This window comes from Pteronotus mesoamericanus, unplaced genomic scaffold (genome assembly GCF_021234165.1).
Source record: "Pteronotus mesoamericanus isolate MK-2021 breed Mesoamerican mustached bat unplaced genomic scaffold, CSHL_Meso_final contig_121, whole genome shotgun sequence".
NCBI lineage: Eukaryota > Metazoa > Chordata > Mammalia > Chiroptera > Mormoopidae > Pteronotus > Pteronotus mesoamericanus.
This window is the reverse complement of record NW_026555046.1, coordinates 1,929,107-2,044,010: the sequence shown is the minus strand read 5'-3', so window position 1 is coordinate 2,044,010 and position 114,904 is coordinate 1,929,107. Positions and strand designations below refer to the sequence as shown.

The 114,904-nt window shown below is 42.3% G+C and overlaps 2 protein-coding genes across 2 annotated transcripts; both read left to right on the top strand.

Moving 5' to 3' along the window:
• The first annotated feature begins 27,236 nt into the window (after window positions 1-27,236).
• MTLN (mitoregulin) lies at window positions 27,237-27,463 on the top strand. Its single transcript, XM_054585879.1, has one exon. It carries the CDS (start codon window positions 27,293-27,295, stop codon window positions 27,461-27,463), a length of 171 nt encoding a protein of 56 aa, XP_054441854.1. The 5' UTR covers window positions 27,237-27,292.
• Window positions 27,464-28,920: 1,457 nt separating this feature from the next.
• NPHP1 (nephrocystin 1) lies at window positions 28,921-101,396 on the top strand. The gene is made up of 21 exons (XM_054585865.1): window positions 28,921-29,045; window positions 30,638-30,909; window positions 33,483-33,556; window positions 38,656-38,716; window positions 39,816-39,940; window positions 45,569-45,767; window positions 50,370-50,471; window positions 60,413-60,510; window positions 60,832-60,874; window positions 62,471-62,567; window positions 64,055-64,149; window positions 71,304-71,432; window positions 80,744-80,818; window positions 83,078-83,188; window positions 85,555-85,637; window positions 87,684-87,760; window positions 88,555-88,654; window positions 93,917-94,029; window positions 95,974-96,047; window positions 99,467-99,511; window positions 101,124-101,396. Exons 2-21 carry the CDS (start codon window positions 30,841-30,843, stop codon window positions 101,394-101,396), a joined length of 2,043 nt encoding a protein of 680 aa, XP_054441840.1. The 5' UTR covers window positions 28,921-29,045; window positions 30,638-30,840.
• Window positions 101,397-114,904: the final 13,508 nt, after the last annotated feature.

Below are 114,904 nucleotides of genomic sequence, written 5' to 3'. Positions count from 1 at the left end.
GTTTCCTACACACAGAGGAACAGGAGCAGGCAGTGCCCCCCTTGCAAGACAAGCAGAACCATGAGGAAACCCCTGAAGAACTGTCTCCTGTCATGGAAATGTATACCTTTCATTTTCAGGAAATTTTATTATGAATGAGCATTCCTCTCCAATATCAAGTTTCCTCTATACAAGTCAACTAAAGACTCAGAACCTGATTTCATAAAGAATGTGGGTTAGTCATTCCTTGCTGTGGAGTACTACCACCACTAACCTAGTGACAATACACATTCATGACTACTGAACAGCTTCTACTGGCAGGAACAGGCCATGGCGTAAGCAGTTGCTCTGATTTGGGTCCCACAAAACCAGGGTTTTGGCTGAGATTTTGGTCTCCTCTGAGGGTCTGTGAGGGAAGGAGATGCTTCCGATCTCACTCTGGTTGCAGGCAGAACTCAGTTTCCCACAGCTGTAGGACTGACAAGTTGGATTTCTTGCTGGCTATGGACTACAGGCCGCCCTCAGCTCCTAGAGGCCACACACAGGTAGCTCCCTGCCCAGTGGGCTCCCCAGCATGACCACTTGCTACTTCACAGGCCACAAAGGAGAGGGCTAGCAATTCCAGCAAAATGGATGCTTCAGTCAGTGTGAGGAATCCCATCATCACGTCTGTCCTATTATCGTGGACCTGCAGTCCTGCCGTCTTCAGATGTGTATGTGGAAAGGGCTTGATGGGATCAGGATAATGCAGGTCAATGCTGGGTTATCTTACCAGGAGTCACCATTTGGGGTTCAGTAACTGTGTTGTGAGGAGTGTGTGCGCACAAGGTGCACTTTGCACTTTGAAGCTTGGGAGAGGTGGCTGCTCGATTATTGTTTGGATGATCTGACTGGGTTTGTCTCTGTTCTGCGGCTTAATCATTCCCTGATTCACTGCTCTGAAAGTCAGCAAGGGGAGCAGGGGCCCAGAACAGGTGAGGCACTTACTGGGCTTTTTTCCCCAAAGGCCTCAGCTGGGATCCCAGGGACACAGCCCATTGAACTACCAAGGAGAAGGTGCATTCTCCTGAGATACGGGGCTGCAGCTTTGATTCTTGGGGCCAGAGGTCTTGCAGCTGGTTGATGCCAGGTTTGGGCTTTCTCCAGGTCACAATTCTAACATCCAGAAGAACCATGCCTGCCAGGGCTTCATGGACTTCCACCCTCTTCCCTATCCTCAGGCGTAGACAGCAGTCGCAGTTGGAGCCCGCCCCAGGCCCCTGGGGCCAAGTAGGAAAGTTCCCATGCCCTTGGAGGGCAATGGGTGGGATCTTGCTACCTGAACTCCAGCCTCCGAGGGATATCCAGGACATGTCCTTCCAGATGGGTGTCAGGATGACTGCAACATCTGGACAGCCCTGGGAAATTAGTTTTAATTAAAAATGTTGTGGGAAACAGGAATACATCCATTACATGCTTCCTGGTAGAGTAGAAATATATACTCTTCCACATATTTGTTGGAATAGAAGAGAAAAACCTTTACGTTGTCTTTGCATTTTGCTAGTTTAGACTAACTACCTGCCCCAGGTATGCTGTGGACCAGTCAGTACCGCTGTCCTTGCTGACCTTCTCGGAGCCTTACATATCATCACACTTGATAGGGTGGTTTGGACAGAAACTTGGGTGGGATTAAGGTATTGGACACATTTCTCTGCAACTTGTCATCTCATAGAGCACAGCAAACCATTGTAGGCCAGCAAGGTGAGGAGCAGTGGCCTTATTCATCTCCATCATATCCCATAAAGGAGGTAATTTTCCTCAGCAATTCATCCTTTCATTGCTGTTTACTTTGACATGACTCAGTTCTGCTGCCATTTTGGCAGTGCTGCGCAGGATGCCCCCTGTGTATCCTGATAGACTGTGTACTAGTTTGTTAGGTCTGTCATAACAAGGGACCACAGATTGGGTGGATGGCCCCTGATGCCTCCTGGCCCAGTACTAGGCTTTGTCTTTTAGAACTCCCCCCAGGACATCATCCAGGGGCTGGTCAAGAGGTTCAACTACCCCACCACCCTGGACAAGGGGAAGGGAAGGTGTACCGGGCCGCCAGCATCATCTGGTACTGTACTGAGGTGATAGCTGGCCCAAAGGAGTCTCCACACCCATGACCTTGAAATGACTGGGGTGTCCCAGGACCCAGACTCAAATCTGGGGACTCCCCTGGGACCCTCCAGAGCTTTCCCATGAGAGTGTCCCACAGTCCTATGCACAACACAATCTGGACCTCCACTCCTCCCACCAGCCACACGGGAGGGGTAGAAAGATACGGCTCGCATATTTGTAGGTATGTCAGAGAAAAAAGTGTGTTATTTTACTTCATAGGAGAGCACAAAGCAGAGGTCTACCTTTTGCTGTTCTGTTGTTTTAGCTGCCTGGCCCAAGGGTCCCATAGAGCAGTCAGCTCCCCTATCCTTGCAGACCGTCTCCAAGTCTGCATATCATCATACATATCAGCATGGTTTATACACAGAAAAGGGGAGTGTGGAATGCAGCTCTTTTCTATGTTTCTCCACTACTTGTCATCCACAGAACATATCACAAGGCCTTGCCAGGTCAGGAGCTGTGGCTTCATTTGCATTCATATAAGGGAGGACATAATATTCCATAAGGTTGGCCACAACAGTGCAGCCTTTCTCTCAGTGCTGTTGGACCCTGATGTAATTCAGTTCTGGTGCCATCTCAGCAGCGCTGCTGGGACACTTAAGTGTGTCCAGGGGGACTGCATGAGTTTGCTCAGGCTGCCATGACACAGGGCCACCTCGGGTGGGGTAAACAGCACACATTTGTTTTTCACAATTCTGGAGGCTAGACATTAGAGATAAGCGTGTTGGCTGGGCTGCCTTCTCCAGAGGGGTCTCTCCTTGGCTTGTAGATGGCTGTCTTCTGTCTCTGTGCCACATATGTCCTCCCCTCCTCTTCAAAGTACACCAGTCATATTGGATTCAGACCCACTGCAGTGAGCTTAACTATATTTCCTTAAAGACCATAAGTCCCAAAACAGGCACGTTCTGAAGTTCTAGGGGTTACAAAGTCATCAAATTTGAGTGACACAATTTGGGCCATAGTATATACTGTCCCCAGGTAGAGATACTTGCCCAGGGGTGGGACTGCTGATGGAAGGACATGCACATGTAAAATTTTTTTTTAAAGATTTTATTAATTATCAGACAGAAGGTAAAGGAAGGAGAGAGAGAGACATCAATGTGTGGTTGCCTCTCACACACCCCCTGCTGGGGACCTGGCCTGCAACCCAGGCTTGTGCCCTGACTGGGAATCGAACCAGTGACCCTTTGGTTCACAGGCTGGCAGTCGGTCCACTAAGCCACACCAGCCAGGGCATGCACACATAAAATTTTAACAGCTGCAGACAGATTCCAAATCAAAAAAGCTGTAGCAGTGATATTGCTAAGAGCAGTTTCTAATGATAGCTGCTGCTTGCTCCCAGCCTGGCCCAGGGATTTCTCACTCATTTTGGTTTTTATTAATCTGCTATCAGGGTATTTAAGGCAACCCCATTGTTCCTCGATTTGTAATCACCTCCCACGTACTTTGAGGCACCTCTCAGCTTTTCACCTGCCACGTGGATTTGCTCCTTCCCGAGTCATCTGCTCAAGATTCCTGCCTGTGATCAGCTCTCTCCAGCCTGGAGTCTCCAGGCATTTGCCCCTTTGTAGAATCTGGGATCTTTATAATGAAGGTCTCAGAATGCCCTTACAAGTCAAAGGAGGATAAATAAGTGACTTTTTTGAAGTCAGTGGTTTCCATAGGCTGTGTCTATCCTACGCACTATCTCCAAACTGGGGAGGGGCAACGTTCTCCAGATACTTTCCATCCATGTCAGGAGAAGCCTCAGGGAGCTGAGAGGGAATGTCATGCAGCCCTAAGTTTGGACAGTTCTCAGTTCTGACCTGCATGACCTTGTGCAGCCATTTGACATCCGTAAGTCTCTGTTCTCATCCCTATAATGGGAATGTCTGTTGAGGACTTGTGGGGACAATGTTCTTAATACAGAGTTTTAATACATGGAGGTCTGATGTTCCTGAACTAAAAACATGCCTAGAAGTAACAATTTTATAAACACACACACCCCACCACACTTAAATGGTATGTTTAAAACCTAGACCCTGTTCCCTGGCTGATATAACTGAGTGGGTTGAGCACAGGCCTGCAAACCAAAAGGTCCCTTGTTTGATTCTCAGTCAGGGCATGTGCCTGGGTTGCGAACCAGGTCCCCAGTTGGGGGCATGGGAGAGGTAGCTGATGGATATATCTCTTGTACACTGATGTTTCTCTTCCTCTCTTTCTCCTTCCTTTCCCCACTCTCTCTCTCTTAAAAAAAAAAAGTAAATAAATTAAAACCTAGTCTAGCATGGGCACTCCTGTCCCTCCTCTTTTCACATCCGGCTGGTAGTACCAGGGTGAGCTTCAGACCTCAATCCTCCTCGTGATTCATGGTGATGCCGCTGACCTGATGTCCCTCCTTGTTCCCACCCAGTGTGCACCCGAGTTAGCACCTCACCTGCGTGAGGCCTGCAGGATGCGGGCCCTCCGGGAGGGCGCACTGGAGAGGGGGACGGCGTCCGTGGTACCAGCTTTTCCGGGTGGAAACACCACCGACATCTCCACCTTCACATGCACCCACCCGGCCTCCTCCAGAGCCCACGGGTTCCTCGACCGGCTGCTTACTAGGTGAGCCCATGCCCCCTCTTTGGCACAGTGGTCACTCTGCCCATGGCCAGCTGTGTGTCTTGTAAAGGTCGCCACATCTGCCTGAGCCTCAGTGCTCTCCTTTAAAAAGTGGGACAGCACAGGATAAGCCTCATAGGTTCTTGTAGGGACTGCTGTGGGGACAAGCCATGGCAGGTTTTACCTGCTCTGCAGAAAAGGGTGCTGGACATGTTCCTGGCAATTGAACCACCCCATGAAAAGTCACCTGCCTCACCCATCACTCATCTGTGGCATTTCTGAGTTTGGAAAGGCACATGGAAAACAACCTGTCAAGGGGTTTGGGAATCCACTGAGCTGATCTTTGTCCTTGTCTTTAGCATAGCCAGGTTAAGATTCTCTGGGGATAGTTGGGGGCCCCAGGCCTAGTAAGATATCTGGGATGGTTCTGGTTAAAGTTCATCTATTCGACAATGTGTATTAAGCTCTTACTGCAAGCAGGCATTTTTGGAGATACTTAGCATAACTCAGTGAATGAAGCAGACATGATCCCTGGGTCTCAGTTCTAGTCAGCGAGTCAGACATTCGCAATAGACATCATTTGCAGGTCCTGTCCACTGTCCATCAGCTCTGATGCCATCAAAGTCTTCTGAACAGCTGGAGACATATTCCCCTATAATGACCATGGTGACATACCATAGAACCAAGTTAAAAAGTGAGTGGTGTTTGGGTCTAGAAGGGGGGCCTTCTGTGTCTAGAGGATGGGGGCTGCAGTTGGACATGGCCTGGCAGAATCCCGATCTTACACATCTGCTGATTCCCAAGGGTGGGCTGAGCTCTGACGGTTTCCACTCCAAGAGGACAGGGGTCAAAGAGAATTGTAGTTGGGGTCCAAGTCCACCTAGAACAAGAGGGGAGGCTGGGATGAGTTGTCCCCTAGAGTCCTTTCTCCACCACAGACCCCTTCCGCTCTGCCTGCTTTTCTCCACATCCATCTCACCTGACCGCCATCACCAGTGGAGGCAGACACTCACAGAACCCGTGACACAGAGTGTAGCATCACACAGAACGCTGGGTGGGTCCTGGCACATTAGCTGAGGAGGGGAGCTCACTATACGCAGCCAGGCCTATGGGTTGCCCATCCATCAGCACTTACTAGGCACCTGATGTGGACTTAACTGCGAGGAACACAAACAAACAAAGCCTGTGGTTGTAGCTGCCACAGGGAAATGTGCACTGAATGGGGCTTCAGACCAGATGGGTGATCAGGATCCTAGAAGATGCCCCCTTGGGATAGGCAGACTTGAGCTGCATCCTGGAGCTTGGAGTTAGTGAGGATAGGCTGGGGGAAATGCTCATTTTCCTTCCCACCAGCCTTGGGTTCTGGGTCATCTAGTGCTGGATGCCCTCAGTGGACAGAGAATAAATCCCAAAGGCTCCTACAAGACTTAGGCCACATCCTCAGCTTCCTGAGCTCTAGGTGTGACCAGTGACCCCTGCCTGGTATTGCAGGGGACTAGGGACATTGAGCTGAATTGTGGCACTGCTAGGTAACATACCCTCTCCCCAGGAGCTGTTCAAGGAGCTGCCCCACCAGTGCCTGGGCTCCGTCTGGGCCCAGAAGGACAAGCCTGGGAAAAGACACCTGGCATCCACTGTACATGCCACCATCACACAGTATAACTCTGTGGTCGCCTGCGTGATCGCCACCTCCTTGGGGACCCAAGCATGGTGGTCAGGGACAGGGTCAAAGTGGTGGAGCACTGGGTCAAGGTGGCCAAGGTATGTGATGGGAGGCCCAGGGGGGTCCCCATCCGGAGCCTTCAAAACTGCCTCTCCTGCTTTGTCAGCTCAGGATTGAGGCCTGAGGCCTGCGCCCCAGCACAGCCACTAGGCCCTTCCTGCCAAGGGCAGGTGACCTTGACTCTCAGGTCCCAGTGGCAGGAGGCTCACTTCCTGGCTGGCTCCTTCCTCCAGTTGAGAGAAGATCCTCCTCTCTGGGAGTGTTGGTCGTTGGGTCCTAAAGGTGCCCACCCTGAGCATCTGTCCCACCTAGGAGGAGTGTCCGTGGAGGGGACTGAAACTAGAGCTCCGGCTCCCCACCTCACAGCTCATCCCCTCCCTCCCCAGGGGTGCAGGACCCTGAGGAACTTCTTCCTTCATGCCATACTGTCAGGCCTGCAGAACATGTCATCCATAACCTGAAAAAGACGTGGGCGAAAGATTTCAGGTGGGTAGGACTCTCCTCATGGGAGGATGGATGGTGAGGGTGCCCCCATATGTCTCCCAATGTCCCCTCAGCAGCTGGCACCTCCTGGGAGGCAGCTAACCCTGGGGACAGGGACTGGGCTGGTGAGCGAGGTCTCTTAGTGTCCCTGGCTCCTCAGGTCACCAGCTGTACTTTTCAGGAATCTGTCTCCTTAAATGCCAGAAACAGCATTGGGCCAACTGGAGATTTTCGAGTGTTTCTAGCAACAGGACCCTGTGCCCAGCTGAACCCAAAACTTGTCAAAGCAGAAGTGCTCAATAGAAATGGGAACAGAGGCCCAGGGGACCAACGTGAGGGCCCCGCCCCAGTCCCACAACAGCCTTCTTGCTCGGAGGACCCAGGGAAAACCCTCACGGGGCAGGCTGAAACCTTGGATGGTCAAAGGAATTTGCCCTGACTCCCTCCCCCATTCTTCCTAAGCACGCCTTCCCCTCTCCCACACCCCTGAGGAGGAGCTCAGTTACTCTGAGGAAACTTTTTGAAGACGCGGATGGCATGACCACCACGCAGCTCAGGACCATGGAGCCGAGGCTGGAGGCCTGGGAGGCTGTGAGGGAGGCTGGAGGCTGTGAGGGAGGGTGGACTGTGCGGGGTGAGGCTTTGCTAGTTTGTCACTTCATGATTCTCTGAAAACGTTCTGTCTGTCCCATTAACCCTGTCTGTCTGAGTAACAGGAAGAGGGATCTGTTTGGACCGTGGGCAGGTGGGGGGCAGTTTCAGGGGCAGGAGGCCCCGGTCGTGGCACAAAGCGGTGGCGGCTGGGCTGCTCCAGGACGGGGTGCCGACCTGGCGGGTCAGCGGGCCTCCGGCCCCCGTGCTGGCCCGTCGCTGGCACTTGGGTTTTCCCAGGCTGCTGGGGGAATGGGGTGGACAGGGAGCCTTCCTCCCTAAACCAGCCCAGCCCGCCCTCAGGAGGCCACCCCTGCTGCTCCTCCCGTCACCACACCTCCAAGAGGAGGGCACCCCGCCTGCCCCGGGACGGGCCTGTGGGGGACTCCAACCGGCCAGGTGAACAAAAGGGCTGCTCGGCCTCAGGTCGCGAGGGCAGGACCAGAGACAGGGGGGTGTGCATCCTGTGACGGCCCACGGTGCCCCGCTCCCAGCTCCCGCCGCTAGTCAGTCACTGCCAGGACCCTCCCGCAGAGCCCCGGGGGCGACAGCACGGGCCCAGGGGGCCTCTGAGAGGTGTCTGGGGCACTGACGGGCTCTCGGTGGATCCTCCCTGAACAGACCTCAGAAGCTGCGTGTCAGCGAGGAGTCCTGCCACCCCATCCTGCCAGTTGCTTGGGGCGCCTTGAGGGTCCCGCCCTTGAGTGGATGCAGAAAACCTGCTGTGCAGGGGAAGGTTCTGGGCTTCCTTGGGGAGGTGGGGGACAGCATGGCCTCTGTCCCAGCCTGGTGGGCACAGGACCCAGTGGGGTGGGACAGACAGGGTCTGCTCAACCAGGCTCCTGAGACACCTGCACATCCATGGCTCGGCCCAGGTGCGGGCCGGGACACAGGCCCCCGAGAGCCCTGGGGACAGGGCTCTGGTCAGTGGTGGGGCGGGGGGTGAGGCGAGGGCAGCTGGGACACAGTGTGCCTCTGGCCAGGAGGGGCAGGCGGCCTCTCCTCCATGGGCCCCTGAGCCAGTCACTGTCCCCTGTTGGCCTCTGTCTCCTCGAGAGTGAAATGGGGGGATGACCATCCTGTGCTGCCGGCCTCACAGCGGGGCATGAGGTTCAGAAAGGACAGGGCTGTGCAGGGCTTTCTGCCCTGTCCCGCCTGGAGGGCTGAGGGCGAGAACCACGGCGACAGTCATGTGACACTGAGCCCTCAGGAGAAGCTGGGAGCCAGGAGGAGCTCTCACACTTTGCAGAGGAGGAATCGGGCTCCAGGAGGCCAGGCCCCAGGCCCAGGGTCCCACGCCGAGTGAGCGCTGTAGCCGGGGGTGTTCTAGAATCATAGCACACTGGGGTCAGTGCAGCACTGGCACCAGCAGACTCGGGTCAGCTGTCCAGGGCCCGCGGTCAGGGGTGGTGGGGTGATGTGAGGTGCGGGCAGCACGGTCTCCGCGACCCTGTCCGGTCCCCTGGCAGAAGCGGCCCTCCAGGTTTGCCACTCTGCTGATGAGCCTCCGGGAGCTCAGATGAGGCCGCAGAAGAAAATGAGTGAGCCTGGCTGGCAGCCAGGCGCTCAGGGGTCAGAGGAGAGGGGGCTCTGCCCTCCCAGCTGGAGGCCTCCGGGTCAAAAGAAGGAGGTCTTTCCCCTGCAGCCCGGCCTCCTGTTCCCCCAGCGCCTGAAGGCCTCCATCAGGAGTGGCCGGAAGGAGGGCCTGGAAGAGCTGGCGCAGGGTGGCCGTGGGGGTGGGGCAGGGCCGGGCCCACAGACCCTGTGACTTGCCCGGAGTGGGTCCTGGTGGGGATTAGGAGGGGTCCCCGATCTTGCAGGGTGAGGGGAGGGGGATTGAGGGGAGGCTCTGAGGGTCCTGGGCTGCTCCCTGCGGGAGCCCTGGGGGTGGGCCAGGAGGCTGAGGGTGGGCGCCTGTGAGGGGAGGGCCCGTGGGGGCACCTGAGAGCAGGGTCTCATCGCACCCTCACCCCGACTGCCCGGCGAGTCCCGTCCGGGGAACATATATCAGCGACCTGGGCATGCTGCGCTCTGCGGTCCAAGACGACCCCGAGGTTTGTGACCCGGGCCCGCGCTGGGTGGCCAGGACTGATGTTTGGGGAGGAGAGTGTCCCCACCCCGTCCTGAGCCCTGAGTGCACAGCACAGCCGCCCCTGGGAGCGGGGACAGCGTGCCCTTCGCCGGGATCCGTGTCCCCCCTCCTCTGGAGCGCGGGCCTGGCCTGCGTCCTAGTCCTGCGTGTGTGTGTGTCCTGGGCCCTCCTGCGACCTGACAGAGCTTCACATGAGAGAGTGGGCAGGGGGGTAGTTGTGGGTCGGGGACTCTCTCTGATGGACTTTGTCTGTCTGCCTTCCAGGGACACGTGATAAATTTAGAGAAGAGGAAGGTGAGTAGCTCTGGCACTTCCGGCAGGACAGGGAGGGGTGGGAGTCAGAGACACCCTGGCCAGCACACGCCTGGGCTCCATGCCCTGCATCTTTCATGGATTGGGAGAGTTTGATAACAGAAGTGGGAGGCCCCTCCAGTTGGCGTCTGGGGGTCGGAGGATGGCATCAAGGATAACTTCCTGCAGGAGGGGCTGGCGATGCCCATCTCTGAGCACAGGCGGGGCCTGGGTGGACTTCGGGGAAGGAGGGCGCTCTGTGTGTGAAGGCCCAGGACCGGTCCCCTGCCCCCTCCTCACCCCCCTCTGCCTCTGTCTGCATCCTCCCCTTCCCTCGGGCCGGGAACTCAGAGTCACGGAGGAGGTAGCGCCCGTGCAGCAGGCTGCGGAACGATACGAGGCGGAGCCTGAGGAGCTGTGCGGGGCCTGGTTCTGGGCCCTGGAGCGGCTCAGCGAGGAGAGGTGAGGCCGGGAGGGACTTGGGCGAGGGCAGGGGTGGACTCTCCCTGCTGGGCAGTCCAGAGAAGCTGTGTCCATGGCTCCCTGGTCAGCCCCAGACCTCGTTGGGTAGCAACTCCTGGGGCACCTGACACTGGGAGGGACAGCTGTGAGTGGCTCCTGGGAGCTCACAGGTGCCACTCTGTCCTGTAGCTACACCCTGTCCTGCCAGCTGGTGCCCCGGTCCTAGTTGGCCTGCAGAACACTCAAGGCCAAGAACATCAGGCGTGAGCATGTGTCCAGGTGGGTAGTGCAACCTCATCATTATCAATGGGGACACAGCTGGGCCTTCAGGTGCACTGGGCAGCTCTTTCTGCTTTAGATGAAGAGCAAAATTGGTGGCTTTTCTTGGTGTTCCGTGAAAGCCAGGAGGAAGAGGATGACTCCTCCTCCCCTGCTGCCGCCTCCCTCACAGATCTTCCCAGGGCCTATTTGTCTCTGGCAATGTTTATTTGTTATAAGTAGGATTTACAGTCTGCATTTGCAAAAGTTTCGGGGGCAGGGCAAGGCCTTATGGACAAGATGAGCATCAGTAGCCCCTCCTCCAGGAAGTTATCCTTATCTACAAGTCAGCTTCCCTCTGGCTTGGAGAGTGCACTGTCCCTTTCCATGGAAGACCACGTTTTCCAGCTGGAGCTGACACACCAAAGATGAAACCCCAAACATGTCTCGCTGGAGCAGAGTGTAGCAGGGCAGAGTAGAGCAGACTGGTCTATACCTAAGTACATAGAGTAGAGTAGAGCCGTGTACCCAGAGAGGGGCCTAGCCACGGCTCCTTCACAGCTGTGCTGGGCTGCTTCGTAATTAAGCTGTAACGCTCTGGAGCTGTTCGGCTGCCCTGCTGTTATCACAGATGTGCTATATGACAGCTGAGCTGTTTGCATTGAAGAAAATCTTCTTCACTGCACCCCAACCTGGGCATTTCTGTTGGTATTAAATTGGTGCCAGTGACCAACAGCTGACAGTTCATGAAACCCAGAGTGGAGCCTTGAAGTGATCATTTGATCTCCTACCACTGTCCTGAAACCAACATATCTGACACCTGCACAAACCCCTTGTGCTCCAGCTCTCTTCCCAGCGAGGGCCTTAGGTAAGTCTTCTCAGATCCAAGCCCTCCCTTACTTGCGGTTGAGGTCCGAGACTATTCGGTTTAGGTAGAGGACCCTCATTCAGTATCCTCGGTTCATAAGTTTAGAGTGTGAAGGCTCCTCTGTATGATTTCGGTTTGGTGCTGAGGAGGGGTATCCTTCAGTCATGTTTGGCACCAGGAACGGTATCTTCCAGGGAGGGCTTTCCTTCCTTATGTTTGGTACCTAGGCAGGGTGTCCTCCAGTTGCATTTGGTACCAGGGAAGCTATCCTCCAGGTTGGGACTGGGCCTTGTCCATAAGGTTTGTGAGGGCACTTATGCTAACAGGCACTTGAAAGGATGCTTCCGTAAGGAGGAGTACAAAATGGGTAAGCGATGCTCTAAATTTCCACAAGCTAATCAGTGAGCGTCTGGGACTTTAGTTGATTACATAAACCATAATTATGGCCCAGAGAATTCAATTAACTAGTCCTCTGGAAAATAATCGCATGAGATGATCACAAGTTTTTTTATTTTTTGGTCAAAATGGGGTTTCTTTGAAACCCCAAAACTTGTTTATTTGTGTGCTCAATTAGAATAAAGAAAATACCGTACCTCCCAGGAGCAGTGGGAGCTTTTTATTTTAAACTGGTGACTTGAGAGCAATAAATGAAATCAAGAGACTACTATTGCCTACCTTAGAAAAAAGTAATTCCAAAATTGGGTAAATGCCTTGATAAATTAAAAAGGGTCAGTGAAACTGGAACAAAAGAGGATCATTGGAAAAGTTTTCTTCTGACCCTTGGGCTTGCTAATCTAAAGCCAGGTTATTAAAAAAAAAACCCAACCCATTAGATCTTTCACTTACCAGCACCCCCTTGCCTACTGCAACTGCCTGCGCTCTGCACCTTCCCTTTCCCTCCCCGTCTTTGTCTCCAGGCAGACAGCCACCATCTGAGGCTCAAGCTTCACCTCGGGAGGCATCTTTCAACTTCCTCTCCAGGAAAATCTGCTTCTTTCAAAACTCAGGTCTTTACTTTCTGAGCTTTCCAACTTTATAGGGCACACTTGCTTTCTATTTGATGTTTGTGTTGTTGATAAGCCCACCTTAATGAAAACTTTATTTTTTAAAATATTTTATTTATTTATTTTTAGAGAGAGGGGAAGGAAGGGAGAAAGAAAGGGAGAGAAACATTAATGTGTGGTTGCCTCTGGTGCACCCTCCACTGAGGACCTGGCCCCCAACCCAGGCATGCAGCCCTGACTGGGAATTGAACTGGCAACCCTGCAGTTCACAGGCCGGCACTCAATCCATTGAGCCATGCCAGCCAGGGCAAGGAGAAATTTTAAAGGAGAGAATCTGAAACCTCTCAGAGACAACAGAATGTGTTCTTTGATTTTAAGAACACCTTTAAAAGAATTTTGACAGCATGCAAATCTTGCACCATCTGAGCAAAACTTCAACCTAGTCCATGTGCCAGAAAATATTTGGATCCACAATTTTTTTTGAGTTTCATATAATTACGCTATCTGTATGTTTACATGTGTCTATGCATATCTGTTATAGCTTATTTCTACTGCTAGATAGTATTGCCAAAATTGATTTGTAAATTCACATTTAGATTGTAAAATGGCCCTATTCGATCAGCTTAAAAAAATCAGTGCTCATACAAATTGGAGAAATAATAGAAACTAACACAATTGCATCTCAAGTGCAATGATTTAGGAGTAATCTTTAGTAAATAAAAACTAGCTAAAGGATATTGGTTTAATTGAGACATATAGTTGTCCACTGCTGTCTAGCTTTGGAGCTAGCGGACCAGATGTGAGGGAAACTCACATAATAAGTTTGGAGACCTAACGTATCATTTCACAAGACTAGAAGGGTCCAAGGTGCCTCAGTTTAAAATTCAAACACTTTTGATAAAGCATGATTAGGATGTTATGGCAACTGAAAATGATTGCATACAGAGAACAAGATGTGTATCTGGTAAAAGAAGGTGTGAGGCATGGAAATACCTTTTTATTGAAGGAAAAGAAATTAATTTGTTTTAAGTAAATAATTGCTCTAGAATAAGAAAGGAAAAAGATAGGACAAAAGCTGAAAGGTTTATGAAAGTTGCAGAAAGTCTGCATATGTTGCAGAAGGATCACAGGAAAGGAATATTAAAAAAATCTGGTGTACAGTCAAACTAACTAAGATTGGGATGAATTTATTTTCTAAAGGAACTGACACAGAATTGGAATTTGGATTTATCTTTCTGTTCAAAGGACAAAAGTATATATTATTGGTTATACTCTTAATAGGAAATTATAAAGGGAAAGTAAAGATTTTATGTACACCATCTGCATCAACAGGTCTTTGATTGCTTAGGTGAACAAAAATGTAATATTTAGAGAGCTAATTTTTGCTTCTAACCATTTAACTTTTTGTATTTGCTTGTGAAGTTTTTAAGTGGATGATTAAATGGATAACTAAAATAAGAGAATCTCTCTTTACAAAAGGGGGAAGTGAAGCTAATCAGACCTATTCGACATTTGGAAAGTAGATTTCAATCCAATTGCCTTCCTCAAGGATAAAAATGTATTAATGACAATCCATATGTATTCTTGTTACTGAACAAAAAAGGGGAGTTTGTCTGCCTTCCACCACAAAAGCCAAACTTGTGAGGCAGGTGCTGATGCAAAAGGAAAGATGTTTTATTTGGATGCTGCACAATCTCGTAGAATGGGGGACACCTAGTCTCAAAGCTCATTTCCTCCACTAAACACAGACAAAACCCAGCCATCCTCAGCAAGACCAAAACAAAAGTCAGCACCTGGAGCTCCTGCTCCATTTTAAAGTACTGTTCTTTGGCCCTGGCTGGTGTATCTTGGTTGTAGCAGTATCCCATAACCAAAAGGTTTCAGGTTCAATTCCTGGTCAGGGCACTACCTAGATCGCGGGTTTGATCCCCATTCAGAGCATGCGTTTGATTCCTGGTCTGGGTGTGTACAGGAGGCAACCAATCGATGCTTCTCAATTGCATTTATGTTTCTCTTCCTTTCTCTCTCTCTAGAAACAACAGAAAAAATGTCCTTGGGTGAGGATTTAAAAAAAAGTACTGTCTTTTAAAGCCCACAGGCAGCTGCTAAGTGGTCATCTAGGTAGTTTAGCTTGTTTGCAGCTGCTGTCCAGCTTCAGGCTCCCTTCTGAAAACTGTGTGTGGGGTTTGTGCAGACAGCGGCTATGTGGCTGCTAAGGCTGCAAGTTCGCAAGAACAGACCAGCAAACGCTTTACCAGGTTGGAGAGAGAGACCCTCTTGGAGGCCATGGGCCACATAGCTACTAAGGCCACATGGCCCATGGAGAATAGAGGCCAGTGCAGCGCCTGAGTTCAGGCCCTGCACAGCAAATGATGAGCAAGCACATTTCTTTGTTCTCCTGGTACTATATCGGTTTTTTGTGTGGGAAGGACCTGGTGCTTTTCCAAAATGACCAATCAACTTTCCAAACTTTTGCCTCTTTTGTTCAACACCTCCTCTGCTGCCATTTTTACTTCTATGGTGCATGTGCCTTTCTTTCTCTGGTCCTACCCCCAATCTGGTACTGAAAGGGCAGGGATAAGGGCTTTCCCCCTTATCCAATTATCTTGCTAGCTTTTTGTGTGTTCAGTTTAAGACCCGCCTCCTGCTGCCATCATAGCCTGAGGGGAGACTCCCGCGTGCTCCATCAGCTCTGTACCTCCTACGCCCTAGTCTCCACATGCAGCGAGTTACCTGCACTTGGGCCCACTGGCAGAGAAAGGAACCCCAGAACCCTGCATGGCAAATCAGGCAGCACTGAGGGTGTCCTCAGCAGGAAAGGCAAGGCATCTGCAACCAGGGACAGGGCATCTGCAAGGCACACGCTCAGTTTTTCAGACAACTCGGCCTCACAATCCAGTGGAAGTGCAGCCTGGGGCTGTGCTGTGAAACAACATCTTTGCCATAGCCCTGGGTAGTTTGCAAAGGTATTGACCAGTTCAGGACCTCAGTAATTGAACTTTTCAGCTCCATCCCCTGAGGAGCATGGCTCAGCGCCCAAGTGGCTCCCAGGTCCCATCCCCATGGCCTAGTTCTCTCTCCCCCAGTGGCCCTTCCTGTTCCCTGCCCTCAGCCCGCTCCCAGTGGCCTGGACAGGCTTCCTATTGGTATCATTCTCGCTGGGTGGAAACATTCCCATGTCAAAGGGCAACAGCTACTCTAGTTACTAAAATACGTCTAGGAAGGGTTTTTCCTGCTTGGCAGATCCCCCAGAGTCCCATAGAATCAGAGAATATTTTACTAGACAAATCCTACACGAGGTGTGCAACGCTTTGCTGATGTTGCACCATTTCCATTGCATTTATCATCTCCAGTCCTCTGGTCTTAGAGGTATCTACTGACAAGGCAGTTAAAATTCAGTTGGTGAAACTTGTTGAACCTTTTCATTTGCCTTGCCCTAAAGTCCTTTTCTTGGTATTGCTTAACATCATTTGGTAAATGTCAATTGCTCCTCCTAAAATTGTTACTGGAAGATGGATGAGACTAGATCTCCTTAAGAAGGCAAGTTCATATTGCCTTATTAAGGAGACCTTCTGACTTATTGCAAAGAACTTACAAAGGCTCTTAAAATTAACGCAAGCTTGTGAAACACTCTTTCCACAAGGCACTCCCAGGAGACAAATACATTGAACACCATTGCCTATGACCTGGAGATATTGTCTGTTCACAAAGGATATCTCCATAAGGACTTCTTCCAGCTTCTCTGGAAGGGACCGTATTGGGTATTGTTAACTAATCCCTGAGTTGCAAGGTTAATAGGTATCGATATATGAATTTACGCTTTTCATTTAAAAAGGCTCCTACACTTGCACCACATTCACCTGACGGAACACCGCAGCCTATAGGAGACCTCAAATGAAAGTTATCCAGAGCAGAGAACCATTCAAACAAAAAGCAGATGGCAAGTGAAGCCAATGACTTTCCCCAGAATCTGGGTCCGGGCCAATGAAAGCAATTCCTGCTATATATAATCCTTACATTTATTTCATAGTTGTAATTTTTTTGGGTATATTAGTGATTTTAATTATCTTATGACAAGCCAGTCACCTTTGCTTTGTTTTAAGTTGTACATTTGGTTATTCCATATAATTAACGCTCGACTACACAGTACTTTCTGATTTTTGTTTTAACCCTTGCAAATGGGAAACCTTTGCATAACAGTATTATGACACAACGCTTTCAGACCTTAGCCGCCTCATGGGATCCATCTGAATGCTGGATTGCCATTCGATGCCTGCCTCTACCTCTGGTAAAACTGATGACCCATAATTATTTTTATTGGCAGTTTCTCAGCTGTCCCTAACTTTACTATTGATTTCACCCAACGCCCCCTTACTGAAACTAATTGAGTTAAATTGCAAAAAAGAGTTTTATCTTTCCCCTGTGCCTGCCTTAGAACCACCCTATGTGTCAGTCATGCCCACCCCAGGTAAGACCCAACTATCTTTCACAGTTGAAGTAGTAAAGGCCTTAAATCTGGTTGCACCTGTATCAATCCTGACGGCCATGGAAATTCCCCTTTGTAATGCCACTGTGAATGTCAAGAGCCACGCTGTCAAGAACCTAAATGTTCAAGCCGTGATGTTCAAACGTACTTTCAGAGGAAGGACTTTCAGAGGGATGTTCAAAACAGAAAGAACCCTGGTAGGAAAATATTGTCACCTTCCTTCCTGTGAATGAATCCGTAAATGAATAAATCCTTGCAGGCACTGCTTGTGCCCCTACAGGTTATATTTTTGTCTGTGGCACAAAAATCAGCCTTGGCTATTTGATTGTCTAGATAGCTGGAGGCTTACTGGACAATGCCTTTTGGGTCACTTGACATCCTTTTTTATAATCCTCCACATGATAACAGCCACCCTTCCCAGTTCTCATCAGAGGGAAAAGAAGGCCTGATCAACAGTAGATTATTGCCTCGATGGGAATCCCTCTGTTTATGAAGATAACTCTTAAGGCCTTTCTGTAGGCTATGATTTCCAGCAGGTTTTTCTGGAGGTAAGGGGTAATTACTGTTTCAGAATTGCATTTTCATGGGCTCCTTGGTATAGCTCAACTAGACATAAAAATGTAAAACTTAGCCAGAACTGTCCATTAAATTGCTTGTTCAGCTGCCAGAGCCACCCGAGTCCAGTAAGCATCTTTTGACTCTTTAATATGAGCTGTCCTTGACAACACTCACCCTTGACTGTGCTCCCAGCCCAGGGAGGGGTTTGTTTCATAGTCAATACTGCCTGCTGTACCTGGATAAATACTTCTTCCCAGATAAAATTGGAAAAAAAACACACAAAAAACTCCTTAATCTTGCCAAATCCTTTAAGAGGCATTCCAGTTTTGCTTCAGTGTCAATGGCGAAACTTTCCGATATTTTCATTTGTCTCACAAATGGGCTCAAGAGTTATTTCAAAGTCTGGGTTGCAAATTATTTTGCTTATTGCTATTCTGATTTGTTCAATATATTTCATTGTCAAGCTATTGATGTTCCGTGTAACCAAATGTTTATAACTTTCTATAAAAACTTGAGTAATGGTTGTATGAACAATAGAAATGATTCATCAAGCCACTGTGTCTCCTCTGTTTGTAATACATAATGGTTAAAACCTTTACTCCTGATGCTAATACCTTTTGTCAATTATCCCTAATTTCTCTTATGGACTAAGTGCCTTTGTTCTTTAACTTTTCCCAGGTTGTTCCAGCTACTTTTACGAGACAGTAATCTTTTCCCTTTAGTTTGGCAGCTGCCTGAGAGACCTTTTGGAAGCAAATGGCTCTGGTTGCTTTAGTGGCTACCGTCCTACCACAGGAGTCCCACCCAGGGACTAGATGAAACCAGAGAAGGTCGCCAAGCCACTTTGGCACTGACACAGGATAAACTGACCTGGTTGATCATCAGTGCTGTCTCTTGACAGGGTCTGAACAAATAAGGAAAATGTAGATCTTGAGAAAGATGTACCTACAGAAAAGGACTCCTGGTGGCTAACTGGGCTCAAGTTTAGAAGCAGAGCCTAACAGTCATTTCTAAACGTGAAGTCGCTTGCAAACCGCACTTCAGGGAGAAGCCTGCATTGAGCTGCCTGTCTCCTGCACTGAACTTCACACCTGCACTGTGTTCCTGCCATCTGAGCCAACTTTGTTAAATGAGATCCTGGAATAGTATTTCAACCAATGAAACTGAGGGTTTCCCTGCTCAATCGGAGCTGTGCTGCTATAGCCCATCAGCATCTTCACCAACTAATCAGAGGCTCTATTCTGACCAAGCAGGAGAGCGCTTTTTGGACCAAACTGCAAGAATTTGGGATCTTCATTTGCATGAGGACAATCAGGGACCACGGGTGGGGACTTTTGTCTAGATAAGTCAGCTCCCCTCTGCTAGGAGAGCATACTTCCCCTTACCACCAGAGACTGAAGACTGCATTTCCCCTCCTGGAGCAGAAACACTGAAGATGCCTCACTGGAGCAGAGTGGAGCAGACCAACTCAGGGCAGAATGAAACAGACAGCACTGGGCCTGAGGGAACAGACCAGAACAGGTGGAACCTACCAGAGCAGAGCAGCACTGTCTAGCTAGAGAGGGTCGTGGCCCCAAAGCTGCTTTAGAGGCTTGCTCTGCTGCTTCATTATTGAGTTGAAACACTTTCCAGCTATTCCACAACTGCACTGTATCACAATTGAGCTGTTTGCACCAAATAAAGTTTTATTCTTCTCTGCATCCCACACTAGGGATTTTTGATGGTGTTGAATTAGTGCCAAAGTGGACAATAGTAAAGGCCAGATTCAATATTATTATAAAGCCCTGTTTCTGTTACAACCTGGGCATTGTTGTTTGGCTCATTCACTTCCCATGCTCCTTTCACTAAGGTATAGACTCTCATATTGCCCCTGGGACTATGAAATCTTGCAGTGTCATCAGCTTATTGGGTGTGGAGGAAGGAAGAAGAACCAATCCCTCCTCCTTGGCTACTGAAGGACACCCTGAAGTCCCTTGTCTTCAGAGGACAGGTTCATTTCAGTTATGAACCTGGGTCAGGAGCAGACATAGCCCCTCATAACTTCTGGCTCTTAGAGGCTGAAGGCACTTGCACAGGCATAGCCACCACCACTGAAATGGGGAGTCTAAAAATGGCACTGGCCAAGGCCACCTCCTGCCCCCGGACAGTGGCTACCTTGCTACGTTTTAGAGAAAGAGGAGATGTTTTCTGCTTCTCTTGTCAAGGCTTCTTTTAACCAAATATTAGGAACTTGTAGTTTTCTAGTTCAACTGCAGGAATTATATTGGCACTAAATGGCGAAAAGCAAGTAAAGGATCAACCCTTGCATGTGGAAAGGCAAGGTCACAGGAAGGTCATTTGCAAGAGGGCTGAGGGTAGGCAGGACCTTCCATCCTGAGGCTCCCTCTAGGGGTTCCACATCCACCATGAGATTTGAATCCCCATGGGATCCTGGCCCATGACCTCCCAATTCCTTTCCCTGCAGGTTTCTTCTGCAGGGGAAAGATTTATGGTGCAGCTTTTAGGACTACAACTGGGGCCCATTCCATGAACATTTATGTTCTGTGTGAACTAGGATGTCAGGCATCCTTGCTCTTCCTTGTACAATTCTGTTTAGGGCAGACACTTTCTAGAGGCCATCAGCCTCTCTGTCAGCTACATCGTGGCCGCTCCTCCCTGACTGGGACCTGCTAGATCAGGGACAGGTTCTCATTTGCCAGGATAGGGGTCTGTGTACTTGGCCAGGAAAAGCCCCACACTCTTCCTTGCTGGCCAAGGTGATTCTGGGCCAACTGGTTCTGAGGTCCATAGTCTTGGACAATCACCAATTGACACACTCAGTGTGTTACTGACTTTACCGAAGGGCAGCTGAGCCTGAGGTTATAAAGCCTGTAGTCCTCTGGGACCGCTGGGTTCCTTTCCACCGTCATGTGCTGTGGGTATGTCATGGAGGGTGTGAGCCTTTCCTGTTGGAAGCTTTCAAAGATGAGACTTAGTGCGATGGGGGATCCCACAGGGAATTGCCACTAAACATGATCCATGCACTTGCATGCACATAGCCATACTTATTAATATTATGTACAGAAACACTTCCCATCTGGTGGCAAAAGGACAGACACTGCTCTGAGCTCACCCTGAGGACACAACCCATGATCAGAGCCAAGGATTACCCCCACCCCCTGGCCTTTTGAACATTATAGCTCCATAGTTTGATGTTATCCCCTTCCATCTGAATTCTACAAGTGTCGCTCAGACGCAGCAGGCTGGCTCTGCCAGGGAGGCCTGTTCTGTGCAGCCGGGAGTGAGTATAAATCCTGATTCCCAACAGCCAAGGCTCTTCCTGACGTGACATAGCCCTCCAGGAACATGATTTGCTGAAGGGAAGACAGGTAAGACTACACCTCCAAAGAGAAAGAGACGTGCCAGGTTCAGAGCTAATCAATGCCAGGAGGGAGGCAAGGGTGCCCCAACGGTTCCCGCTGCAGGACTGGGAAGCTCCTGAGAGCCGATCCTTCATGTCACAATATTTAATAACACTTGTGTGTTGTGATATAGCAGAGGAGGGGCAGCTTACTGCATTTTTGGGCATTTAATGTCCAAAAGTGCACTGGCAGTCACTCTGATCCATCTTTGTCACGAGGCTCACATATACCTGTTTTGGTTTGTTTTCTTTTTTACATTTATGTCAATTTAACTAACTTAAAATATGTACAAACACTCAAATGTATTCACAATTGAATATGAGAAATATTACAATCAAATTCATGCTTTTGCAGCTGGTCACTCTTCAGAGCTGATATTTAAATCTACCTTCTTCCATCACCCACTTCATATTCCCTTTATTCTCAGCAAGCACCTCAGCCGGTTGAGGCTCGTGCCTGATGGATGACCGTAACCTTCATTCCTGAAGGGTCAGGGCCATCTGTAGTCATGCCTGGATTGGTTTCTTATTCTTTTCTATTGACTTTGACCACAGGGCATGGTTATACCAAGAAAGCCCTGAGGAACCTCCTGTATTTTATCTCCACTACAGAGCAGCAGTCCAATTTCCCCTGGTCATGGGGTTTACTCGCCCAGCCTGGAGAATCTCCATTTTTTGCTTGTTCATTCAGAGGTATGAGGAGCCCTAAGTGGCCAGGCGACTGCTGTGGTTTTCAGTCTGGTGAAATCAATGTGTTCCCGGGTGGAAGCTTTTCTCCTTTGGAATGAAGACCCCCTGACCATGAGGTCACACGGACAGAAAGTATCAATTACACTAGGAAATCACTAGGTGTAACAGTGGTAATAGTGGGTGGGGCCACACCTTTGTCCACCCTTGACTGATGGACTTGTGAATCCTGGCCGTGGGGAGATCAGTGTGATATAATGGATGCTGACTGAGAGTCTAAGCAGCCTCCTGGGAACACTGCCCCAAGCCTGTGGGATTGCCACCTACATGGTGCTTTATCTCAGATTTCACAGGTCCACTCTTCTCTTCTATCAAGTCAGCTGCTTCAGGATGATGGACAACCGGCAAAGACCAGCAAATTCACGAGCCTGGGCCAATCACCGCATTTGATTGCTGAGCAGTGAGTCCCTTGATTAGAAGCCATGCCGAGTGGAATACCATGATAGTGGATGAGGGACTCCGCGAATCTACAGATGGTAGTTAAGAGAAACACTGTGTGAAGGGAATGCAGCTCTGTATCCAGAGTAGGTGTCTAACCAAGTAAGAACCAAACTAGTTCCCATAGGATAACTAGGCATTCAGGAAGGCAAACGTTGATGAAAGACCTACATTAGGACCTGTTGTCGCTAACTGAAAGAAATCCAAGAAGGATTTTTGCTTTTACCAAAAAGGGGAAGAGCAAAAATAGCATTAAGCATCTGGGTTGAGGCAGCAGCACCCCAGGAGCAAGAGCGGCCCTGCTGAGCTCCTTCCCAAGAACCACCCTCAGCACCTCAGCATCCAGCTCTGATCTGTGTCTGGGAGCGTCTGGGCTTTATATCCACTGATTTTGTGCACCCCTTAGGAAGCTGTGTCCTAGGACATGAGAAAAGCCTCAGAAATCTCATAAGGGTGTTACTCTTCAGTGCAGAGCTGGACAAAATCCAACATTTCTATCATAATGAACAAAGTAAAGCCATCATGCCTGCATTAAATTTTGGGTCTGGGAATGCTCAAAAATTTTTCCATAGAAATTAAAGGTAATCACTTCTTCACTTTACACCATGCCAACTTATGAAAGATTTCATAGGAACCTCTGCTTTTGGATAGAGGGGGAAACCTGTACTTATTGAAATAATGAGTGAATTATAGATGACCACTTACCTCAGAATTATGAGGAGCCTGGCTGGTGTCTTACCTGGAGGATTTTCCTGTTCTTCCAGAAAAGGTTATAGGGGGCCATTCTACTGTGCATGTCCCCAGAATTATAGACTGGAGAGGTGAATGAAGAAGTGTTTTTTGGATCCAGCCAAAGAGAAGGATCAAGGCTCAGCTTTCCCCACAGCATTCCCTGCATTCTTGCCCACACACTGGGAGGAAATGATTCACATATGGATCACATATAATAAGACACATTGACTTAGTACTGCTGGCTCGCCTCCCCTAATTCCAGCCTCTCACAGTGTGTACCGTGGGGCAGGTGAGTGAGTTCAGCACAACATCCAACTGCACAGGGATTTCTCTTCTCACTTGCCACAGTTCAGGGGAAGAGGCTGGGAAACAAAGGCTCTGGTGATTAGACTCCAGCCCAGCAGGAGTTCTTCCAAGCTAAAATTCAAGGGCCTATTGTGTTGAATACTTCATTTTTTAAAAAAAGATTTTTATTTATTTAATTTTTTAGAGGGGAAGAGAGGGAAACGTCAGTGTGGTTGCCTCTCGAACGCCCCCTACTGGGGACCTGGTCCGCATCCCAGGCATGTGCCCTGCCTGGCAATCAAACTGGCAACCCTTTGGTTCACAGTCCAGCACTCAATCCACTGAGCCACACGAGCCACGGCTTGCACGCTCCATTTTCATCATGGCAAAGCTACACCTTTCATGGGGGGCTGTCGGGTGTAAAATGCTCTGTTGCTTCAGGTCTTGGAGTTGCAGAGAAGACAGATTCCATTACATACTTTAAATGAATTTATAACCAGTAAAAGTCTAACACTGTAAATAGTAACATCTTTTCCCTTGGCAAGCACTTCAAACAGCAAACTCAACAGTGGCAGTGAATGCATCATTTAAAAGATACCTTTGTAATCCATTCAATTATTACACTTGACTATTCAGCCTGTTAATCCAAACTTAAACATCATCTCAAAGCTGGCTGATCATTATCAGGTCTACTAAAATGTTCCATTGAAACAATACAAAGTCTAGGAAAAAAATCCAAAGTTTCAAGCCAGGGACACACTGACTTTTTTTTAAAGAGGGATTTTAAATCTTACACCCCTGCCTCCTCCCCAGCAGCTTCATTCTCCCCTCTGAGAGTTTCTTCAGCCACAATAAGGTTTCTGCCAGCTTTACACATCCTAGGTGTTCCCATATCTAAGGCTCCAGTGTACATGATCTGCCTATTTTTAGCCCAAAGGTCACTTAGGGATGAGACAAGAATTTTAAGCAAGGTTCAAATTTGCAATAACACCCATGGCCCAAGTACAGCAGGTCCTCAAATAATGTTGTTTCGTTCAAAGTCATTTTGTTATAACATTGAAGAGATGCCTTAGAAACTTAACTCTGTGGTAAAATTGGTTTCATTATAGTTTTGCTTAGTCACAGAACCTATTGATGATACTGAGGCTGTCAAAACTGGCTTTTTAAAATGTCTTAGGAAAAAATATGTCTCAGAGGTACAGGAACATACCGAACTCACAAATGAGAAAAGTGAGATCTAGGAAAATTTAGTCTTCTTCCGATTATCCTACTTATCTTTCAAGTCAGTTCAGCCACCCACCCAGAAGCCTTCCCTGCCCAAGCTGTGCTGTCATCAGCGCCAAACAGCTGTTGAATGTCCGTTGTGTGCCAGCCCCTGCTGTAGGCCCTGAGGACTCACCAGTATTCAACTGAGACAAAAAATTCCTGCCTCAAGGAGCTTATGTGGTAGTGGGAGATGGGCAACACACAGTAAATGTGATGAGTCAGTAAGTCATGCAGCACGTGGAAGGCACCAAGTGCTATGGGAGAGGTTAATAGAGCAGGAAAAGAGAGCTCAGGATGCCAGAGAGCAGGGTTGGCTGGCTCTGTGATTTTGCAGTAATAAGGCAGGCCTCCTGGAGAAAGGTGGCAATTGATAAAAAAATTAGGGAGGTGAGGAAGTTAGTCATGCAGGTACATGAGAGAAGAGTACGCCAGGCAGCAGGACTACACATGCAGATGTTCTTAGGTAGCACCATGCCTGACGAGCTCAAGAAACAGTGAGCAGAAAGCAAATAGTGAGCAGAGCAGGGAGCAGTGTGGGGTAGGGGAAACTGATCATGCAGAGCCCTGTGGACCATTGAAGGGGCTTTGGGCATTGCAGGGATCGAGGGGAGGCACTGCATGATCCAACTTCTGATTTCAAAGGCTTACTCTGGCTGCTGTGTTCAGAAGAGTGTGGTGGACTGAGAGAGAGCACAGACACCTGGCGGGGCCTGTTGCAGTAACTCTGCTAACAGCTGACGGCAGCTTGGACCCAGCAATAATAGTAAGGTAGGAATTTGGGAGAGAAGGTTTAATTCTGGATGTATTTTGAAAAGAGAACCAATCGGACTGACAGATAGATTGAATGGAGTAAGAGAAAGAGAAGGTTTCTGCATTTTTTTTTCTTTTTAAAGTCTAAGCTACATGCTTAACTATGTTCCAATTCATCAGAGTGTGTCATAATTATTTTTTCAGCTCTCTTTCACTCTGCACTCTGCTGTCTGAGGGCAGAGGTACATTCTCACTGCCTGCTGCAGTTTTCAATAAGCATTTGCCGAATAAATGATCATTAGCATGGCAGATGTGAATTCACATTGGACCCAATACTTTCTTTATCATCTCCCTACTAAGTTAGGTTTTTGCCTCAAGTAGGCAAATAGATGTCCATAGAGAGGCTGGTCAGATCCCCAATCTCAGAGTTAAGACTCCACATGTGGTCTCCCTTTCATGGCTGAATTACTTTTCTTTCTATTTATTCACATTTATTGGGGTAACATTGATTAATAATTTCAACATAAGAAACATCAAAAAAAAAAAAAAAAAGGAAGAAAGAAAGAAATGTCCTAATCTGCAGAGAATTTTTACAAGTTCATTTGAGCCAAACTGATGACAATTGCCAGGAAGCAGATTCTCAACAGATTGAGAAAGTGCTCCAGAGTATGGCAGTTTTGCAGCTTATTTTATACATTAGAATCAAGGAAGGAGATGTGTGTGTGTGGCAGGGGGAGTTACATGAAATTCATTGGTGGTTGATTAGGGAGCTAGATAAGCAAAGTGGGGGAAAATATTTGAGACTGGATAAAAAGTAAAATGGAAAGCCCTGGCTGAGTGGCTCAGTTGGTGGAACATTGTCCTGTACACCCAAGTGTTGTGGGCTTGATCCCAGCTGTATGAGAGGTGACCGATGAATGCTTCTCATTCACATTAATGTTTCTCTCTATTTCATGCTCTCGCCTTTCTTCTGTCTCTAAAATCAATGAAGATATCCTCTGGTGAGGATTAAAAAAAAGAGTAAAATACATCGTTTATATTGGTGGGTACAGTATAGTTAACATTTTCAGCACATAGAGATGGTATGTGGGAACAAGATAACAACTCAGGGTTCTGTTGTCTTGTGTTCTGGTGGAAGGTTGTGCCCTGAGGGTTCTGGAAAGTGGGGAGTACTCTGACATTCCAAAGGTAATGTGAAAGACAATAGACAGTCTCACTTAAAGTAAAGATTGACCTTTGTCAAAGAAGCTACAGGCCTAGGACATGTGTTCCTGCCATGACTTGCTTTAGTTAGGGATTTTTAGGTGCTGATCATTCTATGTGGTTACTTAGGTCTCTGGATCTGTAAGACCCACCACGCAGGTCTCCCCTGGGCTTGTCGGGTTTAGTGTATGGCCCCTTTTTTGTCCACTGACCTTACATAAGCTTCAAGTATACAATTCTGTAACATATCATCTCTTTATTGCATGGTGTGCTCACCTCCCTTAGTCCAGTCTGCCTCCGTCACCATATACTTGACTCCCTTTACCTTCCTCATCCTGCCCCCACCGTGGATTAGTTTTCTCTTGCTGTTTAACAGGCTGCCACAACTCCCATGGGTTAGGAGTCCAGGCTCCCTGGTCCTCTATTAGTGTCTCACAAGGCGGCAGCCAAGCTGGATCCTCAGCTGGAGCTTGGGCTGGAGAAGAATCTGCTTCCCACCTTACTCGCGTTGTGGCCAGTTAATTTCCCTGTGGTTGTAGGACAGAGGGCTCCAGCTTTTGGCTGGCTGTTGGCTGGGGGTGCTGCCATTCCTAGAGGCCAAATCAGTGCTTTGCTATTTGGGCTTCCCCAACATGTTTACTTACTTCATCAAGCCCACAGGAGAGCCCGCAGTCTGTTAAGAAGTTCAATGTAACATAAAGTGATCATAGGAGTGACATCCCAGTAAGTCCCAGATCCGGTCCACGCTCAAGGAGGACCGCCTTCTCTGCTTCCACCCAGCAGAAGGCGGGGCTCGGCGCTGGACACGCCTCCTCTCCGCCTCCAGGACTGCGCTGCGCCGCCCGGCTCAGTCACCGCCCGCTGCAGGCCATTCTGCAGGGGGTGGCCGAGATGGCGGACGTGTCTGAGAGGAAGTTGCAGCTGTGCGTGCTGTTGGCGTTCACCTCCGGAGTACTCGTGGGCTGGCAGGCGAACCGGTTGCGGAGGCGCTACCTCGACTGGAGGAAGCGGAGACTGCAGGACAAACTGGCGGTGACGCAGAAGAAGCTGGATCTGGCCTGAGCCGGGACGCTCGCTCTGCCGGCCCACACGCGCCCACGTTGTCTCGCCCGCTGGGGGCCTCCCTCCTGAGCCAGGCTAACCTCACACTCCCCGCCTACCTGGCCAGGTTCCTGCCGGAGTGTCGGTGAGCAGCACTTTGAGAGGCTGTCCCGGGAGGTTCTGGAGTGGGGCGGATGTCAGGGGATAGGTCACAGGAGCTGGCTTGCTCTCACAGACACCAGGAAAAGGAGGAAGTTTTGTTTTTTCCCTAGTGGCTTGCACGAGTGTCTTCGTTCAGTTAATTGCGTGTATTTATTGGGAATTACCACGTGCAATGTCACCGCATTCGACTTAAAATATAATACTGGAAAGAAGGAAAGGAAAAAAGGAGGTCTGACCAAGGTGTCCCTGCCACCCTTTACCCGTCGCCCTCCTCTTCTCATTCTTGTCAGTGATGTCCTTGGTAGCACCGTAGACTTTGCATTGGTGTTTTGTAAACTCCAGTCTGAATCCCTAGGTTACTGGCAGACTGGCAAAGTGGAAAGGGCGATGGCCTGGAAGTCCAGTCTTGCATCTGGTCCTGGCTTTTTTCATCGGAGCTGTGCAAATGTTAAGGGTCTCAGTTTCCTTACCTGTAACACCAGATCTTGCAGTTCATGGTTTAAATCTATAATAGGATGATTTCAAGTTAATGATTATGTAGTTCTCAATTTTTTTTCTCTTTTCTGTTTTCAATAGCTTGTTGAAGATGGATATTGAGCACTGGACAAAAATTACTTCTCCTTGCATTTATGAATCAATGTTATTTTAAAAATAAAATTTTAAACATCTTCGAACTTTTTATTAAAAGGAAAAGGAATATGCTGGCCTTGCAGTTCACTGCATCAGGAGAGCTGGATTTTCAAAAATATGTTAGTGTCTTTGAGCAGATATCTTGTTTCTTAAAGAATCTATGTTAATTCCTTGGTACAGCTGTGAAACAGAGTTGGCTTGGGCACGATCATGAATCCTTTTGGTCAGTTGTTTTACTAGACCTGTGGAGGAATGTAGGACACTGTGTAAATATAACTGAGGTAATGGCGATGTATTTAAGACACTTGCGCTTCCAGGAATGACAACATAATCCAAGTACAGAGTATATGTTTTTATCAGCAAAAGTTTCATTCATGTCTTTATGGAATAGACATATGAAGGAGAAACCCTTTTGAACAGAGCTGAGTGATAAATCCCAACTATATCTAAAAATCAAGAGTGAGTGACCAAGTCCCTGGTTATTTTTGGATCTTCAGGAGGTGTTAGAACACTGCCCTTGCTTGTTCCTGTAAAGATTACCTTTGTGTCTCAGCCAGTGTAAAGGCAGCTCCATGTTAACAAGAAAATTTAGAAAAGCTGTTTCCACTGAAAGCTTTATTTTTTTCATTTTACTGGAGCCATTATGCGTTGTGACTTCCAACCTTCCTCTGTGAATGCCGTACTCAAGGACTCTGTCCCATCTGGGCTGCAGTTCGCCATTGTTCATTGAGACTCCAGGAATTGAGGCACTTTGAGACAAGGTAGATTTCTTGAGGTACAAGGTGCTCTGAGATTGTTGGTTAATGCCCAGGTAAGTGTCTTGGCTATCATCAGTTCTGCCTGTTGGGGTTTATTCATATGCCATGTTCCTGGTGGATCTGATTGTCCAATGTTGCCTTTCCTATTAGTTATGTGAAGCCCGCCGACACACTTGTCTCCCTCTCCTGTCTCACCTCCATGTTCTGTCATCCCTGCCCCTGTGGGCATATGCTGCTCACCCCCCAAATCCTACCTAGGTGCTTATGTGGTTTTTAGCCACCCCATGCCACTCTTAATTGTTCCCTTGTTTTCTGCCTATTGCCGCTTTACACTGTGGCTGTGTGTCTCCAGCTGTGGAATAGGCAATTTCCTTTAACATTGCCTCTGTGGCCATATCTCCTCTAGCACTCTACCTCATGCCCTCTTCTTCTTTAAAAAAAAAATTTTTTTTTAAATTTATATTTAGAGAGAGGGGGAGAAAGAGAAGGAGAGAAATATCAAAGTGTGGTTGCCTCTCACGTGCCTCCTACTAGGGACCAGGTTTGCAACCCAGGCATGTGCCCTGACCAGGATTCGAACCAGTGACCCTTTGGTTTGCAGGCTGGAACTCAGTCCACTGAGCTACACCAGGCAGGGTCTTCATGCTCTTCTTAAATGTGATTGTTTTTTTCCCCTGAAAATGTTGTCTCACATGGAGATGTTTCTTTTCCCATGTTAGCTATAATTGGCAGTGAAGAAGTTGGGAGATGGGTTGGGATGCCAGTCATGTACCCTGGAAATGACGAACTTCAATCATCACAATACATGACCCCTCCCATCTCTGCCCCAACCCCACCATTTTGATGTTGATGCTGTTCTAGGACTCACAAGGAATAAATGCTTGTAACTCTGAATATGGTATGAGAATGTATAAAATCAAAGTCATCTTTCCACCTGAGGCAAACAAGAGTAGTAAACTGTTTTGCATCTTTCTCATTACTCATGTATACAGGTATGTTGGGGGTTTGTATATTTTTCCCAACATAGAGTTGAGTTATACTCATGACCCTGTAACTTTTCCATTTAAAATAAGAAAGTCAGATATAGGCTATCTTTCCCCAACTTATTTCTAGACATTTAAATAAGGATTTAATAAATGATGAATTGTCTTTAGTGCAATTTATTTTTTATCTCTTACAAGATCACTTAGTACTAATTTCTCAGTACAACTCTGGGAAAATTGGCAGTATCAACTCAACTTGAACATAAAACATGTCCTGTGGCCCAACATTGTGCATTTATGTTTCCACTATGTACATATGTAAATAGCGGCACTAGTTATAATAGCCATAAACCTGAAACAACCCACATGACGGGCAACAGCAGGAATAAGTACATCACACAATGAAATAGCAGGATGAATAAACTACAACACGTAGTGTGATACAAGTGTGTCTCATTAACATGTTGAATGAAAAGCCAGACAAGCCGCCAGGACAATTCCATCGCACAGTTCAATAAGGCAAAAGAAGTTTTTGCAGTTAGCAATGTTTACTTTCGACGTGGGAGGGGCGGAGGTGGGTAGGACTAGGACGGAAAGACTATTAGGGTGCTAGTAATGTTTTGTATCCTAATCTGGGTGATATTATGTGGGGGTGTGTTCAGTGTGAAAATTCAGTGAGGCGGTCCGGGTCTGCAGCAGTAGGGAATACCGGTAGACAGACGACCATGGCCGGCAGTTTCTCCGCCAGTCCGCGAGCACGAGACTGTGAGGAGGACGCGCACTGATGGCGTCACCCAGTAACGTCACTGCGTGGTCGCGGAGGCGGTTTCCCTGACGACCGGCGCGCTCCAGCGCAGACTAGGAGATGCTGGCGCGGCGGCCTCGCAATTCCCTGCAGTCCTTGCAGCGCCATGGCCGAGAGCTGAAGCAGCAGGTACGTCTGACTGTTCCTCTGGGCCTGCGCCGTGGGGCCGCCCGGTCTCTGGCGGGGCGAAAGCTGGGTGTCCGAATCCTGGGAGCTGCCCTGATCCAAGAGCGGCCCTCCCAGCTGTAACGCTCCCATCCCAGCATCCCTCCCGGAACCCGGGCTCTGACCCCTCATCCTTCCATCCCGGCCCCAGGGATCGAACCTCCCGAAACGGTGACGTTCGACCGAGCGCCCTAACATTTCCGTCTCCGAACCTGACACCTCCCTTAACCCACCTCACCTCCGAATCTAACCTTTTAACGGTAACCATTTCCAGCCGCCTCTTCGCCCAACACCACTCTGCGGTCTCTATACCACTTTCCCTCCGGCCTTCCTCCAATGGAGGCTGTTAGTGTGTCTCTAAACTCAAGCGAACTGGAAAACTCAACGTGTAAGCAAAGGACTTGAACTAAAGAAATGCAAGTAACTAATATACACGAGAAAAGTTAACTTAAAAGATAATCAAGTAATTGCAAAGGAAAGATACCACGATCATTTTAAAAATCACAATCCTCAGTACTGGGGAGGCTGTGATGGAACAAACGCCCGCATACACTGCTCCGGCCTATGAGGTACAGCATGTCTGCAAAACAGTTGGACAAGATGTAGCAAATATTCATGCTCCTACGCTGGGTGATTACATTTCCAGGAATTTATCGTACATAATAAAAAAATTGGGACAGATATTAATATATAAAAGTGTTCATCACAGTATTAGGAAAGACTGGATACAACTAAAATGATCAATAATGGATACATAATTTAGGATGGGCTATATATAGTACTGAGATTAAAATTTTGTTAAGAGATTTTAATGTGTTAGGGAAGCTTTGTGATAAAATGTCTGTTTAGAAAAATAAATTTGAATATACGGCAGTTCAGTAAGATTTAAAAAAATATGTGTGTATATAAGAAGGAAACATGCTAGAATGGTAATTGGTTGCATGCTGATGATTATTGTTTCTTTCCAAACATTTTGATATTTTCATGATTTTGAATACCAAATGTATGTTACTTAAAAAAATAAAAAAGTGAGTTTATTTTCTGAAATTCCTATTTCACTTTGCTAATTTAACTTTTTCTCATTTCACTTATTACTAAGTGTTGTCTCCACTAAAAAAATTACTTTATAATCTATGGCAGACGAGATTTATTGAATGCTCATAATTTTATCCAGTTTTGGACTCTCATTTAAAAAGTACCAAAGATTTGATGGATAAATATTTCTTAAGTGACTTCATTGGAATTATAGTGGCACAGCAAAAACAAAATACTCTTATGGTAGAAATAAAAGTAAAACTTGAAGAGGCACTGACTTAAGCTGAACTTTGGCTAGGTGTTTAATATGGTTCTGTATCTAGTTATAATTTAATGGAACATTGAGAGAACCAGGAAAAGTTTGAGATGTAAACTACAAAGATTGTTATTAAAGCAAAGATGAAACAAACTATTAACAAACACGGAACAGTTTTCAACTTGGTGTCCAGGAGACAAGAGTCCTGCTGAGTCATGCCTGTGCTCGCTGACTGTCACCAGGTGTGTGCATGTTGAAATAACAGTCAGACAGATGAGAAATAGCAAGAGTAGAGAAGAAGCTAGTGAACTTTTATTTCTCTTTCTTCCTCTACTTTGTCTTCACATTATTTATAGAAAAGACTTCAACAGAAGTATATGGTTCTTTTGTGGGTACACTGGCAAAGTAACATGTAGTGTTTGAAAATACTAAGTCAAGATATAAAACAATGAGGGTAAACAAACATGGTATATTCATACAGTGACTATTAAGCAATAAGAAGGAATAGACTAATGATACAACAAACAATATAGAATTATCTCAAAAACATGTTTTGTGAAAGCATTATAAGAAGGATACAGCCCTGACTGGTGTGGCTCAGTTGGTTGGGCATTGTCCTGCAAAGTGAGAGGTTGCTTGTTTAATTCCTGGTCAGAGCACAAGCCTGGGTTGCAGGTTTGCATACAGTCGGGCACATAGAAGAAGAAACCGAATGTGTGTGTGTGTGTGTGTGTGTGTGTATAAATTTTTTTTTTTTTAAAGAGTACGTACTTCCTGGGAACGTTCGGGGGTAATGGTACTTTTCTGTATGTTGATGGGGTTGGGTTACATGGGTATATGTATATTTACATATACATAAATGTACATATACTTGATATGTACATATACATATACTTAAATGTATATTTAAGATTTGTGCATTTCGTTGTCCGTAAGTTTTACATCAAACATCAAACTCTAGTAACACCCATGGCATATTATTTAGGGGGAAGTGTATTGACAATTGCAGTTTACTTTGAAATACATAAAAAAATAATATGGACTGATGAATAGGTGAATCAAATAAGTGAACGTATAGTAAAATGTTAATGGTAGAATCTAGCTGGTGGGTATAGGTGTTCACTGTAAAATTCTTTTCATTTTGTTGTATGTGTTCATCATAAAATAGAAAAGATTAAAATTTTATTTCCTAAGGTTATATTGTATTTAATAATATGATATTTTAAACAATTTCTGTTTATTTTAGGTTGATAGTTTGCTTTCTGAAAGTCGATTGAAAGGCACTCTAGAAGTCAATAAAAGGCGAGATATTTACCAAAGGTAAAGCATACTAAATTTCATAAGTTTTCCAGGAACTGTTTTGTACTTCAAATGAGCTGTGTTTATAGCATAGAAACTATTTAAGGCCATTTCTTTCCTTATTTTTATTAGAACAGTTTCTAAAAGGACAAAATAATAATGAGAAATAATATTGAGTTAGCAATGAAATTTTTCAAACTGTATTTTAAAATATTACTTGCAATTATCTATATTTAGCAAGTCTAAATATTGGAATGATAAGGTTAAATTGAGAATTACAAATGTTAAAAAGAGGCAACTTATTTTATTTTGTACTCTTACGAACCAAGCAGTGTGGTCCTCACTCTAAAAACTTTTTCTTAATTTTCACAATAACACCATGAGAAAATTAAGGTTCACAGTGGTTGGTTAATTTGTATAACATTATTTTGCTATATGACATTAAAATGGGAAGGCAATAAAAATGTTTTAAGTTTGCTAAGGAATGCAGGATTCAGTCAAGCAAGAGAAGGAACATCACTGAAGTTGCAGTGGAGATGCAGGCCTTGGTCTGTGGGAATCCAGTGGGAGAATTATATCATAGTATAGCTTGGATCTAGGAGAAACCAGTCTAAACCTGAAGGCTGTGGACTTGCTATTGTGACAGCAACTATACAAAACTGCTCAGAGTGAACATTGCTGGCTTAGGCAGGATTATCGTAGGTCCTTGGCCTGTGTAGCCCCAGATCCTGTGACTTGGTCAGAAATCTCGTGTCTCTTAACAATTTCTGAGGTAGGAAAACTGCTCTATTGGTGGGGGGGGGGCGGGGGGGAGAGTGAGTTTGAGAATTTTTATATGTTTATTTGAGCCAAACTGATGACAATGCTGAGAAGCAAGATTTCAAATGCTCCTGGTGGATAAGTGCTTTTGTTTTCTTTTGACTTTTTTTTTTAATCCCTGGAAGAGTTTAAAATTAAATAGAATTTAAAATTATATAGTCATGATGAACTATATTGAATTAGATTATTAATACTTTTGTATTAAGTTAAGGACATCATTAAGGTAATCTGTGTGTTTGAGGTATTTAAAGAGTTTATAACATTCAAAAAAACAGTTTCATTCTACTAGTTTAAATAATTCATTAGAATTATTTGAAAAACATTTACTTAAGTCAAGCATTCAAAGTGTTTAAAAGCAAAATTAAGTTTATATGAATTTTAAAATGTTTAAGGGAATTTAATTAACTACATTAATTGGTAGGATTGATTTTTTTTTAAAGGAATTTAGGTCAAGTTGAATTAATTAAACAATAATGAAAGAAAAAATGAGGGTGATTTTACTTGCTTTAGTAGATTTTAAAATAGATTTATAGGCTAAATTTGAAGGCCCAGGGGAAACTAGGTTTTTAAATTTTCTTTTAATAAACTAATTATTTTTAAACCCAAGTAACTATAAAGAAGTCCTCCCCACAGCCATTTTAAAAATTTACATTGAGATTTGCATCTGAACATGTATTTTAGCCCATATGTTTGATTAACAGTTGGCTGGAGGGAGGAGATAGAGTAAAAATAATTCCTATTTAAAACTTTTGAAGATATTGCCAGGTTTCCTTGCACCCAGTGATGCTGTTTGATGACTATTCCTTTCCAATGGACCTGTTTGGGGCTTTTCTCTTTATCCTCAGTGTACTGAAATTTTATCATGATGTTTTACTTGTTTCTATATTGCTCAACACTCAGTGCATCCTTTCAGCTTGAAAACTTGTGTCTCTCATGAGCTCTGGGAGTTTTTCTTTTATTAAAAGGTAAGTTGTTTATATTTGCGTGTCCTTTTCTTCCTGAAACATCTTTGAGTCAGGTATTGGGCCTCCTGGACTGTTCTGGTCTCTTATCTCCCCATTGGTAATTTTTGTTTCTTTGTCTTTTTGTTTTCGTGTGGGAGATTCTCTTGACTTTTTCTTTTAACTTCCTATGGAATATTTGATATCAATTGGTAACTTACAACTGCTTTTTCTTGTTCTTTAATTGTTCTTTTTTTATAGCATCATGTTCCTGTTTTCAGATTATCTTATTACTATTTTCATCATTAGGAGATTTTCTAAAAAGTTTTTTCCTGTTCTCTGAGTTGTGTTTGGTTCCTCTGGGCTCAGATTATTTATTTATTTAATGTTGATTAGTCTTAAATTTTATCTTCCATGTTGCTGGTTTTCTTTTTTTTGAGGGAATAGGTTGATTATTCTGGGAGCTGCCATGGGTTTTTCAGCTATTCTTCATACATGCCTCTGTCCTACCCCCTGAATGGGAATAAAATTCTGTGTATATGGGCAGGGATTTCCAGGGGTCTGTGAATGAGCTTTTAGCCTGTGGAATCTCCACTGCCAGAATAAGGTGGGCTCTAACCCTGGTGTACAGGAAAGTTCTTTATCACCTATAATCCTCTCCAGGTCATTCCTCTGGTATGGAGGGAGAGCAGAAAAAGATGAGCTAACAGAAAGGGGATCTGTCAGGCTTTCTGTAAACAGACTTTTTTAAAAGTCAAAGACTTAAGGGCCTTAGCCACATCTAAACTTAATCAGTATCTTTACTCTCTCCCTGAATAATAGAAAGAACTTAGACTGCCTTAAGACTGATTCCCTCTTCATAGTTTAGCTGTCATGGATGTGATTTAATTTATATAATACAATATAAATAATGTAACTTAATATATAAAGTAAGCCCCAGCAATAGCCCATTTAAGGTCAGTTTTATATTTCTTATTTGGGTATCTGAGACTTAAGCTAAATGACATGAACTGTCTATGGAATAACTAAAACCCTGTAGGTGACTGGACAGGCCAAGTTCAAGGGGAGCATGCCCTGTGGAGGAGGAGGCTGCTACAGAGTCCTCCGTGTGGCCTCTGCATGGTTTACTCTACCATTGACTGGCTGTGTTTACTTTTTTTTAAGTATATTTTATTGATAATGCTATTCCAGTTGTTTCATTTTTTTTCTACCCTCTATCCCCCTCTGCCCTGCACCCCCTCCCTCCAGCATCCCCACCCCTTAGTTCATGTCCATGGGTCGTACATATAAGTTCTTCGACTTCTCTATGTCCTATACTTTTTTTAACCTCCCCCTGTCTATTTTGTACCTACTATTTATGCTGCTTATTCTCTGCCTTTTCTCCCCATTCGCCCCCTCCCCCTCCCTCTGATCTCCATTTCTGTGATTCTGTTCCTGTTCTAGTTGGTTGCTTAGTTTATTTATGTTTTTGTTTTTTTTAAGGTTCAGTTGTTGATAGTTGCGAGTTTGTTGTCATTTTACTGTTCATAGCGTTGACCTTCTTTTTCTCAGAGAAGTTCCTTTAACATTTCATATAATAAGGGCTTGGTGGTGATGACCTCCATTAGCTTTCCCTTATCTGGGAAGCACTTTTATCGGCCCTTCCATTCTAAATGATAGCTTTGCTGGATAGAGTAATCTTGGATGCAGGTCCTTGCCTTTCATGTTTTTGAATACTTCTTTCCAGCCCTTTCTTGCCTGTAAGGTTTCTTTAGAGAAATCAGCTGATAGTTTTATAGGAACTCCTTTGTAGGTAACTGTGTCCTTTTCTCTTGCTGCTTCTAAGATTCTCTTGTTATCTTTCATCCTGGGTAACTTAATTATGCTGTGCCTTGGTGTGTGCTTCCTTGGGTCCAGCTTTTTTGGGACTTTCTGAGCTTCCTGGACTTCCTGGAAGTCTATTTCCTTGGCTACATTGGGGAAGTTCCTCTTCATTTTGATTTTTTTTCCAATACGTTTTCAATTTCTTGCTCTTCCTCTTCTACTTCTGGCACCCCTATGATTTGGATGTTGGAACATTTAAAGTTGTCCCAGAGGTTCCTAAGCCTGTCCTCATTTTTCTGAATTCTTGTTTCTTCATTCTGTTCTGGTTGAACGTTTGTTTCTTCATTCTGCTCCCAATTGTTGATTCGAGTCTCGGTTTCCTTCCCTTTGCCGTTGGTTCCCTGTGTATTTTTCTTTATTTCTCTTTGTATTGCCTTCACTTCTCCCTCTGTTTTGCGACCATACTCAACCAATCCAGTGAGCATCCTGATTACCAGTGTTTTGAATTGTGCATCTGATAGGTTGGCTATGTCCTCTTTGCTTAGTTCTTTTTCTGGAGTTTTGATCTGTTCTTTCATTTGGGCCATATTTGTTTGTCTTGGCACACCTGTTACTGTAAGTGGCAGAGCCTTAGGTATTCGTCAGGGCGAGGCAACCCACTTTGCTGCATTGTGGTCCTGTATGTGAGAGGGATCCGAGAGGGAACGGTGCTGCCTTCTTGGCTGTCGCCCCGCTTCCAGTCACTTCCCTCGCTTCCCACAAGTGGATTGTGCCCTTTCAGGTGCTGATTCCCTGGTTGATGGGCTTGTGTACATTCTAGGACCCCATGGACCCCTGCAATAGACATTCCTGTAAGACTGGCAGTTTCTCCTGCCACTGCAACAACCCCCCGCTGCCCCGCCGAGTTTTTACAGCCAGAGATTTTGAGGCTTTCTTCTCCCATGCTGGAACCCTGGGTTGCGCGGTTGTCTCACTCCTCAGTTGTTCCTCCTGGTTTATCTGCAGCTGAATTGGGACCACCTGGTCCGCCAGCCGCTGCTTTGTCGTCTATCCTCTCTGCCCCAGCTACCTGTCTGCACCCCTCCTACCAGTCTGAATGAATGTTTCTTCTTCAACTCCTTGGTTGTTGGACTTCCCATACAGTTTGATTTTCTGGCAGTTCTGGTTTTTTATTTTTGTTTTTAAATTGATGGTTGTCCTTTTGGTTGTGCATGGCAGTGAAGCGTATCTACCTACACCTCCATCTTGGCTGGAAGTGTGCTTACCTTTTAGAATTTCCCTTTCTCCACCTGGAGGGAGCGTGGTTCTGGGGCTTGAATGAGGTGATGCCTGTAAACTACTTAGCATTCTGCATTCTGCTCTGTGTAACTTGGAGCTGGGCTGTGAGGATCCTGAGCTAATGGGTGGAAAGGTATTTACATGTGTATTTTTAAACATAAGCCATACAATAGCTAACTGCCTTGCCTGCTTAAAGACTTATGTATGATTTTACAAAATAACTTTCTGGTTTGGACAACAAAAAAATCAGTATTTTTTTCTCTCTTTTTAAAAATTTAGATGTATCCAATTAAAACAGGCAATCGATGAAAATAAAAATGCTCTTCAAAAATTAAACAAAGTAAGTATTAGTTAATCATATTGGAGAAAACCTGTTTTCACAAATATTTTCAGGAAGTGGGAATTCATTAGAGTGGGGAAGTTCTGGGTTTGCATCAGTGATGAAGTCTGACTGCTCAGTGCTGACTCCCTGACAGGCTCACTGAGTGTGAGCTTGGGACCAGAAAAGCCCAGGCTCCAAACGCTGATAAAGTTCAGCTGTAGTGAACTCAGTCAGCATTGAGGACTCAAAGTCCAGGGAGAAGTTATTTTTATTTTTGCATTGTGTAAGTTTTGTAGTTTAGGATTGTTTTAATTTGCATTACATTGTGGGAGAGAGGGAGAGGAGGGAGGGAGGGACCAACACATACAGGCACAACACGAGAGAACATATAACCTTCCCTGAGGGAGAGTGGTAAAGAAGCTGATTGTGTCACAGGACAGCTCTGATGTTAGTGACTCTACTCTGCAGAAACAGAAGGAACTAAAACTTACTCTTGGCAGTCAGTCCCTTTAGGAGTTTTTCTTCGAACATGAGCCTGAGTCTCAGGTAGGTGCCAGGGCCAGACACTCAACAAGTGTTTCAAGCAGAAGGCTGAAAGTCATGTCCAGGCTATGACTCTCCTGTACCGTAGCTGAGACAAGTGTCACTGAGTGTCACTTCTGAATTTCTCCAGTGACACAGAATTCTTTAATTTAGGAGGCAGACTGGACCTACATTTGAAATCCTACCCCTGTTTCACCGATGAGGAAGCAGGCTCCCAGTGGTGGAACAGCTTTCTCTGTGTCTCACCACCAAGAAGTGGCAGCACTGGGACTGGAGCCGGTCTTCCTGACCAAAGCCACTCCTTGCCTGGAGTGTAGCCTTTACCAACTGCACCTATAATTAGATGCTCTGTGATACCTCACAAGGGAACAAACAAAAAAAGTTATAATTTCATTTTTTGTTTGGTTTACTTTCCAACCTAATCATCTGCATTTCTTTTCATCATATTTCTCTAAGGGAGGTCTAGACTCATACCAAAATTTACTTTGTTTTCCATCACTTACTGGATTTTTTTTCTTTAAAAAATATAAAGGAAACAGATTTTTCAGTAAAATGGGCTTATATTCTTTCCTAGGCTGATGAACCTGCACCTGTTGGGAACTATCATCAAAAAAAGGAGGAGGAGCTCAGTCTCTTGGATAAGCTGACTCACCAATTGCAGGAACTTGCCGTGTCCATAAGTAGAGAAAATAGAACTGGGTATGCGTCTTCCCTTCTTTCTTTCGGATATGTCACCAGAAGTTTTAATGTTTCACTCAGGATACAGACATGTAACATTATAGATACAGACACATGGCCGTAACAGAATAATCAATCTGAGTATGGTAGAAAGTGTGAGAGCCCAGGAGAGATGTAAAGGAACTCAGTGCTGTTTGATTGATGTTCAGTGACCTCAGACAGCTGTTTTAATTATTTGTCCAGATTTTATAACTGTTTCTGATTAGAAGGTGAAGTCCAATACTGGGTACTTTGTCATTCTCAGGACTGGAAATCAGAAATTCGGGAGTCCTTGCACCTACATTCTTATCATTTTCCCAGGATACTGTATAAAAATAAGGAAACAGCCTTAAAGAGTCTGAACAGTTGATATTTTCCTTTCTGCTTTCCATAAATTGGCTTTGTGTATACCATCAGGATTTCTTTCTACTTTACAAAGGTAAAGTAGAAAACATCCATTCCAGCAGAAAAACAGTGCATGTTTCTGCTTCCAGTTTTTAAAGAATTTTTATGAAAGGAGGAAATACGTAAGTACATGATCCAAATAATTTTCTTCTTATATATGAACATTGATATTAAAGGCAACATCTTTATTTTCATATATTTTCGCATATTTGTTCATTTAGCTCTTCAGATCTCTACTTGTTTCCCTAACTAGATGATAAATTACCTGAGAGGAAATTATGACAGTTTTGACTGCCTTGCCTGCTTAACGACCCTCCTGTTGAAGCTGAGCCTTGATTGCTATTGACATGTCAATTAGGCCAATCAGCTGCAAGGACTGGCTCTGACCACTGACCACCAACCTCCCACCATTGTGGAGGATCAGCTGTGCAGAGGCACATCCCACAGGGCAAGACTTACTTCATTGGGGCTCTGGTGCCCTCTGAGTCCGCCCCTTGAGTGTGTTGCATATAGAGATGGGTGGGTGGTGTTTTGACATGGTCTGAAACTGTTCATGAGTGTTCTGGCTCTGGAACTTCCGGGTAGGTGCAGGTCAAGGTCAGTCACCACTTGTATTATGCCAGCTTAAGCTACAAAATGATCTGCAGAGGGTGCTACTTTTGCTGGCCTTGGAGGTGGCCAGGCAAGTTCAAGCTGTGAACCAAGGCCAGCTGCTGCTAGTGTTGGGGCCATTTAGTGAGAGGTATGGGGCATCCTGAGGCCAGATGCTGCTTGTTTGAGAGATTTTAAGAAAATCTAAAGCATGAGCCAAGACAGATCATTTGTATGGAAATGCAACTGGAAACAGCTTGGGTGGGCCTGAAATTTGGGTGGGGCAGGGCCTTGGGGAATCACCAGAGTAGGGCAAACAGGGTGAGCCAGGTTTATGGAGACTCACATATGGCACCTGCCTGCTGCTGTCTGGGAGGGCTCATCAAAGAACAAAGGCTTCTACCAGCACGTCCATCTGGGAGAAAGCTGTCCCCTCAGCTCTTGCCCTGATGCCAGATAATTCAGCTCCTCTCCATCTTCCCCTGGTGCCTTTCAAGCTGCTGTCCCAGAACTGGAGCTCAGAGGGAGTGAATCTGATTAAGTCCATGCATGGGCACTTTAACTTTCCAGAGTCAAAGTTACAGTGTAGGTTATGTGTATTTGAGAGATACATTCATTACTAGGATGTGCTGAAATCTGAAAAAAAAAAATTAAAAACACTGCAAATTTGCATTTATTGCATTTATATAATAAAGTAAATGATTTTTTTATTGATTTTCAGTTGCAACCTAGAAATTGTTAAACAAAGAAATACAAAAAAATAGAGAATAAAAATTTTTCTTTTCAAATAACAAACTTCAGTACTGCTAAAAAATACAATAAAAATGTCTTTAACATTAATCAGAAGCTTTAATAGTTGGCTTTGCAAAGTGTTTGTAACAATTATCACCAACAATATTGCTATGCTCAAGCCATAAATACTTTTCACAACACTTGCAAAAATATTTTGACAAGTGACTCGTTTTGGATGTATAGCACCTAACACATCTTTTTCTGCTTATTGAGGCAGCCATATCTATGTTGTCATTAGGATTTCCATTTGTGTTTGAAACTGATGACGTTTCAGGTGTAAAGGTTTATGCATACTCGTAGAGATTTCTGAATGTCTCTTTATTTGTCCTGATACTACATTACGAGATTTCTAATAAATATTATGTGCCTTATTTCCGCATTACAGTTCAGCATATGATGTCTGAGCATTTATTCCTGCAGTATTCAGAATTGTGTAGAATATAACCATAGGCCATCTTCTGGTTTCCCTGGCCACATTATATGTACCTACCATTTGGTCTACAGTGTCAATTCCTGACTTTGTTTGGTTGTAATAGCCTATTGTGTCAGGCTTTTGTGAATCTAAATTTGCGGTGTCATTGAAATGTATACTTGAGACAAAAATTACATTTTTCCCCCTCTTTTTGTGTATATGAGATACTAGTGTGCAATCTGCACCAAAAGCAAATAAATTGGATTATTTTGGCCTTTTTTTAGAATACAGAGATCCAGGGGGTAGTTGGGGTTTATTCTTATGAATAGTACCTGCTTATGAAAGTTGCTGCTTTTTCAAGTCAGAGATAAGATTCATATCAGTGAACCAGTGATCTGCGGTATTATTATGTCCTGATGAGTAAATGGATTCTGTAAGTCTCTTGATTATGTCTGCAGGTTTATTACTAATCAAAGAAGGACCTTCGGGCTGCCTATTGGCATTTATTTCAAGATTTCCTGTGTAAAATACTTTTGAATTGACCATAGCAAAAATTTTTATAACATTTACTGGGCTTGGATGGAATTACTGTCTAAATTCACATTTGCCTTTCAATCTAGGTAACATTTTGTCTGTTGTTACATTCTGTCCCATAGAGTAACATAATTTACAATTTTCTGAAAATGCTGAGAAAATGTCTCTCATAGCCGCTAATTTGTCACTTTCAGATGTTCTAAGGGGTCAGTTTGTCACCAAACTTGATATAATTGTGAATAAACCTAAATGCCTGTAAAGATATTTATTGTAAGTCTAACAAGTTCAATCTCACTACCATCTGTAGCCCATAAATCCTGCAAATTTAGCCAATTGCTGCAATGTAAACTAGCTAGATATGAGGCCAAAAAATGCTTTCAACTTGGTTTTATCTATTGTTTTAGCATTTCTTTGTTATGAAAGCCGGCTTCAGATAAAATCAATATATTTATTTGTATATAATATAAGATTAGGTCTTAATATATTTTGTGATAAAGCAGTTCCAAGTTTCAAATTCTGTCTTGGCATTTTTTACATTTGGCCGAACCAAGTGTACACAAGTTGACACAAAATATTCTGTGGCTGTTTTCTAATTTGTCTTACTGAATTTTTCCTCCGTTCTTTATCCTCTCCTAAAAATACTGTTCATTCACTTCTAATTCATCTTCACTTTCCTCATTAGAAATATCTTGCTTGGTATTGGAATCTTCTGAATGAATTTCCACATAATCTTCTAAATCACTTTCATTTTCACATTTGACTCTACATTCTTATCATCAGACTTGAGTAGCATTTCTGAAGTTCTTCAGCATCTCTTGGATTATTGAATCGATATATTTTTCCAGCCATTTTCAACAGTAAATGAAAAAAACACAACACTTACAGCAAAGTTCATTAAAAAATAAATAAATAAATAAAAACAACTACAACAACACTGATTTTGGAGTTCACATTATCTCCCAGATACAATTTAGTATAGAGTATCTCACACCTTTACGAAATGCGTGTTATAACCAAACTGATGGCTTAAACGTTATGGCTTAACATTACTCAAATATAAACGCACTGCTAGTTATGACCTTGAACGTATGCACCCGATATATGTTGCAATATTTAAGAAAAGAGTTTGTATCTCTCAGATCAGCTGTGACCTTTGCAGGGTTAAGAGGGACTGCCTGGGACTCCAGAAGTCCCCCGTCTCCCTCAGCCTCAATCCCTGCTGGTTTCTGCAGCCAGAAGTTATGGGGACTTCTCTTCCTGCCACTGAAACCATGGGCTGGAGTGCATGGTGTGGGGGTGGGACCTCTTGTTCTTTAGAGGGACCTCCACAACGAATATATCCCTTCCAATTTTTATCTGCCACACGTGGATGTGGGACCAGCCTGTTCTGCGTTTCTACCCCTCCTACCAAACTGGATGTAGCTTCTTTTTTTAATTCCCTACTTGTAGGACTTCCATTAAGCCAGATTTCTGGAAGTCCTGAATGATGGTTGTTCTGCAGTTTAGTTGTAATTTTGATGCAGTTGTGGGACGAGGCAAGTACTGCATTTACCTATGCTGCCATCTGACCAGAAGCCAAAATGACTCAATTTTAAAGGTAAGCTTCAGGAACGTAAGCTGTAGGAGAGCAGAGACCTCTTTTTTGTTGTATCCCAAGTGCATCGTGTCTGTCACACAGTAGGTGCTCTATAAATGATTGATGACTTTGCTGAATGTTGAACGACAAAGCTGAGAGAGATTTAGTGACTTATGCCAGCCAGTATTATTTGAACTCCCCTTTCTTCCCTCACCTTCCATTTTACATCCTTCATATCTTTCCAAAATGCCATGTGTCACTCTTAACAGCCATCTTTCCTTTAGCACTTCCTGTAGTCTGTTCCCCATAGCGTAGTCATCTTTCAAAGCGCAGAGCAGATCCTGCCCTTCCCTTCCTTCTTAGGGACTGCCTTAGAGATGACGCTCACATGGGCTGCATTATGCTCACCTCTTCATAGCTTCACCTCTTTTGTGTTTCTTGAAGCCTTGTCCTACAACTCATGACCTCCTTGAGGTTCCGTGATCTTGAGCTTCCTTTCTCTGTTCCCTTCCCCTCCTTGCTACTTCCTTTTACCTGATTAATTTCAAGTCATCTATCAAGGCGTAATTCCAAGTCTTCTAATCCCCACCCATGCAGCCTAGGTTAGGTCCCTCTTGTGTTAGGTCCCTTGGTATCCTGTGTATACCTCCATTCTAGTACCTATTAAACTATAGCACAATTATCCATTTAGATTCTCATTGTAAACTCCTTGAGAACAGAGAATTGTGACCGGTTTTCCTATGTGCCATGGTATCTGACATGGACCATCATCATCAGAACTGACTTTTATTAAAAGCTTGCAATGGGCAGACACTGTTCCAAAAACACTCTGTGAGTCAGTAACTCATCTAATCCTCATGAGGGAGCTGCTATTCTTTATCTCCACTTTACCAATGAGAAATGGAGAGCTTAAAAAAAGCCTGTAAATCGTAGTTATTACTCAAAGACGCGGGGTAGAGCCAGAATTTAAACTCAGAGCCTGTGTGCCAAGAACTGTGTTATAAAGCTCAAGTAGCATTTGCTGAGTGGATGAATCCAGGATTAGAGTACAAGTCTCTTGGCCTCTAGTCCAGCATATGCTCTGCCCTGTCACTTCCTCAGATATGATCCCTTCGCTACTCAGTCCCTCAAGTCTCATATTCTTAGCTAGATGATAGGAACCATTAGCTGTGCTTTCCCTTTATTTCCTTTATTTGCCAGTTACAAATATGGGCCAGTTCTTCTATATATAGAAGTTATACTTGATCTGTTTTTAAGTGTTATTTCAAGTGACCCTTGTCATAGAATTATTTTTTTGCAGAATTGAGGCACTTAATGAAAGAGAGGAAGATGATGATTTTGCTGAAGAACATGAAAAAGAAGATGATGATGAAGAAAGTGAAGAAAGTAATGGGGAAGAAGAAATGGAAGATGAAGATGAAGAGGAAGAGAAACAGGAAAATGAGTACATTGCTGTTGGAGATTTTACTGCTCAGCAGGCTGGGGATCTTACATTTAAGGCAAGTAGAAACAAGACCTGAACTTAACTTTAGGGTCAATTTGCATACCTAACAGAATGAGGAAACTACCTGTAAACCTGTGTTACATATTCCTGATAAAAGGTTTTTGAACACTCAACCTGTCTTTTTATAGTGTATTTTATTGATTATGCTATTACAGTTTTCCCATTTTTTTCTTCCTTTTATTTCCCTCCATCCTGTACCGACCTCCCACCAGCATTACCCCTATTAGTTCATGTCCATGGGTTATACATATAAGTTCTTTGGCTTCTCCATTTCCTATGCTATTCTTAACCTCCCCCTGTCTATTTTGTACCTACCATTTATGCTTCTTATTCCCTGTGCCTTTTCTCCCATTCTCCCTCCTCCCCCTCCCCACTGATAATTCTCCCTGTGATCTCCATTTCTGTGATTCTGTTCCTGTTCTAGTTGTTTAGTTTGTTTTTGTTTTTTAGGTTCAGTTGTTGATAGATGTGAGTTTGTTGTCATTTTAGTGTTCATAGCATTCATCTTCTTTTTCTCAGATAAGTTCCTTTAGCATTTCATATAATAAGGGCTTGGTGGTGATGACCTCCATTAGCTTTCCCTTATCTGGGAAGTACTTTATCTGCTCTTCCATTCTAAATGATAGCTTTGCTGGATAGAGTAATCTTGGATGCAGGTCCTTGCCTTTCATGTTTTTGAATACTTCTTTCCAGCCCTTTCTTGCCTGTAAGGTTTCTTTAGAGAAATCAGCTGATAGTTTTATAGGAACTCCTTTGTAGGTAACTGTGTCCTTTTCTCTTGCTGCTTCTAAGATTCTCTTGTTATCTTTCATCCTGGGTAACTTAATTATGCTGTGCCTTGGTGTGTGCTTCCTTGGGTCCAGCTTTTTTGGGACTTTCTGAGCTTCCTGGACTTCCTGGAAGTCTATTTCCTTGGCTACATTGGGGAAGTTCCTCTTCATTTTGATTTTTTTCCAATACGTTTTCAATTTCTTGCTCTTCCTCTTCTACTTCTGGCACCCCTATGATTTGGATGTTGGAACATTTAAAGTTGTCCCAGAGGTTCCTAAGCCTGTCCTCATTTTTCTGAATTCTTGTTTCTTCATTCTGTTCTGGTTGAACGTTTGTTTCTTCATTCTGCTCCCAATTGTTGATTCGAGTCTCGGTTTCCTTCCCTTTGCTGTTGGTTCCCTGTGTATTTTTCTTTATTTCTCTTTGTATTGCCTTCACTTCTTCCTCTGTTTTGCGACCATACTCAACCAATCCAGTGAGCATCCTGATTACCAATGTTTTGAATTGTGCATCTGTAAGGTTGGCTGTGTCTTTGTCGCTTAGTTCTTTTTCTGGAGTTTCTTCCATTTGGGCCATGTTTCTTTGTCTCAGCACAGCTGTTATATTGTAAGGGGCGGAGCCTTAGGTATTTGCCAGGGCAGGGCAACCCACTTTGCTGGGTGATAGTGCCATATGTGGGGGAAGGGTCAGAGAGGGAACTATGCTGCTTGCTTGGCTCTTGCTCCGCTTTCACTCACTTCTTCTGCTACCCACAAGCAAATTGGACCCTTCCAGTGCTGATTCCCAGGTGGGTGGGTTTGTGGACGTTCTAGGACCCCTCCAATGAACTCTCCTATGAGCCTGAGAGTTTCTCCTGCCGCCACCACTCTCACAGGTTTTTATAGCAGAGGTTCTGAGACTTTCTTTTCCCGCACTGGAACCTTGGGTTACGTGGTCTGTCTTGCTCCCCAGATGTTCCTCCCAGTTTACCCGCATGCAAATGGGAGACCACCAGCCACCGCCTCTCCTGCCCTGTCCTCCAGCTGCTGGCTTGCTGCATGTATCCTTTCTGTCTTGGCTGCCCATCTCCACCCTTCCTACTGATGTGGATGAATGTTTCTTCTTTAACTCCTTGGTTGTCAGATTCCATACAATTTGGTTTTCTGGCAGTTCTGTTTATTTTTTGTTTTTACATTTGTTGTCCTTCTTTTGGTTGTGTGAGGAGGCAAAATGTATGTACTTATGCTTCCATCTTGGCTGGAAGTCTCAACCTGTTTAAATTAAGAAATAATAATGGGTTAATAAGAAGAGTCATATGAAATGTTACCAAAGTTACATGGTAGTAAAATGGTAAAAGAGTAATACTTGTCTACTTATTTATTTATTTCCTTTTAAGACTTTATTTTTTAAATATTATTCTTCAATTACAGTTTATATTCAATATTATCTTGTAATATTTTAGATATATAGCATAGTACTTAGATCATCATATACTTTACAAAGTGGCCAGGGTCCCATGACTGTTTTGTAACTATCACTTTGTACTTCTTTATCCCTTTGCCTTTTTCACTGAGTTCCCCAAACCCCCTCTCCTCTGGATACCATCAGTCTATTCTCTGTATATATGAATCTGTTTCAATTTTGTTTTATTTATTTTGTTCTTTAGATTCTGCCTATATGTGAAATCATATGGTATTTGCCTTTCTCTGACTGGCTTATTTAACTTAGCATAATACCCTTTAGGCCCATCCATACTATTGCAAATAGTAAGATTTTGTTCTGTTTTATGGCTAAGGATTATTCCTTGTATACATGTATCACAGTTTTTATATTCATTCATCTATTGATGTGCACTTGGGTTGCTTCCAATCTTGGCTAATGCAATGAACATAAAGGTGCATATATTCTTTTCAATTAGTGTTTTGGGATTTTTTTGTACATATTCCCAGAAGTGGAATCACTGGGTCATAAGGCAATTAAATTTTTAATCTTTTGAGGACCCTCCATACTGTTTTTCATAGTAGCTGCACCAGTCTGCATTCCCACCAACAGTGCACAAGGGTTCCCTTTTCTCCACATCTTCACAAACACTTGTTATTTGTAGATTTATTGGTGATAGCCATTCTGACAGGTGTGAAGTGATAGCTCATTGTAATGTTAATTTGCATTTCTCTGATGATTAGTGACATTGAGCCATGTCCATTGGCCATCTGTATATTGTCTTTGGAGAAATGTCTATGCAGGTCCTCTACCCATTTTTTTATTGTGATTGTTTTATTGGTGTTAAGTTGTGTGAGTTCTTTATAAATTTTGGATATTAACCCTTATCAGATGTATCATTGGCAGTTATTGTCCACTATTCAAAAGGTTGTCTTTTCCTTTTGTTGATGGTTTCCTTTGCTCTGAAAACACTTAGTTTTATGTAGGCTCATATGTTTATCTTTTCTTTTGTTTTCCTTGCTCAAGGAGATATAGCAGAAAAAATATTGCTTCGAGCAATGTCAGAGATTTTACTGCCTATGTTTTCTTCTAGGAGGTTCTGGTTTCAAGTCTTACATTTAAGTCTTTAATCCATTTTGAGGTCATCCTTGTGTTTAGTGTTAGAAGGTGGTACTTTTTTTTTTTTTTTGGCATGTCTCTGTCCAGTTTTCCCAGCACCGCTTTATTGAATTTTGATTACTATAGCTGTATAGTACATCTTATATCAGATATGTCTAACTTTGTTTTTCTTCCTTAAGATTGATGTGGTATTTTGGGGTCTTTTGTGCTTCCATATTAATTTTGGGATTATTTGTTCCAGTATTGTGAAAAACACCATTGGTATTTTGGTGGGGATTCCATCGAATCTATCGATTACTTTGGGTAGTATGGATATTTTAATGATGTTAATTCTCCCTATCCATGAGGACAGTATATGCTTCCATTTATTTGTATCTTCAATTTCTTAAATTAAAAAAAAATTATTGATGTTAGAGAGAGAGGAAGGGGGAGGGTGGGGGGGGAGAGAGAGAGAGAGAAAGAGAGAAACACTGATTTGTTGTTCCACTTACTTATGCTTTCATTTGTTGATTCTTGTATGTGCCCTGACTGGTAATTAAACCCTCAACTTTGGCATATTGGGACAATGCTCTAACCAACTGAGCTACCTGGCCAGGGCTCTTCATTTTCTTTCTTAAGTGTCTTATAATTTTCTGAGTACAGGCCTTTTACCTCCCTGGTTAAATTTTTCCTTAGGTATTTTTTGATGCAGTTATAAATGGGATTGTTTCCTTAGTTTCTTTTTCTGATAGTTTATTATTGGTGTATAAAAATGCAACTGATTTCTGAATATTTATTTTGTACCCTGCTACTTTACTGAATTCATTTATCAGTTCTAGTAGTTTTTTCGTGGAGTCTTTTGGGTTTTATGTATATAGTATCATGTCATCTGCAAATAATCACAGTTTTCCTTCTTCCTTTCTAATTTGGATGCCTTTAATTTCTTTTTCTTTTCTGATTGCTGTGGCTAGGACTTCCAGTACTACGTTGAATAAGAATAGTAAAAGTGGAATCCCTGCCTTGTTTCTGATCTTAATGGAAATGCTTTTAGTTTTTCCCCATTGAGTGATGTTAATCCTGGGTTTGTCATATATGGCCTTTATTATGTTGAGGTACTTTCTCTTTATTCCCATCTTTCTGAGAGTTTTTATCATAAATAGGTGTTGGATTTTGTCAAATGCTTTTTTTGCATCTATTGATGTCATATGATTTTTGTCCATATGTTTAAAAAAATAGTTTTACTGTTGATAATTTTTGTTTTAGGGGTAAAATTGAATTTAAAATTTTTTTTACTTTGTTTTGCTTTAAGAAAGGGGAAATTCTCCGTATAATTGAAAGAAACCCTGATGGTTGGTGGATGGGTAAGAATGCCAAAGGAAACAAAGGTCTCGTTCCCAGGACATATCTGGAGGTTAGTGTTTGCTGTTTATTTTTTCCATCTCCTCTTTCAACATCTGTTCATTTTTCATAAAAATTAAGCTGTATTCTTGGATTAATTAACTAGTGAATGACTTGAGGTACAGAATTTGCTTTAAATTTTGAGGGGTAGGGCATGGGGAAAATACTGTATGTTAATTGTCCTGGGACCAGTGATTGCTGTTATACAGGTAAGCCGTAGAATGTTATTCCACAATGGAGATGCTTTGTGGATTAGTACCGATCATAAAAATTAGCAAGTGTTCATTATTTGTTGTAAAACAAAACTACAGTTAATTTTATGTTAACTTCTACAAATATGTGATCCTGTACTAGGATAGGAACATACTATACATTGATGTTTGTAACCTATTGTTTTTTGTATTTTATGATATAGCATGGTCATTTTCTGTGCCAATATACATAGATAATCTGTCTGGATCAGTGCTGATCAATAGAAATTTAATACAAATAACAAATGTAATTTAAAATTCTAGTAACCACACTGAGATGTCTTTTTATTTCCGACACCACTTTTAATTCCAACTATGTGGATTTTATTTCTGATAACAAATGTGTGGTGGTTTCCACACCAGTTGTCTGAAACCAACTAGGTGTCCAACAGTTCAATTCAATTGTAGCATTAACTCCTAGAGTTAGTGCAGACCTCACAAGTTAAGAGTTCAGTCCTACAAACTGCCCTATTTCAGATGCTAGTCACGAGTCCCAGGGGCCACCTGTATTTGAAAGTGACCAGCCATAGATTCAGGAGTTCCCACACCCCTCCTCAGGTTCGATAATTTGTCATAGGAACTGACAGAGCCCAGTAAAACACAGTACCTGTGTTTATCATGTTATTATGAAGGACCTGACTAAGGAAGAGCCACATGGAAGAGGTGCACAGGGAGAGGTATTGGGAGATGGAGGGACTGGGACCTGGGCCTTCACACATGCTCTGGGGCCACCTTCCCAACACTTCAAAGCGGTTACCAGCCTGGAAACTCCTTAAACACTGTTGTTTTTGTAGTTTTTATGGAGGTTTTAGTACATAGACATGAGATTAAATTCTTGACCATTGGTGACAGTTTAATTCCAGCTTCTTTCCACTCCCTGAAGGTGGGGGGAGGGTGTGATGAAAATTCCAACTCTTAACCCAATTAAAAAATGGGCAAAGGACCTGAATAAACACTCCAAAGAGGACATACAGATGGCCAGTGGATACATGAAAAGATGTTCAACGTCACTAATTGTCAGAGAAATGCAAATTAAAACCATAGTGAGATATCTTACACCTGTCAGAATGGCTATTATCAATAAACCAACAAACAACAAGTGCTGGAGAAGATGTGGAGGAAAGGGAACCCTTGTGCATTGTTGGTGAGAATGCAGATTGGTGCAGCTACTGTGGAAAGCAGTATGGAGATACTTCAAAAAATTAAAAATGGATCTGCCTTTTGACCTAGAGATCCCCCTTCTGGGAATATGCAAAGGAACCCAGAACACTAATTCGAAAGAACATAGGCACCCCTATGTTCATTGCAGTTTTACTTAAAATCACCAAGATATGGAAGTAGCCCAAGTGTCCATCAGTAGATGAGTGGATAAAACAACTAGTTTACACAATGGGACATTTACACAGTGGAATACTATATGGCCATAAAAAAGAAAAAATGTTATCCTTTGCACAGTATTGGGTGGACCTGGGGAACATGCTAAATGAAATAAGCCAGTCAGAGAAAGACAAACACCATATGATTTCACCCGTGTATGGAATCTAATGAATAAACTGAACTGACAAGCAAAATAGAGACAGGCTCACGGATAGAGAGCAGGATGACAGCTATGGGAGTGGGGGTTGAGAGTGGAGGGATTGAACCAAAAGGAAAAAGGAACCATGGACATGGACAGCAGAGTGGTGGTTGCGTGAGGTGGGGGGCATGAAGGGACTAGATGGTAATGAAAAAGATATAATAATAAATAAAAAATAATAAAGCAGCCTTACAAGGAACTTGAACCTCTCCCCCCAGCCTCAAACAAAAAGAAAGTTCTAAATCTTTAATCTCAGAGTTCTTAAGGCAACCAGCATCCCACCAACTAATTAGCATAAACTCAAGTGTGGTTGAAAGGGCTTGTTATGAAGGAAAAAGACACTCCTGTCACTCAGGAAATTCTAAGAATTTTAAGAATTGTTGCCAAGAACTGGGAATAAAGACCAAATGTATATTTTTCATTATACCACACACTTAACAAAAGTAAAGAAATGGGTAACATTATTTTTAATAATATATTTTATATTACTCAATATATCAAAAATATTATCATTTCAACATATAATCAATGTGAAAAATACTTCCCTTTTTATGCTACATTTTCAAATTTCAGTGTGTGTTTTACACATAAATGACATACCTCAATTTGGAGGAGCCACATTTCAAGTGTCAGCAGCCACAGGTGGCAAGTGGCTGCTGTATTGCATAGTCCAGGTCTAGATCATCTGTTTCAATTGTAGTACAGTATTCCAGTTTCATATAGATGGACATTTAGGTTATTTCCATCTTATAATAGCTATCAGTTATGTGTCTGTCAATTATGTGGCAAAGAAGCTATGATTAGCTTCCACTCTGAATTACAAGAGATCCCCAAATAGTGGCTTAAATAAGGTACAAGCACAAGGCAGAAGGGTGGAAGTAGCAGTCAAAAGGTGCTGAGGCCCAATCTAATGTATCACTTTGTGGTTAGGTAGGAGATAACACTTCCAGGGGTAACTGTAGTTGGCTGCAAGATCTTTAAATGATTCCAAGCAGCAAAAGAGATGGAAAGGGGAAAAAGAAGTCAAAAGGCCTGAGCTGCTATCTTGTTTTAGACTGTTTCCTGGAATTACACAAAAAACTTCCAATTATATCGTGATCAGAATTTAGTTCTTTTTGGTCTGGAGTGCCTGGGGTGGAGGCAAAGGTGGAGTTAGAGGTGGGAGTGCTTTGAAAGATGCTACTGCCAGAGTGTGAAATATCTGAAAATGGAAATTAATAAAGAACGATATAAGAGCCAGAGTTTCAAGGTGGCCTGTGTAAACATGGCTCGCCTCCTCACACAAACACATCAAAATTACAACTAAACTATAGAATAGCCATCACTTAGACCTGGCAGAAATTGAGGTGAATGGAGGTCCCACAACCATGGAATTGAAGAAACCACATCCATCCAGATTGATAGGAGGGGTGCAGACATGGAGATGTGGACTGGGCTGGTCCCACACCCACATGTGGCAGATAAAAATTGGGAGGGATATCTGGGGAGCCAGGGGTCCCAACCTCATACCAGGCCACTTAACCCAGGGTTCCAGTACCTGGAAGAAAAGTCCCTGTGGCTTCTGGCTGTAAAAACTAGCGGAGATTGAGTCAGTAGAAGAAACTGCTGGATTCCCAGGCAATTCCTCACAGACTTACTCATACTTCTGCTGAGCTCCAGCACCTGAGCAGCAGCTTGAAAGGTACCAGTGGCATACAGGGAGGAGCTGAAGTGTCTGGTATCAGGGCGAGAACAGGGGGACAGCTTTCTCCAAGATACAACTGCTGGCGAGGCCATTGTTGCTGCCTTATACCTCCCCCTACAGAGCCAGAGTGTGGTGGGCACCATATCAGACTCCATCAACCCAGTTCACACTGTTTGCACCACCTTAGTGATTTCCTGAGACTCTGCCTCATCCAACTTACCTGCCCACCCAAGTGGTTAACAGTGGCTTTTCCATACAGATGACTTGTCTTGGCACATGCTTTTGATCTTCATAAATCTTCTCAAACAAGCAAGCCCCCGTACTTTGCGGGGTGGCCCCAGGCCCTGCACTAGCAGCAGCTAGCCATGGTTCACAGCCAGGCCTTGCTTAAGGTACCTCCAAGCCCAGCACAAGAGGCAGCCAGCTACTGATTACTTTCTAGTTTATGCCAAGTGGCCCAAGACAGAACACAAGGGAGTACCTACTGAAGTAAGCCATGCTCTGTGGAGTGGGCCCATGCACAGCTGAACCTCCACAGAGGGTGGAGGTTGGTCAGTGGTCATAGCCAGTTCTTGCATGCAATTCATTGGCCTGGGTAAATCACTCCCATTGACCTGCCAACAGTAATCAAGGCTCAACTATAACAGGAGCATGTACTCAGACCACACAGAGGTGCACCTCGGGTACCCAGCTTGGGTGATAGGGGAGGCTGTGCCACTTAACCTCCCAGGACACCTACTACATTAGATCACACTACCAAGACAGGGAGTCATAGCAGCTCTACCTAATAGATAGAAACAAACACCGGGAGGCTGACAAAATCAAGAGACAAAGAAAGATAGCCCAAGTGAAAGAACAGAACAAAACTCCAGAAAAAGGATTGAACAAAATGGAGATAAGTAATCTATCAGATGTAGAGTTCAAAACACTGGTTGTAAGGATGCTCAGGGAACTTAGTGAGGACCTCAACAGCATAAAAAAGATCCAGTCACAAATGAAGGAAATAGTAATTGAAATAAAGAACAATTTACAGGGAGTCAACAGTAGAGTGGATGAAGCCGAGAATCAGATCAATGACTTGGAACATAAGGAACCAAAAAACAACCAGCCAGAGCAGGAAGAAGAAAAAGAATAAACAAACAAACAAACAAACAAAAAACAACCAGATACTATAAGGAGACTCTGGAACAACTTCAAGAGGCCCAACATTTGCATCATTGGGGTCCCAGAAGAAGAGAAAGAACAAGAAATTGGAAATCTATTTTAAAAAATAATGAAAGAAAATTTCCCTAATTTGGTGAAGGAAAAAGACAAGTTCAGGAAGCACAGAGTCCCAAACGAGATGGATGTGAAGAGGCCCACATCAAGATGCATCATAATGGATGTGGTTTGCCAATTTCTTTTTTAGGATTTTAACGTGTTTGTTCATCAGTGATATCGGCCTGTGGTTTTTTTCTTTGTTGTGTCTTTCTCTGGTTTTGGGATTAGGATGATGTTGGCCTCATAAAGAGTTTGGAAGTCTTCCTGCTTCTTGGATTTTTTGGAGTAGTCTGAGAAGGACAGGGGTTAGCTTTTCCTTAAATGTTTTGTGAAATTCTCTTGTGAAACTATCTGGTCCAGGGCTTTTGTGTGCTGGGATTTTTTTGATTACTGTTTCCATTTCACCAGCTGTTATCGGTCTGTTCAGGCTTTCTGCTTCTTATTCGTTCAGTGTTGGAAGGTTTTATTTTTCTAGAAATTTGTCCATTTCCCTCTGGTTTTCAAATTTCTTGGCATATAATTGTTCATAGTAATTTCTTAACAATCCTTTGTATTTCTGTGGTATCAGTTGTTATTATTCCTCTTTCACTTCTCAAACTATTTATTTGGGTCCTCTCCCTTTTTTTTTTCTTGATGAGTTTACTTAAGGCTTGTCGATTTTGTTTTATCTTTTCAAAAAACCAGCTCCTGGATTTATTGAGCTTTTGTATTGTTCTTTTAGTCTCTATGTCATTCAGTTCTGCTTTGATCTTGATTATTTCCTTCCTTCTACTCTGGGCTTTCTTCATTGTTGTTTCTCCAGTTCTTAGAGATGTAGGGTTAGGTCATTTATTTGAAATGTTTCTGTCTTTTTTAGGTAGGGCTGTATTGCTATGAACTTCCCTCTCAGGACTGCCTTCACTGTGTCCCATAGGTTTTGGACTGTTGTGTGTTCATTTTCATTTGTTTTCAGAAGCTTTTTGATTTATTCTTTGATTTCATTATTGGCCCATTCATTATTTAATAGCATGCTGTTCAGTCTCCAGGAGTTTGAATGTTTCTGAATTTTTTCCTTGAGGTTGGTTTCTAGTTTCAAGCCCTTGTGGTCCAAAACAGTCTGGTACTGGCATAAAACAGACACATAGATCAATGGAACAGAATAGAGAGCCCTGAAATAAACCCACATCTCTGCAGTCAATTAATAGTTGGCAAAGGGGGCAGAAGCATAAAATGGAGTAAAAATAATCTCTTCAACAAATGGTGTTGGGAAAGCTGGACAGCTACATGCAAAAAATTGAAATTCGACCACCAACTTACACCACACAAAAATAAGCTCAAGATGGATAAAAAACTTATATACAAGTTGCGACACCATAAAAGTCCTAGAGGAGAACATAGGCAGGAAACTCTCAGATATCCCACACTGCATTAGTTTCACTGATATGTCCCCTAGAGCAAGGGACATAAAGGAAAGAATAAACAAAACAGGCTTCATCAAAATAAGAAGCCTCTGCTCGGCTAAAGAAAACATCAGCAAAATGAAAAGGGAACCAACCGTATGGGAAAATATATTTGCCAATGATACCTCGGACAAGGGTTTGATCTCCAAAATATATAAATAACTCATATAACTCCATTCCAAGAAGACGAACCATCCAATTAAAAAATGGGCAAAGGATATGGACAGACACTTCTCCAAGGACATAAACAGGGCCCAGAGACATATGAAAGGATGCTCAGCCATCACTAGCCTTCAGAGAGATGCAAATAAAAACCACAGTGAGATACCACTTCATACTGGACAGAATGGCCATCATAAACAATCAGCAAACAACAAGTGCTGGTGAGGCTGTGGAGAAAAGGGAACCCTAGTGCACTGTTGGTGGGAATGCAGACTGGTGCAGCCACTGTGGGAAACAGTTTGGAATTTCCTCAAAGAGCTAAAAATGGGACTGTCTTTTGACCTAGCGATTTGACTGCTGGGGTTATACCCTAAGGATCCCAAAACACCAATTCAAAAGAACTGTGCACCCTGATATTCATAGCAGCACAATTTACAATGACCAAGTGCTGGAAGCAACCTAAGTGCCAGTCAATAAATGAGTGGGTCAAAAAACTGGTACATTCACACAATGGAATACTACGTAGCAGAAAGAAAGAAAGGGCTCCTACCCTTCGCAACAGCATGGATGGAACTGGAGAGCATCATGCTAAGCGAAATAAGTCAGGCAGTGAAAGACAAATACCGTATGATCTCATCTATAAGTGGAACCTAATCAACAAAAAAAACAAGCAAGAAAAATATAACCAGCAACATTGAGAGAAAAAACAAACTGACAATAACGAGAGGGAAGGAGGGAGTAGGGTAATGGGGAAAAGAAGAGAAGGGTCAAATCAAGGAACATGTATAAAGGACCCATGGACAAAGCCAAAGTGGGGAAGAATTGAGGGTGGGAAGTGTGGGTGGGTGGGGCAGGGGAAAGAGGTGGTGGGAAAATAGAAACAAATGTTTTTGAATGATAAAAAAAGATACAAAAGAAAAACAATCAGTAAAAGCTATGAAAAGTGGAAAAAAAAACAAAACACATTGTAATCCAAATGCCAAAGGTTAAAGATAAAGAGAGCATCTTAAAAGCAGCAAGCGCGCCCTGGCTGGTATAGGTCAGTTGATTGAGTGCTGGACTGTGAACTGAGGGGTTGCCAGTTTGCTTCCCAGTCAGGGGATTCCCACATGCCTGGGTTGTGAGCCAGGGATTGGGGGAACAGATGAAAAGGTAAAGGGATTAAGAAACACAGATTGGTAGTTACAGAATAGCCATGGGGATGTAAAGTATGGTATAGAAAATGGAGAAGCCAAAGAACTTACATGAATGACCTATGGACATGAACAATGGTGTGGGAATTGCCTGAGGAACCGGGGGGTGCTAGGTGGAGGGGGGCAAAGTGGGAAAAATTGGGGGCAATTATAATAGCATAATCAATAAAGTATAATTTATAAAAATAATTTAGTTCTTTTAAACAACTATACAGGGAGGGATTGGAAACTAATGTTTTCACCAGCTCTTTGCTAAAATTACGTATTCTGTTAGAAAAGAAGAGGTGGCGATTCAGTGATAGACAATCCTCAACCTTTGTAAAGATCAGTCTTTCCAGGCATCTTTGTAGACTTCTCTCATTTTCCTCTTGAATAAATTTCCAGATGCCCTGTACTAGTTCGGAGGGTTTACACCTTTATATTTTGATTTGATTTGCCATTTTGTCTTTCAGAAAAGTTAGACCTATTTTTACTCCTATCCTCAGCATCTGAGAGAATGTGCATCCACCCCATATTGCCAGTGATGGCTATCACCAATCATTTGCCAATGTGATAGGCAAAAAAGGCTCATTATTGTTTTTATTTGTATTCATTGTTCTGCTAATGGAGTTGAGAATTGTTTTGCATATTATATGACCTTTCTTTTCCTTTTTTGTAAATTGCCTTTTCAGTTATTTTGACCATTTTTATAAGGGATTTTAAAAACTTACTGATTTATAGGAGTTCTTGTAATATTTTAATATTAAGGATATTAACCCTTGGGAGTTTGTGACAGATACTGTCTTTGTTGACTTTCAGTTGTGTTAACTTTTTATGTAGCTGTCAGTGTTTTCATGCCTGATTTCCGGTTGAGTATCGTAATTTGGAAAGGACTTCTCCATCTCAATGAGGGGGAGGCTCTGTCCCGCAGAGCCACTCTGGATCGCCACAGATGGGGAAATAAACTGTACCAGGCACAATTTGCCTGTTAGGAGAAGGTATTGGTGATTCTCTCTAGTGGAATGCCCCAGGCCCTTCCCTAGAAGTGGTTTTTATTGAGAACGATATGTGCAGGGATATGCAGCATGCATACAAAGCCTATCCATCTACATCAAAAGGCTATTGATAATAAATTGAAGAAATACAGAGGTTTGTCTTAAATCAAGATCCGTCAGACAAGTTGGTGCCAGAAGCTCATTAAGGCACAGTTTTCGGGGCTCAGAAATTACCTCCTTGCTGTGAAATAAAACACATGGTTTTTCCTTATCAAGGCAGTGCAAAGCAGAGGAAGCTTTGCAGAGCAAGCTTCAGTGGGTACAACGTATTCTTTTGCAGGGCTACAGTTCCCAATGCCTTACAAAGTGGTCCCCAACATCAGTACTCATTAACTCTAGGGCTTTCTTAGCAAAGTACTTTTCATAGGATTTAATGCATTCCTTTTGCAGGCCTAATTGTCCCTGGGAACTGCCTGATCCAGTTCAGGGTTGTACCTGCCTTTAGATTGTTTAACTGACTGGTCAGGTGGCTGACAGAACAGCCAAGAGATGAGGAGACTTCTCTCAGATAGAATGAGGACTCTGGCCATGACAAAGCCAAGGGGTGAGGGTCTTTTGCTTCTTCTCTGTGTCCCCCAAGTCCTCCCCGATGGCCCCCGCGCCACTGTGTCTGTCTTAGGTTGCCCCTGCCATTAAGGGGTCTTACACGTCATTGACTAACCAGCCATCCTCCAGGGCCAAGCAGGGTGATGTAAAGCAGGAGAACAGGTTTTGTCTCCTCGGTGGCCTATTTTCCCAAGGCTTCCTTGCTCAGCTCCAGCCTTGGGGCCCTTTCACCTGTCGGCGAGGCTACAGTTCCTGAAACCAGGCAGGACAGTTCCTAACTTCTCAGGACTATTTTCTTCTAATGCTTTTAGAGTTCTTTTATTTCTACCTTTGCTTTTTTTTTTTTTTTTTTTAATTTGAGTAAGTTCCACCTGGAATTAATTTTGATTAAACTTGCTCTCTATCTTTGTATTGTATTCAAACAGTGATCAACCGCATGTTAAAATCTTTTCCCCACTGATTTTTAAAAAAAGAGTTTATTTATTTTTAATTTTCGAGAGTGAGGAAGGGAGGGAGGTGAGGGAGAGACATCAGTGTGAGAGAGAAACATTAATCAGTTGCCTCTTTTACATGCCCCACCTGGGGACTAAACCTGCAACCCAGGCATGTGTGCAGACCAGGAATCAACCAACCTTTTGGTTTGTTAGATGACACTCCAACCAACTGAACCACACTGGTCAGGACTCCCACTGATTTTTGATATGCCCATCATATAAATTTCCATCCACACTTAGTCTCTCTGAAAGCCTTTTTATTGTTTTATTTTTGCATTGCGTGGAAAAGCACCTTATATTTCAATCATTTTTCAGCCCTGTATTAAAGAAGGCCCAGAATCAAGTGAAGAAGGCAGTGAAGGAGATGTGGCTTTGGGGGATGAGACTGCAGAGGAAATGGAAATTAAACAAAGGTACAAAAGCCTGAGGGAATATCAAAGTCAAATAAATAAAAGGTTTAGGGAACTTGGTTTATTTTTACCATTGTAAATAATTGAATTTTTTGCAATGGAGACAACTTGCAGTTTGTGAAGAGTGCTTTTCATATAACTATTTGCTTAAAGATCATTGCTACTTTACTTTTGTGATTATTCTGTCTTGGTTTCATCTGGATACTGTTAGGTTTTCAGAACTTACTGACGGTTACGTACTTTGTTCTTTGATTAATTAAGTTCCCTGCGTGAATAGGTGTAACCTGTCTGTGCACTCACCTTCCTTTTTTGTCTCCCTCCCAGAACTGATTCTCATTGGAGTACTGTTCAAAAAGCTGTCTCAGAGGTTGGTATCTCCTGCCTTGTCAATGATGTCTCGCTTTGTTACCTACGAGTTCTGCTAGAGTTCAGATTCAAAGCCAGATAGAGACTTTGGAAGATAACATTGATCTTAAACAGAGTACAGAGCATAGAATGTACAGAGCATAAAACATACATTTCTGGTTTAGTAAGTCTGTGCTCTAAGTAGCATTTCCCATCAGGTTTTTTCTCTAAGAAGAGTAGATTTGAGGGCTTGGTAATATCTCTCACTGACTTTACCTGAATTTTCTATCATTTGGGTAAAGACTGCTGTAAAATTTTAGTTAATATGAACAATTCCAGAAATCTCAAAAAAGTAAGAAATTATTCATAATCCTAACATGTAAAAAAATAAATAACAAAATGATAGTCTGGTTTCTCTTCAGATCATAAATTTTTCACCTTTTAAAAAAATTACGTAACAAAATGAAATTTACTCCCCATGTAAGTAACCACCATTAGCAGTTTGGTAACTATTTTTCTTTTTATCCTGGGGCTCATGAGTATGTATGTGAGTGTGTGTGTGTGCATGTGTGTGTGTGTGTGTATATATATATATATATATATATATATATATATATATATATGGAGTCTGTTCATAAGGTACCCAGCCATGTAATATGAAACATTGTACATAGGACAGTGATGCCTTAGTCCCTTCAAAGTAGGTACATTGGGACCTCACACAGTTCTCCCAGTCGCCATTACCTGCTCCATTGTATTTTCCTGAATCTCATCGATGTCTGATATCTCTTCCCTTTCAATGGTGATTTTAGTTTTGGAAAAAGCCAGCAGTTGGAGGGTGACAAATCTGGGCTGTACTGGGGCTGAGTGACCTGGGTGATTTGATGTTTCACCAAAATACTGTAAGATGTGATGTGTGAGCAGGTGCATTGTCATGATGAAGCCACCAATCACCAGATGCTCATAGCTGTGGCCTTCTGAATCATCTGAATAGTTTTAGCAGAAGAATGTTCAAACAATGCAAAATTTGATGCAGATTTGTTACTCTACTTGCTCAGTCATTTTGAATGCAATGGCCATACAGTACACATGTTTGCTGAATGGCATCTACTGCCCCCACTAACTAGTAGAGTTGAAGTTGTCATTGTTCATGCATGCACACTCCAGTCCACTCTCCTTGGCTGCCAGGTTACATTGGTGTTGTGAAAACCATTCTTGTTATATTAACAATGGCTGGACTTTTTCTGGGTAGACCTTGTGTATATGTGTGCATATATATACATGCAGACACATACATATGTATAAAAAATCAATTAAATCATCAGTGCATATCAATTTATGGTATTAACTCATCTGATACAGGAGGGACAGGAGGAAGGACATTTGATGAGGGATGTGCAGGAGCACAGCTCTGCCTACTGGGCACAGCTTAGGTCTTACGTCCTTGGGAGAGGCCGATTCAGTGATGGCTTCTACTCAGGAATTTAGGGTTAAATTGCTGTGTTAGTCCACTAATATCTGTACATTTGTGTTTTCCTTTTTTGGGTTGCAATTGTTATAATGATAAAGACAATAGGTGAGGGAAACGAATGAAAACAGCAAATGAATTTGTTTTTAGCGTGTTCAGCAGATAAACACTGTTGATGTGTTGACCACGATGGGAGCCATTCCTGCGGGGTTCAGGCCTTCCACGCTCTTCCAGCTTCTGGAGGAAGGTAACAGGTGTCTGCAACTACTCCAGACCTTTAGTTAAACAGTCAAGCTTTACATCTGATTTCTTTGTTTTAGATAAAACAAGTTGTTTAAAAAGATGTTGAACCTCCCATCTCATTGGTGCTTATCTTTTCCTTGTCTTTCCTGTTAGAGTGGAGGAAGGACCCCTGATCCTATCAGAGTCCAGCCTGTCTTCCAGTGCTCTGGGCTCCAGCCCTTTTCCTTTTTTCAAAAACTTGACTCTTAATTGCCAGCCCTTTCTTGTATCTTCAGCCTGTCCCCCACCCCTGTCCTTTCTTCCCTCATCAGTAGTACTGACATGCCTAATACCTCCTACCTCTGAGAACCAGCCTCGTTAGACCTGTCTGTCTACGTGAAGCTTCCGTTTCTCTTTTCCAGAGATTTACCTCCATTTATTTTTTTTCTGTTTTCTTACTCCTTCATGGATTTCCCTGTACTAGACAATGTTTGTCCATAAACCTGTTTTAAAGAAGAATGATGATGGGGGAGGCTGCTCTGACTCCCTGAATTGTGGAGTTATGTGTGGAAGGGCTGCTTTGAAGTTCCTCTGCTAGGAAGCTCTTCTCAGCTCCCCGAAGGCCTGCTCCTTCTCTTCCTTTCTTTCCATAGAAACCTTCCTTGAGTAATGTAGGCTCCCTCTATTCCCATCCACCTGGGCACCCTTTATGGGTCTAAGTCAGCTTATAATTATTTATTCTCTTGTCTACTTATTTTTAAATAATTTCCCCCACTCAGTTATAAATGAATGAGGCCAGGCCCATACTTCTCTGTTCACATTTGTATTTCTGTGTCCTAGGGTAATACCTGGCACAGAGTAGGAAGTCAAAGATGATTTTGCAAATGAATATATGACTTTATAATAAGTATTCTTCATGACTAAAGTATGGGAGAACAGTATAAAATATTTTTCTGTTAAGTGAAATTAATACTTATATATTTTTCTAATTTTCTAGAAAGTATTTACAGATTTTTCTGCATTTTACAAAAATATTTGAATGGATCATCTTTTTTAAATTTTATTTATTTATTTTTAGAGATGGGAGAGGAGAGGGTAAGACAGAAACTTCAGTGTGTGGTTGCTTTTCACACATCCCCTACTGGCAACCTGGTCCACAGCCCAGACATAGGCCTTGACTGGGAATTGAACCAGTGACCCTTTGGTTCACAGGCCAGTACTCTATCCACTGAGCCACACCAGCCAGGACTTGAATGGAACGCCATGTGATTGACCTTAGAGTCTTTTGGGTCTGTCTGAAAGCTGCTTGGAGATCAGCTCCTATGTGCTTCTGTCTTCGCATTTCCTCTGTTGGTTCCTCTGCCTTAGGAGGTCTGTTCCCAGGAAGCAGCCAGCTTTTTGGATGTCTATTTCCTAAGTTTATAGCATAATATCATGGATTTTTGGTTTTGAGTTTTATGCCCCCCCCCCCCCTTTTTTGGTAAGAAAGTAAAGGAAAAATTATTTTTGCAGGGAATCAATTTCAAGCGAGTTACTTTTTACAGCCAGAGCTCACTTCTTCACAGCTGGCCTTCAGAGATCTCATGTGGGATGCTAAGACAGGCATGGTAAGTACAGGAGCTAAGTTTCAACTTTTCCAGATTGTTTCATGATTACCAGTAACATGTGAATTGATTAATGCATTATGGAAAACAAAGAAATGGTTTCTGTATTTTGATTTTGAAATACTCACTGAAAGTTTCATAGCTAAGCCAGATCTTGGGTTTGAAACTTTGTTCCTCTTCTCCATTGTTCTCTTCTCCCATTGTTACAAAGGAAACAATATTTACCTGAATCATTGTTCGTCCCAATTTCTTCATCTGTGAAAAGGAAATAATAATAATACTTCCCACATAGTGTTATTGTGAGAATTATATGTGTGGAAGGCAGGGAACAGTGCCTGGCTCATGATAATAACTCAGGAAATGTTAGCCAGTACCATCATCATCAGTAGTAGTAGTAGTAGGAATAGGAGGAGGAGGAGGAGTAGTAGTAGTAGTAGAAGTAGAGTAATAGTATTTAATTAAGTAGGAATGAGTACTTTCTGATTATACTTTTGTGGGGACAGCTTAGAGTAAAGGATCGCTGTATCCCCAGTATTTGAAGTAGGAGATACTCTTGATATTTAATTCTACTCTCAAACTTTTCAGCAGACCTACACTGCCTTGGTGCACATCACTCCCTTTGCTATTTACTTTCCACATTTTCTCCCCTGCTCCCCCAGGACTTCAAGGGAAGAATAAAAGGACCCAGTGTGGTCAGGTTTTGTGTTGAGGGTTGGTACAGAATTGTAGTGCCCTTTTCCTTCTTGAACCGAACAGTGTCTGGAACCTTCTTTGTTTTTTTAAAAATTTTTAATTAATTTTATTTTAAAATTATGTTTATTCTATTACAGTTGTCTCAGTTTTTCCCCTTTTTCCCTCCCCCACCCATTCCACCCTGCCCCGCTCTCAGACAATCAATTCCCACTCTGTTGTCCATGTCCATGGGTCATTCATACATGATCTTTGTCTAGTCCCTTCCCCTTCTTTCCACCATTGTTCTCCTTCCCAGTCCCCTCTTTTCACTTTCAGTCTGCGCCATGTTTCCTTGCCTGTGGTTTATTTTGTTCATTGGTTTATTTTGTTTTTTAGTTTATTTTGTTGAATAGATTCCACTTATAGGTGAGATCATATGGTATTTGTCTTTCACCAACTGCCTTATTTCACTTAGCATAATATTCTCTAGTTCCATCCATGTTGTCCCAAAATGTTGGAGTTCCTTCTTTCTTTCTTTCTTTAATGCAGATTGATTTTATTTATTTATTTTTTAAATGTCAAGATCCATTATAAAAAATTAAAAAAACTTAAATCCATTATAAAGTTTCAGCAAGCATGATACCTGCACAGAAATAATCAACTAGATCAATGAAATAAAATGAGCATTCTAGAAACAAACATATATATCTTTCTAACAATGTAATATATGATTAAATTGATAATTCAAATCAATGGGGAAAATAAGGCTTATTCAACACATAAGGTGCATGGATCACTATTACTTGAAGTAAAGCAAATATAAAGCACTGTTTCACACATTATACAACAAATATTCAGGTGAGTTAAAAATCAATATGTAAAATCTAAGTAGTTTTAGGAGAAAATAAAAAATAATATTTTTCTCACCCTGAAGTAACATATTCAGACCCAGAAGCTATAAAGTAAAACATTGACAATATGACTATATTGAACATTTAAGACTATACAGTAACATTCATGTAAAAAAAGTTAAAGGACAAGTAATAGAATAGGAAAGTATTTGCAACACATCTGTAAAAGGGTTAATAGTTTTTTGTTGTTATTGTTGTTTTTTTAGGGCAAAAATTCTACAAACATATAATCAAAAAATGGATAAAGAGTACCAAAAAGTCTTTTAAAGCTTTAAAAAAAAAAAAAAAAGAAATAAGCAAGAAATCTACAATTAAACTTCAAGTTTTTTAACTTGAAAAGCTGGGCTCATGGGCACGTGGGACTTTTCACAGGGAAATGATCCCATATCTCAAGGGCTCTCAGGGTCAGAAGGCATCTGACGTGGTAGCCGTGGCTCGCTCCTCAGCGCCTGCAAGATATGTTACTGGAAGCTGCCTCAGCCTGGGATTTTATTGCTGGTGAACCTCACTCTCCAACTTAGAGTCTGGGATGATGGCACTATCAAAAACAGGTCCAGTGGTGGGCACGTTGCTGAGATGAAACTGCAATGTGTAAGCTGTACGGACTGCAATGCTGCTCTGCTGGCCTGCAGCCCCAGGGAGGGCCCAGAGCAGACAGGAGGAGAAGCCCCCGTCACCCACCCAGATGAGACAAAGAAGGACAACAATCAGGATGGGCACGCCCAAATCCACAGCAGCCTGAGCTCCGAACCCAACCAGCTCTCCCTTTTCCCCATGCCATGTTCCCTTTAAGGCCCGCAAAGATGTTCACATTCTCGGGTGGGAAGAATATACACACTCCACTCCCCTTACTTTCCAAAATTATGTATCTCTCAGGCTGAATGAGATAATCACTTGGCAGGGAGAGGCTCAGAAATGTGGACTGGTAGTACACAGGCATGTATTCTGAAAAGATGGGCTGCCAAAAAGTGCCCTTGGGTTACTCCTGAATGTCACAGGACAGTCATGGAAAGAATGGTTTACCTCTATGTTTACAGCAGTGCCACGAGGAAAGCCAGAGGTGTAATTTTATTATGCAGATTGGGCCTGTATAAGCCCCTGCGATTTCTGCACACCATTATCTTTTCAGGTCTCCTGGAAGTGCTGGGTGCTAGTCCTGCAATCCCCCAGCGGCAGGCAGGACCACCCCATGTTAAGGAGGCAAGTGCACCTGCTTCCTTAACAGCTGAGGGAAATGACTCCTAGTGCCATATAATTTTTCCTCCTGGTCTGTTAGACTGCAAATGTTTAGACCTTTTCCCTAAGGAGAGCAAAGACCTACTGGCATTGGTAGGGGGTGGGGACGAAGGCCCTCAGTGCACCTGATGTTCAAACTAGGCCATAACGTCAGGGTGCATCTTCATCAGCTGAGGCACACGTGGGTCCATGGAGTCTTCAGGCGTGTGATGGAGGAAGCGGTGTGATGGAGGAAGCATCTTCTCTGTGCTCACATCTCTACCTTCTTAGCCTCTGGCCTGACAAGGGTATCTGAATTCACAGTCCTACCCATTAGTTTAGCAAAAAATCTGACTTCTGATACCCAAAGAGCTTAAAGTCCCCTTGGAAACGTGCATATAGGCGGCGGATGTCCCGTTTGCTGATGCCTAGAAAGTAGCGCTCCACCTTGGTTCTATTATACGCAGTGATGCCCGGAGGAATGGTGGGGTATGACACCAGGTGGTCTATGCCAGCCTCTCTTAGGATGTATGGGGCATCATCCTCCAGGGTCTCATGGTGGCCAATCACACTGTATGTTATCTCGCAGGGTGCACACAGTTCTACATACGTCACCCAGTGAATAATGTGGTCCCCAAACTGAAGGTCCAGCCATCTGTGATTTGGATCGCCCAGGTAGCGCACAAAATCTTCAAACTGGATGCCCCGGGTCTCTGTCCGGTTCCTCCTGTATTTTCTGATGATGCCAGGGGCAATCTCATGCCTGTACCAAGGTTCAAAGCGGGGATTATGAACAAATTTATCCTTAAAAGCAGAAATCAGTCTTTCGAAGGGATCTCTTACAATAAAAAACTTGAACAATTAAAATAACACATCACTGTCACAATCAGATTAATAAGTATTAAAAATATTGGTAATATCAACTATTGGTGACTGTGAAAGGAACTGGGTATTATTCATAGACTCCTTTTTTTCATCTTCTTAAAGCAGTCCCTTTAGCATATTTTGCAATGCTGGTTTGATGGAGTGTATTCTTTCAGCCTTTTTTTGTCTGAGAAGCTCCTTATTTCGCCTTCCATTTTAATTGAGAGCCTTGCTGGGTAGAGCACTCTTGGTTGCAGGCCTTTGCTTCTCATTCTTAGGAGTATTTCTTGCCATTCCCTTATGGCTTGTAGTGTTTCTGCTAAGTCAGCTGCTAGCCGTTCAGTGCTCCCTTGTATGTTACTACCTCTTTCTCCCTTGCTTGCTTTAGGATTCTCTGTTTGTCTTTGATATTTGCCATTTTAATGATGATATGTCTTGGAGTGAGCCTCATTGGGTTCCTCTTGAATGGGACCCTCTGTGCTTCCTGGACTTGTGTGGCTTTTTCTCTCCTCCAATTAGGGAAGTTTTCCATCATTACTTTTTCAAACAAGTTCTCTATCTCTTCCTCCTCTTCTTCTCCTTCTGGTATCCCTATTATATGGATACTATTATGTTTCAGGTTGTCCTGCATTTCCCTCAATGCCTCTTCATTCTTTTTGAGTCTTTTTGATTCTCTTGCTCTTTCTGGTAGCTTTTTCTACCTTGTCCTCCAGTTCGCTGATTTGGTTCTCAGCTTCATCTAGCCTGCTTTTGATTCCTTTTACTGTGTTCTTTAATTTGGAAGTTGTATTCTTCATTTCCTCTTGTCTCTTATTGATAGTTTCTATGTCCTTTTTCATGCTGATATAGTTTGCAGTAAGTTCCTCATAGTTTCCCTCTCAGTTTTGGTAATTCTCTCTGAGCTCACTGAGCTCCTTGAGCTTCCTTAGAACCATTGTTTTGAAGTCAATATCTGATAGTTTACTTGCTTCTATTCATTTAGTTCTCTTTCTGTGGATTCCTTCTTTCCCTTTGACTGGGGGGTGTTTCTTTGTCTTCCCATTATTTGTGACTCTTCCTTTTTTGCTTCTGCTTCTTAAGTTGATCTGTCTTGATTTCCTGACTTTGTGGTGTGAACTTCTATGGTAGGAGACCACTGTTATTTTTTGTCTCTGGATCTGCCTCTGATGATGTCAGATGTTGACCTCATCTGACCTTAGGCAGTCTGTTTGAGACTTCCAGGATTCTCCTGTCTGTAGCTGTCTCCTTCAGCTGTTAATCTTGTCATTTTGCAGTCAGCAGTCAGGCTTAGACACAACAGGGCAGGGCAGAGTCCCTCTAGGGGTTGGGGTTATTAAGCCCTTTCACGCTGCTGCCATTCAGGGGAGTGGTCTTCCTGAGCCAGATGGCTGTGGAGGATGAGTCAGTACTAGGATCCCACTGGCTACACTCTCCGTTCTCTCCCCAAAGCCTCCATCTCCAGCCTCTCCTCAAGTGTGTCTAGACCACTCTATGCCCTCTTTAGCCAGGGGTCTACTATCTGTGGCTGCCACTCTGTACTCAGCCATCAGGTTTTAGCACTGCTGGGCCTAGGCAGAGCCTCTTGGGGCAGGGCTATTGGGTCCTCTCATGCTGTTGCCGCTCAGGGGAGTGGTCTGCCTGAGCAAGGTGACTGCTTCTTTCTGGGTTATGAGTCAGCATGGGGATCCTGCCGGCTACTCTCTCAGTTCTCTTCCCACAGCCTCCTTCCCCAGTCTTTCCTCAGGTGTCTCTATCCCACTCTGCCCCCACCTTTGCCGGAGACCAGGGTAAGTGGCTGCATATAAAAATGTATGTGTTGACCCTTTAGACGTCTCTTTGTGTCTCCAGCCTCCCATCTCTGGCAGAGAGCAAGCCTGCTGCTTTTCACAGTTGGCTGTTATCTGTGTACTCTTTGGGGTCTGGTGCTGTAGGCTGGAGATTCTCACTTATGGTTTAGATCCTGCTCTTCTCACGGGGATTCAATTGGCAGTTTCAGCATCTTTCTTTTGCTGCTGCCTATGGGTGCCCCGCTTGCCTTCTTGAGTTTCTACCGCATTCCTTACCAGTTAGGTTGTGCTAAAGCTGATTCTTCTGTCTGTCTGAGGTTAAAAGGCTCCTCTCTTGCTGTTGTTCAGTTGTTCGTTCCAGGTGATTTCTCCACAATTTAGTTGTAATTCTGGGTTAGTCCTGGGAGGAGGTCCATGTGACTTCCACTCACTCTTCCACCAATTTGATTCCCCAGTATTAAATATCTTTTATTGCAAATCAACAAAGATGATGTATTTGGTCTGTTTAGTGTGCTAGTACTAGAATAAATGGCATTTAATTTTATGAACTCGTACCCAGAGAACTAAATATTCTGCCCTCAATTCTTAAATTGAAAATGTGACAAGCTTTTAATTGTTGTCTTATTTTTTTCAATGTTATAAGTCGTTTAAATGGCAGTTACCCATTACCATAAAGCAGAATTTCAAGAACTGAAGATGTTCACCCTGACTGGTGTGGCTCAGTGGGTTGAACATCATCCCTGAGACCAAAGGTCTCTGGTTTGATTCCCAGTCGGAGCATATACTGGGTTGTGGGCCAGGTGCCTGGTTGGGGATGTGTGAGAGTCAACCAATTGATATTTCTCTTGCATATTGATATTTCTCTTGCATATTGATATTTCTCTCCCTTTCTTTCTCCCTCCCTTCCACTCTCTGTAAAAATAAGCTGCCCTGGATGGTGTGGTATAGTGGATTGAGCACCAGCCTGCAAACCGAAAGGTTGTGGGTTCGATTCCCAATCAGGGCACATGCCTTGGTTACGTGCCAATGTTTCTCTTCCTCTCTTTCTCCTTCCCCCTTTCTCTAAAAATAAATAAATAAAATATTTAAAAAAAAATGAAATCTTTAAAAAAAGAATTGAAGATGTTCTTATATTAGAAACAAGAGTGCCAATTTACTTATTGACATTCTGAACTAGACTTGTAAAGTAGAACTGAACAAGCACATCCAGTGGTCAGTGCATTCTTGAATTCTCTCTGTCAAAATATTTGTATAAGAAGCCAAAGAACAATGTAGACAAAGGCTTGAAATTAAACCAGGGAGGAGTTGGCTGGCTATTGTGAATGTTCCTGTGACCATCTACCCTAACCCACATTGTGGAGGAAGGACTGTCTGAAAGAACCTGGAGTATGTGATTCCATGGTCAGGTCACACTTTTTATCTGATTGTACAGACTGTTTTTTTCCATCACACTTTTTATGCATTTACCCCAAAATGCAAATATTTTGAATATAAATATTTATTAAAAATGTACCTGAAAAATTTACCTAAAGTTTTGACTTAAATTAATTATACTATTGACACTTGTGAGTGTATATTTGCGTGTAAAAATTTTTATTCTTTTTATTTTATGTACATTTTCTTAAGTATTTATAAAAGATGCTTTGAAAATACATTCATCTTATAAGTCACGGAAGTAAACCTTTTTTATAGCTGATTTTTCTCTCAGATTAGGTCAAGACCAAGCCGTGTTTCATTGATCCTGACCCTCTGGAGCTGTAAAATGATTCCTGTTCCTGGAGGAAGCATCCAGGTTCTCAGCAGGCACGTGCGCCTCTGTCTGTTTGATGGTAGTAAGGTGAGCTTGGCTGAGGAGCATCTTGGTTCATGTCCGGATTGAAAAGTTTGTTAATGCCACGTGTGAAACGTACTGCTGGGGTCTGTCTGCCTGTGTGTTTTTTTCTTTATGTGTAAACACATATACATACACATGTGTTTATGTGTATGTATATGTACGTGTATATGTATGTACATATAAAATAATATGTGGTAGAATGCAAATCACAAGAATTCTGATGACATAGGCTTAACTCCTGGCTCTTTCTGTTGCTAGGTGTGTGATGTTGGCTTATGTATCACAGTTCTGTTGCTAGGTGTGTGATGTTGGCTTATATATCACAGTTAACTCCTCTGAGCCTTAGATTTTTCATCTACAAAAGAAATTGACACCTTTCTTCTACTATTTTATAGTTCAGGTCTTAAGTGCACAGAATAGCATTTCTGACAAATGTATATCTCTGTATAGACCACACCCCAAGCAGGAGGTGGAACATTACCCTCACCTTACAAAGTTTCTGTGTGTCCCTTTCTACTAGACTCCTCCTTGATTCCTAAGAGAGTATTTTATCCCTAGTACCAAGCAAAGAATTTGAATGACTTTTAAAAAATGAATTGATTTGTTTTGAGATAACAGCTTAAACAGTGCATAGATGGAAATTTATAGCTTTAATTGCATATACTACTAAACAAGAAGAAAGATTTAAAATTGGTGATCTAAGCTACCAAATGAAGAGGCTAGGAAAGGAAGAGTGAGTTGAATCAGAAGAAAGTAGAATGGAGAGAATAATAAAGGTAAGAGTAGAAATTAATTAAATAGAAAATGAACAAGAGAAAATTAGAAAGGCAAAAGTTTATTCTTTGAAAAGATTAGTAAAATTGAGAGATGCCTACCTAGTAAAACTGATCAAGACATTTTAAAAAGGGAGCGAGAAAGAAAACAAATGATCAATATCTGACATGGAAATGGAACCTCACCACAGACCCTGCAGACATTAAAAGGACAATAAAGGGATATTGTAAACCTCTTTATGCCAATAAATTTGACATCATAAAAATTCATTGAAAACCACAATTTACTGAAGCTGACATAAGAAAAACCAGAAAATTTAAATAATCTTTGTTAAAGAAATTGAAACTTTAATTATAAATCTTCCAACAAAGAAAACCCTAGGCCCAGATGGCTTCACTGGTGAATTCCTCCAAACATTTAAGGAGGATATAATATGAACAGTAGACAAATTTTTCCAAACATTAAGAAGAAATGGTTCCCATTCATTTTATAAGATCAGGAAAAACATGATGCCAAAGACATTACAAGAAAAAAAATTTCAAACCAGTATCCCTCATGACTGTTGAAACTAAAAATCCTTAACGAAATATTAGCAAATTGAATATCATGACTAATTGGTGAGTATAGGATTTGAATTCCAGGAATTCAAATGTACACACCGGTGTAACCAACATTTAACATTTGAATATAGATCATTGTAATTTGCCAAATTAACAGAACCAAAGAAGAAAAACTGCATGGTTATCTCGATAGCTGTAGAAAAAGTATTTGCCCATTCATGATTTTAAAAAAAACATTTCAGCACACTGGGAACAAAAGGGAGTGTCCTTAAATTGGTAAAAGTCAACAAGAGAAAACTGAAGGTAGCATAATCATACTTTTTTAAAAAAAGATTTTAAAAATTTATTTATTTTTAGAGAGGAAAAGGGAGGGAGAAAGAGAGGAAGAAAAATATCAGTGTGTGGTTGCATCTTGCACGCCCCTGCTGGGGACCTGGCCTGCAACCCAGGCATGTACCCTGACTGGAAATCAAACCTTCTGCTTTGCAGGCTAGTGCTCAATCCACTGAGCCACAGCAGCTAGGGCTAAAGCTAGCATAATCATATTTAATGGTGAAATATCGAACACTTGTCCCCTAAAATCAGGAACAAGTCAATGATGTCTAAGAAATAAAAATTATAACTTGGTTTCCTGAAAGGGCAAAAGCAGACTTCCTGTCAATATGGTGGCGTAGACAGACATGGCTTGCCTTTTTACACAACCACAACAAAATTACAATTAAGATATTAAACAACCATTGCTTGGAAATGACAGAAATTGAGTTGAATGGCAGTCTGACAACTACGGAATTAAAGAAACCACATCCATCCAGATTGGTAGGAGAGGTGTAGATGTGGAACAGGCTGGTTTCACATTCACATGTGGTGGATAAAATTTCCAGAGGGGCCCTGGCAGGTGTGGCTTAGTGGATCAAGTGCCAGCCTGTGAACCAAAGGGTCACCAGTTTGATTCCTCGTCTAGGACACATGCCTGGGTTGCAGACCAGGTCCCCAGTAGAGGACATGTGAGAGGCAACCACACTTTGATGTTTCGCTCACACTCTTTCTCCCTCCCTCCCCTCTCTAAAGATAAATAAAATCTTAAAAAAAAAAAAAATAGAAATTCCAGAGGGATATCTCCAGTGTGAGAAGACCCAGCTGTACACCAGGCCCCCCAGCCCAGGGTTCCAGTGCCAGGAAGGTAAGTCCCCACAACTTCTGGCTACAAAAACCAGGTGGCATTGAGTTGGTGGAAGAAACTGTTGGAGCCCCAAGCAGTTCCTCTTGAAAAACCCACAAACGGACTCACCTACTCAGACTCACTCCCTCTTGGCTTTGGCAACAGGGTGGCGGCTTGAGGGGCATCAGTGGTGTGCAGGGTGAGGCTGAGGTGTCTGGCATCAAGGCAAGCAGAGGCCATTGTCTTTTTCTGGGCCATTCGCCCACAGAGCCCACAGACTGGTGCTCTATCTTGAGATTCCATCAACCTGGCTAACACTATTTGACCTGCGTTGGAGATCCCCAAAGATGCTGCCCTATCCAACTTACAGCCCCACCCAAGCTGCTTTTCCATATCAATGGCTGGCCTTGGCCCATACTTTACAACTTCCTAAATCCTCTCAAACAAGCAGCAGTTGGCTTTAGTGAGCCCCAGGCCTAGAACTAGCAGCCTAGATTCACAGCTTGGCTTTGCCTGGGAATCTCCAAGCCCAGCCCAAGTAGTAGCCATCTCAGATTGCTTTATAGCTCAGGGTGGCCCCAACAAAAACACCAGTGGGGGCTGATCTTGGACTGCATCACCTGGGAAACCCCAGGGGTCAGTTCACCCAGTGGACAGCTACAGACCACATTGGAGCACCACCACCTTGCCCCTGCACAGCTGATCCTCGACTGATGGTGGAGGTTTGAGGTAAGGGTGCACAGCAGGTCCTTGCAGCTGACTGGCCTGGATAAATCCCTCCCATTGATCAGCCAACAGCAACCAAGGCTCAACTACAAGGGGAAGGTATACTTGGCCCACACTAAGGGCGCACCTTGAGTACCCAGCTTGGGTGATAGGGGAGGCTGTGCCCCTGGACCCTACAGGACATCTACTACATTAGGCTACACTACCAAGACATGGAGTCAAAACAGCTCTACCTAATATATAGAAACAAACACAGGGAGGCTGCCAAATGAGAGGACAAAGAAACTTGGCCCAAATGAAAGGACGGGTCAGAACTCCAGAAAAAGAGCTAAACAAAATGGAGATAAACAATCTCTCAGATGCAGAGTTCAAAACACTGGTTATGAGGATGCTCAAGAAACTTAGGGAGGACCTGAACAGCATAAAAAGGACCCAGTCAGAAATGAAGGATACAGTAACTGAAATCAAGAGCAATTTACAAGGAAACAGCGGTAGAGTGGATGAAGCTGAGAATCAAAACAATAATTTGGAACATAAGGAAGCAAAAACAACCAATCAGAACAACAAAAAGAAAAGAGAGCCCCCAAAAAACCAGGATAGTGCAAGCAGCCTGTGGAACAACTTTAAGCAATTCAACATACGCTTCATGGAGTGCCAGAAGGAGAAGAGAAAGAGTAAGAAATTAGAAATCTATTTGAAAAAATGATGAAAGAAAACTTCCCTAATTTGGTGAAAGACATAGACATGCAAGTCCAGGAAGCACAGAGAGTCCCAAACAAGATGGATGCAACATAATTTGAAGGCTGAAGTTTAAGGATAAAGTGATGGGAGGATGTATGTGAGAGAATGGGTGAGAGGTAAGGGGATTAAGAAGTATAAATAGGTAGTTACAGAATAGCCATGGGGATGTAAAGTACAGTATAGGAAAGGGAGTAGCCAAAGATCTTATATGCATGACCTGTGGAAATAAGCAAGGATGGGGGGAATTGCCTGAGGGAGTAGGAGATGCTGGGTGGAGGGTGGTAAAGGGGGAAAATTCAGGACAACTGTAATAGCAAAATCAAAATATAATTAAAAAATGAAAGGGCTAAAGCACTTAAAAAATAAGAAAATATATTAAAAACGAAGGGACATATAAAGAGATATTCAGCATACAATAGTCATCAGAGAAGTGCAAATTAAAACCACAGTGAGAGAAATCCAACCATAGGCTATATACAAAAAACCTACCTTAAATATAATAATACAGGCAGGCTAAAAGTAGAAGGGTGGTAAAAGATGTACCACTCAAAAGAATATCAGATGAAGTAAATTTTAGAACAAGGACAATTACCAGGAATAAAGACATACACTGTATGATAAAAGAGACAATTTACTAAGAATATGCTACAGTCCTGTGTATTTACCAAACATCAGAGCTTCAAAATACATGAAGTATATATTGATAGAATTGAAAGGAGAAACAGGCAAAGCCATAGTTATAGTTGGAAACTTCTCTCAGTAATCTATGCAACAGGCAGACAGAAAATTAGTAAGCATATGAAAGAACTAAATAGTACCATCAACAAACTGGACCTGACACTTGTACAACACTTCACCCCAAAATAGTAAAATACACATCTCTTAAGAACATATGTAACACTCAGCAAGAGAGATGATTCTGAACAATTAAAAGGATTCAAGTCATACAGTGTTTGGTCTTTGGTACTACAGAATTGAGTTAGAAGTCAGTAACAGAAACATAACTGGAAAAATTCTTAAATACTTGGAAATGAAACAACAGATTTCTAAATAATCAAAGGGTTAAAAGGAAATTTAAAGGGAAATTAAAAAGTATTTTGAACTGAACAAAACATGAAAATGTAGCATATAACCTGTGGGATGTTGGCTAAAGCTGTGCTTAGAGGGAAATTGATAGCACTGAGAGAAGAATTCCCAAACAAATGGTTGGATTCTCTCCTGTGGAGGCAATGCTTGAGTGAGATCTGAGGGGTGAACAGGCCTTAACAAGGCACAATGAAAGGGAAGCATGCAGCGCAGGTGAAGGTCGTGGTGGGAAAGGACTTGGGAAGCGGGTGGCCACTGTGGCTGAGTGGAGAGAATGAGGGGAAGTACAGATTGGGAAGAAATGGGAGATGGCAGGAAGGAGTACCATGTAGGACATTGTAGGCCATGGTATAAAAGTTTTGTTTTTATGCTAAAACAAGTACTGGGGGAAGCGACATGATTTAGATGTTTGTTTTGGGAAGATGTCTGGTTCCTCTCAAGCTGGATTTGAGGGGCATAAGGAACATGAGTAGACATTTGGGGGCTATGGCATGTGTGGTGGTGAAGGCGCAGCAAGTGTCACGTTCAGGAAGATAAAATGGGCCAGCCTGCCTAAGATTAACCTTGTCTCCACTGGCTGCTAGGCATGTAATGCTGACCGAAGTTCTTGACCTTGCTCTCACTTTCTTCATCTGGTACACACCTAGGGTCAGTGTGTGGGTGATTTACTGAGTCAGCATGAATACATGGAACATGGTAGGTGTGGGAGAGATGATGAGGATGACTCGAGGCAAGTGGAGGTAGAGATGAGAGAGGTAAAACCAACACTATTTGGTGATGGATAGGATATGGAAGGTGAGGGGAAAATAGGGTCTATATGGTGGTGGCATTCAGTCAGGTTGGGAACACAGAAAGCAGATGAGGTTTGGAGGAGTTTATGGGTTCTGCCTCCTTACCCTAAGTGTACTTCTAATTCATGTCACAAGAAAAGTGCCATCCTTTCTTTCATCTGAACCGGGCGTAAATAAATGAACTTGCGTTACAGGGACCCTGCCTCACTTTCATACTCTGCACAGTACCTACCACTGCCATAAATGAGCCAGTAGGTGATGTCAGTGATCAAGAAAAGATGAGCTGCTTTCTTTTCCCTGGGTCTGGTTTGATACGTTTCACTACACATTTCTCTGTTCTTGTCTATGAGAACCTAAAACGAAGATTGGAATTTTATTCTGAATAATAGAAGTTATTTTACATAAAAATAATAGAATTTATGACAAGATAGTGGCATAGGTAGACACATTTTGCCTCCTCGCACAACCTAAGAAGGACAACTAAAAATTTAAAAACAAAAAATAACCAGAACTGCCAGAAAATCGAACTGAGTGGAAGTCCAACAACCAAGGAGTTAAAGAAGAAACATTCATCCAGACCAGCAGGAGGGGTGGAGATGGGCAGCTGGGGTGGAGAAGACACGTGACAAGGCAGCAGCTGAGGGATTGGTCGGTCCCACATTTGCATGTGGGTAAACCAGGAGGAACAGCTGGGGAGTGAGACAGACCCCCCAATCCAGAGATCCAGTGCAGGAAAAGAAAGCCTCAAATACTATGGCTGTAAAAAGTTGTGGGAGATGCGGCAGCAGGAGAAACTCCCAGCCTCACAGGAGAGTTCATTAGAGAGACCCACGGGGTACACAAGAAATGTGTACTCTCCTGTGAGGCTGGGAGTTTCTCCTGCTGCCGCCAGAAATGCATTTCTTGAATATGCTCTTACAGTTGTCCCATTTGTTTTCTCCCCTTTATTCCCCTCCACTCTACACTCCCCCATCCCCCGAATCCCCACCATTAGTTCGTGTCCATGGGTTGTATATATAAGTTCTTTGGCTTCTCCATTTCCTATACAGTTCTTAACCTCCCCCTGCCTATTTTGTACCTACTATTTATGCTTTTTATTCCCTGTACTTTTTCCCCCATTCACCCCCCTCACCCTTCCTTCTGATCTCCACTTCTGTAATTCTGTTCCTATTCTCCCTGTTTGCTTAATTTGTTTTTGTTTTGGGTTGTTTTTCTTTTTAGGTTCAGTTTTTGATAGTTGTGAGTTTGTTGTCATTTTAATGTTCATAGTTTTTGATCTTACTCTTTTTCTTGGATAAATCCCTTTAACTTTCCATATAATAAGGGCTTGGTGATGATGAACTCCTTTAGCTTTACCTTGTCTGGGAAGCACTTTATCTGCCCTTCCATTCTAAATGACAACTTTGCTGGAGAGAATAATCTTGGATGTAGGTCCTTTCCCTTCATGACTTTGAAAACTTCTTTCCAGCCCCTCTTGCCTGCAAGGTTTCTTTAGAGACATCAGCTGATAGTATTATGGGAACTCCTTTGTAGGTAACTGTGTCCTTTTCTCTTGCTACTTTTAAGACTCTCTCCTTATTTATCATCTTGGGTAACTTAATTACAATGTGCCTTGGTGTGTGCTTCCTTGGGTCCAACTTTTTGGGGACTCTCTGAGCTTCCTCGACTTCCTGGAAGTCTATTTCCTTGGCCAGATTATGGAAGTTCTCCTTCATTATTTTTTCCAATAAGTTTTCAATTTCTTGAATTTCTCGCTCTTCCTCTTCTTCTGGCACCCCTATGATTCGCATGTTGGATAGTTTCAAGTTGTCCCAGAGGTTCCTAAGTCTCTCCGCATTTTCTTGAATTCTTATTTCTTCATTCTGTTCTGGTTGAATGTTTATCTCTTCCTTCTGCTCCAAATTGTTGATGCGAGCCCCAGTTTCCTTCCCTTTACTGTTGGTTCCCTATATGTTTTTCTTTATTTCACTTTGCATAGCTTTTGCTTTTTCATCTATTTTGCGACCATACTCAACCAATCCAGTGAGCATCCCGATTACCAGTGTTTTGAACTGTGCATCTGATAGGTTGGCTATCTGTTCACCACTTAGTTCTATTTTTGGAGCTTTGATCTGTTCTTTCATTTGGGCCATATTTCTTTGTCTCAGTGCACCTGGTATGTTGTGGGAGAGATGATGATGATGACTCGAGGCAAGTGGACGTGGTATGTTGGAAGGGGTGGAGCCTTAGGAATCTCCCAGGTCACTGAGTTGTGGTGCTGTGTGTGGGGAAGGGGTCTGAGAGGGAACAGGGCTGCTTGCTTGGCTCGGCCAGCTTTCAGTCACTTCCCCCGCTACCCACAAGCAAATTGGGCCCTTCTGGTGCTGATTCCCGGGTGGGTGGGTTTGTGTACATTCTAGGACCCCGTGGGTCTCTCTAATGAACTCTCCTGTGAGTCTGGGAGTTTCTCCTGCTGCCACATCTCCCACAACTTTTTACAGCCATAGTATTTGAGGCTTTCTTTTCCTGCACTGGATCTCTGGATTGGGGAGTCTGTCTCACTCCCCAGCTGTTCCTCCTGGTTTACCCACATGCAAATGTGGGACCGACCAATCCCTCAGCTGCTGCCTTGTCACGTGTCTTCTCCACCCCAGCTGCCCATCTCCACCCCTCCTGCTGGTCTGGATGAATGTTTCTTCTTTAACTCCTTGGTTGTTGGACTTCCATTCAGTTCGATTTTCTGGCAGTTCTGGTTATTTTTTGTTTTTAATTTATTGTCGCTCTTCTTTTGGTTGTACGAGGAAGCAAAATGTGTCTACCTATGCCTCCATCTTGGCCCGAAGTCCTAAAATATTTTTATTGAAAATGCAGATTGTTACCTGTTCCTTTGAAGATGTCAATGGCCATAACTTTACAGAATTTGAACTCCTCTTTACAGTTTTGTGCCTTTTGTGTTTCACTGTTTTATGTATATTGTGGGATTACTTCTGCAGTAGCATTTTATGAGATAAGTTATAGGAAGAATATAATTTATGGGCCTAGAGATCTTGAGGAAGACAGAAATGTGTATCTGAGTTGTTAGCCTTGTCTGTCTTAGGGGCAAGGTGATGGACTACACATGAAATGCTGTTATGGGTCATGTTTCTTAAAAGGTCATTTGTACCTGAGATTTCCATTTTCTGGTAAACCTAGCTCAGATATTATTTCATGTAATATAATTTATTATGCGTACAAAGATCTGAGTCTGAATTTATTTTATTAGTTCCTACTTTGTTTTATAAACAAGAGTTTTTAACAGTTATTTTTTATTAATCATTGAAAAAGTTATGTATGTACCTGATGTTTAAAGAAATGGCAGAATTGCACAAAGTAAAAGGTGAAAGATCTCCTTTCTTTCTGCTTCACACAGCATAGCCACTGTCACGTGTTTGGGATGTGGAAGTGATGATGTTTCAGAGAGCCTTCTACATGATTTAAAATGGAGAAATCTCATTTCAGGTTCTAAGCAACATTCATACAGTCAGAGCCACGTGGCAACCCAAAAAGCCGAAAACATGGACTTTTTCTCCTCAGGTGAGTCATCTGCTAAGTGAATGGAATGAAACATGAATTTCTTTTCCCTGTTAATTGTATATAATTAATTTCTAAGGTGAGGCTGTCATAGAGTATTTATGAAATGACATACTTATATTTAGCACAGAATATATGCAGTCACTTTGAATTATTAGGTTATTTAATGTTCTTTGAAATTTTGATAAAAATTACTTGAATTTCTGACTCAGCAAAGTTATAATTCCTATGAATCATCTCATTCAGTGGATTTCAGGGTTGAATTCTAAAAAAATGTCCTCTGATGAAAAATGAAAACAAAAAGTTAACATTTAGGCAGTGTTTTTCAAAAATGAAATCTCCTCCTGTGTTAATGAGAGCTGTGCTTTCTTCAGATAAAATCAAGGTTAACACGTAGGGGACTGGGACATCGCACCCAGAGACGGCCCGGACTGGAACAAGAAGGCCTGGAGTGAGGCTGGGTGGATTCAAACCACTGAGTCACTACGTAGGGGCCAGTGAAGACAAAGATGTCTTAATTTTTTTTGTCATTTAAGTTGTGTTTATTGGTGCTTCTTGCAGTAAGAGAGACTTTAACATGGGGAACATCTAAAGAGGGGTTAGGAAGAGCTTGTTGTGGGATTAGACCTTGTGTTAGAATTTTGAGTGTCTAATGTAGCTTTGAATTGGATTCTCTCAGAAACAATCAATTCTATAATTTGATATCTTAATAAATTTATCTGGGATTCAGGAGGAACAAGTGAGCTTAAAACTCTGGTAAGGGAACAGCAGTCATTGATGTTAGCTGGAAGAGTGCTTATTTGATCATTTTTGTGGTTTGTTTTCTCTGTGCTCAGACATGGTTATAAAGTGGTCCTCTGTCTTGCTCCATCCTAGTCACAGAGAAGTATCTTTTGATGCTGGTGTTTTGTGAAATGCTTTACATTTAGTGGAAGAAGCCCTGGCCTCGCTGCGGGTCCAACTCAGCCCCCAGCTGACAGTTGTCAGGGCTCCTTTTCCCTGTCTCTTTCTCTAAATATATGTACATGTATTTACATATTTTTAGTGTACTATCCTGTACACTAAAAATATTGTGGGTCTGATCCCCTGTCAGGGCACATATGTAGGTTGTGGATTTGATCTCCGGCTGGGGCATGTACAGGAGGCAGCTGATCGATGTTTCTCACATTGATGTTTTTCTCTCTCTCCCCATCCCCTCTCTAAAATCAATAAATATATCCTAGGGTGAGGATTAAAAATAAAAAAAAGATTGAAAAGATTGTAAGCCGAAGCAGAGGTTGAGTGAGAGGGCAGCAGAAGTAGAGGAGGCCCGGCCACCGTGCTTGTGTGCTCTGTGTGTCCACATACGCCCGGCAGACAACTCCTGAAACCCCGTTATCCCCTGAGCATCCGACTGCTTATATTTTGGCACAACACTTCACCATCCTGATATGGCATCTCTGTGTATGTTTTTTCAGCTATAAAAGTGAACTTTTTGGAAGGATAAATATTACTTTGTTGAATGAAATTAAGCATCTGTTAGGTGTGGGATATTCTTTCTTGGTATTGCAGGAACTTAAATGGTACTAGAGAAGAAACCTATACACATATAATAACAGTGCCTTTATTTATGGAGCTCTAACCATGTGCATTATCTCATGTAATGCTTAGGGTACCCCATAGGGTAGGTGCTGTTGATAACTGGCTCAATGGCAACATGTAACAGTTACGAGCTTCCAAGCGCTGTGGAAGCACAGAGGAGGGTGAACCTAAATCTAGGTGCAGGAAGGTTTTGTAGAAGAGAAACTAGACCTTGAAGGGTGGGTGGGATTTTATAGGCAAGAAAGAGGGATGTGGTCATTCTGGGAGAGGGAATAGAATGGGCAAAAGGTAATGGAAAGGGAAATTTATAAGGCACTATCAGGAAAGTTGGCTAGTATGTGTATGGAGTTTTAATGTTAGTTCTCTTTACAAAGAACTATGATTAGTATGAAGATCTTATATATGCATATGATGTCACACCTCTGGGGACCTAGGCACAGAACTTGTTTTACTTAAACTCTCTCAGGAGAGGGTAAGTGAAGTTAAAAGTATTTCCCTTTAAAACAAAGTTAAGGTTTTAAATTTCAAATCATTGGTGTAGATGAGTCTAGTCCATCCGCTTTCTGTTTCCTTTAAAAGACCTTTACTGTGGTGCAAAGGCATAAGCCATATACAGGTGAATGGAGCTAAATGAAGCCTCTTTGATTTTTATTGGTAACTTCAGTTTTCTTATTGTTTCAGGTTTCTGGTACCTTGCCATGCTTGCTTGATGGTGATTGTTTTATCCGGTCTAATTCTTCATCTACAGATCTTGGAATATTATTTGAACTTGGAATTTCTTATATTCGCAATGTATGTCAGTGAAAAGATAAAGCTTTCTAATGTATTATATCAGTTTAAAAAAAGTTTTTAAGCCTGTATTTACAAGTAAAGTAATTGGTGTTTTTATGTGTAACAATTTTAATCCTTGAGGAATGGGAATGGCAGTGATTTTAATTTTATAAATGTGCTGCTTATTTAGTAGCATTTAAAATTAAACTATAGAAGATGCTCAGCATCAGTAATCACTGGGGAAATGCAAATCAGAACTATAAAATATCACCTCACACTGTTAGAATGGCTATTATAAAAAAGACAAGAAGTAAGAAGTGTTGGTGAGGATGTGGAGAAAAGGGAACCCTCATGTACTTGTTGGTGGTGGGATTGTAAATTGATGCAGTCACTGTGGAAAATGAAATGTTACAAATTTATGGAGGGTCTTTAAAAATTGAATTACCATACAGTTTTAGTTCTGGGTATTTAAAGAAATCCAAAACGCTCATTTGAAAAGATGTTTGTGTTCCTATGTTTATTGCAGCATTATTTACAATAGGCAAGATATGGAAACACCTTAGGGGTTCATCAGTAGACAACTGGATAAAGAAAATGTGGTACATACAGGGTCCTGCAGAAGTAACGCCTCCTTAAGTGTGGTTGGTAGGGTAATAATATGGGGGTGATAATTTATAGCTTTAATTTGAACATTTCACCTAAAATGTCATATGGTATGCTTGAGTATGATATTGTTATGTTACAGAATTACATGCTTATGATTTTGTAATAAAAGATTTTTGTAATAAAAAAGGGGCATTATTTTTGTCAGACCCTGTATATACAATGGAATGTTATTCAGCCATAAAGAAGAGTTAAATCTTGACATTTGTAACAACATAGACGGTGCTTGAGGGCATTATACTAAGTGAAATAACACAGAGAAAGACAAGTACTATATGATTTCACTTATATGTGGAATCTAAAAATAACAAAAACAACCTCATACATAGAGATAGATTGGTGATTGCCAGAGGTGGTGTGTGTGAAGATAAAAGGAAAAAAAAATACAGTGCATTACTGAGTAACACCAGAAAGGCTTATTACTATCTAGTGATTTGTGACCAAAAGAAATAATACTGTCAAAGAAGCAAAGAAAACAGCCTCAATATTTACTGAAACTGAACATTGGCAACAAGGGCATACCTCAAGTTCTAGAGATTATCTGTCAGATAATACATAACTTATACCTAGATGAAACATGCCACAATGCAGCAGCTATTACCTATAATCCTAAACATGGCTAAGAGCTTAGATGGTGAAAAAAGTAAAGCAAACCAATGTATTCCCATTAGAAAGATTTTCCTGAGTCCCCACTCAGAAATTTTCATCTGTATCTCAGCAGCTAGGTGGGACATATGGCCACCCCCGCTGAAAATAAATCTGGATAGGAAGTATTTTTTAGCTGGGCATATTGCCCCTCTATCCTTGGGAAAAACTAAGAGTCTCATAGTAGTGAAAAAAAGGGGGGAAAATATTGAGCAGGAAAATAAAAAAGAGTGTTTACAATTATAGCTTGAGTGAACTCTAGTGCTTTTAAAAGAATGAAGATATGGAAGGGATGGAACTTTGCAGGAAGTGGTAGATTTTTGGTGGCATTCCGCCACAGCGGTTTCCCTCTATGTTAAAGGGCCACTTATCCTTGTGACTATGTGTTCAAATGAAGGGATCTGGTAGAGAGGTGATTTTTAAAGGGAACTCCAGAAACTTGGGTTAACATCCTATAAACTACTAACCAGTGAGGGTGGGTCTGTAATATTAGTTATACGTCTCTATAGTCTAAAAATACCTTGAAAGGTGTTCTATGTATACTGGCCCTCATGGTAACCTAGAGAGCCCACTGTTTTTACACTGAAAGTGTTATACCGTCCTTTAATTTCTCTAAGGCAAATTCATCTGTATATATTGTATGGGTAGGAGAGGAGACAGTATGTCCCCTATGTGAGCTCCAGTGGCCTCCGACAGTCGGCAGCTGGCAGAGTTCTGAGCAGAAAGGCCGTTGAGTGATTTAACTTGCTTGTTTATCTGTCAGGGAAATAAGACTTCGTGATCTCATGTGATGTCGATGTGATCTGAGCTCATTCTATCACATACATCACTCAAGAGATTCGAGCAACAGCTGCCACATCATCAATCGGGTCTAGGGATTTTCAAGAATAATTTAACTTGGCGGGATTTGTGCATTACCATGTAGTCTGCAGGTACAAAGGGACTCTGCTGTGCTTCATTTTCTTGTGAAGAGCTTTTAGTCTAAAGTGAATACTGATTTTTTCCTTTAAAAGAAACTGGTATGTGCTTATAAAATTGACTGCTTCAGACATTGTTTCATCTGCTTTTTTATTCCCTAGTCAACTGGTGAAAGAGGAGAATTAAGTTGTGGCTGGGTGTTTCTTAAACTTTTTGATGCCAGTGGGATTCCTATTCCAGCAAAGTAAGTTGGCTGTGTATTCCTTCCAAATGGGTAATTTTGTAGAAATTCATTTTTTAGAGTCTAGATGTCTCAGATTTGCAGACTGTATCTATTAGCATTTCACTAACTTGTGGAGACAGGGATTTAATGTTGATTTTAATGTTCCTTTAGGTAGCATGTGAAAACAGCACATCCAGTCTCATCCTAGGGAGAGAGAAGTGGCACGTAGAAAGGGATTATAAAAGATGTTTGCACACACTGTCTCCTGAGAATGTTCCTCCGTAATTTCCCCTGGGGTTGGCAGTTTTCACAGTGCTGGCACAGAGCCCAGTTCCCTCCAAGGAGGGAAAGTGAGGTCCAGGGTCCCCAGGTCCTCTCTGACTCTGCCTTTCTTCTGTGGGTGGTGCAGTGAGATTGGCATGGCAGCCACGGTCGGCAGACTTAAAACTTAGGACCAAAAGGCAAACTGGTTGCGAATATTTGCACTGTATGCCTTACAGAAGACAGATATCCCTAATATAAAAAGAGCCCTCAAAACTTGAGAAGACTATTTAAATTTTCAAAAGGGCATACACACAGAAATCCCAAGTCTAGGATGTAACCAGGAAGTTCACAGAGATACAGAGGGGCAGTCAGGAGGCGGAGGATTGGAGATCCCAGCTTGGCATTAAATTCAGGGCGCTAATCCCGCTGTGCCTGTGTAACTAAGTCTCCAAGCCGCAGTTTCCTCCAATATTAGAATGGCGGATTGTCATAGTTTCTAACCCCAGAGGTCTAATTCAAGTAATGGTCTCTCCCGTCTACCTCTACTGAAGCCACAGGGTGGCTGGGACACCATTACCACAGGACAGAGGTGGAAGTCCTGACTCCACTAGTCTTCTGATGTCACCCGCAGAAAAGGGTGGGGCACTTTATTCCCCCGTTTCCTGCCCCCGTCCCCGAAGATGTAGAAGCCCAAGCTAATTATGATTTGGGGACTGGGTTTTAGGGTTTTAGTTGTACTTAGTTGGAGGGAAAGGTATGTCTACTCAATCTTTTCTAAAGTGAAGTCACAGCTATTTTCTTAAATGAGGTAGAAGCCTGTGTGTTGATACAGAAACATTTCCAGTGTATATTATCATATGAAAAAAATGAATAGCAGAATAGTATGTACACTGTGACTCCATATGGTTCATAAAAAACTGCACATATGTGGGTGGGTTTATATGAACGGGCCCCAGAGGCTGCCCCCAAGGAGCAAGGAGTGGGGAGCTGGAGCAGTGGGATTAAAGAGGCCTTTTACCTTCTGCTTTCTGCGCTTTGGCCGCTTTGGCCGTTTGCAGCTTGAAAAGACAGCGTGTTCAGTTTGAGATTTACTGCTGTATGTGTTTGTATTTGCATAAGAAAAAGATAGGGCTGGGAGCTACCAAACTAAAGGCGGTGGGGGAGAGGTAGCTTTCATTTTTTTACTTCTTATTCCTACGCCATTAAAACTTTTTACAACAATCTACATGTAACTTTTTTAAAAAAAGATTTTATTTGTTCACTTTTAGAGAGAGGGGAAGGGAAGGAGAGGGAGAAACATCAATGTGCAAGAGAAACATCAAACAGTTGCCTCTCTCAGGCCCCAAGCTGGGGACCTGTCCCAGAACCCAGGCATGTGTCCTGACTGGGAATCAAACTGATGGCCTTTTGGTTTTCAGGCCAGCACTCAATCCACTGAGCCACACCAGCCAGGGCTACATGTTACTTTTATATTTTAAAAATAATATAAAGCCATCATGGTTTTAATTCAAATGATGATTTAAAACATTTAAAAAATCATTTCAAATAAATCATTGGAAGCAAAATACTATAATGACATCAGTAATCTTCCTCATGTTAATGTGGAAAAATGTATTTCTATTGTTAATAGTTAAAGAAAGAGGCTTTATTTACTGAGGTGATGCCCCACTGAAGGATCAATTTTCATTCCCAATTATCAGTGAAATATAAATAAAATATCTATGAGTGTATCTGTACCAAAAAAATAATTGACTTGCGACTCCAGTGTTTCAAAATGTCAGTCACAGCCACCCTTCTTTTTAGGACTTACGAGCTCTTCCTGAGAGGTGGCACCCCTGCTGAAAAAGGTGTTGAAGTGGACCCATCAGTATCCAGAAGAGGTACAGCTCTTACCGGTCACTTCCTTCCTTTCCTTTGAGATCAAGCAAACACAAGCGGCATCAGAGAAGGAAGCTATATTCTAATATGTAAATAGTTAATTCACATTTAAAAAAGGCCATTCAATATTAAAATCTTAGTTATTTGATCTATGTGCCTATTTTCTTAGTAGCACACGTGAGACTCGACTGTAGGGAATGAGGCAGTGTGAGGACCTGCATTCGCTCCTTCTCATTGAACGCGCAGCTGCATTAATAAAGAGGTTAACTCAGAGATCGTCTATCTCTGTTCAAATGGTGTAGACATTTGAAGTTGTGCTGTATGTGCCAAGTTTCCCTCCAGAAATAGCGAGCACCTTCATGTAATGTGTTCGCTGACCAGGCACGGTCCCAGACAGCAGGCGTGGAGAGTCAGGCAGATGTGGTCCTTGCCTTGTGCAGCCAGAGCCCGACAGTGTTGAAACTCCCTGTTCACTCCTTAGACCTCCCTGCCTTGTTTCACAGCTCAGGACGCTGCTGCTGCCCTGGCCGTGCCAGTCTCCCCTTCTTGGGACAGGAAGGAGTGGGGGGCCTGGGAGGCAGAAGGTTCATCCTAAAGTCAGACATGCTTCTTAAACTTCCCTTTTTTCCTAATCCAGCAACAACAATACAGGTGTCTGGGGCAGGCCCTGGTGCTGAAATACTTTATTGTATTATAAGAAAATACTTAGTGGGTTTTTTTTTGTTAATTTAAAATACTGTTTTGTTATACTCACTGTCCTTAGCACTTAAAAGTTTTGACATTAATTTTTTTTAAGCACATGGGAGTGTTTTCCACCAGATGATGACAATGAGGAGGCAGCCACAGCTTCTAGTAAAACTGAGGTCTTTGAACAGAAGATCAAGAGGCATACTGAGGTTGGTACGGCTCCTACCTGTCTGGGGGGCCCCGTGTGTGGCCACCTCTGCTTTCAGCTTCTCCTGCTTGGGGATCTGTTGTCAGTTATTTTTTCCTCATTAACTCATCTACCAAAGACCAGTAGGAAAAGGGAAATGGAATAGTAATAAAGTTTAGATTAACTTTTTTTTAAAAAAGATTTTATTTATTTATTTTTAGAGAGAGGGGAAGGGAGGGCAAATGAGAGTGAAGAAAGATCAGTTGTCAGTCACACACCCCCAACTGGGGACCTGGCCCACAACCTAGGCATGTGCCCTGACTGGGAATTGAACTGCAACCTTTTGGTTTGAATTACAACACCCAACACACTCAGCCACATCAGTCAGGGCAGATTAGCTTACTCTTCCACTTACTAGTTAGCACAAAGGATAGATTTGGTCAGAAACAGTGTAGAAAACTTCTGACTAAGTGGGTTTAATAATCCATGAGCTTATCTTCAGAGAACTTTTTAAAAAAGATTTTATGTATCTATTTTTAGAGACAGGATAAGGGAGGGAAAAAGAGAGGGAAAGAAATATGGATGTTAGAGAAAAAAAAAAATCTAAGGTTGCCTCTCATACACACCCCACCTAGGGACTGAACCTGTAACCTAGGCATGTACCCTGACCAGGAATCGAACCAGCCTCCTTTTGCTTTGTGGGACGATGCCCAACTGAGCCACACTGGTCAGGGTGAGAACTTTTTTAATGCTTTGTTTGCTGAGGTATAATTTAGTTTATTCCTTTTAGCTTACATTTCTCCTTTGTGTTTTAACAAATGTATACAGTCGTGTAACTCTCACCACAGGCAAGATAGAGAATGTGTCCATTACTCTAAGCAGTTACCTCTGCCACTTTGTCTTGGTTATGATCACCTCAGCCCCTGCCCCCCGTCCTGGCCAGTCACTCCTGTTTTCTTTCCCAACAGTTTTGCCTTTTCCAGAATATCTTATAAATTGAATCATACAATATATAGCTTTGTGAGTCTGGCTTTCGCTCAGTGTAACGCTTTTCAGATTCACCCATGCCGGTGCATGCGTTAGTAGTTAATTCTTTTTTGTTTAAACAGTACAGGCACACCTGGGGGACACTGTGGACTAGGATCCAGACCATCTCAATAAAGCACATATTGCAATAAAGCAAGTCACATGATTTTTTTGGTTCCCCAGTATATATAAAAGTTATGTTCCCACTATACTGTAGTCTGTTAAGTGTTCAATAACATATGTCTAAAAAACAATGTACATATCTTAATTTAAAAATGCTAAAACCATTATGTGAGTCTGTTGGGAAAATGGCCAATAGATTCACCCAGTGCAGGGTTATCGTAAACCTTCAATTGGTAAAAAATGTGGTAAAATGAAGGTGTGCCTGTATTCTGTTGGCTGGATGTACCATAGTGTGTTTATCCATTCACTAGTTGGTGGACGTGTGTGTTGCTTCTAATTTTGGGCAGTTATGGATAAAGCTGCTCTAAACTTTTGCGTATGAGTTTTTTGTATGTGGACACATGTTTTCATTTCTCATGGGTATACACACGTGGGAGTGGCGTTGCTGGGGCATCTAGTGTTAATTTATTTTATGAGGAGCTGCCAAATTGTTTTCCAAAATAACAACACCATTTTACACTCTCACCAGCAAAAATCCCCTAGAATTTATGTATAAAAAATTGTGTATTTATTCTTCCAAGTTTAAATTTCAATCACTTTCAAGGTACTAGCCATGTGATGCAATACACCTACTGAGACTTTTATTCTTTTCATTCTTTAATCTAAATTATATTTTACTGATTATGCTATTACCGTTGTCCTTATTTTCCCCCTTTTGCACCCCTCCACCCATCACCCCCACTCCCTCAGACAATCCCCCCACAATTGTTCATGTCCATGGGTCATGTGTTTAAGTTCTTTGGCTACTCCATTTCCTATAATGTACTTTACACCCCCATGGCTATTCTGTAACTACGTATTTGTGCTTCTTGGTCCCTTTTTCTTCATCCTTTTCCCTATATCCCCCTTCCATGTTGTAACCATCAAAATGCTCTCTGTATCCATGATTCTGTCTTTGTTCTTGTTCGTTTAGTTTGTTTTTAGATTCATTTGTTGATAGGTATGTATTTATTATCATTTTATCGTTCATAGTTTTGATCTTTTTCTTAAGTCCCTTTAACATTTCATGTAATAATGGTCTGGTGATGATGAACTCCTTTAGCTTTTTCTTGCCCTGGGAAGCTCTTTATCATTCTAAATGATAGCTTTGCTGGGTAGAGCAATCTTGGCTATAGGTCCCTGCTTTTCATGACTTTGAATATTTCAATCCCTTCTAGCCGGCAAAGTTTCTTTTGAGAAATCAGCCGACAGTCTTATGGGAACTCCCCTGTAGGTAACTAACTTCTTTTCTCTTGCTGTGTTTAAGATCCTCTCCTTATTTTTAACCTTTGGCATTTTAATTATGGTGTGTCTTGAAGTGGGCCTCTTTGTATCCATCCTGTTTGGTACTTTCTGTGCTTTCTGGACTTGTATGTCTATTTACTTCACCAAATTAAGGAAGTTTTCTTTCATTACGTTTTCAGACATTTCCAATTTCTTTCTTTTTTCCTTCTGGCACCCCTATGAAAGGCATGTTGGATTGCTTAAAGTTGTCCCACGGGTTGCTTACAGTATCCTTGTTTTTTTGGAATCTCTTTTCTTCTTGTTCTGATTGGTTGTTTTTGCTTCCTTTTGTTCCAAATCATTGATTTGCTTCTCGGCTTCATCCGCTCTATGTTGTTTCCCTGTAAATTGTTCTTTATTTCAATTAATGTATCCTTTATTTCTGACTGGATCTTTTTTATGCTGCTCAGGTCCTCACTAAGTTCTTTCAGCAACCTTATAACCAGTGTTTTGAACTCTGCATCTGAGAGATTGCTTATCTCCATTTTGTTTAGCTCCTTTTCTGGAGTTTTGATCTGTTCTTTCATTTGGGCCATGTTTCTTTGTCTCCTCATTTTGACAGCCTCCTAGTGTTTGTTTCTGTGTATTAGGTAGAGCTACTTTGACTCCATGTCTTGGTAGTGTGAATTTGTCATAAAGATCACCAATTTGTGAATTTGGTGATCTTTTCAAAGAACCAACTTTGGGTTTCATTGATTTTGTTTCTCTAGTCTCTACTTATCTTTTCTCTGATCTTTATTATTTTATTCCTTCATCTTGCTGGGGGTTTTCTTCGTTTTTCTTACTAGTTACTTAAATTGTAAAGTTAGGTTGTTGATTTGAGATCTTATTTTTTAATGTAAGTGTTTGTAGCTATACACTTCCCCCTTAACACTGCTTTCACTTTGTCCCATAAGTTTTGGTATGTTGTGTTTTCTTTTTCATTAATCTCTAAGTATTTTCTAATTTCCCTTGTGATTCCTTTTTTGATCCTTGGTTATTTGAGTGTGTTGTTTAATCTCCACATGTGTGAATTTCCCAGTGTTCCTTCTGCTTTTGATGTTTACTTCTATTCCATTGTAATCATAAATGATACTTTATATGATTTCAGTTTTGATTTTTTTCATCTTCATCTGAGGACATGTTTATTGATTTTAGAGAGGGGGCGGGGGGGAGAGAGAGAGAGACATGGATGTGAGAGAGAAACATGGATTGGTTGCCTCTCATATGCACTCCAACTGGGGACCAAATCCACAACCTAGACATGTGCCCTAACCAGAAATCAGACCTACGACCTTTCTGTTTACAGGATGACATTCCAACTGAGCCACACTGACAAGACCTATGATTTCAGTTTTTAAGTCATTAAGACTTCCTTGTAGTCTATCCCATAGAATGTTCCATGTACATGTGAGAAAATGTGTATTCTGCTGTTGTTGGGCAGAGTGTTCTCTGTGTGTCTGTTAGTTACAATCGGTCTATAGGGTTGTTCAAGTCCACCATATTCTTACTAATCTTCTGCCTGGTTGTTCTGTCCTTTATTGAAAGTGGGATATTGAAGTCTCCTACTATTATTATAGATCTGTCTATTTCTGTCTTCGATTTGTCAGTGCTTGCTTTATATATTTAGGAGTTCTAATGTTTGGTATATATATATTTATATTTGTTATATCTTCTTGGTTAATTGACCCTGTTTTTCACTACATCATATTCTTTGTCTCTTGTAACAGTTTTTTTGGCTTAAGGACTATTTTGTCTGATATTATTATTAGCCATCCCTGTTCACTTTTGTTTACTATTTGCATAGAATATCTTTGTCCATCCTTTCATTTTCAACCTATGAGTGTCCTTAGTTCTAGAGTGAGTCTCTTGTAGGCAGTATATAGTTGGATCCTATTACCCATTCTTCCAATCTATATCTTTTGATTGGGGAGTTTAATCCATTTACATTTAAAGCAGTTATTGATAAGGACGGACTTTTTATTGCCATTATTGTTAGTGATTGTATGTCTCATAGATGCTTTTGTTCCTCATTTCCTTCCTACTTCCTTCCTTTGTGCTTAATTGATTTTTTTTTTAGTGACACATTTATTCCCTTTTCATTTTCTTTTGTGTATATTCTATAGACTTATTTTGTCGTTACTATGGGGATTGCATATAACATTAAAGTTAAACTAATCTATTTTAAACTGATAATAACTTCAGTATTGAAGGTTATTTTTTCTTTTTGAGCCCTTAATGTGTACTAGGCATTGCATTAAACATTGCACGTTTACTTCATTTTAATCCTTTTATTAACCTTCTGAAATGCAGGTATTACTATCTGCATTCTACAGATGAGACCAAACACAAGGAGAATAATTAATTTATCCAAAGTTCCATAGCTAGGAAGTACCAAAGTCAGAATTCAGTCCAGATCTGCCACGCCCTCACATGTTCTGCCGAGCACTGTGAGCAGTCTGAACTCACGTTTCCTCTGCATTTATCACACCAGGTGGGGTGGCCACATGGTTTTGTTAAAACTTGTAGCTGACTTGTGTCTTTATTTCTAAAACATGTAATTCATGACTTTTTAAAATTTGATATTTAACATGGTGATAGCTAAATGGAAGCATAGGAATGACAACACAGAGTGGAGACTTGAAAGTGTACGCATAAAAATGTAAGTTATCTGAAGTTTAATGTGGCTGACTTGGAATGGGAATTTTCCTTATAATTATTGTTTGTTGTTCCAATTATGAAATAAAAAGTAATAAATAGACATTTTAAGAAGATTGTAGGTTGGAGTGTAGGAGATTGTTTAGTGAATACATTTTTTTTTCTTCTTTAATAGTCTACTGCCAGAAACATTAATTGGAAGCATGTGCTATATTCATTTGTTGATATTTTATCGTCAAATTCTTGGAGATGTGCTCCTGAAAGACAGGATGAGCATGCAATGTGCTGGTAAGGGGTCTTTGCAATTTCCTTTTGTACAATAACGCATCATGCTTTGAGTAAATGTAATCTTTATATTCTGCTTCCAAAAGTGACATTTGAAATAAAAAATTTTAAAATAGCATCAAAGTCAATAAATTACTGAAGTTGCAAAGCATTGTGCTTAGCGTATATCCTGTGTGAGCTCAGTACCTATTTAATTCTTTACAATATATATATTTTCTTATTCTTAGTTCTGGAGATTTGAGATCCTAAAACTCAGATATAATCATATTTTCCATTACTGTCTCTGATATTCTGTTTCTACCATGTGTTTTGTATTCATATCATCTTTCTGGGAAGAGACTGAAATCACCCAAAATAACTGGTTCTTGATGCACAAACTTTAAATATCAATAGATTAGTTAAAATTGGCAATTCCAGGTGAGAGGTATTCAGTTCTGTGCACTATTTTTATTTTTGCAATTTTATTTAAGCTTGAAATTTTTCCCAAGAAAAATGTTGAAAAATAAGTTTAAAAAATGAATTGTCACACATGATTGAACTTGCAAAGAGGAATGCACGTGTTACAAGGATTGCCTCAAAAATTTACTGGGCAGTCTTTGAGTTCAATAAATCTGTAAGCAGATGTGTATTGAGCCTCCTGTACGCCAGGCATAGAGAGACAAGCATGGTCACTCCTACCCTAGCGGAGCGACGTACCTTAATCACAAAAGTACATGAGTAATCCCTTTCATCTTTTAAAATAAGTGTTCTGGGAGAAAATGAACAATGAGAGCATATAGCAGGAAGAATAAATTAATATGTAGGGTGAGGGAAGCCTTCTCTGGGCAAGTAATATTAAGATAAGACATGAGAGAGAAGTTAAGAATTATGGAGGAAATGGTGAGGTGGGGTGGGATGTATGATCATTTCTGGATAGAGAGACCAGCGTGTCTGAAGACTCAAGGCAAGAAAACGTGAGTATGCTGGAGGGATTGGAATTAAAAGCAGGCCAGCGGGGCTAGAGAGACGGAGTGAGTGGGAGAGCCCTGTGGTGCCTTAGGACTCTGGACAGGTAGAGTTCATGGTTAGACAGGGGTCTTCTGCCAGGGACTTACCACCTAGATAGGTAAATAGAAATGGAACTCAGAGTCAGAGAAACACAGATATTTCTCAAGGAGCAATTATAACTCTAAGAGAGGACAGGTAAGGTAAGCCTTTTAATCATTACTGGCCTTCAAATTTATTTCAATGACTCTAGAAACAATTCATGAATGACACGACTTCTTAAAGAGGATGAAGCTTATTTGTTGTCCTGTAGGTAAGGAGAAGGTCACTCAGATTATTGACTTCATTTGAACCTGACAATCAGAGTAAACCTAGAAAAATCTGAAGAATAGATTTTTTTCCTGCTAAAGACACAGGATCATTTCCAAAGCGTTCTTCCTGGTGGATATCCTCACGCAGGTCTTTCAGATGCTATTACTTATGATGGAATATCACTCTCCTGCCCAGTATTTAGGCAGGTGGCCAAATCCCCCACTCCTGGTTCCTTCCAATTTCATTCAGCACCATCCCTTGACCCCCACACATCAGGGTTCTTCCCTAAGAGCTGGTGGACTGGAGCCAGGCCCTGGCAGCCTCCTTTCTGCTGCTGCTTCCTGACTCCGACCACACCACTGGGAAAAAAAAATATCGAAGAACACAATTTTCTATTCTTATTCTGTTTAGTTTACTCCCACCATAGAAGCTCTGTCTACATGGCACAAGACTCATCCCAGAACCTTCTGGGGTATGGGTGTAAGGGAGGGTGGAGGTTGAGGGGACAACTTTGAGTTCCTAGAGGTTAAAGTGTTATCAGCAAATCTTGTGACACAGTGATTCTAATCTGAATGAAGATTTTTCTGTATATTGCAGTAAAACATATTGGATAAAGTTTATATAAAATCCTTTCTGGTCTTTGTATTTCAGATTTAATCAGTAATCCTGTACTGGCCACTTTCCCCAAGCTCCTGGAGCAGCCTGACGTGATGGATGCACTCCGGGTGGGTGGCGTCACGATGGGAGCCTGGTGGGCTCTGGAAGCAGTTAGACACACTGCGGTGGCACATTGTGACACCTGCTCTAGGGTTTTTCCCCATTTGGATGACATCTGATCTGTGCCCATTTTCTAGCTCACTTGGGCTCATCCTTCCTTTCTTAGCCTTAGTGTTACTTTCCCAGGCTGCCCAGGACTCAGTAAACAGGTGGAATGCGTGCTGAGTACACGGTTGCGCTCTCTTACATCTTGGCTGCCCCTTGACTTAAGATGGCCACTAATTGTGGCCCAAGGGCAAAAATCCAAAAGTTTGTTACATAAAGGAACTGAGTTCTCAGGGGAGAGGCAGGGCATACGTATCATTCTATAAAATTAGAATTTTATTTAATTCTACATATACTGTCTGCTGCAGGAAATAGCAGCTGGTTGAGCCAGATGAGATCTCTAATTTTTAGCCATTTTTGACTTTCAAAATGTCAGTTTTATAAAATTCAGCTTGCTACATCAAAGTCAACGACTATTAGAAAACCTCTATGCCTGCAAGGCAGATACTCTACCATGTTAGGTGCCGCAGGAGAAGTATAACCCAGGTGCTTGGAGACTTGAAGAAGGCAGCAAATGAGGACCAGGAATTGTTCCATTAAAGAGGTCCTGGCTGCTACACTGCTGGGGCCAAGCTGGATTTTGACAGGCTGAGGTGGGAGTGGAAGACATTATAGGTGGAGGAATCAGCGTAAACAAACATTTTGAGGTTGGAAGGACTACAGAGTGTTCTTGAGCAGAGCAGTGATCCCATGTGGCATGCTGAGTGTTGCCGGTAGATGGGCATGGCCCGTGTGAGTCTCATGTCCTGGTGAGCAGTGCAGCAGGGGGTGGGTGGCCATGAAGGTTTTGTCAGGAAAATTCCCGACAGCAAAGACAGGCAGAAGAGCGCACTTGCAGAAGAAAAGTGAGCTGTGTTGGGAGGTGACTCCTGTTGATAGGGAAGGAGGTCATATGAGGCTGACAGAGAAATAGAAGATTTTTATGAGTCTTTGAAACTGATTTCATGTGCTGGTTTGGCTGGTGTGGGGGTGCCAACAGTAACAACAAAGTTTACAACAAAAACACTTAAAATGTTCATGGCATATAATTACCCAAAATTTCAGACAAATTCATTTGGCACTGTAGCTAGATAATGCAGAATTTCTCTTTCTTCCCTTATAAAGTCATTAGTGTCATAATGTGTATTTATTATACAGAACATACATACATTGAGTCATTTGATAAAGACATTAGGAGAGCCTACTGTGGCTGAGGCACTGTGTGGGCACTGGGAGGTTTCTCTAGGCGCGTAACAGTCACAGACTCAGGGCGTTGGCACTAGGCTCCTCCTTAGGAACCTAAGGGCTGATTTAGTCTCAATTCTGCACATCCTGACGAGCAGCCGTGACCTGGCTGGCCGTGCAGCACAGCAGTGGCCCGACCGGGCTCTCACCGCAGGTCAGCTCTGGGTGCGTCCAGATATGCCATAGGCTCTTCAGGTTGTTCACATATACTGTTATGTGGAGAACAATAAGGTCCATTTGTTGTATAATAAGTCTATTTAAGTATATACATTTATATTTATATAGCTGCCTGTGGACAGGTCAGGGAGAATAGACTTTAGAAAGGTAACAGTGACTACCTCTGTATTTTCTTAATTTTTCCACAACAAAATAATAAATGATAAAATAAGAGCAATTTGTTCCTACAGTCCGTCTTGTGCCTTCTCTTGGTGGCGCCCTGTATGACTTAGGAGAAGCTAGGATGTGTGCGGTTGCTAGCTCAGGTTTTGCTCCCCCCCACGGTGTCTTCCAGCACAGATCTGCGGAAGGCCCTGCTCCACGGTCACCCAAGGGTGCAGGCTAATAGCATCATCTGAACGAATTGTTCCCTGTGTTCCCAACTGCCCCTCAGGAAGAGAGAACGGGGACTTGTCCTTCGGCTTCCCTCTGCCTGTGCCCCATGGTGGCATGGGCAGCTCTGCTGACATCTTATGGACCAGGACCAGTCACACGTCCCCACTGAACTTGAAGGGAGCTGGGAGGTGGTCTCCTCCTGTTTGCTCCAGGGGAGGGAGGAGTGATCTTGGTGCATAGTAACGATCTCCCCTCTCCCATGCTTTCTCTGTTCCAAACTGAGTCACAGTAGATGAAACACCCGACTGCTTGCTGGTAACTCAGTGAAGTGAGCTGGGACCTTGACTCTTCCCTAAAGAACAATGGGAAAATGTTACCAGCCAGTAATGTCTAAAGTTGCTGAGTACTATCTGTGTAAGGCCAGATTCCTTGCAAAGTTCATGCTATGCCATATGTGATCTTCCTACTGTTAACTCAGCAAAGTTCAGTTCATTGTTGGCGCTTGGATGATGATGGCACCTGGCTTGCTGAGTGAAGCATTCTGGGCTCTAAGGTCCTCTTCATACTCTCCAGGACCCCGGGAGCAGCGTCAGCAGGTTTAGGAGAATACCCCTTTAGGTGGCTCTTCCAGGGAGTCACAGAACTTTCTGGGGAGGACCTTGTGAGGGGCATGTCTGTAGTCTCCTGTGGACCTTTGTTTTGTGACTTTGTGTCTCTCCCACCTCCCAGCTCCCTTCAAGTTCAGTGGGGATGTGTGACTGGTCCTGGTCAATAAAATGTCAGCAGAGCTGCCCATGCCACCATGGGGCACAGGCAGAGGGAAGCCCAAGGACAAATCCCCATTCTCTCTCCCTTGTCTTAGTGTCATGCATCATGTTCAGGCAGGGCCTCCCTACTGAGGAAGGGCAGATGCATCCGTGGAACCCATGCAATCAGGTGCCAGCTGGAGGACACATGCCAAGAGGCACAACGTGAGCCTGGGATCCAGCAGCTTGGAGCCAGACACCGCCTCGCTTACAGTGGAGCTGGCACTGGGAAGCTTCGATCCAGACTTCTGTGGGACTGATGGAACTCCAGGATTTCTTTAAAAATACATGGGGGAAGCCTAGTGGACAGATTGGAAATACTTGCTTGCAAAGCTGTGCTGCATTTATGTCACCTGACCGTTGTGACCCTCCTGGCAGACAGAACTGTAGACAGGCAGGATATTTGTCTTTACTGTCTCACCTTAAAAGCTTGCTAGTGTTTGATTGCTCAGCTGCTGCATTTGTGCAGTTTGAATGTATGTGTTAGTGTTTCATTGATCCTGCTCTTAAATTAGTTTTAACTTGTAAGAAGCATGGGTTTCTGAGGCATGTCTCCCTGACTGGCCAATTTGGTTTCTCGTTGTTAGCATTAGGTGCCCACAGATTCAATTCTTACATGTGTCTATACTCTACAGTGTTTTAAGCCCCCTCCATAGGTTCAGTTACAGTAAAGTTGCAGGTGTGTGGCAAAGATTTTTGTGAATGCTCAGATTAATACGACCTTTCTATTTCTTTTTCAGAGTTCATGGGCTGAGAAAGAAAGTACATTAAAAAGATCAGAAAAGGTACTGTGCTTTTCAATGCAAACGTCGTATTTGCAGTGTCAGTGTGTGCTTGCGCATTCTAATAATGGCTCTTTTTAAAAAAATTTTAGTGAAAGTTGCTGTAGTCATAATCCTCTTAATCCACTAAATGTCATTATGCTTGTAAAAACACATTTCAGGAAGGGTCTGGGTTATGAAAAGACACTTGATCAGGTGACCTTTCAGATCACTGAGTTTCATTTAGCTGAGGGGAAGTTTCTAAACCAGGCTCCTGGTTGATTATCACATTTCTCTTGTTAGGAAAAAAAATTCTTCTGGCTCTCAAAGTCTGTATCAAGCAAGGAAATGGAAAAAGATAATTGGCCTCTGAGAGGAGGGGGTAATAAAAGGACTAAATGATAATGGGAAAAAAATACAATAAAGATTACATTTTTAAAAAAGAAAAGAAAATTGGCCTCAGGTGTGGCATCCATTGCACAAACGCATGGCCCGTGCTCCCCTTCCACAGAAGCATGGCCATTACCACCCGGCAGCGCCTGCACTGGTCAGTGAGCAGTGGCTCGTCTGCTCCAACCTAGGATTCAACAAACGTTTTCTGTAAAGGGCCACACAGTAAACATTTTTGGCTTTGCGGGCCCTATGGTCTCTGTCACAGCGGCTCAACATTGCCATTGTAACGCAAAAGCAGCTACAAACGGCATGTAAACATCTGAGCGTGGCTGTTTCTATAAAACTGTGTTCAAAAAAAAGGCAGTGGGCCACCTTGGCCCCGTGGCCCGTGGTGTTTGGACTTCTGAAGTGTTACTTGTCTACAAACTGAAAAGCCTGAAAGGGGGACGGGGAAGTATACATATTGTACCCTTATTTGAGCTTCCCTCTGACCAGTACTTCTATATTGACCTTTGCCAGAAGTGGAAGATTTAAGGCCATCCTGGTACAGCTGTGAATAAGTTGCGGGGCCTGAGCCTGTGGATGTTGCCCTCTACACGCCGGGTGTGCGGGAGGGGCAGCATCTGTGTGCAGACTCTGCTGTGTTTGGAGCCTCCACCCCCGGACTGCGTGCTCTGTGATTCCCTCTCAGCCTTTGGGTGCCAGGGGCTGAGCGACAGTGTCTACACTGCAGTACTCTTGCTCTCTGGGGAGAGTCTGGCAGCAAATGCTACCCCTGGGGTCTCCTTTCTCTGAATTTCACGCAGAACACCTGCTGCCCTTCCCTCATAAAAATGTGACAATTCTCTCATGTGCTATAACCGAATTACGGGGTTACAGCTGACTTCACATTGTTGCATTTACTTGGTCCCACGCCCCTGTCACCAGGATTAGATTTCAGCACCCTATTCTCCTTGATGGAATTTGTGAGACATCCTCAGTGGGGCTTAGGAGAGCCCTGGCCTCAAGGGTCCCCTGTAGACCCTCAAGGAGAGCTGCTCCTCTCTGCTCCGCCGTGACTCGTGTCTCGTTTCCCCTGAGAGGGGCTGCTTCCTGACCGAGTCCCTGGTGTGGAGCCGTGACCTGCCAGGCACTGTGTCACCTCCACACCACCCCTAATGGCTTTGAGTTAACAGAGTTCGAATTTAACACCTAACAAATAATGACACAGATCCATTCACAGCTATTTGTGGTGTTTTCCCAGAGAGACAGAGAATTCCTGAAGGCTGTGTTTCTCCTGGTTTACCACGACTGCGCAGTCCCCCTTCTCCACTCGACACTCCTGCCCCCATTCAGGTGGGCAGAAGAAGAGACCGAGGCTGCACGGTGGAAGGTCATCACAGACTTCCTGAAGCAAAACCAAGAAAACCAGGGCGCCCTCCAAGCTCTGCTGTCACCCGAGGGAGTCCATGAACCTTTTGACATTTCAGATCAAACCTATGACTTCCTGGATGAAGTGAGAAAGACAGCAGCCTGACAGTGACGGCCATGACCCTCAGCTGCCCTGAATAAAGTGACAGAGCCAGAAGGACCTGCCACATTTCACTTAGGCTTCCTCTTTGTGCAGAGCACACCCTGTAAGAAATGTCTATCCAATAAAATAAGTTTTCATAAGAAGTACTGTTATACCTAAATTTAAAGAGTTTTTAAACATTAACTTGACTGTACCTATAAATTTGTATAAAAACAAGGTTTATCAAAACTGAATTTATGGTTATCAAGAATATGAAAGTATAATCCATAGAGCAGGAAAAGATATTTATAAATCATGTATCTTATAAGTCTAGTATCCAGAATATATAAATGTATGATTATTGCTAATAGAATTTATGTTGTGAAATGAAGGGGAAATCAGTATAACCTACTTGAGAAAGCTGTGTTGTTCATCAATGAAGTCTAATATTTGTGATTTATCCTAATTAGATATAAAAGAAGAGTATCTAGTTTTGCCTTTTTGTATCCATATAATAGTAGCTCTTAAAAAAAAAGTTCAGGTATTGGGAAATGAGTTAATCCACATTCATGTCAAAAGAATACATGTTTTGCAGCCCTGGCTGATGTGGCTCAGTGAATTGAGTGCCGCCCTGAAAACTGAAAGGTCGCCGGTTCGATTCCCAGTCAGGGCACATGCCTGGGTTGTGGAGCAGGACCCCATGCAGCGTGTGACAGGCAACTGATTGATGTATCTCTTGCACATCAATGTTTCTCTCCCTCTATTTCTCCCTCCCTTCTCTCTCTAAAAATAAATTAAAAACATATCCTTGGTTGATGATTCACAGGTCTATCTGAAATGCAGCAAAAGCTGTAGTCTTTTTTAAGATTTTATTTATTTTTAGAGAGGGGGAAGGGAGGGAGAAACAGAGGGAGAGAAACATTGACATGAGAGAGAAACATGAATTGCTTGCCTCTGGCACATGCCCTGGCCGGGGAACAAACCTGCAACCCAGGCATGTGTCCTGGGCTGCAGGGACTTGAATCAGCAACTTTTCACTTTGTGGAGCAACACACAACCAACTGAGCAACCTTCTCTCCTTACCTGGCCCAGATGTTATTTTCATAAAATTTAAACTTTTTATCTTTTGTAGAATCTCCAACCTGAAGTTGTCGCTAAGAACAGACATAGGTCATAATATATATACCTTATAATAATAATAGGTAGTATTTAGCCACTATGATCTCCCATTTTAAGTGACATGTGTTAGAAAATCAAGTATTTATTGTTTTCTCCCTTCCTTGTTCTATTTATCAGAACAATAAATTCAAATTATGAGAAAGTTTAAAGAATATGTATTTCGGGTTGTCCTGTCCTGTCAACAGTAGTTAAGTGAAAAACAGGAAAAAGGTGTGCACTACATGGAAGAAGAGTGCGTGGGTCTGCAGTTAAAAGATGACATTTACTTGTTTCCTCTTCCATTAACAACCTCTTTTTCCCTAAAGTAGTAGGAGGTCCTTAGGCAACACAATAGTTCCTAAGTGGAAAAAAATCAACCTAAAACTATCAAACTGATAATATGGATTAAAATTAGTCATTGCTTTAAACATCTGTGTTCCTCTTAGTTTAATAGAAAACAAACTTACCTACTATTAAAGACCATATTGTAAAAAACTGTCCTATTTGAAAACTTAAGTCTTCAATAGCATTAATTCAATGAGAAAAATAGAAAAACCCAAATCAGCAACAGAAAAGTGTTATGATTCAATACTGAGTCATCATGTTGTATTTCTGGATTATGATTTTACAAATTCACCCTTAAATCACCTCTTTTTACTAATTGGCCACCTGTGAGTTGTCAACTTACAAAATGTTCAAAACTGTAGAGAATTTCTATGAGTTTATTTGAGCCAAACTGATAACTGCTGGGAAGCAAAACCTCAATGAGTTGAGAAAATGCTCAAGAGAATGGCAGTTTTGCACATTATTTTATACATTAGAATCAGAAGAAGATGTAAGTGGGTTACATGAAATCCATTGGTGATATGTTAGGGAGATAGCAGAAAGCAAAGTGGGGAAACTTCTGGGATTGAATAAAAAGTAAAATGATAGACACTTTTACATAGGTGGGTACAGGATAGTTAACAGTCAACAATTAACCTGATAACAATAACAGTGAGGGGATTTGTGGTCTCTGGTGTGGTGGTTGTGCAGAAATTACCTTGACATTCTAAAGATATGTTATCATAGATGCAAAAAAATTAAAAAATAAAAACAATAGATCGGCTCAATTAAGATAAAGATTGACTTTTGTCAGGGAATATTCTAGCCTAGGACATGATTTCTTGCCATGACCTGCTTTGAGTTAGTTTTAATTCCAGACCAGTCTGTTTGGTTACTTGTGGTCTCTGAGTTTGTGGGGCCGCCATGCAGGCCGCCCCTGAGGCAGTCAGCTTTAGTATATGGCTGCTTTTTGTCTACATATTCAAGGTCAAATTATTATTATTATTCAAAAGAAAAAGGCTTGTGAATGGGAAGCAGTCAGACCCTATATGTCTTTATTAAAAATATTTTGGATTATTTCTAATCTTTGGGCTATTATGATTCAAGTTTTGTTACCCATCTCACTTTTCCATATTTTGCATCTAGTATAACATTTACCTATAGCCTGAGGGCATACCATACAACTCCTCAGCTCTCATAATTTGATCATAAGATGGGTTCCTATTTACTATGCCTTATTTACTTCCCATTAGAAGCATTCAGGTGCTGTTATTAATCTGATTCCTGCTAGTTGTATAATTGGAAGCTGTAACCTTAAGTTTTAATAGGGGCCAAGACTTTAAGGACATAATGCTGTAAATTAAAATTACCATTTAAAATTCCAGTGACCAGAAGGATAGAATGAGTTTCATAAGTAAATTTCCTGTGCCTCAGCAGCAGTTATAGAGGGTCATGTTTTTATAGCCATTTCAGCTTCCATCTGAATTAATAAAGTTAGTAGTGTTCGTTGGGTTAGGGTATAAGCACATTCCCATAATTTGGTTCTGGCATTTATATATAAAATTTATTTCTCAATATTTTTTCCCACTAACTTTGTACAACTGCCTTTGTTTTTCTTAGTTTATCTCTTTGTACTCATTCAGAAATAACCAACTCATTAGGACAAACTGCTTCTTTTTAACTTTTCTTAAAAATATACACATTTCTTCATTTCTTCCTTTTATAATAGTATTTTTACTAAATTTCAAAAGAGAAACGATAAAAAGTATTATTTGTTAGAGGGTCGGTGATGTGGTCTGTGAAAGAATTCACAAAAGAATAAAATGTGGAGAATAAAGTTTTTATTCACTTTCCAAGAAAGGAGAGGGGCATAGTGTGGAGACATGCACCAGCATTGAGGGGTGGGGGCTTTGAGCTTTTATTGGACTATAACTGGATTAAAAACGAGTCGGGGAGGGGTTACTGTTGTGTGACCCCTCGGCTGCTGGGGCGTTGTAACTTGAGGCTGCAGTTGGTTCCAATGTTATGTTCTTCTGCCTGTGGCTATAGGGAGCGGTCAGTTCTGTACCTGCTTTCCATTAATTTCTAGTCCTGGGGACATAAACTCAGAAGAGTGAAATGGGAGTCAAGTAACAAGGTCACAAATGGTGCCACAATAGAAAATGGCTCTGGCTTTACCTTTCATTCCCCCCACTGGTTTTAAAATGGCTTTATTCTTAATGACCTGGCCTGGTTCCGGTTTTGTGGAGCAGGGACAAAGGTCTCTTCTTTTGTAACTACTTCAGGTGGGCTAGGGCTGTAGAGCTGTCCCTGCCTGTGGGTCCGGGAGTGGGTCATTAAGGAGAAGAGGGTGGATTTGGACAGCCCCAAAAGCAAGAGCTGTGGCTGGAGGCCATTTGTGGAATGAAGGATATGAGATATTTGGGGAGATGTGACCTAAAAACAAGAAGAAAAAGGCTACTATAGGCCCTAGGAAAGGAATTAGCAAGGAAAACCAGGTCACATATTGGCCTTAAAATCCTCAAAAGGGAGAGGCAGAGTAGGTGAGTTCCGTGTGGCTGACATGCATCAGTAGCTCTCAATAACTCCAAGTCAAAGGATGAAAGAAAGAAATGAAACAGCTTGGAGGAAAACTGGAATTCAGTGAGTTTGTGGGTATAATTGAACATTGTTATTTCCACTGAAACACAGTTTCCCTAAAATTACCCTCATTTATCAAAGAGATTGCAGTAAGTCCAGTTTCAATTTGGCCTGATTATTTGCATGAATACAACAAGAATTGATCATATAGGCTCTTTCAAATCTGCTTTTCTGGAATTTTACAAGGAACCTGAACTTTAGTCAGCCTCTCAGGGCAAAGAGGCCAGGCCACACAATTGCCATCTGGCTTTGCCTGAAATACTAGTTTGAGTGGGTTCCTCAAGTTCTTGAGGTCCCCAAAATGTCTTGAGTTTCCTTTATTGGTATCTATCAGAGAAGCAACCTCTCCTTACCTGGAAAGACTGCCATGAACCACGTGACCAAGGAAGGTACCGGGCCGTTTCTGCAACAGCTCTTATTGGCTTCGAAAGTCAGTCTTAGCTCCTTCAGGCTTTCTGGTGACATCTGGAGCCCAGGCATGACTCTTTCAATCATGACATTCCAGACAAAGACTTGGTTAATAAAGCCACATTTGGAAACTGGTGCTATTAAAAGAGAACAGATTCTTACTGGGTATATGCAAACAAGCATATCGCCATAAAAATAATACTAAGAGTTGCCGAATTCTGGAGGGATTAGGTAGGGAGAAAAATATAAATGTTTCAGTATTGCTTATGAAGGTATAACTTACAAATTGTTCTAGGGAAAATAACAAGTTTTCCTATATGTGGAAAACAAAGATTTAAAATTAGCAATACTTTGAACAAAGTCATAAGAATGACAATTATCTTCAGTTCATTTAGTCCCATATAACAAATTTTGTTTGTTTTATTTGCCATTATTTCCAATAATTACTTAGATACCTGTAATTTACAGTAAGAGTCTTTTTCATGAACCTATTCAAAGATATATTTGCAAGTAAAAATGGCTTTTTAAATGACCAAAATTTAATTAACTGCAATTAAAATGCAGTTGATAAAGAACTTTGCTTCTTTGTAAAATACTGTGTTTCAAGACAACAATATATAAGTAATAATTACTATGAAATGACATAAAAACAATATAAAGCCCATATTTTTTAGATTTAACACACAACTTTTAATATATGTAAAGACCTAACACAAGGCAAAGTTTTAAAATGCTGTGTAGGACTTACAGGAAGTGTGCATTGAGCATTGGAAACACTTCGCAAATTCCCAGTGTGTGGGTTACAAACACCCAGACCACCACTGCTTACTGTTTCCACAGGGAACCATCACTCTCGGCTTGTCCAGTGTCATGGACAGGACACCTGTTATCCCTGAAAGCTTCCTGTTTGAACTTGATTTTAAATCTTTGCAAATTCCTCCCTGGGGCAGACTGAAATTTCTAGAAAATCTATTTTGATAAAAATATATGTATACAAATAAAATAGTTGTTATTAATTCTGTTTGGCAAAGCTTCCCGTGTAAGTGAGCATATTAAATTGGCCTATTTAGTTCAAAAACTTATCTTTTTTTTTTCTTTCTTTTTTTGGTGAGGAAAGAACAAATCCTTGAGGTATTCCAGGGCCTCATTGGAATAACTCAGTCATTTCTCAGTTTTTAAAATTTCAACTTTGGGAAGGTTGTCATATTTAACTAAAAGATTATAAGAACTTTTTGTAAAACAACACGCATTTGGTAATAAGTCTAAAAGACATTAATCAAGCTTAAACCCAGTTTAATATGAAATATTTTGTCCAGAACAGGATTCTGCTTAATTTATATAAGTATTTAATATTTTTAGGCCAATAGAATGTTACACCCTAGTTATGCCATCCAGAGGCAGAGAATGCACCACATGGAACACACAGACAGATACATGTCATGTAAAGACCACACACATGAAGACTGAACACATAATTACTAATTTTTGTAGAGAAAGTAAGATTTCTGTTACTTGCTTTTGACAACTTTCAAGAAGACTAGGAAAGGGATGGGAGGTCCCAAGTACCAAGCAAGAAGATCTATTGAAACTCTCAATAAAAGCTTTAAGGGCTGTTTAATGAGTGGGGAAAATAATCAAGCCCAGCAGCAAGGCATGGCTGCTTTGGCCCCCTGAAAGGTTAGAAACCTGGAGACAGAAGATAAATGCTCCAGATGAAGGACCGGGAGTTACAGTCCACACCAGCTGAGGAATAGAAGGAGATTGATGTGTTTATCCTATGCCTTGAGGGTGGCCTTACCAATGACCAGGGTACCAGCCAGCTGCCCTGGGAATAGATTTACCCCACTCAGACAGGGGACTCAACTCTATACCTGCCCATGGATGTGTTTATCCCATGCTCTTAGGGTGGCCTTTCCAATGACCAGAACACCAAACAAAGAGGAAGGAACTGGTCCCTTTGGGCATCAGGGGTGATCTGTTCCTGACTCACTGGACCTGTGTCCCAGGTGTTACCTGGGGACAGTCATGTAGAGTGACGCCATGTGCAGAGGGCAGGCTTACCTTCTACCTCAGAATTGACAGAACACATTTTGATGAAGGATTTATTCCCCACATGGATGAAGACAAGAGAAAGTATAATGGAAACAACTCCAGGTACCACCGGAGTCATCAAAGAATGTCAAAGAATTAGGTGGAGGAAGGGGCACTGGAGACTGAGCTTTCTTTTTTTCACAAATTTAAAACTTCTGCAACCTTCACAAACCTTTTTGCAGCTTTCTTACCCTTTAGAAATAACCATTTTTAGAATAACTCACTTTCAAATCCCTGTCCTTTAAAATTGTATCCCCATGCCTTATGCCTTCTATTATTAAAACCATACAGTTTCTTTCCAACTTAATTTGAACTGAACTTTTAGAAATTTAACTTTCCCATAATGATCAAAAAAGCAAGCAAACGGCATTCAGTAGATTGACTTTTATGAACACATCTCATGACCATTAGAAACAGCTTTCTCTATTGGCAAACACACTCTCACTTTCAAGAAACACACCTCCAATAAAGCACAAGACGTTTATTTTTGACTCCAAATCCACTCCACAGCCTCTTTGTAATAAAAAGCCAAAAGCAGGTCTAGCAATCTATGTTTCAGAATTTCATATTTATTTCAAAATACTTAGGCATTCAATAATTTTTATCATAATATATTAATTTAGAAAGGAATGGCTGAAATAAATTGATTGGTTCAGATATAGCTAAGGTTTTCCCCCTTCTGATAAGAATTCTCCCCCAAATTTGTATTTTAAAAAATGGCATAGACAAGAGCTCTTGAAGAAGACCAGGTGTTTGCACTTCAAAAAGGGAAGGAAGGAAAAGCAAGCTACTCCTAGAAGGACTTTGGTTTCTTCAGGTGAAGAGGCAGAAAAGTGGCTTGAGTTTAAAATGCCATCTTTTTCTCTCCATTGAGATGCAGGCATGCGTGAGATTTTTTTCCCTCTTTGTACCCTTGTTTTTACCTAACGTGAGCCCAGTGGAGCCAAGCCTAATTCCAAATGGGAGTTGAATGCAGGACTTGGTTTAGGCAGGCAAGGAATAGCATCACCCCTGCTGTAATATTGATTAAAAGAATATGGCCTTAAGGGATTAGAGTGGTGCTCAGCTGAAAACAAATATGGGAGGTAGGGGGTACTAGAGTGAGGCAAATTTGAATGAAAAAGCATGTAGGCAAAAGAGGTCTGGAATCCCCGCAGAAGGTTAAAATCTTGTCTCCTCTCAATAACTAAACCTAAGGAGGGGACAAGACAGTGACAGTAGAGGTTGAGTTGGAGGGCAGTATTAGAGTTAAGAGATCTGTTCATGGGCCAGACTTCCTGGTCACCCAGTTTGCATTGAGGCCAGGCCGTGTTGCAATAGAAAACAAGTGCTCGGGCTTGGGTGTGAGTCCCAGAGCCTTCAAGTTCTTAAGTAGACATCCCAGCGTGGAGTCCTTGGGCGGGTCCATTGACTGTCGCCCATGGTGAGGTCTATGACAAAAAAAGGGAAGGGTATCTCAGGGAAGAGCACAACTGATGTGGGGAAGGTTGAGGAGGGTGCCCCCCAACTCAAATGACCCAGAGGTCTGAGGCTAGAGCTGAGCATCCTTAAACCTGAGGGCAGACTGAACATGAGGTTCTGCCTCAGAGCCAGGCGTCCCCAGGCCCTGAGAGGAGACAAAACCAGCAGGGAGACAGTTGCAGGTGTCTCTCTCAGCGGAAACCCTGTGAAAGTGATAGACCCAGTACCGGGATTTATGACAATGAGATGAGGGGATAAGCTATCACTTTCTATAGGATGTTTCCCTCCTGAAATTCAGAGAGACTTACTAATCGCTAGCCATGAAGATGGGTGAGGAGGAGGCTGTCCACAGAGTCTGGAGAGATGGAGAAAAATGAGAATCCTCTTTCTGAACCTCACAGAGACAGGGTTAGGGGGTTAGCCCGGGTTGAGCTTCCACTGCCCACTGCTCCCCTAGTCGCAAGTCTCAGGAGGCTGGAGGAAAGGGGGAAATAGAGAATGCCCCCGTATGGGCTACCAAAATGTTAGGGTGGTTGGTGACGCAGGCTGTGAAAGAATTCACAAAGAGAAGAAAGTGTAGAGAATAAAGTTTTCATTCACTCTCCAAGAAAGGAGAGGGTAGTGGTGTGGAGAGATGCACCAGCATGGAGGCGGGGCGGCTTTGAGCTTTTATTGGACTACAACTGGATTAAAAAAAGGGGGGTTGCGTTGTAACAGGAGGCTGCAGTCGATTCCAGTGTTATCTTTGGCCTGTGGCTGTAGGGAGTGATCAATTCTGTTCCTGCTTTTCAGTAATTTCCAGCCCTGAGGACAAGGTCAGAATTGTAAAACAGGAGTCATGTTTAACAAGGCCACAGCCCACTCAGCAAATGGTGCCACAATAGCAGATGGCTCTGGCTTTACCCTTTCATTATTGCTAATACAAATGTATATACCTTCAGCAGCTATTAACAGTTGGGCTATATACACAAGGTTTGAGAAAAGCCTAAAGAACAAGTGCAATTATTACTATTAGCAGACAGGTAAAGAGAATCAAATAAATAAATAAAGTTCAACATCAATTTGTAGGCGTAGAGGCCATGTCAGAGTCTTGGGATAGCTGTCTGTCTCTGACATCTGCTGCTTCTCCTCCCCAAGGAGTCTTTGATCTCTGCCGTAGGCGGAGGCGAGTGTCAAAGACAGGGACAGATGTCCATTCACTGTTAGGCACCTGATAAGGTCCCTTCTAACAATATGGGGGAGAGAGTCTTTAATTAATATCTTTTCCAGTTATCAAAAATTTCCTGGTTGTAAGTCATGGGCTTTGAAGACTGTATTCTGGGAGAACACTGTGAAATAAATGCTACTAATTTATCAGTCCCTATAACCTAGTTAATGAACCCTTAATAATAATGCAGAATGTCTCCTTTTAGCTTTCTTTATTTTTAGAAAACAAAAAGATTTAAAAATCAGCAATATTTTCAACAAAATCGTAAGAATAATTACCTTCGGTTCATCCAGTTCCATAACCATTTTTTTGTTTATCCTGATTTTTTGCCAGTATCTTTTACAAATTCAGTTATTTCTTAGAGTTTATAAATCTTCATCTTGTTCAAAGACATGACCTATTTAGAAAACTGTAACTTAGAGTAAGTCAGGGATCTTTTCATCGTTCTTTCTAAAGATGTAACATTTGCAAGTACATTAGAGTAAGACAATGACTGTCCATAAATGACAAAACTTAAAATAATGTGGTTATAGACCTGATTATAATGTTATTGATTAAAAAAAAGCTTTTCTGTAAGGTATAACATTCCAAGATAACAATTCCTTGGTAAATAATAGTTACTGTAAGATGGCATAAAAAACAACATAAAGCCCCTATTTTTAGATTTAAAACACAAAATAATACACAAGAGTTTAAAATGCTGCACATGGCTTATCAGAACTCTGCCTTAGCCCTCTCTGGTGTGGCTCAGTGGATTGAGCCACACCAGCTACACCTGTGAACTGAAATGTTGCTGGTTTGATTCCCAGCCAGGGCGCATGTCTGGGTTGTGGACCAGGTCCCCATACAAGAGGCAGCCTATCTATTTTCTCTCTCACATCAATGTTTCTTCTTCTCTCTTTCTCCCTTCCTTCCCTCTCGCTTAAAAAAAAAAAAAACAAAAACGAACTCTGCCTTAAGCATCAGAAACAATTCATAAATTCCCAATGTGTGGACCACAAACATCCAGAGAACCACTGCCAGACATTCCCCACAGACAGCCGTCACTCTTGACTTCTCTGGTGTCACTGACAGGACACCTGTTACCCCTGAGAACTACCTGTTTGACCTTGGTTCTGAATCTTTGCAAGTTTCTCCTTGGGGCAGGCTGAAAATCTAGGACACCCATTGCAATAAAAAATACATGTATACAAATATAACATAATTATTATTAGTTTTGGCAAAGCTCCCATGTAATTTCAAGCATTACAAATAGGCCTGCCCTTGCTGGTGTGTCTCAGTGGATTGAGTGCCAGCAGGCGAACCAAAGGTTGCTGATTCAATTTCTAGCCAGGGCACAGGCCTGGGTTCTGGGCCTGGTCCCCAGCTGGGGGCGTGCAAGAGGCAACCAATAGATGTATCTTGCACACCGATATTTCTCTCCCTCTCTTCTCCTTCCCTCCCCCCCCTCTCTAAAACAACAACAACAACAACAAAAAAGCAAAAAAACACCAAATAGGCCTAATTAATTTTAAACTCTTCTTTTAACAGTAAAATGTGACAGAACACCTGTTACCCCTGAGAGGTATTACAGGGGCCCATGAGAATAACTCAAAGTCATTTCTCAACTTAAAAAATCTTTTAAGATTTCATTTTAAAAGATTGTATTTATTGATTTTCAGAGAGAGGAAAGGGAGGGAGAAAGAGAGGGAGAGAAACATCTATGTGTGGTTGTCTCTTGTGTGATCCTTACTGGGGACCTGGCTGTCAACCCAGGCATGCGCCCAGACTGGGAGTTGAACCAATAACCCTTTGGTTTGTAGGCTGGTGCTCAATCCACAGAGCCACACCAGCTGGGGCTAAAAAAGCCTTTTAGAATTTAATCTTTTGGAAGGTGAAAGGACAAAGCAGGTACAATTTGCTATGGTGGTGCCATTTGCCAAGCAGGCCCATGACCTTATTAAACATGACTGTCATTTTGCTCTTCTGAGCTTATGTCCCCAGGACTGGAAATTACTGGAAAGCAAGAACAGAACATGACTAACTGCACCTCACAGGCACAAGCAAAAGATAACATTGGAGCAAACTGCAGCTTTTGCCAAAACCACCAGAAATCTCCTGTGTTGGAACACCCCCAAAGAGACCATGGGCCACATAACAGCAACCCCCGCCCCCCGCCTTTTATAATCCAATAAAAGCTCAAAGCTCTACCCCTCAGTGCTGGTGCATATCTCTGCCCCAACCCTTTCCCACTCTTGGGAAAGTAAAATACTTTGCTCTCTGCACTTTCTTCCCCTTGTGCATTGTTTCACAGTCAATACCACCGGCCACCCTAACAAGAGGCACATGTAATCGGGGACTGTTGTTTGAAATTAGAACATGAAAATAAGAACTCTTATTTTCAAGGAGCAGAAGGAACTTCAACTGAGAAAATACAGAAAGTACTAGTGCTAAAAGGAATATAACCAGCAATAAAAACAAAAACCTAACTAAATAAAAATCACTTTTTCATTTGGTTTTTCTTTCTTTTCCTATGCAACCACCTCCTCCACCCTCATATCATCCACACATATACTTTTCAGGGTACATTCAACTTTATGTTAACATAAAACTTTTGCAACATGCAAAAATATAAAATGTAAGTATTTTGATAAAAATAAAAACATAATCAACTCCCATGTCTCTATCACTCATTTTCAATAATTATCAACATTTTGCCAATTGTTTCAACTATTTTCCACCTACCCACTATGTATGCTTGTTTACTGGAATATTTTATATTAAAGTCTGAGATGTCATGTTATTTCATCTATACATACTTCATTGCTGAGAAATAACTATCATGCCAGTATTATACTTAACAGAGTTCAGTAATTTTAAAAAATTATCCAATATTCAGATTTCTCCGATTGCCTTAAAGATATACTATACAACTGGTTTGCTCCAACAAAAAATTCAAATTCTACATAACATTTGATTCTTCTTTTTCCCTTTAAGAGCCCCTTTTGCTCCCCTTTTCATGCACTAATTTACTTGAGAAACCAGATTTAGTCACCCTACACAGTGTCCCACAGTCTGGATTTTGCATATCGTTTAACTTATTTCTTTATCCCCCATATTTCCTGAAAAGTGTAATTGGCCCTAGAACGTTGATCTGATGCATGTTCATTTTTCTTTTTATAAGACTACTTCATAGATGGTGCTGTAACCTTCCTATTACATTAGAGGTCAGCAATCTACTACAGTTCACAGATCAAAACCCAATCAACTATGTGTTTTGGTAAGTAAAATTTCACTGGAACAAAGTCACACTATTTAATTTATGTGTTGTCTACAACTGCTTTCCCATTACACATACACAGAGATTGTGTGGTTCAAAAACCCATGATATTTAGTACCTAGCCCTTCACAGGAAAGTTTGACAATTCCTGCGTTATGTCATATTTGTTATTAGTAGTTAGCTTGATACCTGTTTTAAAGTGTCCCATTAACTTTTCACCATTTTAGTATCATTTGATGATTACTAGTTCAGTATAGGAGTAAAATAATGATTTCTAATTTTATCATCCTTTCTTCATTAATTAACTAGAATTTTTTCTGTAAAGAATTTTCCCTCATTGGAAACTGGATTTGCATTTTCTCAAGTAACGACTCAGACATTAGACACTTTCAAATCCACAAACTGTATCCAACGTGTTTGCTAACCAAGGAAGAGGAAAAGGAACACAGTGGCTCTAGGAGTTATAAAAGACAAATCTTCAGTATAAACTAAGAAGTAGTAAGAGTTAAAAGGTTTTGCAAACTGAGGTGATGAGGCAACAGGAGGCATCCAAAACATGAAATAAAGTTATGTCCACAGCAAGATGACTGCACCCCATTCAGTCCCATTCCTGTGTTCCTGAATTTACTAGCCACTCACATGTAACCTTGGACAAAAATCTAACGTTTCTTTTACAAAATACCTCACATTAACTTATTGTGCTTGATCCTAAAAATCACTCTCCACAACTTGTTTAAAAAGTATGTTTTTTGGTCCCCAATCTGCCAATTAAAGTTCCTATCACATTGGTGATAACGTTGCCTGCTCCTTTTCCCACCCTTTCCTTGTTTCCCTGATTCCTCTACAGTCAAAATGGACAAGGTTTTTCACATTCTCTTTTTCCATGAGACTTTCACCAAGACTGTTGAATGAATCAAGTGTCATCTCAGTGAGGTATGTGCATTATAAGCCAGATATATCTAATTGTGAAGGTATTTTTTTATA

Bases quoted from the DNA above. Each gene is read 5' to 3' on its own strand.
- MTLN (XM_054585879.1), top strand. From the start codon at position 27,293: ATGGCGGACGTGTCTGAGAGGAAGTTGCAGCTGTGCGTGCTGTTGGCG.
- NPHP1 (XM_054585865.1), top strand. From the start codon at position 30,841: ATGCTGGCGCGGCGGCCTCGCAATTCCCTGCAGTCCTTGCAGCGCCAT. The intron at 60,511-60,831 runs GTACAAAAGCCT...TCTCCCTCCCAG, and splicing joins GAAATGGAAATTAAACAAAG to AACTGATTCTCATTGGAGTA. The intron at 85,638-87,683 runs GTAAGTTGGCTG...CCTTCTTTTTAG, and splicing joins GGGATTCCTATTCCAGCAAA to GACTTACGAGCTCTTCCTGA.